Below are 144179 nucleotides of genomic sequence, written 5' to 3'. Positions count from 1 at the left end.
TAAGCTAGGTAAAATACAGTGTTTTCACCTTCTGTTTAAAAATACAAAGGTGCCGAGTATGCAAGACTAATACTGTCTCTGTTTTTGCTTCTGACTTCGGGTAGCAGGCAAACCTCTGCTGAAGTCAGGTTTTTGAACAGAGATGATGAGTTTGATTGTCGTGCATGAAGTTCATCTCTCCAAAATACACCATCATAGGCGAGGCCTAAGCACCATTTTGCCTTTTCCTTAGGAATTTGTGTGCTGTAGTGACCCCTGAGTAGGGTGAATTTCACAGGCACCCTCCAGACAGTACGCTGTTTCTTTGCCAGATAGAAAATGTATTGCACACTGTAGTGCTTGCAGGAGCAAGCAAAAAAAAGTATTGGATTGACATCAAAGGCAAGATCTATCTGTACAAAATGCTGGAAATTTTTAGAGTGGTAAAAGCCTGGCGAAGGAAATACATACTGTTTTTCATTGTAAGCCCCTCTCCCTACTTCCCTGCCTCCTCCCCCTCTTTTTAGGGAGTGTGTGTCAATACAAAATGGTGCCAGCGCATTATTTATGGCAGCAGTTTCCAGAGACTTTTCTTAGAAGTTATTTGGCCATTTGGAGATGATTGTTCTCAGCCTGGATGGAAAAATGTATGTATAACTAGGGCAGTTTCCTTTTTCTTGTCATGAAGAAGCTAGCTACAGCTCTGTTTAAAAAATATATTAAAAAACCAAACAGTTGGATGAGTACTGAATGTTCGCTGCGTAGAGAAATTTATATCTTCTTTCAGTGAGTAAGTGATTATTTAAGAGTGCTGAGCTTAACATGAACTCCTTCGAAGACCTACTGGTTTCTGAGAAGTCCAGGAAACGTGGTACAGATCACATCCATTTGCCACGTAGTTGGCTGTATTTTGGGCTGGTATTTACAGGAGAGGAGAAGAACTGCTAACATGCCATGGGAAATAGTCATGTACCTTGCAAGTGCAATCACTGCTGTTCTTTCTGTTGCAGTGGGATTTTGGGAAAGGTTCCATATGGATGGATTTCTCTGAATGTGGTGTTGGTCTCCAAGTCTGTTGGGTGCAGAGCACAGTGACTCTCCTGGGATGTTAGGGAATGGAGAAGCAAATGGTCAGATGTGCTGTGGGTCGGCATCTCCCACCAAGCAGTTACATCAGGCAGAGGTCAGTGTGCCCCTAAAAGCTGCCTTCTCACCCTGACACCATGGCAGTCATCACTGTGGTTAACACATTGTATTCCTTTGGTTCTCAGGACTGCATCAGGTGCTCACCAACCTGCACAGACACATCCATTTTCTTTATCTGATCTCTCACCACACAGTTGTGATGCAATTTGCCCAGCCTGAAGAAGGCTCTGGGGAGACTTCACTGTGGCCTTTCAATACTTAAAAGGAGCTTATAATCAGCTTATAATCACTTTTATCAACAGTGCAGCTAGTAGAAGTCAACTGCATGCACTGGATGCCTTCTACTGCCATTTCTGTGCATATTGCACCAGGTATGTTTCCCGTGACTCCCCAGAGAGAGCAGGTCTGTAGCTTTACAAGGTATGTACAGTTGTGAGATGAGCTGTGGTGCAGAGGTGTTGCTTTGATGTGGTAATGTGGCTGCAGTGTAGGGTGTAGAGGGACAGTTTGGCTATGCTTCCTCAGGTTGTGCTTAAAGGATTCAGTTTTTTAGTACCTTTCTGTTGTCTGCTGCTAGTTTAAACATATAAAACTAATGATTAAGGTGCAAAAGTATTTGGGAAATTGCTAAGGGAATGGACCAGAATAGATTCAGACTGCGGACAATAAGCGTGTAAATCCTAAAGGAAGGTCTTGCACATTGAATTCCATACTAATGCCACATTTATTATGAATATTGTACTTGGAGGAAGGTATCTTTGCAAATGTGTATACAGCTCCACTTATGGTGGGACTGACTGGGACTGACAGGTTTTTGGCAATTTATTGGTACTAGAGAACATCTTCAGAGTCCTCAGAGTTCACATCGGAACATCCCGAGACATTCCTGTCCTGTCAGAAGAAACCAGGCCAAGGTACAAAGAACATATTGTCCTCTGTGCCACAGCAACACCTGGGACCTGCTGAGAGTCACATTTAAGTAGGTGTTTGCCAACCACAGAATCTTTAGATGCAGTCAAGGAGTGAAGGTTTGGCTTTTGGTGTGGGGTTCTGGGGACATTCAGCAGTTTCTGTCCATGGTAAAAGTCAGGATGATGGTTAAAAATGATCTGAAATATTGCTACACTTTTGCAAATACAAAGTTGGACTGGTCTATTGTTTTCCTCAGAGAGTGCAGCAGCAGGGTAGCCAGCTTCATGAAAATGGGTGTCTGGTTAGATATCCAGTTTTCAGGAATTGAACATAGCATAGTAGATGGGACATACAGTACTTGAAAGATATGTCTGTAACTGCAGAGCTCAGTGGTCACCGCTTCTGCTTGCTTTTCCTCCTCGAATGCTGCAGACAGGCTGTGTTGGACCAGCCCTGAGCACAGTGTCTGTGTGGGGCTTTGAGAGCTGTCCCAAACGTGTCTGGCCACATGCCAGTTTCATTTTGCTCTTCCTTGGATGGAACTGATAAGAACTTTGCCTTAGAACATAGCGCATCCCCTCACAGAAAGCATATGAACTAGAGATGACTCTTGGAGTCAGTCCTGTTGTTGCCCTCATCTTTCAGCTTCTTGTTGACAGTGTTGTAGCATCCTCATTCAAATGCCCCGTGCGGCTGAGGCTTGAAGCTGGCTGAGGCTGCAGGATATTACTGTGATCAAAGCAATTCAGGTAATTAGTGAATAGGCTTTAAATGTGTCTCTAGAAACCATTGCGTTTTTACAAATACTTGATAAGAAGTGCATAGTTTGCCACCTGGTTCTCCAAGAAGTGCCATATGTTTCTGTTCCTCGCTCAGGTTGCATGAGTTTCACAACCAAAAGCTTCCTGAGAGGCTCAGCCTGGAGAAGACTGTACTGGGAGAGCTGTGTGAGCTGATGACAACCTGATGACAGGAGCAATCACATGGTTGCAGAGCACACAGAAATGCCTTAAAACTAATAAGTCTCAACAAACTCTCCTGCTGCTGTCCTGTATGTTTGCTTCCTTCACATCTCCTCCATGAAATCTCTTAGGAGCAGAAAATTTTTGTGATGATGCTCTGATTGAGGGATTTGGTTGACTTTTTTTATTTAGTTCTATCTAAATTTTTCTTAATGCTCTGTAAGGACTGTGTGAAGGCACACTTGTCAGAGTGGCACAAACTTCAGGAAGGGCTTTGGCACCACAGCTGCACTGGCTGCTTCATGCTCAGGCATCTTCAGGTACGCAGGGAAGGAGAGGGGAAATGCCATCCTCTTTAGGAGCTGCAAGGCCAGGTGGTGGCACGTATCTCCCCCTCCATTTCTGCGTGGGGTTTGATTAGATTCCCTGTCTGCCCCCCCTCACCCCGTGACACTGCAGAAGGGACTCTTGCTGATATAAGCCACGTCTCCACTAGAGGGGGGTGCCAGTATAGCTATACCATATAGCCTTGAGGACTTGGCCATTTTCTCTGCTTTAGGCTTCCTGGCAGTTGTTCTTGCCCCTTGGGCAAGTAGGGCATCATTGGAACAACCAGTGGTGCTATCTGTGAATCTGGCCAAGGGGCAAGTACTGGGTTTTTCCATAGTGGTGTAATTTGCATGAGGTTGGCCAATCTGGGATTGAGAGTGTTCCTCAGAGCCAGGGCCTCCCACTGGGCTTGGTACAGTGAACACCCACTGTGGGATGCCCAAACGTTCTGGCATGTGGGCAGATGGTGGCACATCCACCCCTCAGTTTAGGGACTCCTTAGTTAATGTGTATCATCACAGAAAGTTCTCTGGTAGTGCTTTATGGTTCATAGTTTAATAGCTGTTGGAACAAGGCCTTGCAGTGTTCATTTCAGTGTTTGTACTCTTGCTAATGTCAATTCCAATGAGAAAGTTTGAGGCAAACAACTGTTCTACTACATAATTCTGAGGATTTTATCCTCTTTTGTTCCTTAAGAGGTGTGCAAAAGCAGTGTATCTGAAAAACAGTAAGACAGCAAGACTGTGTAGTAGTCCTTGGACACTAACTTTTCTCTCATCACATATAAGTGCTAAAAGTATTCTCTTTGTGTTGTTGTTGTTGTTGTTGTTGTTTTGCATTGACTGCATTCTGCCTCCTGGCTCTTTTCTCTTGAATTCTCCAGACATTCTGACCAAAGTATATTTTTCCTGTTGGGCAGCATGTGTTCAGAAGACCTGGTCAGAGAAACTGTGTAATCACTCAAGAATGGTGTGAATTTACAACAGCCTACTTAATTCACGTGACCTGTTCTATGCGCTGAAAGCTAAACACAATTTAGAGTTAATCCCAGTTGATTCTTAAAGCGAATTAGTCAAGCTGTGCGCTAAGCCTCTGTGTTTACCTGTGTATTCAGATAGGCAACAGCCTGAGCTGCATTAAACCTCACTTGATAACTGGGAGGGGAAGGGTCGGAGGGGCAGGTGATTAAATGTTGGTGTATCCTTCTAGGGCATGTTTCAGAACTGATTTGTGTTTATAAATCTTGAATTTGTGGAATGATGAGCATGAGCTACCTGAGGCCAAAACCCAATGCTTTGCTGTAGCTCTCCACTAAATACCTCTGACAGCTGCTACTCCTGGGACAGTGGTGGGGGGAGCACGCTGTTTCCTGATGATCCCCAAAAGCTGTCCCTCAAAAACTGCAGCAAGTTGAGGTGGGGTGGTGATGGGGAGTATGATGTGGGACAAAGTCCCTTTGATCCCCACCAGAAAAATAGTGGCCAGCCCCATTTTTGCATCACAGGCTCACAGATTCCTATTGCCTATTGTTAGGAGCACACACCAGCAGCTTGCATGGCGGGCAAGAAGTAATTACCTTTCATTTGTCAACATTAGGATTTCTGTTGTCTTGAGCTCCTGGGTTCGCTGCTACTCCATTGTGGCAAGATCAAAGGTAAGATCTTATTTCTGGGTCACTGCTGTCCATCAGATAAGATTGTTTGTGGCCTTGGGGAAAAAAAGCAGTGACGTGAGAACAGGGAATTTAAACCCCACCATTAAGATATTTCTTTCTCGTTGTCAATTCTTAGTTCTTTTAAACTTCATTCGGCTTAGCTGTGCAAAATGCAGTGCTGCAGAAATTGCCACGATAAATTGCCATTATAAGTCAATTGAACTGATGCTGATGTTAGGAACAATTTTCTGGAGCAGCATGACTGCTATTTCTACTTTGTTTTGTGTGATTGATGAACAGTTGCTGTGCCAGCATTGGTGCTGGCCTCAGCCACAAAGAGCCAGTGCCTTGCTGTCTTCAGTGTACTATTCTGTGTGGAGTGGTGGGCAAGTTTCTGTTCCAGATACACTTAATTAACCTCCTGCTTAAGACCACTGCTCGGGGTTCGTGCAAATCTGTATTAAGATGGTACATTTGTAATTTGGGGTTTGGGATTTGGCACACTTAATTGTGGACTTTTTTGGCTTCAGCATTTCTAGATTATTGCATTTTGTGGTCATTCATTCTGTCTAAAGACTGAACATCTGTTTTGTGGAAGTGAGGCAGGGGAAGTATTTGCTTTAACTTCTCCCCCCCCCTCCCCCCCCAAAAGCTGTTTAGGGAATTGTGACATTCTGTTATCATCCAGATGTTTTTTATCCAGTGAAAAGGATATTGCCTTAACTTCTAAACACAAACTTGTTTCAGAGGAATGCCAGACTAGTACTTCTCTTTCGTGTTTTAAACAAGGGATGGGTCATGTCAGGTGGGGTTAGCGGATGGAGCCTATGTTGTTGTTTCATTAAAGTGTTGTATCATATTACACTGTGTTGGTTTTTTGTTGTTTTTTTTTTTGCTACTTTTCCTGCTGTGGAGTGATAGCTGGAGAAAGGCATCATAGCATTATATGGTGATGTATACCTTGATATAAGTGTCTTTGCCTGACATCAGCATCCCAATTACTGAGCAAAACAGGGATGGGAGTTCTCTCATAGAGAAATTCTCCCAATTACCTGTGTAAGGCTGTGCCCCCACTTGGCTCAGCAGTGTGAAGGATGCTGCTTACTGTCCAAATGAATAGTTTCAGTGGGCTCCTTGCTCGGTAGTGGTTGTAACTGTTTATGAGGAAGAAAACAAAAGCATGCAACACATTATTCCTTTTTCACACCTCCACCCCTAATGATGCTGGTGACAGCTGGTGATGCATCATAAATGATGAGCTATCCATGCTGACTTTGAACTTTTCTCCCTGCTACTTAAACTCTTCACACGTCTGTTGGTAAGAATACTCCACTTTGAAAGAGTTTAAGAAACTGCTCGGAAATGGCTTATTTTAGAAGCATTTGTTTCTTTAGAAGTCATTACTATGAAAGTGCAGATTATGAAAACACTGTCATATGACAGCAGCTTCCTTGTGGTTGTGCTCTGAGAGAGCATCCACGTTGTAGTCAGTTGTTTACATCAGCCAGAGCAGATTGGTGTTACTTTCCAGCAGTCAATGTCTACTCACATTTTTCTCTTGTTTCCTAGTGGTCCTTTTATGAAGCTTATTTTAGAGTCATGAGATAATGTTGAGATTCAGTAGTGGCATGGGTTGGTAACTCTGGAGTTTTCCCAGTCTGCATTGGATGGATTTGAATGATGGAAATCAGAAAATCTCTTTCAGGGATATTTTGTTGCCCCAGACAACTGCTTCTTGCAGCTGATGATGCTGTGCTCACTACCTGTGCTTTAAGGAGCATTTTTGGATGGTAGGTTTTTCTGCTCATGTCTTCAACAGATCATTATGGTGAAGAAGCACCTAATGTAGACAAAGAAACCTGCACATGCGTGCTGCCAGCCCCGGACATTGAGGCAGATGCACTCTCAGCACTGAGGTGAGAGCAGGAGGAGGCTCTGCAGCCTGGCTGAGTAGCAAACTAGATGCCATCTCTAATCAGTCTTCAACTTGCAGACATTAATGGAAGCCATAGGGAGAAGTAGCCCTGCTGGTGGATAATGACTGAAATAAGTCTAGAAGTTCTGGGTAATAAGGTGAAGGCAGCTGGCGTGCTGGCTTTAAGGGGGAACTGCAAGAAAACAGACCAAATAAGAAAACTGAAGAAGCCATGCAGAAGTTTTTTAAACTTTTCAGGCAAAGTTCAGAAGAAGCATTTCAGAGAAGTGGAAGCTTCGAGAAAAGATGAAGTACAGTTTTGGATTCAGAAACAAGAAGAAAATGCTGTCCAAGAGATGGGTGTAGAACAGAAATAATCTGAACGTAATCAGGAGAGGAAGCTGAGTGAATTGTGCTGGATGGTGCAAACTGACCTCGGTCAGGGACATACAAAAAAGACTCTTAAAAGAGTGCCTAAGCAAACAAGGCAGAAGTCCTGCCTAATTGTAGAAATGGTTTCAAAGCCTTCAGACTGTAACAGAGTGAGAAACCGTCCTGTGTTTAGTGGGGAAAAGGAGCACAACTGGGTTGTGGACAGTGTGGTAATGGCACCTTTAGTGAAAATGATGAAATTTGGGTAGAGAAGGAAGATTGCCTCTTGGGTTTCTTTAAGCTCATCTGAGCAGTGCACAGAGAAGCTTGATGTGCTGCTGCATGCCTTGTGGATTAGCCTGCAGCTGATGTGAGTCCAGTTTTTACCATAATTGACAAGATTTAGGGAGAGCACATTTATGATTTCACATGTTTTGAAGCCAAATACTGTGGGTTTGTCCTTTCAAAATGTGTTTTCTATTTATTAGTGAAATTCAGCATTTGCTTTTGATTTCAGAAGTCAGAATAGTAAAGATGCAAGTCCCTTAGAATATCCAGAGGCAAAGGAGTTAATTAATTTGGACACAAAAAAACTGAAAGGCCAAGAAAATTCTTTTTTTCTTTTTTTCCTTTTTTAAAATTAGATACAGCAGTGTTTAGTTTCCTGCCTTCATGATGAGATGTTTATGTGCCTTAGAGAAGACCTTTAAAGTGTGCCTCTTACTGCCTCTGACACAGGGAGGTAAGATGTTTGTTTTTCTCTCTTCAAGATGTTCGTGGCCATTTCCATTAATCTGAAAGCAAATGTCAGGGAGGGCCCAACAAGGATCCATTCTGCCTCTATCAACGCTGCAGTGACATCTCCCAGCCATCCCCTCAAATTCCTTTTACCATGAGTAACCACAGCAGCAGGAAATTGTGTGGGTATGCATAGCAGAACAAGTGGGGTCAGAGCTGTCTTCAGCCCGGCTGGACCTGTAGCAAACGCCTGGGAAGTGGGAGTCTGCCTGCCTGCCACTGAACTTCATGGGCACAGGATCAGACTCTTGGCTTGCCAGAATAAAGAACAGCCAAAAACAAGAACAAAAACCTAAAACTGAATAGCTTGCAATTTCAGGAGTAATGTACTCTCTGAAGACCCTTCCTGGTGGCCACAGCAAGACATCTGGAGGTCCCTTCTGCAGATCAGCATTAGGGTAGCTGAGGGAGAAAGGCAGAAGAGCGCAGGTTAATTACAGACGCTTGAACTGTCTGCCCTTTGGTGGAACCCAGTGCATAGCTGTGGTCAGCCTGACTTTGTCATCTTCAAAGGGCTATGAGGCATGGTGACAGTCAAGCCAGATTGGCATATGGAAAAGATTTCCCTGCAAGATAAAAGCTTCAGGGTAGTGTACAGACTGATGAAACTTCTGCATTGCAAATTTGTGGAAAGAAAATGTTTTCTTTCTCTTATGTATTTAGATTGATTTTTGATGGGTTTTGGGGTTTTGAGGGGAATGGGGAGAGACTCTGATCTTGCTTCAGTGGGATGATGGGGAAGGTTTATCTCCTGACCCACATGTTCATTACATGAGCAGATGATTTTTTGGAGGGAGTGCCTCTGCACGGTGCTACTCTTTTTCTTCTGTAAACGAGTGAAGTGTGTAGAAAAGGAGTAACACAGGAGTTTTGCTGCTTTGTGGTGAAGAAGGGGCAGTCTTACGCAGATCATCTCTGTCTCTGCAAACCTTCTGAGGCTGCTTGGTGAGAGTGCACGGGCTCCACCTGGCACACCTCTCTGCAATCTCTGCCCAGCTCTTAGCTGGCTGCGTTATGCCATGGAAAGATTTAGCAGCCGCCTGCAGCAATCATATCATTAATTCTGGAGGCCAGCACAATGATCTCCCCCTGTTTAGCCACAGAGCCCCTATTCAAAGAGGCTTGACTGATGTCATTTTTTCTGAAGCACGGGCTGGGCTGCGAGTGCAAGCAATGTAGTTTTGAGATCTTCTGTTGATTGTTGTGTTGTGAAAGGCTCCTGCTGACTGCAAGGGCAGTTTTTTTTTAGTAGCTTGAATCAATTTTCTTTCCAGCATCTGCTGAAAATTTCATCTTTTTCCTGATATAAGGAAAGAGTAATATCTGTATTATTCTCCTGAACGTGAAAGACTGAGACAGTCTAAGTCTCAGTGTAAGTCTCTTCTAGCTGCAAGCAGGCTGCAGGCTTGTGCAGCGGCCTGAAGCTCTCCTCTCAGTCAGGCAATCTGTGAGGTGGTGTACAGCAAATACACATCCTGGTGACAGCTAAGATGTGGTTGTGCAGGCATTATGCGGAATCTATACTGTGGTTGACAAAAGGCAATCAAAGCAAACGCCATACAAGCACAGAAATAGATGTATTAGGTAGAGGAGACCTCAGCAAAAACAAAACCACCAGTTTTCTGGGAAGGATTGAATTGCTTTCAAGACAACAGTTGAAGAGTCTTCACTCTACAGACAGAGCAGCAGCAATGTAAACAGGTAAAAATATATCTGCATTGACATGTTCAGTGCCTGGGCTAGGCCCAAACTTGTAGGAGCTTCTGTCCTTCTGCTTTTTCAGCTGCTGCTACAAGCGCTTAGATTGAGTAAGTCTGAACCAGATGATGCCCACAGGAGAAGAGGTGTGTTTCTGAGCAGCTGGAGGAGGGGACCTCCATTCTTGTGACCCAGGCTGGCAGTATTCCTCAGCAGTCTGGGCAGCATGGGTGCTGAAGGCCTCTCGTTGGAGGCCATGCTTCCTTCCACAGGGGCTATGCTGGTCCCCCTGTGACAGCTCTTCAACAGGAGGATGCCAGGGGCATCCTGTGCCCATTCCTGGAGCCCTGGTCATGCCCCTCCAGTTTGCTGGAGCTGACAGACCCTGAAGACATTCAGTATCCGGCTGATCCGAGCACCTGATGGAGCTGTAGGTATCCCTCCCTGTTCATTGCAAGGGGTTGGACTAGATGGCCTTTAAGATTCCCTTCCAACTCAAACAATTCTATATTTCTATGTCTCTCTGATTGCAAAACCCCATTGCTTTATTGTATTACCAAAGAGGAGAAAGAAAGCACTACCCCATTCTGCCTTTCAGTCTCAAGACTCCATTGAAACTGCCAGATTATTACTAACAAGTTGTTTCTTGATGACAGTGAAATACAGCATTATTCTTGTTGCATATCTCCCTCCCTTACTTCCTCTCAGCCTCCTCCTTTCCCTTTTAAGTCTTAATGGTATTTTACTTAGCTGCTTTCTGTTTTGTCTATTCTGTTGTGTTGGGAAAATAAATCTCTTTTTTAATAATTGCTCTGGAAATGTTTGCACACAAACAATGCATTATTTCACTGGTAGGAACATTCTGGAAACAGACATGATCTGGGTGAAAGTTGATGCTAGTGGATTAACCCAATCATGCTGCAGAAAAATGCATTTCATCTCTTAAATTGCACCTGGAGATAAATGGCTTTCAATGCCCAAGTGAATTAAACATTCATTGCCAAAAATAAATGGTTTCTTTTTCCACTGTGATCTGATGGAAAAATGTTCCTGGGCATGGATTAATTTCCAGTTGCCATTTGGGCAGCGTATGTATGGCATTTTGGGGATGGGCTGTTATTTACATAAGCATCTTGAAGTCTGTTATTAGTGCCTGCGAAACAGTTTTTACCTCTTGTACAAACTGATAGCCTAACAGCAGCATGGCAAACTTTGCCATCTTTCCTGTGAGGGACTTGGTTGCTTTGTCAGCATGTTATGAGTAGTTCTTTACATCTGTAGTCTGTTCTAGGTCTTCTCAAGATGAAAACTTTGACCAAGTGCTTAGGGCTAGTTTTAATTTCAGTGACATGAGCTCTTGCTAGTGGGAAAGAGACTGCGATGTACATTTCATGATCCATTTTTTGCAGTAGAGATTGCCCATCATTGTGCCTGAATGTTTCCATATGTTAGGTAATTGCAACAGAACACATTTCTAGGCAGTGAAGTTGGACTTAGAAATGTCCAATAGAGCAGCTTTGTCCCTTTTGTTTTGCACTCCCACTTCCAGACTCCCACGACCCCTCAGTAAAACCTTGCAAATCCACTTCCACAGTGATTGCATTCATTTGGAAGTTCTCTGTATGAATGGGTGAGATTTGGTAGCTCTGCTACTCTTTAAAGTAACCTGTCCACTGACAAGAAGTGACAAACAGAAGAAGCAGTAACTCATGCCATTTGATGGCACTGGATCTGAAGATGTGCTGAATGGTTGCAAGTATTGCTATGGCATACTCAGTGCATATGTATGTATGTGATGTCAGAACTAGATACTTGCCTTCCATGCTGTTAGTGAGAAACTCATTTTTTACTCTGTCAGTGTAATTTCTGATTCACTGATATTAAGCCAGTTTAGCCAGCATCATTACTAGAATTACTCTGATACTTACTGCTATAGTAATGAGTGGTGGATCCAAAGACCAACTTTATCCTGCTTGCTGGAAAAAGATATCAGGAGAACAGGCCGAGCTGGTGTCAACCAGGTTGCAAAAACTGATTTAAAACATGTATTCTATTGCATGCATAGCAAGCAGAGCCTGACAGGTATGGTTAATTTTGATCTGGCTTCAAAACCACCAACATCTGCTGAGGGTAGAGCAGGAGAGATCCCTCCACTTTTAATCACCAAGCAAGTAAGCTAACGTGGGTCATGAGAGGTTATATTCATTTGCAGATGAAACACATTCTGAAGCAGAAGGAGAAGACAGAATTGGGAGGAAATTGCATTGTGGAGATCATAACCACTTGCATGAATTTGGCTTGTCAGTGTGCTTTGGTGGGCCATTCGTTGAAGCTTCCCATCTCTTACGGAGCTCATTCTGCTTTGTTGTTTGAAGAGTTTGAAGAGAAGTTTGAAGGAGCTGGGCTTGTTCAGGTTGTTTATCTTGGAGAAGACAAGGCTCTGGGGAGATTTAATTGTGACCTTCCAGTGCCTGAAGAGAGTTACAGGCAGGAGGGAGACCGACTTTATACACAGTCTGGTAGTGATAGAAGTGGGGGTGGCTTTAAACTAAAAGAGTTGAGGTTTAGGTGAGATGTTAGGATAAAATTCTTCACTCAGAGGGTGGTGAGGCCCTGGCAGAGATGTGGGAGCCCGTCCCAGGAGGAGCTCCAGGCCTGGTTGGATGGGCCCTGTTCTAACCTGACCTGCTGGGTGGCAACCAGCCCTGAAGCAGGCAGTTGAAACTGGCTGATCTTTGAGATCACTTCCAGCCAAAGCCATTCTGTGGTTCTGTAATAAGTTCAAAAAGTTACCGTGAATTTCTGAATAATTTTAAGGAACAAAAGTACATTGATGTAAATAGAATCTCTGTGTCTGCTGTTCCAAGTGCCAATGTCAGAGGTAGTAAAGGCCCAAAATAACAAGGACTTAAAAGAGGGAATAACTTTATTTTAGGCAAGGGATCTAATACCTTACAACGTGCAAAAGAAAGCCCAAATTTTTGCAGTAGTTCCTAGCAATCGCTGTAGTAAAGGAAAGAATAACAGTACAGTGTCTTCTCTTTTCTTAGAAGCATGAAATTGAAATGAAATTTCTGCCTTTCATTTTTACTTAATATGCCAGAGAGTATATCTATACTTGTTCTTTTGTTAGTTGAGTAAAATTGCTGAAGAGGGAGGCAACAACTCTACGAGTCCATAGTGGGTAACAAAAGATTCATGTTTGCATTGTAAAAGCATTCTCCCTCTCCTTCTGTATTTTATTTTTTTTCAGAGGAAAAGATATTTTTAAAACTGAAAGACAGAAGGCTGGAAGAGTTGACTTACTACTGGCAATTCTGTCTATATGAGACAGAGATCACAAGCCCTCCATAGACTAAAGCGGGCAGTGAAGTATTAAGTGTGGTAGTATCAAGCCAAGCCTGTTGGTGCAAATACGTTGTGCAAAGATTTGGCTCAGTCTGTTGGATATGAAGACCCTGCAGAGTGAAGGGAGCAGCATGACCTATCTCTTCCCTAGATGCTTTCCCTGAAAGTGCATGAGTGGCAGAGCTTCCTTGTGAGGTGGATCGTGCTATTGCCATCACTTTCACAAGTACAGTGAAGCAGTAGATAGTTAGGTGATCGTTACAGCCCTTCCCTGCACCAGGTTTCTGTGTTTTCTTGCTTTCTAAGGCTGCCACGGGAGAGCCATGCTTTTATTTGTGTATTGAACATGCTCAAGCTAACAGGCAAGATTTGTTTGGCAAAGGAGGTGAGTGGTGCCAGATGATGGCTCTTTGGATGGCAAGTCAGAGGATGCCATGTGAAATGTGGTATGTCTCTGGAGTGACATCTGGAAGAGGAACTCCATGTATCAGATATTTTTCTAATCTTGCCTTTCTAAAATGTGCTTCAATTTTTTGTTTTATTTTCCTTGACTTTCCTAGCCATCTGGGGTCAATTAGTACTTAAAACTGTCCTCTTTACAACCGCAAGTTAGGCTTTTATTCACTAGAGATGGACAGGGAGAGTAGCTCTGTTTAGCTGAGCCAAAAACAGTAGCTTCAAGATCATGCTGAATCAGCATCTCTTCAGTCACCTAAACCAGAAACTTGAAGTCTGTAGAGAGAGGCAGCGGTACGAAGGGATGGTGTGATGATAGGTGTCAAGGCTGAACAACTGTAACGGTGCCAAAAGTCTGATATGAACCGACACAGGAGGCAGACTCAAAGTCTGAAAACACAGCTGGCTTTTTTGAAGGTCTTTGCAAAAATAGGATAATTATTTTTGTCATTGCAATGGGTCTTTCAGAAGTAGTTCCATCAGTGTTTTTCTGCTATTTAACTGCATTTCTCCTAACTGCTTGAAGTAATGATAGAACTATGTTGCTTCTCTTTCCTGCTTTCTTAGATGGGTGATCCAGAAATGATGATATTTAATCATAATGTGTTTAAAAACCACATTTCATTTGGTGGGATGGATGGTCCACATGTTAGATAGGTGCTACTCTCTCAAGTGTCAGCAACTTTTCAGAGTTACCCCATAACACAGTGTGTTACCATAAATGAATTTCTAAATGTTGCATTTATGGTGAAATTCTGCTTGTTGGAGTTCAGTAACTTTCATTTCACTAATTGTAAATAAGTGTTGAATGTCTTTCCCCACTCGGTAGTTCTCTCAGTGGTACCAGCTAAGACAGCAGCACCTATCAAGGGAAGACATCACAGACTGTTGCATGCAATGCTTCCAGTTCCAGTGTTTGGGAATGATATGTGGGAAGCTGTTACCAGATTTGGGGATTTTCTTTCAGTCTTGTAGGCAGTAAGCCATCAAAACCTCATTAGTAAGAAGCCACTCCTGTGCTTTTGTGTTTCGGACTTCCTTTTTAGTGGAGATTACATTTTTTGCCACAATGCTCCGGAGTGGAGTTCATTGGGAGATCCTGTTGCCTTTATTTGCAGTTCTTGAAAAACACAAGGCTGAACCCAGAGCTCACACGGGTATTAAGTTAGAAGCCACCTTTGTTTGCTGTGAAAGCAGAGTCCCCTTTGCATCTTGTTACTGCTGAAGGAGCTGGGGTGGGCTGGGGGCACGGGGAGAGTCCTTTGTCCACTTTCAGCAGGAATGCTTTTAGGAGCGTAACCTTTTGGCAGGAAGTCCTCATTGCTGCCTACCTTATGCTCAGGAGGTCGAACAACTCCAGTATGGTTCAAAAGCAGTGTGACCCCATCCTTCATGCTCTCTGTCCCCTTCCATCTGCCCACTCTTACCTGTTTATAGGCTTTGTTGGCTGGGCAGAGACGAAGAAGCAACCAGTTTATTGGCATGAGTGGCATTCAGGATATCAGGGTGAATCCTGATTTGCTCTAATCTTTTGCATCCTGCATTTTTATTTTTTTTTTAACTGTACTGCTTGGAGGCACCTTTTGCCATGCAAGATGTGTGCAGAAGAACCCTCATTTTCCTGCCTAAGGGAGGGATCAGTGCAGTGCATGCAGTGAAAATGCAGCCGGGTGGGTGCACAAAATGGTCACACCAAAGTGTTTTTCACTGGTCCTGTGTTTTCAGTTTCCTGGAGAGATGATGAAGTGACTGCAGACATGTTTTCCTTTCGTCTGTGTTGAGGTACTTGGGGCCTAATACAAGATAGGGCTTTCTCTGTTCTTGGTGTACTACCTGGAGCCAGTTAAAGGCTAAACAGGTTTAAGATTATTACTTTTTTTCACTTTTTCTCCTCTGTCTTGTGGTGATCCCTAATAAAAAATAATTATATCATCAAGCAGAATTCTGAGCATATACCTGATTTTGTTCAAGATAGTCCTTTCTGAAGTCTGCATGTGGTGTGTTTTGTTCTCCAGTTTGCAAGAGTGACAATGTTTCAGGAGCAAGAAAGGAGAATGTAGGAATGAACAGTGAGCTGCTGTAAGGCGTAGGCAGGCTCATTGCTACTCTTCAGCATGTTTTAAGAAGGATAGAAACAGAGGTCTAAAGAGGTGTTATTCAAGTTAGATTTGTGACAGTATCTCGCAGCTGATGACCCTGAGGCTGTTGATGGAGTTTTACTGGAAATCTTCTTGGTCAAATAGCAAAAATTCCCTAAGTCAGAATGGCAGCAGTTTCAAGTTGACATTGTAGTGATGTTTCTTTCATCTCTCACACACTGTGGAAAAATCAGTGAATTTCAAATCAGAGAAAAACTCTGATTTGAAGTGGAAATGGGAAACCTGAAAGATCTGCCATGTGGTTCTTTGATTTCCAGTGAAGCTTTTCTTGGAGAAATGCTAAATCTCCATTTTCTGTCCTCTGTATGAGCACGGTACTAAAAATTTGGAGCAAGGAGTGGAAAGAATGAAAGGCTGCTAGTAAGAGATGAGTAAGAAGGAATAGGGGTCACTGGAAAGCTATATAAAGAGGGGAAAAATGATCCTAGAGCTTGGAAGATGAGCCAGGCAGCTACAAGTGATGTCAGGCATGCTGGGATGTGTTGAAATGTGAAGCAGGCATTTGAAGATAATGCTTTTTGAGAAGGAGGAGTAATTTCCAGAATGGTACGTGAAGGCTGAGTTGGGAGTCGGGCACACAGAAAGACAAAATCAATTCAGAAGAGCACGTGTAGTGCAGCTTACCTGCTCCATCCTGGCTGTGTAAGTATGGGCTGGCTTTGAGAAAAGGGACCAAAGGCCAGGAAAGCTGCTAGCTTTGGCTGTGTGCTTGCACCATGGTCTGAGATTGAAAAATACCGGTTAGATCAGGGGTCATTTTAGGTGTATCTGATGAAGGCTGAGAACGCTTTGCGGGGGTGGTTTGCCACTGTGACTTACACAGTAGGAAGTGGTAGATGCTATGAGCAATAGGTCTTTCTCCAAAATCCTTTTTGGTGGCTAGTCTGTGGGCTGTATTGTGTACATCTTGCATAACTGTGGAAAAAAATTAATGGCTGCAGTAGCATAAGCCTGGAATTTTTAAGTGGGCTTGATTTCATGGCAATTTGCAGTTTTCTACCCTTTTGTTTGGTTTCCTTTGCACATAGGAATAGAAACGTAGGCTGAAGCTGATCTAAGCCTTGATAAACATGATAGCTAAGAAGAAAACTGTTTGTTTTGTTGTATCATCTGATCAGCCTTTATGCATCAACTCAGTATATTCACGTGCAGTATGTATCTGCCAGAAAGAATAAGTGTAGTTGAAACTCACCTACAATAAGTTTGTCATAATCCTGAAGTCGAAGAACATTTGTGATCACTGAAGTGTAAGACAATAACAGTTGAGAACCCGAGGGTAATCCTCTGCAAGGTTTTCCTGTTGTTCTTCTCAGTGGGGAAAAAATGTGACTGTGGCTGTAGCGCTCTCAAGTGACCATCTGTCTTTAGAAATGCGTGCAGGGTCTGCACATTACTCTTCTTGCTGTGTGCAGTTTCTGTGAGTTCTAGTTAGTGTGGTCAAGTGAATTATTTTGCTGTTCTGGACCAAATTACTTGGTGCCCTTTGAAATTCCTCCTGCGAGTCTATTGTAAATGGCCATGTGAGCCAGCTGGGTTGTGCAAACTCCCAGACTAGTTTTGCAGCAACTGAGGGGCTTGGGTGTTGACTGCATACCCAGCTCTCATCTTATTCTTAACCATATTTTTTCTTCTTGCCAGGAGCAAATGCCAGCATGACTAGGATCTGAGGAGGCATCTCCGTATTCCTACCAGAAGTTTGTGGCTGCAGAGGAGGGGTGCAAGGACAACGGGAACATTTTGAGCTAAAATGGATATCCCCACCGATTTGGTTCCGTCCTCCATGATGTCACAGCCTGAGGTGATTGAGGTGAGGAGATCACAATGAAATTCAAACAGCTAAGCTGCCTGAACTTTTTTATTTCTCTATTGAATCCCTGCATTTTTTTTTTATTTTTATTTTTTTCCCTCTCTCACAGTTTTGAGTCATTGAGGGAATTTTCCCTGAAACGTTGTATGAAAGACACTCATCATTTGCTAAGAATGTTGTTATACTTTGAGGTATGGCACTGTGTTATACTGCTATTTGTAGAAGAAAAGATACAGCATATTATGATCTTTACTGTTTCCATGTAGGTGTTCCCTGCCATGTGGTTTGATTTCACTGTGCGTAATGAATACAGAGTAGAAGAAGGTCACAATGGGGTTCAGTTGGAATAAAACCACGGGAAATTTCAGGTTCAGTTCTCTTATTAGGAGAGCTACGGTTTTAAGCCAAAACCAGCAATAAAATTAATAATATACTTACAATTACTAACAATTACTAATCTTACTTTCATGAGTCAAAGTGCGTGCTTAAGACTTGATATTTATAAATACCTAAGTGATTTCTTCAGCTCCATGCACTGAACGCCACGTACTTGTTCCTGCTTGTGAAGTAAATATTACAAACAGAAAAGAAGATGTTAGGTCCAATGAAGGTTTCATCTTGGAAAGTCCCTTTGACTTGAGACCCAGGTGCCTGTTGGAACTTAAAACTTTTAAGGGTATATACTTTACTGAACATGAAACACAGCTGGTTAAGTTGGGTGATACCATCAGAAAATCAGCAATCTGAGGTTTCTTTTCCTTTTTTTTTTTTTTTTTTTTCCCTTTTGCTAAAGATCTTTTGACCTGGGAGAACTGAATCTCTTAGCAGTGAGCACCAAGGAATGCAGCAGTCTGCAGAGATCTCTGGACCTCTGTGAAGCTGCAAAAAAACTTACTAATGGGTGGTGGAGCTGAACCCAAGACTTTTTTTAGGGGGAATTCTTTGTGCTCCTTTTCTTCCTGGATTTCAGATGAAGAACTAGTACATTTCAAAACTATTTTTGTTGCTTTTCAAGTCTGTGTTAGTGTCAGAGAAGGGTTTTGTCTCTTTGCTAGCAGGTCAGTACACCTGGCAGGAAAGAGATTCTGCATGGCTGTGTTGCAGGGTGCTTGGCCACTGATGGACTCTTCTGCCTTCCTGGAGAAAGGCTTCCCCAGACCATCCCCTGCATGCTCTGAAAGGCACTTGCACCACTGTCTCCATGGATTCTCCCTTCAGAAGCTTCTTGGTGTGTAAGAAGTGTGTGCAACTGTTCAGAAGTTGCTGTTCAGTATAAATGCCTTCTTGAGGAGAAAATAAGGTCAAATGTGGTGTAGGAATGAGTGGGAGAAAAGCTATCACTTTTAAAGGGTTTGATTGAAAATGGCATTCTAAACTACAGTTCTGTTGCATGTACCATAAATGCACACTTTAGCAGTATGTGCAGGGACATTCTGCTGAGCATATCATGCACAGGATCTGGATCTCTAGACCAAAGACAAGAGGCAAGAAGATTATACTGGACATTGGCTGGTAACGCAGATGTGTTTAGTTGGAAATACTAGTGAGAGGTGGTTAGTCAGACTGACTGATCTTAGAGGTCCTTTCCAACCTTGGAGATTCTATGATTCTGTGGCTCTTCCTTCCACGTCTGGGTTTTAGAGGCCATACTTCCATAGGATGTGAATTGGGAGCAAAAACAAAATGGCAACAGGTAGCAAAGGAAAGATTGTTATCTTGGTGTGGGTTGTAAAATTGTATTCTCTGAACCTGTTACTGTAAAAGCAGATTCCAGTTTCACAGATGATATCCACATGGGAAGGTTTAAGTGCATGTGTGAATTCCCCACAGCTTTCAGTAAGCCATGCTGGATATGATGGTTACAGGACTACAACCTCTGCAAAGGAGAAATGTCTCCAAAAAGCCAGCCTGGAGACTTGTGTTGCTGAGGGCAAGGAACAGTTTTTTAACAGAAAAGGACACTGTAACGCATCTTAAAGGGAAGATCATTAGGTGGAATTACTGAGATGAAGCAGTTTCCTAGTGAGTGGGCTTGCCTTTAGCATTTGTGCTAAATGAGCATTAAAATGAGCTTTGGTTATTGTTTAGGAAAAAATACATCTGTTAGAATACCGTTTTTTTGTTTGTTTGTTTTTGGTTTTTTTTCTGCAGCACATTATTTTTCCTTTTAAAACTAAGTTGATACCATAGTCAGCTGCAGAAGACATTTAGGGTCTAATGTTTTAAAGATTAAAAAAATAGAACAACTTGGAAGTAGCTTTGCATGCTTTCTACGTGAGCTAGATGGCATCTCATTTATTATTAAGAAAGAAAAAGAAAAAAGTTTTTTGCTACTTTACTTCAATGTTTCTTTTTTATTTTTATTTTATCTTTTAGCATTAAATCTTTTCTTCAGTGTTACCAAGATAGTTGGTTTCCTTTCATCTGAACACTTTAGCATTATAAATAAGTACAAATGTACTTGTCACAGAAACAAATGCTCCTTTGATTGTCATCAGCCATTTAAGTGCACTAGGACAAGCAAGAATAGGCTGTTACCATGCCAGATAATCCCAGAGACCTCAGCGGTGCTTTTTGTAGTCCAAAGCCCACTTAGACAGGTTTTGGCTTAGGCTTGATCCTACAGATGCTTGTGGTGACATCGCAATGGGGAAATTTTTGCTAATTTAATTGAAATCTGTATCTGTTGATAATTTAATTGAAATCTGAGTCAACAAAAAGGCTCAGATTTAGGAAAGGTTTTTGAAAGTTGCTCCTTAATACCAGGTGTAACATTGCTACTACTTTCTTATTGCCAGTCTGTCAGCACAAGAAGGGACTTAGATGCATCTCTACAAACCTCTGCTGAAGCAACACTTGTTTTCCACAGTAACCTCTCTTGATATCCTCCCACACACTGATCTCTCTGAAGCTCTGCTCCAACCTTCTTTCCCCCTCCAGCATTCACCAGAGATAAGGACTTAAGGCTTCTTGGCCATGTTTAACTGTGAAGGATTTCAAGGTCATTTGACTGACTGCAGCTGAGATGTGGAATAGAAAATGGTCCTGGGACAGCACTCCTGATATATCAAACAAGTCAATTAAAAGAAAAATTGCCATATTTAACAGTCTTTTTTTTTTTTTTTTTTTTCCCCTGAAAAATGTATCAGTCATTTAAGGTAAGGTCCTGCAATGGCTTGGTGATGGAGTTTTCTTGTAAGGCTGAATCTATTTGCAAGCAAGACACAAGCTGTTCTGTTCCTTAAGAGACAGAAAAATTACAAAACTCTACATTTTTTTAAGTTTCAGGATTATTTTTTTTTATTTTATTTTTCTGCAAATCTGACAACTTCATGCTTCAGCTTCATATGTGCAAAAAGATACAGAAACCTGACTAGTCTGATAGTGCAGCAAAGCAGAAAGTTAAAGGAGGCTGCAGGAAACATTTAATATCCCCGAGGGCTTTGCATTTTGCAAAGAGGAAACACAACAAGTGGTGATCTAAACAGAGCAATTTACTCTGTGGAGTGATTAGTATCTTCTTTTCTTGTGAACGGCATGAGATGAACTCTGCTATAAAAGCTTTGAAGATGAAATGAAGTGAGCCTTACTTGTTTAATGAAATAGAGACTTCCAGCAGTGCTTCAGAAATGCTTAAAACAAGAAAACAACAAAATTCATCACTCTCTCTTTGCTTTTGCCAGCAGTGGATTCTACCAGCCAAACGCTAGAAGTAAATGAATACATTTAAATAACCGCCTTGCAGCTGTTCCAAAGAGAAACCCATAGCAGATTCCATTATAGTGTCCTTTCATGGCTGCGTGGTTACCAGAGCCAAAAACCACTTCTTCCACTCAGTGCCACTGAATACTTCTTTATTTTCCTTTCCTTTTGTTGAAATTAGAGTTGAAGAAGTTTAAGCTATCCATGCCACAGAATGGTCATCCTCAGCAGCTTTTTCCTCTTTACACTGGTGCCTAAGAACAGGCTCCTGTGGGTTGGCACAGCTGTCATCACCCATTTCCACAGCAAAACCCAGCATGTTTCATATTTTGCATTTGCTGCCCAAATTTCTGCAGATGGTACAGGCACTGCATTTCTCTTCACTTCAAAGTGACTAAACAGATTAACCTCCGTACCAAAACAGACCTCTGGGGGTGGTGATTAAGGCAAATGAGAGGACAAAAAGGAAATGGTCAGACAGGAAGAAGCAAAGAGTTTGTGATTAGTGATACACCTACCCAAAACTATTCGATGTATATTTCAAGAAAATATATATATATATTTGCAGCAGTAAATGCAAGACAATCTTGTTCCCATTTTGAAATCTTGGTTTCCAGCCCACAGTGAAATGTGCAGGTCTCGTTAACATAATTCTGAATAAGCATTTTGTTTGTAGGCTAACCTCTCCCAAGTGCTAGCATTACTGGTTTGCTCTGTGAGGAGCGATGGAAGGTGTGCCCTGGAGATGCAAACAGCCTCAGTCTCCTCCAGAATTTTTTCAGCATAAAAGACCAGTCTTTCAGCTGCTGGAGCCAAAAGCTCATCCCCAGCTTGAATGTAGAGCACCAAATTGGGCCTGAGGGATGCACGCTATGTTTCATTATGCATGGGAACTCAGTTGGGATGTTGGAGGAGTGGGTTTTGTGGAGGCTTGTTCAGTTTGTTTCTTGTTTTGTTCTGTTTTGTTTTGTTCTGTTTTCCCTCTGGTTTATTCCCCTTTGAAGGTTTCTAAGGCATCACACATGGAGCAAAAGCCCTTTCCTCCTGGGGCTGGGTAGGCCTGTCCTGAGCTGCCCTTGATGCAGGAATAACTAAGCAGGTCAGATGTTGGCTGCGATGATCAAGTTCAGGAAAGCTCCTCCAGAAAAGAGTGAAACTCAAGGAGCTTCACAAAACCCCTTTACATAGTGTGCATGGAACATTTAGCCTCAACATTCTGCAAGACATACTCAATCTTGCCTTCCCAATTAGTGTGTTTTTGCTCTATCTCTGCATTGTAGTGATGGCATCTCTTTCAGAGGCGCTTGGAAGGCAGCATCAGGGCAGCAGAGAAGTGCTGAGTGGTCTGGGAGAAAGTAATCAATGCTCAAAGCCATTGAGCTAATGGAAGGGGGGGAAAGTGGTGATGTGGAACTCCACCCTGTATCAATTGGTTCTGAGTTCGAAAATATTCATCAGAGCATGTAGGTACAGCTTGGAAAGGATGCAGCTTATCTGAAAACATTGGGTCTGTGGGAAAGGAACAATGAAACAGCAGGGCCTAAATTACATGATATGTTGCTGGAGCGATGGCTTCACTCTCTGTCTTCTGTTGGATAATTTTTTCCAGTTCGGTTAGCTTTTTAGTTTCCTAAATCTACTTATGCAGTGAAAGGAGTTGTATTTGCATATGCATGCTTCTTTCATTAGCTGAAGAAAAGGCAGAAGTTTGAATCAAGAGAGCTAGCAATCTGTGGGCCTGCTGGAAAAGTGTTTCTCACCATCACTGCTCTGAACTAATGAGAAACCATGTTTGAATGGCATGAGTCCTGATCTGTCTATCCTGAAAAGTTGTACTGTTGAGTCTGTGCATTTCAGGCTGGATAGTCAGCTTCCAGAGGAAAAGAATTTTTAGCTTCTGCTGGACTTCAAGCTCTTGCCTGTTCTGTTTTTTCAGTCCTCAAAAGCTATTTTTGACCTTGATTTTGTAGTAATCACAGTGAATAAGCACTAAAGAAAGTCAACACCCTTCTTGGTTTTATAGTCAATCTGTGGAGGTTGTTGTAATCATAGCTTCCATCAGGATCTGTGTCACTTGTGAATTATACCTTCCAGCAACAAAACTGCTTCTTTTTCCAGTGTTGCTGGGTCTCTTTGGTGCCATGAGTGCTTAGATAGGTTAGGTTACCCTTTGCAGGTGCAAGCTGCTGGTTAGCCCAGGACTTGTACTACCTGCAACATCTATTAGATCTGAAACTCAGCAGTAGAATCAACAACAAAAGTGTTCTTAAGATGTTGCCACAGTGTCTGTGTATTATTTTTTTCTTAATCACGTCACAGCAGAATTAAAGGGATCTCCTTGCAAACTGATTGATTTTCTCCTACTTTTTCAGCTGTGAGAAATGAAAAATGTTTCTAGTGAAACAAGGAAGTGGCTTGCTGTGACTGAACCGCCAAATCTAACATTCAGATTTTATTCCAGTCTGTCACACAATTAATACAGTTCTAGAACGGGTATGTGAAGTTCTACTGTGTCTTGGTGGTAGAGTATTACTTCATTTTACAGACATAAATAATTGCATAAGGCTATGATGAATCAGTACCCTTGTCTCAAGAGTTTCTTGATTTTGACATGTTGGGTTAATGGCCCCTATCAAACTCTTCTTTTACCCTTAAAGGAAATACCTTTCTTTTTATCCCTTTACTTTCGAACCTCTTGTTACCTTTGCATTCTCAACAGGTTTTGCTTTGCATTAGATAGTGGAGAGATTTTTCTTGCAAATTGGATTTTTTTTCCTCATCTGTTACAACTTTACTTTTATAAAGTCCATGGTTTAGCAATTGCAGCTTGAGAAATTATTCACATATTGATTCAATTATTCCTAAATGTACTCTTCTGTGCTTCCTTTAAAGATATTCTTAATTGATACCCTTTTTGTGGATTTTGAAATTGGCAGTTTCCCCAAGTTTTTCTGTTCTAGCCTTCCTGGTATGTCGGTAAATTTCAGAGTATTTAGCTAAATTTATAGCATACTATTGCTTCTCTCTTCAGTGCTTTCTGTTCTAAAGATAGAGCTGTAAGCCACCTATTGCTATTTTGGAGTACTAACTCACCATTCCCAATTCTGCTTTTCCTCTGAAATGTTTTCTGGGTTTCTGGATAACACTGAGAATGATAAATATTATTTTTGGGATCCAAGGGCAACTACCTCAGAATTAAAAGCTCATCCTGTATAAGATGAGTCTCCACTGAGTCTCATAAACTTCAAGGAGATTGCATGCAAGTTGAATGACTTCTGCAAATTTGAGGTCTCTGGCTTTCACTTGGCATATCATACTATGCAGATCTGTCATCTTCCTCAGGCTTCCTTGCCAGATAAGTGGCTTTTCATCTTCTCATTGTGTTCTAGGTAAGAAAACAGCAGTGTGTCAAGGTTAATTCTGTATGAGGGGAAAGGAGAGAAGCAGACTGCATTTGGAAGGGTTAAAATATTTTAAAGTGTTCGCTTGGATATGGAAACATTTTTGTGGCTTCCAAGTTTTAAAGGCTCTGTAAAAGTCAGACCTTAGTATTCTAAGAATGTTCATCTCTCTTTCTCTCGGCAAGAAACAAGTGTGCCCATCTTCTTGGTGGGGGGAAGTCTTTTGGGGTTTTTCCTTCATAAGTGAATTAAGGAACTTTGCAAACTCTCAGATTGTGGGGGTTTATAAGCTGATCATCTGCCCTTCAGGCACCTTGTACTGACTTAATTTGGACAGCATCAGTCAGTGTATCTTGCACCCTACCCATCACCAGGTGCACAGCCCTCCCCACTTGGGCTGCCACTCACCACCAAGCTCCCTTCTCACCTTTCTGCTCTGGGCAGCCAATGACTTCTCCACTCCAGTCTCTTCTGTAAGAGGTGAAGGTGACAAAGAGCTGCTCACCCAAGAACATCCCATGAGCAAGACTGCCCCATGCTTTAGTCCAGTTCCTTACCTCACTCTTTCAGTTGTGCTGAGGGGGCCAGGGAAGCAGAAGGCTGGATCAAGCACCAAACACTGGAGATGAAGTCACATCACAAGTTTTCTTCTCAGTCTTCCCACTACTTGCCCTAGTAACATGGCTGTGAACCATCACAGGAGAGGAGCTGAGGGGACGCAAGTAGCAGACAGTGGCTGGAGGTGCCAGTGCCAAGGCAGTATTCTCACCAGGTGAATAGGTGTTGTCTGTAGAAGCAGGGTGAGTTTTATTTATTAAGTGCTGGTGCCAGATTTCCTGTTCTGTGTGTGCTGTGTTGTGGTTGCGACTGGGTTTTGTGTTTTTAAAAGACTTAACCCCATGTACTCAGGATTTTCTTCTTTGACTTGGGACAACTGTGTCTCAAGTATTAAATCAACCTCTTCTGTTTAGAGGAGGCTTTGATTTCAGCCTGCTGTTACTCCATTTTCCTTTATCTATCTAGTTGGTTTATAATTCAGATGTTTTCCTGCACAGATGTGTCTTTGGGGTTTAGTTAACGTAGGCAATTTGCAGCTCTGTTTGTTTTAAACTTCTGTTGAGATATATTAAGTGGATGAGGTAAATCTGGGGGCACTGTACATCTGGCTTACCCAGGCAATGAAACACACTGAGTGAAACTTCAGGAAATTAAAATATAAACTTCCCTGCCCCTTTTCCTGCAGGGACAGGAGAGGGGCTGGGTCTGCCTGCTTGCATGTGCAGTTGTAGGATGTTAACACTTTCAGTACTCAGGGGTACATTGTATTTCCTTTTACTCAAGCCTTTGCCTCCAGACAGCAGCATCACACATAAATGGGATGCCTTGGGATCTCTGTATGCTTGTGACCTGTAAGGTCAAAACTTTCCTGTCGGATATCTGCTGGCATCTGAGAAAGCTGATCATCTGGAAGTCCCCTGTCTGAACTTTGGTCAGCGACCAACATGTTCTTTATTACTCCCACAAACGGACCCATTTATTACAGTACCTGGAAACTCCACTTGTGGACATAAATCAGCTCCCAGTTCAAATCTCAGAAGCAAGCACCTGCACAACCAAGATCCTGATACACGACTCTTTCCCCTGGGACTGAAAAGACTGCTCTTAAAGGAAGATTCCAAGTTTTAGATTATCATAGCCTGAACACAAAACTTCTTTCAGAATCCTTTACACCAGCAGAGCATTTTGTTCAGCCTTCAAAATGAGAGAAGAAAAAGGTCAGCATCATGTTGTTAATCCAGGGTTATTCAGGCACTGTCCTGTTTTCAAACCTAACAGGGCTCAGTCTGTGACATTTTACATACTCGTATGTGCACTGCACTTGTTCATCCCTGGCTTGGCATTCTGTGAATGAAACAAATGCACTTGGTGCGTGTTACAGTGAGCCTTGTCTTGTTTCACATTTCATATGAGGAGAGCAGGATGGGTACTGCAATATCAGGGCAGTATTTCGAAGTCTAAGCCCATATGCAAAATGCAATTGAAGCAAGGGAGAAAGGAGAGGAGTACCTACCACTTTTCAATTTTCTGCAGTTAAATTGTGCGTTCTGCCAGGTGTTTTTTGCCTCTCTCAGCAGGAGCAACAGCAGAGCGAAAATTGTCAAGTATGGGCAGCAGCCAGCTGCAAGAAAAATTTAGATCAATAAACACATGGACAAAGAGAGAATTTATTCAGGATAACAAACATTCACTAGAGTTTGGAGTCCTGACCTCCTCTGCAATTGAAATTGCAAGACTGCATCCAAATATTCCTATAGAGGGCAAAAACCAGGCCATTCACATAATTAATGCAGATGTTGGCAAGCTTTTATAAGGGCCACTAATTCATTCCTATGACTTCCTCCCTCCCTCAAGGCTTCTTATACTTGACCTGTTATTACCACACAGTCCTTAAGCAAAGAATTAAAGCCAGATGTCTCTAAGTCTCCCTTTGTTAAGCATGCTTTGTAAATCAGTTTTTCTGGGCAGTGGAGAAATTCTATATGAGAACTTTTAAAATTTCTTAAATAATTAAGGCTGAAGGGTTTTTAACCTAAGAGTTGATGTATCCTAGAGGAGCAATTTAAGTTTTATAGTCAGTGTGCTGAGAAGTACTATTTACTCTAGTTCTTAATTATCCTGGGTTTGCAAACGCTTCTGATCAATGTTTAGGTTAGAATTAAAATCATTTTTAGAAAAAACTTTGTCTGTTGCACAGATCTAGCTGTTATGTAAAGCATTTGGGTTATGGGTGGAAGGGTTTGTACACCGCTTCCTTGGAATTAGCTTAGTTGTGCTGACAAATAGGTGAAACTAAAGAGAAATGGCTTTGAGTAATTCTAAGGAAATCTTTCATCAGATACTACTTTAACTGGAGCGCAATTACTAATGCTGTTTCCTAATTGTGTACATTTTTAGTTTCAACCTGAAGGTTGTTTAAGCTTGAAGCGTTTCCTTCAGAATGGTTGGAATAGTCCAAAACTTGAGTGTTTTTTTTGTTTGTTTGTTTCTTTCTTTGCATGTTTTAATGGGAAGAAATTCTTACATTTTGATGTTGATCTGTTATTTTTTGGGATGTAATACCTGCTTTCTTGATAAAACTCCTCTATTTCTGCATTGAGAAAAATAAAAATGAATTTCAATGAGTGGAGTTTTGACAGAAGTAAAACCAAAGACAGTTCTCCTGAGTTTCTTCAGCTGGAGACACAAACTTCTTGTTGGTTTTCTTTTTATTACCATTTCATCCCTGAGATCATTCTGATAAACCACTGATCCTTGATAAACAAGGATCCCATATGTTAGTCCAAAGAGTTTCTTTCTGTGAGATTTGCCTTTTGGGAATTGCACTTTGAGTAACTGATGATAATAGAACAAGAAGAAATGTCCCTGATGGAGATCTGAGTGAAACAAATCCTCCTGGGAAGTGCAGTAACTTTTCTTTCTCTTTGAGGAACTTGTCATATATCACAGCTACAGACAATGCTTTTATGCACTCGTAACATAAACAAAGTGTTCTGTCACAGAGTTAATTTCTTTTAATTATGAATTGTATGCCTGTCTCACTAAGTGAGTTTTTCAGCAGGTCTGCCTGGACAGAAGCTCTAATGTTTATTATGTAATTTACAACTATGTCAGAAATCATGCTCATTCCCAGAGCAGATGGAAGTATTTCTGGTTGTTTCTAATCTGGTTGCAGTTACTAGACTCCTCAGAGCAATCGTTTGTGATTTGTGGAATGCTGTTTGTTCTGGAAAAGTAAATTTGTTCAGAAGCATGTTCTCTTTCTGCCTCCACTGCCTCTCCCTGCTCTCTGTGCATGCCTTGTCCATTGGGGCAATCATATGTTTTCAGTTCTGATGTCGTTCTTTTTCTCTCTTTCCCCACCCCCCCTCTTCTTGCAGTCCACAGCCATGAGTGAACCACAGTGCTACTACAATGAAACCATTGCCTTCTTTTATAACCGAAGTGGAAAATATCTAGCCACTGAATGGAACACTGTCAGCAAGCTCGTAATGGGCTTGGGGATTACCGTCTGCATCTTCATCATGCTGGCCAACCTCTTGGTTATGGTGGCTATTTATGTCAACCGCCGATTCCACTTTCCTATTTATTACTTAATGGCCAACTTAGCTGCTGCGGACTTTTTTGCAGGGCTGGCCTACTTTTACTTAATGTTTAACACAGGACCTAATACTAGAAGACTGACTGTAAGCACCTGGCTTCTCCGTCAGGGTCTCATTGACACTAGCCTGACAGCCTCTGTGGCCAATCTGTTGGCCATTGCTATCGAGCGGCACATTACAGTCTTTCGCATGCAGCTACATACTCGGATGAGCAACCGGCGAGTGGTGGTGGTAATTGTTGTTATCTGGACTATGGCCATCGTAATGGGTGCCATACCAAGTGTCGGATGGAACTGTATTTGTGATATCACTCACTGCTCCAACATGGCACCGCTCTATAGTGACTCCTACCTGGTCTTCTGGGCTATTTTCAACCTGGTCACTTTTGTGGTCATGGTGGTCCTATATGCTCATATCTTTGGGTATGTCCGCCAAAGGACTATGAGAATGTCCAGACACAGTTCTGGACCTCGCAGGAATCGGGACACCATGATGAGCCTCCTGAAGACTGTGGTCATTGTGCTTGGTAAGTGTTTACTTTGTCCCCTCTACCTTATCCCCTTTGTTTCTTACCAGGTGATTGCAGTAATGCATGTCCAGCTTCTGGGAGGTCAGCATCATTTGGAAGATGGTAGAAGAGGTAGGGGCAATAAGAAGCCCCATCATTCATTACTGTGTGGGTATTATCCAGCTTTTATGAAAAAGAATATCAGAGATGTGGTCACCCAGCAGTGTAGATGAAACTGATGAAAATAACAGGACCTTGACACCTAGGGGCTTTGTGGAGCAATGCAAGTTTAAAACCTGCTCTAACAGCTTGTTATGGGCTCTGTTCACCTACTGACATGGGAAGATGCCAGATGAGGAGGTTCCATTATACACTGAAATACCTCTTCTTTCCTTTTGCCACCCTAAAAGTGATGTATGTATTACAGCAGTATTTTGTGTCTGAAATAAAAGAAGGAGCTACCGGCTCTTGTTGAAAGGATGCTCAACAAGGAGTAATTGCCTATAATCTGAACACAGGAAGTTCCATACTAACATGTGGAAGAATTTCTTTACGGTAAGGATGGAACACTGAAACACACTGCCCAGAGAGGCTGTGCAGTCTCCTTCTCTGGAGATATCCAAGACCTGCCTGGATACCTATCTGAGTGACCTACTGTAGGGTACCTGCCTTAGCAGGGGGATTGGACTCAGTGATCTCTTGAGGTCTCTTGAAACCCCTACAGTTCTATGATTCTGTGATTTCACGTGTTAAACAAGACTTTATGTACAGTAAGCTAACGTCTCTGCTGAATGGTTTGGGAAAGATATCACATGAGGTATTGGTACAGTTCTCTGGAGGTCCCTAATGTTCAGGGCTTGAAAAATGAGGAGATAGAAAGCAAATATTGTAATGCACTTTAAGTCTAAAGGTTTCTGTCTTTTTGGACAAGTGTATTTGATTTGATCTTAGATTCTCTGCCACCTTAAAGCTCATCCTGGATGGCAGGTATCACTTCCTGGTGATTTTCCTTGCAGTTCCTTTTGTTCTTTGTTGCAGCTGATGATGTTGAGCTGCAGGAAGGTAGTTTCCTGTTTTGAATTAATTGCTGTTCATACACCATTGAAGTATTTCCTCTGAGGAAAAGGATTCCTTCAGGCTTAAAAAAAAAATGAGTGGGGGACAGTAAGCACTGATATCAGTAAAATGCATTCTGGCAGGAATAAATAAATACAATGAGACTGATTAGACAGCAAGCTGTAGTTATTGCATAGCATGTGTGGGAATAGATGGCAGTGTAAGTAGTGGCTGCATTCTTCTCTGTTCTTCTCTGGTTAAATAATATTCACCAGACTGAGGGTGACTCCAGTTTAAGTGCTACTGGAGATAAGCAATATGTCTGATTCCACATGTAGATTCTTTCAGGTAAAATGTGTTAGTACTGAAGGTAGTACATGTAATGTTTTCCATAAAATTCAAAAAGGGCCTTATTTTCTATCCCTAAATTCAGTGTTGTACTTTGCGGTAGCTCCTTTGCTAATCCACATAAGACGCCATTTATAGTGAGAGACAATGGGTTCTTTTATGAAATCTCAAAGAAAAATGAATCTCCAAGCGGTTTGGTTGCACAAACCAAAGTCACAGAGCTAACAATTAAAACCATGCCTTCACCTTGCTATTGCCTCTTAGCTGCAAAATGAAGATGGGGGCAACCACAGAGACTGCAGAGGTTGAATGTTTGTACATCAGGGCGTTTAGCAGATGACCAGCTTAGCCATGAGAAAAGCTCATTACTCACCACCAGCACACGAGTCCTGTCCCACATCTAATAATCACCTCCAGTGGAAGTATGCTTTGTGGCTCTGAACAGTTAGAAGTGCTGGCTAGGTAAAGCCTGCTCTCAGAGGATACTTGAAGCAACCCCTGATGCACTGGTGTTCTTGTGCTGCTTGGAGTCTGCTTGCAAATCTGGTTTACAGTTTTCTCAGGCAACAGACTGAATTCCCAAATGTGGTATTTCCCAACCACGTCCTTCCAAAGACTCTACAGTGGCAGAGTTTGTTTCTGCTTTGTCAAAGTCAATAAAGGTGGGTGGATCTCCAGGGCTGCCTGCAGCAGTGTGCTGAATGTTTATCTTGTGACCTCTGCTTTTTTCTGCATCAGTGAGCCTCAGTAACAGAGAGGAAAAGACCCCCTGCCATCTTTAATGATGCAGAGGAGGCTAATACATCACACAGGAGGCAGACACCACCTTCTTCTGAAGGTAGAGAGAGGAAATGCAGTGTGTGAGCAGCTCTGATCACAGCTGAGTGGGGAAGGAGCTGGAGTGATTCCCACCATGGGACCCCAGAGATCTGAGGGAGGCCCGGATCTGGGTACACCTGTGAGCACAGGCAGGTGGACAGGCATCATACAAGCACACACATCCTTGCTTTCAGGACCTTTGTTAGAATGCTTGCACTGAGTGCCATGTCCATGGCTGTGCACAAGAGGCCGATTGTGCATCAGGAGCAGTCGGGGTCTGGCACCCAGCATCATTCCAGGGTGCCGAGTCCTAGGAACGCATCAGAGGCACAGAACAGCTTTTTTTTTTTTTTTTTTTCCTCCCCCTTTTTCTTCCTTTTTTGCTTGTTGTTGTGTGTTGGCTTTTCTTTTCCTTTTTTTTTTTTTTTTTTTTTTTTCCTCGAGTGAAATATTTTAAACAGAAGGAAGTGATTTCATAGTTGAGCCCCTTTTTTTTCCCTTCTAACAAGGCAGCTTTTGAAATCTTGTGAATGTAGCAAGGAACATAAAGCTCTCTCTCTAGAGCCTGCATTTCCCTGCACTCTGGGGCAAAGGCAGGGCTGATCTGTACACCACACACAGCCACAAAGCAGAGTCTGGCTTGGCTTGCAACTCAGTGGCACTTTGCATTTCACCACTATCATTTGTTACCTTTAAATGAGCAATCAAATGAACAAGCAGAAACCCTGTGGATGCAATAGCCGAAAGCTGGTATCACCCCTTCTGCCCTCCCAGTTTTTGTGTTTCATTAAAGACAACTCTAAGCTGCTTTTTTGTGGTGGCAGACACCACCAATGAATTCCAGAGCTCCAGGCTGATAAACGAGCTCTGCTTTAGCTTTCCATGACCTGAAAGGAGACATGAAAGGTGAAGTGTTTTTAGACGTTTTTATGAACTTTTTTTAGTAGGTAAGTATCAGTATAGATCACAAGTCCTGATCAGCCTGTATGGTCTCCTGCCTTACTTACAGCTTTTCATAAGGTAAATAACTCTTCCTTATTCTTCCATACATCTCTTTGGGCAGTCTTCTGTATCTAGATGGTTGCCTCTGTCTGAGAACCTTTCTTTTGGCACCATTATGGTACAAAAGAGATTATTAAGGCCAAAACCAACCCACAAAGCTGAACCTGGTGTGTGGTCCCTGTGCAGAATGTTTAAAATTGTGCAGTGGTTTTGTCCATCCTTTCTTAGTAATTAGTCAGTAGCTCTCCATGAGACGGGGTGGGAGGTTGCTGTCGGTGAGATAATGATACTAAAGTTTTATAACTAAATTTTAAGTAATAATACCAACAGCTCTTCCTCAGTCAGTCCCACCAGTTAGCCTTATTTCACAGTGGTGTTTGGCCAAAACCAGGGATGCCTGTTGGGCTGAGCAGCACAGCTCTGCCCTGACACAGGAAGAAAAAACAAAGAATTCTTCACTGCTCACCCTCTAAGTTCCTGGGAACTGAGAATACACTTTAGGCCTTCACTGACTATAAGACTATCTGCTTTGCTTGTAGGGATGTGATTTAATCTGCAAAATTTGGAAACTAATGTGAGCAAAAATTAAAAAAAAATAAAGTGGAGGTTCCTTTTGTCTAAACTACTTTGATTTAAAGGAACCTTTGAAGACAGTCCCTTGCCTTTCTATATTGAAGCAATAAATGCAATAAATACATCTGGAAGTTCAGTGTAAACATCTGGAAGGGTGGAACTGCTCAGTAACAGCTTTTTTTTTCTGACCCTTCTTTCTGACACAGTTAAGAATTGCATGAGAGATCTTATTTATTTTCTTACTTACTTTTACTTACTTACTTATTTACTTTTTCTTTGTATTTTTGCAGCTTTTCTTTCGGTTAGGTACCAGATAGGGATATAAAGCTGCAAACAACTACAGTAATTTCAACATACTGTAGACAGGCAACCAAGGCAAATAAAATACAGTACTGATAACCTTTCTGTCTGATTGACTGATTGAAACTCTGGAGTTCTTTGAAAGTATGTTTTTAAAAGATGTTTTCAGTATTGTTGCTGTCTCTCCTGGCATGCATTCTACATCTTTTTCCACTTCCTCCCCCATAGTATAACTCCTGCATAGTTCTTCAAGCAGCATGACTTCTAAATTGTCAGTAGAAAATGAAAAGAACAATAACTAGTGCTACAGCCTGAATGAAAGCACTCCAGGTTTCAACAGGGGGATGCCTTTATTTCAATACCTCTCATGCAACGTCAGGTGACTAACAGATGTTGCCTGTCTTCATTAGATCCTGAACCTTAAGGCTTTGACATACCTAACCTTTATTAAATATGTTTCGCCCATTGCCAAGTGGTCCTGTGTTGATATCAAGATGATATTGTAAAGACAGGACGTGGTCATGGCTTTGCTTGACTTTCAGCAGATCTTCCCTGCCCATGGAAGGTTACTGTTAGGGTTCAAAGTGAACATTAGCTGTGGTAGCATATGCTGCTTATAGAAGGATGCTTCCAAGAGGCTGGGGTTGAACTCTGAGCCCTGCAACTAGAAGGGAACAACCTGACTCTCCATCTTCTCCTTGAGGAGATGTGCTGGCAGGAAGACAGACAGTCTTTAGCAGCTTTTTTCAGCTGGCCATGAGCCTGTCATCTTCGCTGAAAACATCCTTCTACAAAGTATTGGTGACCCTGTTTGAAGAAATCAGCTGCATCCAGTTGTTTTTTTCACTAATCCTGTGTGTTCTGGGGAGAGCTGAGGTATTGAGGTCTGGCCAGCATGAGGACATTTCCCATCTTCTCTGAAAGAGAGGGAATGTGAAGCCATAAATACCAGGTTACCCTGTGGCCAGCACGGGGTCTCATTCAGAGTTACCACCCAGACTGACCCCTGCATCACAGTAATGTCGCTTGTGTATTGATGTAGTGCTGGTGGAAAAACAGGGCAATAAACTCTGGGGCTGGCGCTTGTAATACGAACCTGAGCATCAATGACTTTCTGTTCTAACACACAGAGTGCAGTTATGCACAGTCCCAGTGTTTTTAGATAAGTGTATTATATATATATATATATACATATATTTCTTTTCTATCCTAACGATATTTCGATGTTGGAATTAAAGAAAAAAAAAAAAAGTGTACCTTCAACTTGCACATAGGTGAGGGAAAATAGCAGTCTTTAGATTATTGCTGATATTCATTGCACTGTGTAATTGTGAAGTTACTGTGGTTTAATGCCGACGAAAATTAAAATCTCCATGCTGTTTGTTATCCAGAAGAAAAGCAGGTTACCAGTTATTATATTCTTACATGTAAGTGTCCATATTCTTATTTTCTTGATACAGCTCTCTTGCTGTATTAACTAGATACCACATAGTTCCATTAAGGGATGAATACCTTTTATGAAGATCTAATTAAAAATCAGGGGGATGGGTTTCTGCTCTCAGTTGAAGTACTGGAAGTGTGAAAACTTGCTAAGACTCTAAGTTGCATTGCATGCATCAATACATATAATGTAGACTTGATGTTTTTTTTTCTAGTTTTCTTGCTTTTTCTATGCTGCTAGAAACATCAATACTCTGTGTGCTCTCTGACACTTAACAAGTCTCTCTCAATCTCATTTGCTGGTCAATTTTACTGCTGTATTTACTCCTGTAAACATACTCCAGCTGATCTTATCAGACTATGCCTTGTAGCCCCAGGCCAAATAACTTCTCAGCGCTGCTTGGCAGGTGAAGGTACTGGAAAGAGAAGTAAAGAAACGTGGCATGCAGAAATTACACCATGGACTGTTTCTTTGTGCGACAAACCTCCTGACTGGCTTCCCTTTTCAAAACAAGCCCGTGCAAGCTCTCGCTCCCAAAGGAGAATTTTTTGGTGCCTCGGAAGCAGGCAGTTCTTTCTGTGAACCCGGAGCCCGACGGGGTGTGTTGGAAGTTTGGTTCATAATGTTTTCTTTAATTTCTTCCCTAACTCTCCCAACTGAATTTACTACATCCTTAGCTAAAGCGGATATGTCCTTGGTAACTGTCTTTTCTCTAAAGTATTCCAGGTATCCCTCTGTAATTCATCACTTCACCCTGGGGAAACCATTTGAAACTTTTCCCCTTCTTTTCCCCCTCAGTTAAGAATAAGTATTATTTATTTTCATTTGGGATCCTTTGAAACTGTGCTTTGAGGAACTTCCATCATTTCCCAAGGCAGGAATGTGGTTTTATTTTATTTTATTTTTGAGGGGGAAAAATCTCTCTAGTAAATCCATTCCTTTACACATGATGGAAACGAGACCTTGTTTAATAAAAGTCTTTCCCCTGACTTCACTATAATTTAGTACCTTTCGGGGAAGAAATAAATTTAAAGGGCAAACGAGAGCTCTCTGGGTTCCTCTAAGAATGGCCAGAGACAAATAAAACCTGAGTAGTTCAAGGCTTACACCCATGTTATTTTTTATTTAAAAATAAAAGTGAAATAAAAAGTCTTGTAATTTCTTGCACTGGTTGTTTCTTGTTTCCAAAAGTCTTTAAAAATAAATTTCAAAAACAGATTTTCTTCTTGGAAGGCCAAAGGAATTGTTTTTTATCTTAATTATGAATGACAGCATTTCTGGAACAGAAGATGGGAATCCATCCATTAGAAGGGTGACAGTCAAGCATAGAGTAAATCGTTTTGTAGTGTGAGGAGATCTGGAGTACAGTACAAGTCTGGCCACTGGCTTGCATTTTCATCTTCAAGATGGCATTTGTGTATGGGTGGAAACTGCTGAAGTGCTAAGCCAAGAGAGAGAAAGGCCAAATTTACAGCTAGACCTCAGTTTAGGGCTGCATGCACAAAAATGCCAGCTGTTAACTTGTCACATTGCAAAACCATACTCAGCAAGGCTCTGAAGGACTGTTTGTTTGGAGTGGTGGAAAACATTTTGAACAAGAGGCTGTTTTGTGGGAGAAGAGAAGGGTGCTGCTTCGTTCCTCACAGGCAATAGGAGCAAGAACTGTGGGTTCTGAAAACAGAAAAAGAGAATTTTCTGCCTGAAATTATCCCTGCCTCTGTAGTTTATATGGCTCGTAACATCAAAATATATAATTGTTTCCAGTAGGAATGCATGTGGAGACATCTAAGATGCATCATCTTCCCTCTTCCTGGCTTGTGGGTAGTGACTGCAGCCTTCAGACAACAGCCTTTGTGCCTCCCTGCTTGCAGTCTCCACATGAGAAACGTGTTAAAGGAGAAGGCCTGTTGTGTTGGGTTTTTTTTGTCAATGCATGCATTTTGAAGCTGAATGTGAATGACAAATGTGATTGGAGCACTTCTGTTTCTGGCATTACTAGCAGGACAGCTTCCTGTTTCATACAGCTGTGGATGCCATCAGTGAGCTCACAGATGGACGTGTGTTTTTTTGTTTCAGACAAAAGTCTGCTTTTTTAATTTATGTTTTCAGCCATTCCATGAGTAAGGTTCAGTCATGCACTTGCAGACTTGTTGCACTTCTTTAATGGTGAAAGTAATGACAACAGCAGAAAATCTTCGTGCTGTCTGCAGGTCTCATTCTGAAACCCTTCATGCTGGAACCCTTCCATTTGTCTCAGCCTGAAAAAGAAAAATAAACCCTCTTTCTGTAACTTCAGGTTGTTAGAGAGATACAGATGGAAAATGCGGGTGCTTGCAGAGGAGCAGGTGGTCATTCCTGCTGCATCGTGGCTGGGGCCATGACCTGGCTGGTGGCAAGCGTGGTGTTGGCCTGGGTCTGGGCATTTACTTGCCCCTCCTCCTCCTCTCCACTCCCCATAGCTACTCTATCGGAAATCCTGAACTCATTGGGAGTTTGGCTTCCCTCGAAATTTACTATCTTGTTTATTTTAATTGCTTTGCACACGGAGAAAGGTCAAAAAGCATAATTAGTGCAAGCTAGGAGGAAAACCTGGAGAGCAGTTAAAGGGACTCTGAGCTGGTATGGAAGGTCACAGGGCTTCAGAAGGGTTGACATCATTTGTTAAGTCTGATGTGTTTCTTTTCCACTCTGAAGTGTTGTCGGTGGTGGGAAACTGTTCTCAGTAATGAGGTGCTCAAACTCAGGGACCTTCCACAAGGGGTGGTGCTTGATGTCCAGAGGGCATCTGCTGCAGTGTGCTGGAGCAGTAACCTTTTGATGCCAATGCTGGAAGCCTAGAGGGTTATTTGGAACAACTAAACCAACAAAACCACACTTCCAGTAACACAATTAGGGAACTGAGGAGGAACATGGCTGTTGGTCTTTGTTGTGTTGGACTAAGGGATGTCTCTCTAGGTCTTTCTGCTTCAATAAATGACTTTGTATATTAGTATGCTTTTGCAAATATGGCTGTGGATTTACGAGGACAGTAAAGTTTTTTTAAATATCTCCTTTTGTGAAAGAGGAAGTGTTCCCCTGAAGGAGAGGGAGAGAATTTAGCTGTTACAAGCAAGAAAAGCTGCCAAGCTGACGCATTTATCTCCTTTTCATGGAAATTGTTTCCTATGACCCTGGACTCAGTGCCTCCCTTGTTCACCTAAAAGTGTCTCTGGGAGCTGTTTCCTATTTTCTGATACTGCTGTAGCAACAAGAAGAAGTTGTTCTTACATATGGTATTGATAAATCTCTTCTCCCCTTGTTTGAAGTTGCCTCTATGTGCCCACTTTCTGCTTTTCTAGAAGTACGAGGAGTAACAAAGAGTTGATTTTTTTTTTTTCCCAGCAGAAGCTGTGTGTATAGAAAGAAAAAAAGCTGCATAAATCTATGGTGTATTTGTAGAAGAGTTGCTGCACCCTTCTGTTAAACAAACTAAAAATGAAATTCTAGTCCTTAAAAGGAAAAGAAAGGATACTTAAAGAAAAAAAACAAAAGATATTAAGTGGTTTTGGATATGTAACTGGATGCCTTGAGTTGTATGGGTTGTTTATTTTTTAAGTTGTTATCTCTTGTTAATCATCAAAATAAAGCTATTTAATGACTCATTTTCTATCATAACTGCATCCAACTCCTTTTAGAGGAGATGGCACTGGACACTCTGCTCATACACCCAATGTGATGCAGTTGTACCAGCACTGGGGACCCACTGTCACCTGCCAGTCCATGCACACACACATGTCAGTCAATTCCCAGTAGCTGTGCAAAAGAGCATCTGCATAGTTACTGGAGAACCATTTCATTTCAGTCAAAGCGAGCAGTTGAAGAGCAGCCTGGATTTGATTTCTCTCTTCAGCTGGCAGCAGGATGAGAAACAAAGAGGGTCTGATAGCATTATTACAAAGCCAATGTTGTTGTGCTTGTTAGTCATCAGCTGCAATGCCTGTGTTTGTTACAGGTGGATTACTGCTAGTAGGGAAATGTATTTCTTTCTATGTATAATAAGAAAGTGCCACCTTAAGTGATGTGGAAGGTAGCCCTTTCTCTCAGTTAATTGGGAAAAGGGCTACATAGAGGTTTTCTGAAAAGCCTCGTGGATGGGGCAAGGCACAGGCTGAGGGAGCCAAAGCACGACTCTTCTACAAGCAAAAAGGCATGGTGACTGTTGCTGGAGCTGTGAGTGACATGGCAGAAAGCTGCACCAGTCTAAAAATCAATGTTGTTTTATCCCCAGTACATAATTAGGATGCAAAGAACTGTACCAGTACAACAGTATTGCCCAGCATAGGCAGCGTGCCTCGCATTGCTAAGACACAGCATTCTTTCACATGTTTATGTGGTTGTGGAGGTTTTAATAGAATGTATTTTGTTGTTTGGTTTGTAGTTTCTGGCTTGGTTTCTTTTTCTACAGCTCTTTCTGTGGCAGATGATTGGAGTACAGCAGTTGTGTCTCTCTCCTGACTCTTCAGTTTAGGCTTTGATGCTCTAAACATGAGCATTTGGGACTGCTCCCATGCAGACACATTCAATGCAAACCAGCACTTGGCCCAGGAGATCCCTGCCTTTGTTGTGTGTATGCCCAAGGAAACAGAAGTGTAAGGATTGCATAGAACAAAACCAAAAAACATTAAGACTTATTTTTTCCCTTTTCATCTAACAAAAAATATTATATTTTTATTTTCTGATGGGTGGTATCTGAAACAATGGCAATGTAGAGGGATATCTGGTTCTGCAATTTATGAATCAAAGAAGTTCTCTGTTTTGTACTGATGTTATCCAGCCTCCACTACACAGCAGCTCGTTTGCATCCCAATGCACACAAAAGAAGCTTCTGTATATTGCTTGTAGTTCTTATTTAAACTACCTTTTAAGCTTTCCGAACTCACATTAACCATTTGTAACTTGGAAACTTTGCCCTTCCCACTCCTTGGAGGAGCAGAAGAGAGCAGTTGAAGAGACTGCAAGCTACTCTTCCATCTTAGGGCAGGAGGTGACTGTGGTATGTAGTGCTCTGGCTGAGATGTTCAGCTGCTGCAGCCTCTATGCAAGAACAAGAAATCTCTTCTTTTCAACCTTTAAAGAAGTTAGAAAGGTCAGTGTGTGCATTTTGGGTAGTTGAGTGCTATGCCTCCATGTGTGTGCCTGCAGCTTCACTGGAAGCATATGATTTGACAGCTGAGTCTATTTATAGTGAGTGTTTATATGTAATTTAGAATAGCAAAAGGTTTGCTTGGTCAGTGCTCTTCTGATGCAGCCCCCAAGCACGTGCTATCATAAAGCCTCAGTGTCCATTTGGTAACTGCAAATTAAACTTCTAAGTGCCCCTTCATGGCAGGTGTGAGTGTTGGTGTGAAAGAGTTTTGCACTGGGGCAGGTGTAAAACCTCAAAGCCGAGGAAGTTACCTTTGAAAGAATGTCATCAGCCTGGCTTCCATAAACCAGCTGCAGTGCAGGCTGAGAATAAATTGGTGTTTTTTACAATGCTTGGCATAGTTTCTAGGAGCTGTGTGATGTTTTTATGAAGATTTATGCATCTATTTCAACAAAGCTTTCTTTTGTAGTATGGAACAGTGGAATTTATTCATTGTTTCTGAAAAAGCTGATGATTTTCTAGTTACTATTTTAATATAAGTACCTGTTATGTAGTGTAGTGGAACAGGGAGCATAGTGAGCTGGCCTTTCACTGGCCTTCTCTGAGCCACAGGTGCTGTTCTGACTTGGATCCACTTGCCTTCAACAGCAGAGCGTGTTGCAGCTCATCATCCTTCATATTGCCATTTTCTGTCTTGAAAAGGTAAAAATGAAGGGAGTGTGTATTAGCTAACAGGTTTTGTAGCTTATATAGGCCATGTGGGTTAAAACATCCCCATTAAGGGTAATCAGCGTTAATCTTTGTTCAACCAAAGATGCATGAAGAGAGTTGTCATAGAACATCACAGAATGAGTTGGGTTGGAAAGGACCTGAAAGCCCACTCAGCTCCAACTTATATCCATATCCATACCTTCATATCATTCCTGTCAGGGCTGCTCTCACTGAATTCTTCTCCCAGTCTCTATTCATATCTGGAGTCACCTCCACCCACATGCAGAATTTTGCATGTGGCCTTGTTGAACCTCAGTAGGTTCCTGAGGGCCCATTCCTCAAGATAGTCCACATCCCTCTGAATGGATTCCTTGTGTTGGTTTTGAAGATATTCAGTTTCTTTCCATGTAGAGTGAGGAGGCATCCATCTAGACAAATAAAGCCAGAGGTTTTCCTTTTTCACGTTTTCAGGGGGTATTCTTCATGTCTTGTGTTTTACACAGCCACTGGCATCCTATCTCATGTTTTATTCAGTGTGTATTAAAAACAGATTTATTTAAACAATGAGAAGATCTGAACAAACTGCTCAGGAGCATGCACTGAGGATTTAACCTCTTGCATTTCCTTCATGGATATGGATCTTAATTTTACAAGTGAGTGTGGGTTTATTTCTCTGTGTGTAGGGGAGCACCACCTGGGTGGGAGGACCACCTTTGCATGTCCAGCCGAGTAGGTGAGTGGTGGCTCGAAGCATCTGAATTCAGTTATATTGCCTATGGACTGCTGGTACTTGTGGTCCATTACAGCTAGTTGCTACTCTCTGTCTGCAGCTCTTTCTCTGGTGAACACATTACCCCCAGTTCATACAGCGGAACAGATCTTGCAAGATGTCAGCTATGAGATGCCTCCATTGCATAATTTCATTGCTAAGTGGGAATTTCCCCAAAATTAACTAAAATGAACATAGAAAATTATATATTTGCCAAAATTTTTTCTAGAGAAGCTCTGACATCTTTGTGCTGCTATTGCTTGCTAATAGGAAAGAGGAACATGTGCTGGGTGTGGCAGTTTTACTGAATATCTCTTCAACAGAAACCACAGCAGACAAAAAGTAAGCATAAGAAAGTTTCTGATGCTTTGTTATTTTATTGTTAAGAGAGCAGCCTTATTAAGATGTGTGGAGAAGGCACTAGTATTGCCTAAAGAGCTAAACATACTTGATGTTGCATGTGCTCTGTAAATCTGTGAATCCGTCTCCTCTACTTCCATGCCATGGACTGACTGGTTTAAAATAAATAAATGAATAAATAAATCTGCGTACTTGGAAGCATGTTTTCATAGTTTAAAGACCTCTGTCTGCAGTGCTCCAGGAAAAAGAAAGAAAATGCAAAGTGCTAGGAAAAGTCAGGCACATTGCCAGCACTTTAAAGAGCTGTTATAAAAGGGTTTTTAGGGTTAGAGATAGGTTCAAAAACTTCCTGAGCCAGCACAAGAGATACCAGTGACAGAAACATCCGAAAATGTTTCATCATTTCATAGCTCCCCTCACAGTTGAATGGTTCTGGGGTGGAGGTGGAGGGGGCTCACATTACGTTATTTCCATTGCTGGGAGATGAAGGGCATGTACATGGATTAGACATGGTGCTCAGTGCCGTGGAGGTCACTGTAAATATAATTGCTCCCAGTAGAAATTAGCTAAGAGTTGTAGCAAGGAATGATTTGTTCAGCAGATTTGTACTTCTGAATATTCAGCACAGGAAGAAGACAGCTCATGGTGAGAAGGCAGCCAGGGCCACCAGGAGCCTTGCATCATGTCCACAAGGCTGATGGGAGCTGCAGCAGGGCACCCCTGCTCACTCCTCTCCTGAGTTGGCCTTTTGGCGAATGTTCCTTAGTACTTCTTTTTATTGTGACACATTTTGAAGGAAAGTGAGGTCAGCTCTGACTGGCTCACTTCAGTGTGTTACTGAACAGTTCAAGATTTTTCTTATCTGAAGTAGGAAAAAAAGCTGTTTGTTTCACGTAGAGCACCAGAAGTACTTCTTGGATGCAGTTACTTTGCTGAGCAGAAAGATTTTGCAAGCAGTTTGCTTACAGTGTATTTATTCATTTCCTTTCTTTTTCCCCCAAAAAAATCCTGCACAGAGGGCCTTGAAGGTCTCCCATTTAACCCATGATGCTTCCTGTGTGCTTTATAGGCAATCCCACAACTATCTGCTATAAAGAACTGTAGAAATCTTGCAAACTCATACATCAGTGTGTCCATCCCAAAGCTATCAGATGTAAGCACTGGCACAGGTTGCCCAAAGAGGTGGTGGATGCCCCATCCCTGCAGGCACTCAAGGTTGGGCTGGTCTGGGCTCTGGGTACCAGAGGTGTCTTTTTTAATCCCAGTGGCTCCATTCTGCTTTTTGTGCTACTCCACTAAGTTAGTGCCTCACTTGCCAGTAGCTGAATGCCAAATTCTGCAGCTGCTGGAGGTAGTCCAGCTGAACAAAGTGTTTATGTGTTGGCAACAACCTTGATGCTCCACTTCCTCTTTCATCAGGGACTATCAGCAGATGTATGCTGGCTGGATTTTCTGGTTTGCAACCTGTATCCTTGATCACAACCCTGTATTGTTGCAAGGAGAAGGATGCATAGTAACAACTACTTTTGAAAACCTCACAGCAGTTCCTTTTGATACCAAGAACTTGTTTTGATAATGTCACAGAACATTCTTGTTCCTTTCCACGAAGAAAGCATGGAGGTGCCTTTTATCTTCTCCTAGAGACCTTTTATGGCTGTTTTCATAGTTGCTCTTGGAGCTATGACATATTTGATGGGTGGTGCCCTGACTCTATGCTGTCTCATTTCTTTGCAGCAATTCCAAAATCCTTTATCTAGAACCTCTTCTGGCTTAGAGATCCACACAGGGCATCATAGGCATAGCATGCAGGACTAGTAGGAAGGATCAGGAGGATATAAGGCCTGTCCTTAGCATGCAAAACAAGGTAGGCTTGCTTTTTGGATACCAATCTTTTTCATAGTCTTCTTTCAGTCTCAGGATTTCCATGCAGGAACAGATTTTTTTCATGGGTATCATCTGCTCCTGACACCCAGTGGTGTGTCCTGCATGCTCACACATCTGAGATTAGTGGTCACTTTAAAAAAGGACAGTACTGCCCAACTATACCTGATAATGGTGTGAATTACCACTTCCTCACAGGGTAGACAGGGGTCGAATTTAAAGAACTCTTGGATGAAGGTGGCTGGGAACCAGATAAATTGTGCCATGGAAAGTTAAGCAGCACTCTGTCACAATATAGTTTCTCTTTCATGAGTAGTGGGAATGAATGAAATGAAAGAGAAGACCTTGTGCAATTATCATTTTGTTCTTTTTCATCATAGTTATTCTTTTTATCATAGCCAAAATCTGCAGTCTTTTATGGGGACAATGAAGCAAGCAGTTTGCCAGAGGTTAATGCAGTCACATCCCCAGGAACACATGGATTGATTGTGCATCCTTCAGTGTGGTATAATGGTGCTCTTTTTTTGTGGTTTCAGAAGCTATTTATACAGAAATCTTTGAGCCACAGTGACGCAGGATATGGCACTAACATAGTAGCTGAAAGGCAAGTGCTATTCTTGGATATTTCAAGGTGCTGTACTTTGCCTACCAGGGGTTAATTTAGACCAGGAGAGCACTGCTCCTGAAAAAGTGAGGACACAGGAATGAGACCAGTGGTTTGAATCAAACTCACATCAACAGTAAGTAAACAAATGTGAGGAAACTCAGAGTACTCATCTCTGATCCAACCCAGGAGCAGTATTAATGACCCTTTTTGGGGATGAGGCTGGGACCGCCTCTTTCATTGCAATAAGAGGTGTTTGATGTGTTCTTCCCTTGCTTTGATTTTTGCCTGCCCCTTCTGGCTTTATAACATAATGCAGAGCTGTGCAAAGCATCTCTTCGGCAGTGGCCATGTTCCCATCAATAACAGCTGAGAGAGAGGACTGACTGAAGAAGCATGCTCTTTTTCAGTTTAAGGCATGTTTTGGCAGTGTGATTCTCAAAGCTATGAGTTGAAATAAAGGCTAAATTTTATCAGGGTGGTGTTCTGGGTTTGCCTGAAAAGTTTTAATCAATATCGATGCTGTGAGGGCATGGACAATGGAAGTTACAAAGAAGCTGCCTCTGGACTTCAGGTATTTACCAGTAGCAGCGAAACATTTCCAGGCCTGTTCACTGTATGTCCCATTTTAAGAATGGGAAATGCTGTGTTTTCTGCAGTAAAATTACATGCTGCAGGATAGCAAATATCCTTCTGATGGAAAAACAAAAACACTTCTTAACTGTGCACTGTTGCAGTGCTTCCTTCTTCTTGATAATACTTTTAATGAGTCCTGAGACTGGCTTCACTGCAGTTGACAAAACACTAATCTTCCTCCTCTCTGATACCCAGGACATAAGTTACAGTATAATGTGATCTTGTCCAGATAGCAAACATTGGATGTTCAAAAGGAAACCAGAGGCATCCATGAGAGCCTCCTTTTAAATCATATCTCATCTTCAGAGCAGAAATATGAGCCAAAAGCTGTGCTTTCTGCCCATGTTATCAGCCTCATCTGGACAGGTTTAAATGAGCACAGATAGAATTAAGTGCTGAGACCTGGAATCTGGCTGTCTGATAAGCTGTCAGCATATACTCACCACAAGTAGAATCTGGGTAGTTAATCACTCAGTGGTTCCCTTGTGCAGAGCAATGCCATTTCTCTCTGCTGTCCCACAGCTTTTTCCTCCCTCTGTTTTATTGCTGCTATTTGTGGATGTGTCAGCTGCTGTCTGATAGCAGGGGCAGTGTCATTTCAGTGTGGACGATCTCCCTGTACTGCTTTGGTGACAGGCTGGTGGGTGTTGGGATTCTATGATGTGGTGGTACCCCAAGGTTGCTGCTGCTCTCAGGCAGTGTCTTATTTTGTTAGCATTCATACAGACAGCAGGAGGTCTATTTTGGACCTAACAAATCCAGAACAATTAATTTTCCAGGAGGACTTACACCGGAGTCTCTGGAGTCTTCTTAACCACCCCGTTGTCCACATTACCCTGGAGCTGTGCCCTTAGTTTTGCACAGCTGTCATGGTGGATTATGCTTCTAAAAGCTGTGTTGCAAGTAACTGGACTTAACACAGTTGCCTCAAGGGACGTGTGCCGCACCTTAACCAGCCAGCTATCGTCGTATAAGTTCACTATGGCTCTATCGAGAGAAAGCACACGCAGATTTCTGGCAGTTGATTATATAATGCTGTCATTTCAAGTGTCTCTGCCCTTTTGTAGCACTTTGTCCTATTCACAGTCTGGTACTAGCAAGGGAGAAGCAGTTTTTATTCCTATTAAGGAAATAGATAGAAGTTAATATGTCTCTTCTAATATAACTGGTTTCATGTTATGTAAGATCAAAGCAGGCCTTTGCACATTAAGTTGCATCCACCCATGCTTCATTTGGAAACTTGTGTTGCAACTGGACCCCATCCAAACATAATACCAGGAGTGCTTAATGTCCTTAACAACAAAAGAAAACACAATTAAACTATCTCTCCTAGCAGTGTTGTTTAAAATCTACCAGTTAAAGTGTATTATCTTAGTGTAACGTTGTGACCATCACTGGGAAAATACCAGAATACAGTGAGCTAATGGATTTCCAAAAGAAAAGTACAGGATACAGGTTTGGATTTTTTTTTTTCAACATCACTGAGAAATATTTTTCTATGCTTAAAACCTGTGGGTACAGGAACAAAGGAACACTCCTGCTAAATATACCTTGCAGGCACAGTAGGAACAGAGCCTGGCCTGCATGTGCCAGCTGTCCTACCTGAGGTGACCTCTGGCCATTAGCCTTCTCACTTACCTTGCCACCGTGTTCACTGCAGGTATGGGGCTTTTGGCATCTTTCATGGAGATATGGATGGACATGAGGAATGTTTCCCACACCTGGTGTGGAAGACCTATGAGCTGCTTGTTGGTCACCTCTGCTTCAGGATGCCTGATGCCAGAGCTTTGATTCTGACCAGAGCAGCTGTTTTCTGGTGAGAAACCCTCACCAGGTCCCCATGTCAGGGGCCTTAAAAGCCCTGCCCAGGTCCTCTTGCCTCTGACCCATCTGCCCCCAATCTGGTGAATCATGAGCAACCATCAAGTCATGACTTCATGCCGCTAAAGAGGAGGCAGAATTTGAGCTAGGTGGTGTAAGCAGGACAACTCGTGTGGGCTGAAAGGTGATTTCTTGTTAGTAATTTTCTCCACAGCTCTGCTGCCTGCTTTTCTTTGTCCTGTGTCACCATGACCAAGGGGCACCAGTGATATTTGCCCGAGGAGCCTGCCATCAGCAGGACTTCTGTACTCCTGTTCCTGCGAAGCTACTGCCACTGGCTTGGGACTGCATGAGCATTTCTGCCTGTTATAAAGCATTAAGTCTCTCATAGAACACTGGAAGTTGAAAAAGACACTCCAGTTTCCTCTGTGTGTCAGGTTTTTGGCAACAGTGGAACTCCACAGGGACTACTGTTTGTCTTTACGCAGAGATAAATATTCAAATTGCTTTGGCAACAGCTGGGCCTTTATTCAGAGATTAGCTTCACATATCTTTATGAATTTAAAAATCAGTTGGGATCCTGACCATTGACACTTAATGACTTCCTGTTTTTGTCTAAGATGCATTTTTTATGGCTAAATGGCTTTGTTTTGTCTTCCGTGAGGGAAAAACGAGAGGGCTGTCTCTCTTCTGTAGTCATTAGATCAGTGGCAATATCCATTTTTTCTTAACAGCCTAAAGATTTGAGGGATTCAAATGGATACGGATAGACTTTTGTTTTCAGAAAGCATCTTGAATGTGCTTTCTTTGGAAGATGTCCTTTAAAACAAAAACATACATTTGAAATGAGGGGATACTCAAACACCTTTGGTTTGCACCCATCATTTGAAAAATAGCCCCAGTCTCCTCCATTTGCATTAGTTTTCTCCTGCAGAGATGTCAACCAAAGATTGTTTTTCTGTGGCCGGATCAGCTGGCCAGTGATCAGCAAACTCAATTCACAGCAGGCAAAGAATGACACCATGCAAGTGCTAACGTGGTACAGAGTTCACTGAGTACCCATGAAGTGAATCAGCCAGTTCTGCTGCTGCCCATGTCTCCTTTTTCTCTTCAGCATGTTTTACTTTGATATTGGTCATCCTCAGGTTTTTCTGTCTGTTGTCATTTTGGACTTAGAAATTTCAGACATTGACAAGTCTGACAGGGACCTGGAGACTTGCTATGCAAGCTGGCAGGAGGAGGAAGACTGAAAGATGTCAGCCACCCCAAAAGCAGAAAGACATAATGGAGATAGGGACTGCAGATGGAACTATACCAGCCACTGGTGTTTTCTGTCCATGCATTTCCATGCTGCAAGACAGTTAAGGATACTACTGGGGGTGTTACATAGCATTTATTGTCAGTATTTCATGAGTCGCTGTGTTGAGTCAGGTGTATCTTCTGTGTGCAAGTAAGAATCCCATGGGTGTACATAATCCTTACCCAGTGCTCTTTCCATCAGCAACTACAAATAATAACAAAAGTATGTTTTCATTCACCAAGAACCATAAGCTATATTGTAGTAATGTTGTGGCAAATCAAGGACAGTGATGTCAGACTCGAATTAGAAGAATGACGCCTACACTCTGTGTGCTTGAAGCACGATGAATGGTCTTTGCAGGTCCTTTGCATTGATAATAATTCAGCATTCATTTTGCATTTAATTCCGTAATATTTCTATCTGGAGGGAAACAATGCATAGCTATAAATAAGCTCTATGTCACACAGTATTTATCTCTATTCATGCTATGCACATGAGGGTATGCAGTATGATAAGGAGGCTTATTGATACAGATTACAGATGGGGAGGGCATAAAGAAGTGCAGTTGTACTGCAGATGATGAGCAAGCGGCTGTCCCTGCTGAGGGTGTGATTGTGTGGGGATGTGGAAAATGCCAGGCATTTCTGAAGCCCTTGGTGGCTGAAGCTTTGTTAAGCAGAGCTAGGGCTCTCTGCTTCTGTGTTTGCTTTCAATCAGCAAGGCAGCTGCAACACCAGCTTTCCTCTGCACCTTCCCAGAGGTGGCAGATGCTGCACTGCGGGCAGGCCACCACTTGCCTGCAGCTTGTTTTGGATGCAACAATTTGTTTTTCTTTCGCTGTGCTTTCCTCACCTTCCATCTTCCTCTCCCAGCCACCCGCAAGCCATCTGTGCTGCTGGATTCATCATGGCAAGACCCTGCTCCCTGTTGGTGACCAGCGATGATGCTCAGTGTCCTCCTGGTCCTGGTGGGAGAGGTGGTGTGGCTGCCCAGGTGCACTCTGAGACCAGGGTTTGAAGAGCTCTGTGAGATGGGCCCTTTCCATATTTCCCTACCTCTCTAAAACAGGCCTTCTCCATATCTCTCTCTCCTCCACATCTCTGCACGAGGAGCCAGCAGGCTGCTTGAAGCCATGTGGGAAAGCAGCAGAGCCTGGGTGCACACCCACAGGGGTGGAGGAGGGCTCACAGGAGGGACACGCAGTGGTTTAGGATGAAGAAAATGAGCGTTTCAGGAGAGGGATGTAGTTTTGATGGCAAGAGCTTGAGGTTGACCTCCCTCACCTTCCTTGCATCTCTGTCTGCCTCATTGCTTTCTGCTTGAAATGGCCTTTTCTCCTCCTTCACGAGAAGCAGCCTGATGGGCAGAGGAGCAGCTGCCAGGCTGCGAGCAGAGCGGTGTGTGACTTGGCAGGAGCAGAGGCGCTCCTTTTATTTCACTATTGTGAGCAAGAGGAAAATGAGCGTTCATGGAACAAACACTGTCTTATGCCATTCAAAGCAAAAAGACAGAGAGAAGAGAAAAAAAAAAAGAAAAAAAAAAAAAAGTAGTGCTGCTTAAGAAATGCTTCGTCTGCTGATGTATGAAGTTGCAAGAGCAGCTATCCTGCCTGGTGCCTGGGAGGTGACCACATGAGGGCCCTCACTGCCAGGGCTGGATTGTGTTCACTGCTACCACAGGGACATCAATGCGGGGCACTTGGCTGTGCAAGGAGTATGGGGCCTGGACCTGGGGATGGGACAAGGTTAGTTCTGATCTATCCTTCAGCTCACTGAAAAACAAAGAGAAGATACTTAAGACAAGCTGGCAATGTTTTTCCTTGCTCTTCAATATCCTTACCATGATGTCCAATCTTCCCTCCAGTTATTTTGGCTTCTCAGGAGAGGAATTCATATTTGCTTTGTTTCTTAACAAGTTTTTGCAAATGCAGGCATCAGTGTAAGAGAGTCTGCCCTGTCATAGCCATGCACCCCAGGATGACCAGGCATCAGGGCTCCTCAGCCCCTCTGGGACATAATGTCTACACTTCATTTATGCCTATAGGTCTCTCCTAGTGTTGTGGTAGGACAATGACGTGTCCACACAGATGGTCAGATTTGATTCTTTGAATGCAGGTGATCTTCGTATGTCATTGTAGTGTGGGCTTCACTACATCTGTGCCACATAGAAATAGGACCTGCAAGTAGCTTGAGCTGTCAGCAGTGCTCCTGAGCAGAAGAATGTATCAACACTTTAAATTATGATGAAACCCTTTCAGTATGTAGACAGCAGGAAACATTCAGAACTCATTGTTTTATTGAACGTGATATTTTTAAGTATTCAGTGTTTGTGAAATCAGTGCACAGCTCATTTCAGGAAAGGGAAGAATTTAACCTCACTTTCAGCTTGTAGCTCTTTGCTTTGACAAGAACTCCAAGTAAGAAGCTGAAAAAATAAATTTCAAGCTTTTTCATTCCAGGGAAAGAATTCCACTTTTAACAGATGACGTCTGAAGTAATGGGAGCCTGGCATTTTTATTTCCTCATTCAAACATGCCCTCACCTTGTGTGATGCTGTCCAGTATTTTCCAGGGTTCTGACAGTTAAATAACAAGCAAGAAAACCCGAGTCATTGTTTCTGTCACCGTTTGCAAGCGCTTCTTCACTTAATAAGCCTCAGGAGCCATTAGCATGGTGGAAAGTTGTGCTAGGAAAATCCCATGGGCTAAAGAAAAACAAAACCCGCTAGACTGAATGGGGCTGGCTTCCATAGATTTGCTTCCCAATACCAAATGGGCCATCTGCTCAGAAGTGTGGAACTTGCTGTGCTTGCCCAAAGGTCAGTCTTGGATGTTGTGTGGAAGAAGCCAGTTCAAAACTCAGGGATTTACCTCTGATGTGTGAAGCCAGGTAGTTCTTCATAAACAGTGCAGTTTCTGAGACCTAGCCAAGACACTGTGGAGCTCAGGGTTTCCAGGGCTCCACCTGAGATCAGACTTCAGGCAAAAGTGTCAGGGCTTTTCCACTGCCATATGGCATATTTAATTTCTCAACAAAAGATTGGAAATGAAACAACAACTAAAAAAAAGATCAAGAAATTGTTGGAAAATTGGAAGCTTTCTGTTGCAACTTTGAGCAGCCTTAGGAGAACTTTCCTGTCAGCTCCATTGTTCCCACATTGGACTTTCTGCTGCAGGCCAGGTGAGGATGCTGTCATCATTCTTTGCTCTTGACTGGAGATCCCATGACTGGTAGTGTTCCCGTCTCTGTTGTTATTCTCTTGAGGCAGTCTGTAGTGAAGAAAATACATGCTCAAGCTGTAACAAAGTCCACCATTGCCTTGCTGGCTAGGAGTGTGAGTACAGCACACATCACTTCTACAGTGAGTAGTTTAGTTTGCAGGATTTGCTCAGTTTCTGCAGGAACCAGCCCAGCAGAGCTGCTCTGCATGGAGGGCAGCCTCTGAACCAATTGGGTAACGTGCACTTAAAGAGATGCAGTTTTCTGCTCTTGAGGGAATAGATGTGAGGAAGGAACAAAAGAATAAAGTCCTTGGCCATGGCTTCACATACTTTTTTTCTAGGGTTGCTGGAATCCAAAAGACCTGCAGACAATAGCTGTGAAGTGGATTCATGTGTCTGATGCCACCTCAGCGTGGGAGAATTTCAGCCCTCTTCTGTAGATTTACTGGCAGACCCTAACAAAGTCATTTGGCAGAAGAAGTCAGGGCTTTGTACCGGCAGCTGGCAGCTCGCCTCCAGATACTTTCCCTGTTTGAGTGTTGCTGGCCAGCAAAACGATAGGCATTGAGGGGCACTGTGCCACTGCTGTTTGCAAGCAAGCTCAGTTTGAAGTTGCTTTTTGGTGTGTTGAAAGCCTGTCTGTGCTTTTCTGGTTGGCACCCTGTGTCTGTAGCACAGCACACCCTGCAAAGCTGTTTGGAAACCGCTTTCCTGCTTGTGAGGCTGGTGTGTCCAAAGGGATAGGTGTCACACTGCACCTTCTTGGTGAGCACAGCGAATAGATGGACTGAGATCAGTCATCCCACAGAACATACTGCTGCCAAAAAGAAGGAGGTGGTGTGTTAGCACATACCACAGTGACACAGGAACCCACTGTGAGCAGCGCTGGCTGGGTAGTGTTGGGAAGCCCCTATGGCAGCTCCTGCGCTGAGCCCTCTGGCTGATGATAAAGCTTCAGTTCCTACCTCCACCAAGCATGTCAGCCTGCAGAATCTCAGGAGCACCATCTTTGCTCTGACATGATTGTTGTGCAAGGGCTTCCCCATGGTGTTTGTATTCTAAACATCCTTAACCTTGGAATAAGCTTTGCCATTCACTCCTGGAAAAATTCAAGACATTCTGATTTCATTTCTGCATTGAACTCAGAATTATACTCTGGGCTTTGTCCCTGTCAGAGCTTTACAAAGTAGGGAAGGGAGGGGGAAGCATTTTAATCAGGGTAAGGCTCTTTGGCATTTACCCTATTGAAGCCTGAGGAGCCACTGAATTTCTGCTGAATGGAGCCCTAAGAAAAGATCTGTTGAAGGACGACATTTCAGTGCAAGAAGGATGTTTAGGACTTTCCATTACATAATGGGACTGAAGTGGATTGACATGACCCAGGCTTTTTTTTTCTCTTGAGAATTGCTGCCTGCACCACTTTTTCTGTTACTTCTGCTTCAGTCACAGCAATCACAAAATGGCTTTCTTTGTTACTAGCTAGAGAAGTAAATTACAGCATTGTTTCTGCTGATCACTAGATTGATTAGTCATAGGTCTCTAGCAAAATAAGAAGGTGTTCCTCATCATTAATGTTAAATGCAAGTGTATGTGCTAAGCAGGAAACAAATGGTGAGAGTGGAGAAGCACCTTGCTTGTGTGATGTTCTGCTCATAACTATTTCTGGGTCTCTGAAAGGCAGCCATCTCATCAGGTCAGTGAAGAAATAGCAAGAGAAAGATACTCTTGAAAATGAAAACTAAATTCCACCACTTCCACTTGGATTGCTGTAGAATCCTGGAATGGCTTGGGTTGGAAGGGACCTCAAAGATCACCCAGTTCCAAGTCCCTGCAGTCGATAGGGCTTCTGACCGCTGGATCCTCATGGTGTGTGACCAGTTCTGTTGTGTTTTGTCTTCTCTTTTTCCCTCTAGGTGCTTTCATAATCTGCTGGACCCCAGGTCTAGTCTTGCTTCTCCTCGATGTGTGCTGCCCACAGTGCAATGTCTTGGCCTACGAGAAGTTCTTCCTGCTCCTGGCAGAGTTCAACTCCGCCATGAACCCCATCATCTACTCCTACCGGGACAAGGAGATGAGTGCGACCTTCAAGCAGATCCTCTGCTGCCAGCGCAGTGAGAGCGCCAACGGCCCCACCGAAGGCTCTGACCGCTCGGCCTCCTCTCTCAACCACACCATCCTGGCCGGCGTCCACAGCAACGACCACTCGGTGGTGTAAAGGCCCTGCCGGCTGCCCCTCCGACAGAGCTGCCCTGGGGAGGTAACCCACTCACAAGATTTTCTCAAACACTAATGGACCACAAGTGCTTCTTTTCCAGTGAGCCCAGTGCGACACTGTGCCGGCATCGCCGTGCTGTGAGACCTTTGCCTTCTGCTTGTGGAAGTGGAAAGCAGAGACCTTGCAGCAGAGCTGGCTTCTGGGGAGCATCGCTGAGACTTTATTGGCCCTTGCAGCACCTTGGTGCCACTCTGAATAAACTGATTAATTAAGCTTATACCTGCTTCACTGCATTTACATGTAGCCACTTAGTCTTTTTAAAAAGGGAGTAAAGGGGATAAAAGTATGCCTTTCATTTAATAGACATGTAATATTTATCACCATCAGCATGCTTTTGATGAACATTTTCTGTGCAGGGAGTAAAACCGGGCTGTAGTCTTCATATCTTTAGCCACACTGCCATAACAACAGTAAAAGCAAAAGTATTTTTTTCTAATACAGGCAACAGGAAGATGATGGGAACTGACTCTCCTTACCTTCGTTACTGGTGTTAGAAAGCATGCATGTTCTGTGTGTATGCGCATTGTTCTAATTATGGGGGGAAAAAAGCTCGTTGTAAAGTCTGCAGGAAAGTAGAAAAGTGTAGACTGTATTCCAGTGTTTGTTTAGATTATGAAATAAACAGTACTCTAGTCACAAGGTATTTAATGTTCTTCTTTGAAGTGTGGTATGAAATGTGTAACATGTGAGCGGTCCCAGGTTTTTCAGGGTCAAGTTTTTAAAGCAGGACACATCTCTAGGCCTACAGTCATGTTGGTAGGCCTTAAAATTTTATTATTTTTTTTTTGCTGTCCAAATGCATTTTGTGCTTATGATGGAAGGGAATTAGATTTTTAACGAGGAAAAAAGCATATTGTTTAAGATACTTGTAATTAGAAACAAAGCAACTTCTGTGTCTTGCACTTAAAAATGTTTATGGGGCGTCTTTTAGTTTATTTACCTTACATTTCAAAAGCAGTGGGCTACTAGGAACCAAGGTACAACTCTATTTTGTAAAGACCAAATATTTAGTAGTCTTTTGCAAATAGATGAACTTTTCTATGTATTATAGCCACACTTGCACATTGTTATGAAAAGCTAAGCTAACAGATGGATTTCTTTTTTGTATGTGGCTGTTTCAAACAGAAATGCCACTAACATGAATGTCACTTCCCAAGAATCAAAGGTGTTAGTCAGAATTCCTTGACAGAAATAAACAGAAGCAATGATGGGATAAAGAACATGGGACCTTTCCCTGAGAAATTATGTTCTTCTAACAATGTAAAATATATCAATGGTAAATTCCTAGGGGGAAAAAAAAAAAAAAAGAAAAAAAAAAAGAAAAAAAAAAGAAAAAAGAAAAATATGAGAAAAATCTGAGGTGTATCTGTCAGTGTAATGTATTGGATGGAATGTAATGTAAGGCACAATATTCTCCCATGTGGGCCAGGAAGAAATGGAGAGGATCAGCTTATCACAGAGTAGAGTTTTTAGCATCACTGTTTAAAATCACGGGGGGAAAAGAAATTGCTTCAAAAAAGCAAGATGGAGGGAAATCTGACTCCACTGGATAAAGTGAGAGCTTTGCCACTGCTTTCAGTAAAATTCACTTGTACTTTTGAGCCAAATTTGTATGGACAGTATTGAAGATGTGAGGAGAGGGGACAGAAGAAGCACAGTCTTCCAGCTGACTGAGGTATCCTATGTGGTGCTTCCTTTGGACAAAGCAGAGGTCTTTTTCTGACTGTATAAGAGCAAGTGAATCTGAAGGTCGATTTGTGTTTTGTTCACATGACTGTACTGAGAAAGAGAACAGGCAGAATGAGCTTTTTCATTTAAAAGCATCTGCTTGGTAAGCACAAGTGTTTCATGGTGCCTGCATTGATGGGCGGGCTAGTGCAGGTAGGCAGAAGAAAGGAGAGGGTAAAAGTGTCTCCACAGAGAGGGGGCATCTGAGAAACATATTTTTTTTGTTGTTTCAAGAGTGCTCCCTGGATCCAAAGATTGCACTCTTTCATGTCCCTTCCTTCCACACAAAAGAGGAGCATCACACACACTGTGTTTTGGGTTGAGGTTTCTCTTTTCCCATTGTCCTTTTAACTGCTGTTTGCATGTTCTTTTCAGAGTGAGTTGGGAGGGTGATGTTGAGAAACAGCAGTTTCATTCACCACAGTTTTCTGTGCTGAAAGTGTGTGGTGGTTTTGGGGAAGCAGCGGCTGAATAATGTAACCAAGAGCATGATTGCTTATGATGTGCTGCTGGGTCCCAAGAGCTCATGTGAAGATGGATACCCAGGAAGGCTTTTCTGTCCTCATCACAACTGCAACAGGTGGCAGATGCTGCCAGGTACATCAGTCAGACCTTCTCCAATGAGACTCTCTGTTATTCAAGAAGCTGGACCTGATCTTCTGGATTCTTAACAGCAGATAAAATTCACTTGTGGGATAGATTAACCTGGGAGCACTTCTGGCAGCACGTGGCTTTTTCTTGTAGACAGTGAAGTACGATGCTTTAGATCAAAGGCAACGAGATGCAGAAGTTTCTTCTAAGATTCCACTACAGGGACTAACTGAGCATGTGGCTGCTGTTTAAGGATTTAATTAGTGCTTTGTTTTATTGACATGATCTCCCTATATCCTTGAGAAATCTGATCTGTGGATTGTTTCTTTGCAAGCTAATGAAATTAAAGCTGCTGTGAGCAAAGAAAATAAAATCAAGAGCTTGGAGCAGAAGGATTTTTGCTCTCTCCTTTAGAGTGGCTCCCATGCCATTTGGTTTCGTCTCTGTTTTTTGGTGTTTTGTTTTTTTTTTTTTAACTTCTCTATTCAGGTTTTACCATCTTCATTATGCAGATGTAGAGTTCACTGACTGCTATGTGAGAACATGGTTCAAAGTACTTGGAAAAAAATTGTTCCACTTATTTTTCTTATCTCCAATCCTGCGAAGTGTTTTAGAAGACTTCTTAAAATACCAGCAGTCCTCCCACAGTCATTAAAATTCTTGTGTTGCTGGCTGCCTCTGGCCCAAGTAAATCCTCTGGAAGTTCAAATGTAAAAGTGTTTGTTTCAGCAGTTGTAGCAGTAGGAGTTGGGTATTAACTGCAAAATGGCTGATGAAGTCACTTGCAGGTCAGAGAAAATGTCTTTTTCCTATTTCTTTTATCGAGTAGCAGCACAAGTCTGGAAAGTAATAGAAAAGATTGCCCTTTATTGAGGGATTATTAACTAAGATTTTAATTCCTTATTGCTATCACATCTGCTCTTACAGTCTGGGTGACAGACTGTTTTATGGAGCTGTTAGTCACAGCATTTACATGAAAAGTTGAGAACATTCTGTAGTTGCCACAGTGAATTTCTTGTCAACCCTTTTGTTGTTCCACGTTCTCTGGGATATGTTGGTAGCTTCATTCTGGCTGCTGATTAGGATGCTGAAAGCTGGGTGCATAACTGACACAAGTAGAAAAGGCAAACCATTAAAGAGCTTCAGGGCTTCCTAAAACCAACCCCACCTGTCCATAATGCACCAGGAACTGGGTTATTTAAATAGCTGCCCCAGGGACAGCTCTTTAACTCTGTCCTCCCCACGTGGTGAATGCTGCTGTGGCATTACCGTAAAAAGCTGCCAGCAAAAGCTTGCCCTGGTTCAGCAGGCATGCAATAAATGTTCTTGTTGCAATCTAAGTCTGGGTGATTTGCGTGTCCGAGACAAGAATATATTTTTATCACTGAGGTCTTAGTTTTGCTTCCCTTCCCAAGTAACTTGCCAGTGTCAGTTTAAGTTTCTCCCCATATATCGTGTGTAAGTATGGAAGTTCAGGTAGCTCCAAGGACTAGATCTTTTGGGCTGTATATCCATGGACCCCGCCACATCCAGTCCAGGTCACAGGAGCAATCTGCCACGGAAAGCTCAAAGCAGCCCAGCTTAGAAAGCAAGTTATACAGCTTCTTCTGACCTTCCCATTGTCTCAGAAGTATGCTAGCAGATCCCAGGCTTAGCTACTATGAACCAGCTGGAGTTTCTCTCTGCAAAGCTGTCACCACCAGCCCTGTACATCCTCATTGCTGTAATTGCCTATATACTAAAACCACGCTGGAATTAAAGAGGACACCATCAACTGGAGAGACTTTGATACAAACACTACTACTCTGTTTTTTATTTATGGGGAAGTCACGAAGGCTGTAGTGAAAGTTGATGCCAAAGTTGAGCATTAAGGTCGTTTCTCTAGGGCATAGCCTCCACTTTATTTTGAGGCATGACTTTGTCCCACAGTATCTCTTGGTACTTCAGGTCCCTGAGATGGGTTAGGGTTCACAGAGGCCTGAAATAACTGTTAATATTTCCACATTCTGCAGAAATCATGCATGTCAAATATGGACTTCTTTTTTGGTCTGTTACATGACTTGCCTGCGTTAACAATTTGCAAGTGTGGTACTTAACATTACTAAATCAGAGTGAAAGCTGACAGAGTAGAAAAGCCCCAGATCTGGAATCCTACATTAACATTCTTCAGCAAAGTTTTATATACTATCTCCCCTAATATCCTTGTGGGTAAACTTAGAAGTGTGGAATACATAGGTAGACAGTGAGGTAGACTGAAAACTGGCTGACTGGCAGTGCTCAAAGGATTGTGATTGGCAATACAAAGTCTTAGTTGGAGGCCTGTAGCTAGCATGGATTCTTTTGGGTACATACTGGGTCTAGTCTTGTTCTTTAGCGGGGGTTAGACTGGATGATGCCATTTGAGTAGAAAGGCCACTTCCAAAAGACTATTTCATTTCTCATCACTGTCCAGCCACGTCTCTTCCAGACAACATGCCTTTCTCTTTCTTCTCATTTTCACCTCTGAGAGGATTTTCCAAACAGTTATTTACATAGCTCCTGTTTTCTAAGTCCAATGGGAAAAAGAAAAAAAAGAAGAAAAAAGAAAGAGGCAGATATAAAAACAGAAAAGGAGATCAAAGTATGCTGCTGTGTCCTGTAGTAAAAGGAAATCGAACACACTGATAAGCTGACAGCATTTTAAGAAGGGCCTCCATGAAATGTTCCCTTATGCCTGCGATAAACTTCTGATAACCAGAAGTGTATGTGAGAGACTCGGGAATCTGCCCATTTGCTTTCCTGTTTAAACAAAACCATGTTTATAACTTGCAAGTACAGAGAGAGCCAGTGAGATATGGCAAACAATTTTGCTGTTAAGTGCACTTACTGTAAATGTTTAGAGGTTGTATCTAGTACAATAAGTATTTAGTATGTGCAATATGGAGCATGCAAGAAATGCCCTTCATTGGGAGAGCTGGTATTTTTGGGTGTGGAGGGGAATTCTTCAAGTAGTGTGTCTGTGCAGAGGTACAAAATTGCCTGTCTCAGGCACAGGGACAAAAACCAGGAACAATGAAGGGCAGGTTGTTTCACATAAACCACTTCACAATGATTTCTGCTCCTGGTTCCAACCTGCCCACCCTTTTCTATACCATGTCCACATTTGTACCTCTTAACCCCTGGCCTCTTCACCATGCTTAGAAAAGTCATCCCACAAAGAGACAAGCCTGCTGCTTCTTCTTCCCATTCCCTCTTATTTTCCTTTCTCCTTCATTTCTCTCTTTTTCTTCCTCCTTCCACCCTTGCCTTCCTTTCCTTTTTCTTTCTGTGCATTGACATGTTTCTCCCAGAATACATCTGCAATTTTAATTTAAACATACAAGCTCACAATTTGATTAAACCAGGGCTGGAGAGCTTAAAAATGGGGATAAATATGTCCATGCACTGATTTGCAAAGTCACATGAAATGCAACTGAAAATAAAAGGTATTAACTACAGTGCCAATAGAGCATAACTGGTTTATAACTATTTTTGTGCTAATTCCCACTTCATTAACATTTTGAAGGAAAGAGGTCTCAGGGCTGATTGACCCCTTGCCTTGTTAGAGAAGCTGATCACTTACATAACAAGCGAAACAAAGTGCCTGCTTCAGCAAAAATAAAGCTGACATACCTAAATACTGATCAATAGGGGCATTACAAAGTACCTTACAGAAACATAAAAAGGGAAGAGTCCAGTTTTTTTCCTCTCTCAAAACTTCTTTGGTGATCCATGAGCAATGAATGCCCTGACGTTGGGCTTTAAATGGCGTGGCATATGTAATGTAACACAGCCACATGGGGTTGACTGCTGGATGTAATGATCAGGAAGCCAAAATACACAACTGCTAAATAAATCACACTTTGTGAAAATGCCTCTGGGATTTTTTTGTTTTAAGACCTGGATCACAGTTCGTTGGCAAAGTTAGATTGCTTATGTGGTGATCTGCTAACATTAAACACACAACATATGCAGCAACACAGAATGGGAACACTGGACCTAAGAAATTCAAGTAAGGATTCCTCTTCCCTTGGAGCCAGCTGCAGTGCTGGCCCTCGTTTTCAGGAGAGAAGCATAGGAAGGAGATATGATAGGGACAGCCTCTTTAGGAAAAGCTCTTTACTATCTCACAGCTGTGGGTACCATTCTTCTTCCAGGTCTAAAAGCATTTCTATTTTCTTTCCTAACCAGTATGTAAGGAAAAAATAGTTCACGGGAGTTACATGAGCTGAAGCAGGAGGCTAGCTCCAGTTGTGCTTCTCAGCATTTGAGAAATGCTAAGAAGCTTCAGTTTGCTGGAAGACCCCACCATTAGTCTCCCTCAGGTGCTTTTGGCTTTGCTTTGGAAGCACTCTAGCAAAGTGCTTCGATTTCTCTGTGTTCGCCCCAGCACCACGCTGCTGCAGATGGGTAGTTCCAGTAGGAGTTGCTGCTAATGAGACTCCCCCACTACTACCTGAAGCCTTCCTCTGCATAGCTCTGTGGCCTTCACATGCCTGTAGATTTGGGAAACCCTATTGCAAAATCACCAAGCCCACCAGAGTTCAAGAAGCACCTGAACAATGCTCTCAGACATAGGGTTTGAATTTTGGATGGTCCTGTGTGGAGCCAGGTGCTGGGTAGTGATCATTTGCCCAGAGAAGCTGTGATGCCCCATCCGTAGAAGCATTCAAGGCCAGGTTAAATGGGACCCTGGGAAGCCTGATCTGGTGGGGGGCAACCAGGTAACAACAGGGGATGGAACAGGGTGGGCTGTGATGTCCCTTCTTACCTAAGATATTCAGTGGTTCTATGATTCTATGATAATTGTTTATTCTTTCCATCTGGGGATATTCAGTGATTCTATGACTTCCTCTTTCTTACAGCCCTTCTGAAGAGCTCTTCAGGCAAATAGGGAACAAATAGGGAACCAAACACAGCACGTGGAGAATGCAGACGTGAAGAATTTCAGAGAGGGAAGGGCAGCATGGGAGAGAACCCCTACCTTCACTGCAGGATTTTGTTTGTCAGTGTTTTAAAGGCTTTCTGGCAAGTTCAGAAAAGGTTTTCCATCGGTCCTTGTTTTTAGTTGTTGGTTTCTTTTTAATTTCTTAGAATGAATAATGCTCTTTTCATGGCGTGACTTTCGCCTTTTTTTTTTTTTTTTTTTTGTCTGAGAGACTTTGTTGATTTAGGTGCGTTTCATTTATTAAGAGCTAAAAAGCCAACTGAAACAAGGATCAGCCTTCCCATTTCCCACCCACACTCAAGGCAAATTTAAACTGTTTTCATATAAATGGTGTTTTACCTCTAAAAGATTTGAAAGATGCTTCAAGGACTCACATTGGTTCTGTTTTTTTCAGTTCTCTGTTTTCCCAAGTATCACAATATCTGGATATTTTAAGGCTTGTTCTGCCACGGATTTTGAAGTTTGTACATTCTTCTTGTCCTCAAGTGTCTCTTTGCAATCCTGCTTTTTCAAAATATGTAAACACTCCTTAGTTCAAGGGAGTTACTCAAAAATGTGCCTAGTTTGAGCTAGGCCAGCTGCTAGTGCCTCCCAGACCCCTCTCTTCTGTGCTGACAGTGAGGGCTGAGCTTCAGCCACAACTGGATGCAAGTGACAATTATTTTGTTTAGAAATTATGTCAGAGAGGATACCAGCAGCATACGCATGTTATTATCACTGATGCACTGTCCTGTGGGAGCACTGGCTGCCACCATGGCATTGCTTAAAGAGAAACACCATGAAAACACGATTTCCTACACTGGAGCAGGTTAAAGGCTTTATTTCCAAAACATAATCACTATATCCTTGCATGGCCATGCCTTGGGATGAGCTCTTGTTTAGTCTTCAGAACATGTGTCCATTCCCCTGAGGCTCCTCACAGCAGCGTTGGTGAACACACAGTGAGATGAGGCCTACTTGCCCTGGGGTGGAAAGAGAAGCCTGTCAGTGGGCTCAGGAGAGTTCCTGCACTGCTTTTTGGTCTGCGTGGATCAAAGCCCAAGTTGACCATTCCTGGTTTCCCCAGCAAAGCAGACGTCAAGGGGAACTGCAGGCTTGATGGCCAGATCTCCCTTCTTTCAAATGGAGGCATGCATAGCATCTGTGTTGTGGTGGCTGTTATGGTCTAGGAGCATGAGAAGTGTTTAATGACTTATTCTAAGTGCACAAATAAAACACAATTGCAACACTGGCAGCACATTTGCTTAGATAAATTCCATGGAAACTTGCAAGGTTATAAGACTGTCACTCAAGAGGATAGTTTTTTTATTATTATTATTTTGTATTTCTTCATGGAAAACTGAGAGAAGCCACACAGCATGACTTTTTTTTCTAGGCAGAGCCGACCTCAAAGCTGAGCAAGTGTGAAAAGCACGGAGGGCAAAAATAAAGGGAGAAATTATGTTTTTCAGTCAACTTCCATGATGGCAGCTTCCTTTACTAAACAAACCATGTAAACCTAAGCTGCCCTAGGACTGCAGTCCTTGAAAACCACCCTCAACAGCTTCTCAATCCAGCCTGCAGAAAGTGAAGCCAGTGAAAAGTATGTGGCTGGGGAGGCCAGATCTTACCCTGCAGGATGGAGGAGGCAGAATCTGGAGGAGATGATGGAGGCGAGGGAGCACCAGCTTCAGTTATATAGCACTTGGTGGTGCTTGATGTCTACAGCTTAGCTGAGAAGGGTAAATCCAAAGATGAATATGGCTCCATTCAAATGACAGGGTCCCACTAGGGGGTTGGAAAACCCAGCATCTGCCATTTCAGTAGCTCCTGGCAAATAGACATTTCTGGCTTTCATTGGCTGACCAGGAGGTATCTCCCACAGCAGATGCAACCAGCAGGATGAATACACCTCCCACTTTCCAGAAGGATTTAGGGATTTTTTTTCTCCCCAGCATCTGAGGAGCGTGTTGGAAGACTCCTGCAGCACAGGTATGGCTAAACTTGACATTTTGCTAGTGAGCAGACAGAAAGTAGTTATACGAGCAAAACACCTAAAAAGTCATCCATACAGAATCAAGTTAAAAAGCCTATGTAGCATGGTTGTCTCTGTTAATTTCTCGTGCCCCGTCCCTTTATTTGCTATAAGTAATTTTCGGGCTATTTCCTCACAGAATTTACCTATCTGAAGAAGCATGATGTTTAGGTAGAATGCTTTGACTGAACATTAGGACTTTTCTTTCAAGTGTCTCACACCACTCATTAGTGTGGCCGCAGTCATTTTTCTGAGTATGATGCAAGAAACACAACTCTCTTTGCATGAATGTGTCTGCAGTAGTCCTTGTGCTTGTGCCAATTCAGGTTATCCTGGTTCAGGAACCAAAAGAAACTGCTGGTAAAAGGCACCTTTGTTCCAGTGCTTTGTATCACCATGCGAAAAAGCAAGTACTGAAGGAAAAACATCACATCCAGCCCAGCATGAACCAGTGAAATTTGTCTGATGTAGGCCACAGGCTCCTAAGTAGCTCAGATACTTTTGAAAATATTACTCTTCATCCAAACAAAGTAAAAGAATGGCCAATATTTGGAGTAAGCGGCTTTGCTAGTAATGCTGCGTAAAGCAACCTCCCACAAGTTCCCACCTTCAGCGAGTAACTTCATAACTGAAAAGTCTGGAGATGGCCCAAACCAAACAGTGTGTTTTTCATTAAGAGTGGAAAAAAATTACACTGTGTATATAATTTACTATGAAGCCATGTTGTTTGTTATGAACTAACAGTGACATACGTGTGATTTTAATAAAGAAAAGCATGACTTCATTAGTTAACACTCTGTGGAAGTCAAGCATATGATGAAAAACAAAACAGATACAGTTATTCATCAGTTAAGGTACGTGAGCTTTTGCAATAAGATCACCAGGCTGGGTGGGCTTCTGCCTCTTCCTTCCTCCCAAGCCAGTCACAACCCATTTGTGATTGAATTTGTCCCTGCAGCTGGCAGTGGAGAACAGTGCTGAGATGTGCTGTGGCTGTGGTCTCACCTTGTACCCTCTCCCATGGCTTGGTGCCCACACAAGAGGCCTTAATGCTGATACCATGCAGTGGTTTGGTCACTGCACTAACCCATGCCTTCACTTCTGGTCCTGTGTGCACCCCTGAGCTCCAAGACACAGTTAACAAATGCAAATAACAGAAAGACAGGGAATAATGTAGTTGACTATGAGTTAAATATTGGGCCAATGCTCAGAAGATACAAATAATCTTCCTGGTTCTGCCACAGGTTGTACATGACAGCGGGCAACTTTCGCAGAAGCTGTTTTTCACCTCAATAAGAGGCAGTATTTTTCTTCTCCCTGTTCCCTTTCCATCACAAATTCAACAAAATGGGGAATGCCTTACAGTATTTTGTTTCAGCAGAAGAGTGATAAATGAGTATCTCCACAAGAGAGCATTTCCACCAAGAAATGAGGCCATTTCTGCAGCGCTCAAAAGTCCCTCAATCAAGCAGCTGCTGCCCAGTTGAGTCACTGTCAACTCAGGCCTGATCTGGTATGTAATGTACTTACCTCATTCTCTGGAGAAGAGTTTGGACAAGAAAGCAGAAAGAGAAAATTATATCAGAATGCAGTTAGAGACTAAAAACTAGCCCTTAAGGAAGAAGGTAAACTACATGTTCAGTGTTCATAAACCAACAGGAGAAACATAGAGAAAGGTGAATATAATGAATTTAAAGTAAAGTTGAAAAACTTGTGGTCAAACCTTGCTAGACCACAGCCAGAAAGTGAATGAATCTACAAGGCTTGATTTTCTGCAGGACTGGAGATGAGGAAGGCACCACAAGACCGGTTTGACAGAAGGATGCTGAAATTGTGTTCAATAGGACATTATTTTGTTTCCTGAGTTAGCAAGTTTACCATTCACATGAGCCCAGATTTACACAGCTTCTGAGGGAGGGTATGGAAAATGAGTGGGGCCATGTGAACCCACGGACTGTTCTTGAAGGTGAGCCTACAGTATTTAGGAGGAGAATGGAGGGAATGGACTTTGCCTGGAAAACAAGAATAAGAGTGATGCAGTTCCAAAATATGTCTAGAGCACAGAGGGACATTTGTTAGAGCAGTCTGACTTGACAACAAGAGATACATTATGAAGGATTTTGGCTTGTGCCTGCTGTATCAAACTCACTAGTGGGTGAGATGTCTGTTGGGTGAGAGTGTGAATTCACCCCATGAAAAAACATAACGTAGTTATTCACTGGACACGTTCCCTGGCTTTCCCACCTGGGCCTGTTGTCCTTTCCAGGGGCAAATAAATATTGAGATGAAAAGCTTGACCTGCAGTGGAGTAGGGCTCCAGTGACCACGTTGACACAAACTTCTGTGGGCCAACTTCCAACTCACAGGTATTGGTTTCCACTGGACTTTGTGCAGGATGGAGCCCAAGCCATCCGGCTGCTGGCCCCTCTGTTTCCTGTTGTCATGAGTTTAGTTGGTCTTATTTCTTTCCTCCCCTTTATCACACCTGGAAATGTGTTCTTATTTTCCCTCACAGAAGCCAAGGCCATGGCCACAGCTATGTTTTGCTAAAACAATCAGCATAACATTTAATTTAATTGAAACAACCAAGTACATCAAAGATGAAGGAAAGTAGTACAGTGGATCAAAACTGGCCTCACTGCAGTGTACTCATGTCTCTGTGTACAGACAGAGGGAAAGTCAGTATGGATTTTTTCCCTGCAAGCATATGCAAAACTAAACAGGAATGTGATGTTAAGAGTGACAAGGTTGGTGCCGTTACAAGGGATTTGCCTCTAGAATAATTAAAGGTACAGAGCTGATGGTCTCAGAGCACATGCAAGCCTTGTTTAAGTAATTTGGAACAATCTTTGAATTCAGGGATCTGCTGCTTTATCTCAGACTCATTAAAGGAGTGGAAAGAAAGTCCTGCTGACTTCACAGAGATCTGCATGTGAGATCTCCTACCTGGGGTGCCTCCACATGGCAACAGGGACTGAAACCTGCACAGGGTTTCATACCTTGTCTGACAGCAGGTCCCAGGGTGGATGCTTAGGATGTCCAATGGTGCACATCAGTGGTTAAACTGGAATGCACAAAGCATCATCCTTATAAACACAATTTTGTCTTATTTCTCTTCAAATATTATGTTGTTTAACCCTGCAGGCAACTCAGAACTATGCAGCCTTTTGCTCACTCCCCATTCCCAGTGGGACAGAGAATCAGGAAGAAAAGTAGAACTCAAATGCTGAGAAAAAAACTATTTCCTAAGACAGAAAAGGAAGGTATTAATAATAGTAATAATTACTATATATGTATAAAGACATATATATATACATTTATGTTTACAAAACAAGTGATGCACAACACAATTTCCATTCCCTCCCTGCTTCTTTTGTACTCCCCAGCCCCCTTGATGGCAGAACAGCACAAGAAGTCAAAATATCCTCAACAACAACCAAAGCATTGCTGTGTTATCAATGTCATTCAACTCCTGAAGCCACAGCACCATTCACACTATGAGCAAAATCAAATCTGACCCAGCTGATACCAGCATAAAATGCCAAATGATACAATATGTTTCTGAGACCTCAGACTTGGAAATAACAAATCCTTTTAATTATAGGAAGAACTGGAGCTCTGAATTCAGGTGCTCATCCACAACCAGTTGGGAAAATGTGTGTTTCTCAACCCTGGAGATTGCCTAGAGAAACAGCACCCTGAAAACAAGAGAACTGTTCATATTATCAAGGGTTGTTTTCAAAGTAAGCAAAATGAACATTAATAACCATTTAGTTTGATATTGGCTGATTTTACCTGCTTCCTAGTTGAGTATCCAACTACTTTAAGCTGCTGGAAAATGTGATTTTCTTTGGGATATTCCGTTTTCAACAAATAATTTGGCATCCTAAAGAAAAGTGAAGAGTGCAAATGCAGGTGCAGCGTTTTGGCCTTCTTGCCCCTTCTACACCTACTGAGAAAAAGGCTCTGAATTGGCTCAGCAGAAGGGTGTCCTTAAGAGGTGTTGGCAAAGTCTGTAGATCTGCTGAGGGGGAGACTCACTGCGTCATGCAAAAATCCTCACTGTGCCACAGGGTTTGTGATAAGCAGAGAACTGTGGAGAGAGTGGAAAGCTAAAGGAATGGATACGTTACTTACTGGAGGATGTATTTGGCCTTTGCTTTAAAGGTCAGAAGAGACTTTCTGAAAGAGAAGGGGAATGCTCAGAATTCCAGGCACGAAGATGGGGCCGCCTTTAGCAAATACCTAGAATTTTTTACCTCCAAGGTTCATCCCAGTGTATCAGCAGGTCCTAGAAAGGTCCTCTTTTCCCCTACAGCTGCATAAGGAGCATTTAGAAGACAGAGCTGCTCTGTATCTGCTCACCACAGCAGCCTCTGACATGAGAAACAGCAAACTCTGACACGGTGAACAGAAATAAAGTGTCTGAATGAGTCCAGGCTGCTGGAGGTCTTTCCAAAAATGATCCATCATTCATTAGCACAGACACGTCAGGAGTGCTGACTGCATTTCCTATCATTTCGTGAATGAACACCAGCAGCTGATGAGGGAAGACTAGAAGTGATGACTCTTGGAAAGGAACGGCATGATGACACTCAGCTACTGAGAGGTGTTAACACCAGGAAGGGAGAAAATTTTGGAAAAAGGAAGTGTGGAGGCTGTGCAGAGGAAATGGAAAATGAAAACACAGCCCTAATGGACAGAGGGCTCTTTGTCCACCTGATCCAGAGAGTAATGTCAGCACAAAGCACTTTGAGTCCTATTCCCTTTGAGCCTTCGGCCCACTGCACACACACTGCAGCCAGGCACAGTTTCTTCTTACACACTTGCTTAAAACAGATTTCCTTATGATTCCTGAGGAATTTTCTTGCATTGTTCTTGGCATTACCCTGCCTTCCAGAAAGAGAAGAGTTAGCCCAGTGCTGGATAGTTGTCAGACTCTTATCCTCCATGAACTGATTAACGATAGCAGATGACATTTTATGGTTCAGTAGGCTTCAGTGGTAGTAATAAGAGGTAGGTATCACACATGTAAACCCAAACATCTGCAAGAATACCATTGCCAGTCCTTATCCTGTTTGTTTGCTAAAAAGCAGTGTTCCTCAGAATCCTGCTCACAGCTGATCTTCCAGCAGAAGGTGCAAAGGTAGGTACAAGCAGCTCAGTAGGAGAGGACTTCAGTATCCAAGATGAAAAATGTCATTCCCCTTCCTGCTTTATGCATGCACACACAAAGAAGACAAGAGAGGAAGAAGAAAAAGAGGAGGAAGAAAGCAATGCTGATAATGCCACTAGTTTGACCTTCCATGAATAGCTGTTTTTATTTTCATACAGCTCTCTTTTGCAGTATTTTGTGCAATTACATTCAGAGTGTGACTTCTGAAGTCTACAAGCTGGTCAAAAATATCAGCATCTGGGGAGCTGAGAGACTGTCTACCATGACATTCTGATAACAGTGCTGAGCAAGTACGGGATAGATGAGTGGACGGTGAGGTGAGCTGAGAAATGGTTGACTGGCCAAGCTCAGCGGGTTGTGATCAGCGGTGCAGATTGCAGTTGGAGACCTGTGACTAGTGGTGTTCCCCAGGGGTCAGTGCTGGGTCCAGTCTTGTTCAGTATCTTCACTGATGACCTTGATGAGGGGATAGTGTCCACCCTCAGCAAGTACACTGATGATACAAAGCTGGGAGGAGTGGCTGACATGCCAGAAGGCTGTGCTGCCATTCAGCAAGACCTGGACAGACTGGAGAGCTGGGCAGTAAGTGAGCTTTACAACTTCCAACTCCTACAGTTGTCTGATTCTGTGATTCTGTAAATGGTGTGTCAGCTGTATTCCCCTGGAAGCAAAGCCTGTTTCTGCCAAAGGAGACAATAGCAAAACCAATTCAAAAGATTTTTCTTTTTTTTTTTTTTTTTTTTCAGGTGATAATTCATGGGTTAATATGAGTTGGAGTTTGCATTTAACTCCTATGCTGACACATGCACAACACGGGTGGTCAGGAAATGCTTGTAATCCCATCTGAAACCTGAGTGAGTGACAGACCAAAGAGATGGAAAGCAGGCACAGATCTGCCCCAAAGCACATGAGAGAAACAACAGAAAATGAATGCAGCAAGGTGACAACATCACATCTTCCAAAGTCCATACACACCTGAAGCCCTTTACAGACCATGTGCCAGCATGTCAGCCCTCCAGAACAGTAATGATGACTGACCTTAGCAGGAGCAGACTCAGCCTGGTGTGTGGATGCAGGAGGATCTCTTCTTGCACAGCTGTTGTCTCTCTGGTGCAGCAGGAATCTGGAAATCTATTAACATATCTTAGCTCTGCCCAGAACAGGCAAATTAATCATCTAGTCCATCTTCTAAATTATTACAGTGAATCAAAACACGTGTTTCTGAGAAAACTGTGCAAAGCACCATAGGCATGTGAGCTGTGCTGTAAAAAGCTATCCCAGGATTTGGGACTGCTCAGCTTAACAAGTCTATTCCTACAGCTGGAAAATCCATATTTAAGCAATGTGAGGGCCAAGGGATTATTGGAAAGTCTTGTGGGATGGATTCTTGCAAGAAGATGTGTTATTAAGAGACCTTTTCTCTCATAAATGTCTAGAGGTGATCTGGAAAATCTGCCTGCCTGGAAAAAAGTCAAGCCTAAAAGGTAGCTTGACCACAGCAGATGCAAAGTGTCATTTTCAAAAACAGAGTATTCTTCGTTTTTCTTCATCTGGAGATGTTGATTTCTTCAGCTCTGCTGCTATGCAACAAGACCCTTCCCCTGTCTACCTCACCTTCTCACCTCTTTTTTGACTGTGTTTGGAGACTGGCCTGGCTGAACAGAGAGAGACCTTTGGCTGGAACTCAGGAACAAAAGGAAAGTTTATGGTCTTTGGAAGAGGGGGCAAGCAACTTATGAGGATTACAAATATACAGTGAAGCTGTGCAGGGAGAAAATTAGAAAGGCCAAAGCCTAACTAGAGCTGAACTTGGACACTAAGGTGAAAGACAACAATAAATATTTCTATAAATACATTAACATGAAGAGGAGGGCTAGGGAGAATCTCCATCCCTTGTTGGATGCAGAGGGGTACGAAGTGGCCAAGGATCAGAATCAGAATGAGGTATTCAGTGCCTTCTTTGCCTCAGTATTTAATAGCAAGGCTAGCTGTTCCCTGGCCACACTGCTCCTTGCACTGGGAGAGAGGGATGGGGAGCAGAACAGGCAATGCAAAGTCCATGATAAGATGGTTTTGGACCTGCTTCAAAAGCTGGACACTCACAGATCCATGGGGCCAGATGGATTGCACCCTAGAGTGCTGAGGGAGTTGGTGGATGTGGTTGCCAAGCCACTCTCCATCATCCTTCGACAGTCCAGTCTAAATGGGAATGTCCCAGTGGACTGGAGTCTGGCAAGTGTGGCACCCATCTACATAAAGGGTGGGAAGAATGATCCTGGTAGCTACAGACCAGTCTCACCTCTGTGCCAGAGAAGGTTACGGAACAGATAATCTCAGAAACTATCATGGATAAAGGTCAATCAGGGGATCAGTCCCAGTCAGCATGAGTTCATGAATGGTAGATCCTGTTTAACAATCATAGAATTGCCTGGGTTGAAAAGAACAATAGAGATCATCTAGTTTCAACCCCCCTGCTATGTGCTGGGTCACCAGTCACCAGACCAGGCTGCCCAGAGCCACATCTAGCCTGGCCTTTAATGCCTCCAGGGATGGGGCATCCACAACCTCCTTGGGCAACCTGTTCCACCCTCTGTGTGAAAGCCTTCCTCCTAATATCTAAACTAAACCTCCCCTGTGTTAGTTTAAAACCATTCCCCCTTGTCCTATCATGATCCACTCTTGTAAACAGCTGTTATCCCTCCTGTTTATACGCTCCCTTCAAGGGAGGCCACAATGAGGTCTCCCCAGAACCTTCTTTTCTCTAAGCTAAACAAGCCCAGTTCCTTCAACCTATCTTCATAGGAGAGGTGCTCCAGCCCTCTGATCATCTTAGTAGTCCTCCTCTGGACCTGCTCCAAGAGCTCCACATCCTTCCTGTGCTGGGGGCCCGAAACCTGGATGCAGTACTGCAGGTGGGGCCTCACAAGAGCCATGTAGAGGGGGTCAAACTTGATATCATTTTATGACAAGGTGACTCACTTAGTGGATGAAGGTAAGACGGTTGATGTGGCCTAGCTGGACTTCAGTAAAACATATGACACTGTCACAGTTGGACTTGATGATCTTTAAGGTCTTTTCCAACCTTAGTAATTATATGATTCTGTGATTCTGTGTTCCTTATCTCTCAAGCGCTTTCTAACTCTGCAGTGTTCTATCTTCTCCTTTTGACAAAGGCTCCTTGGGATTTCTTTCTGTAGTTCATTTCTCCCATTTCTGGGTTACCTCATTTGCAAAGGTTTATAGCCCTATCTTCTTTCCTCCACCTGCCACATGTTGCCATTGAAGTGGAGCAAAAATATTCTCTTTCCTGTATGTTTGTGCAGCACACACTGCTACAAAGCTCAAGCTTTTCAGGAAGCCCCTGGTCACTGCCTAGAATTTCACAGCAACTTTAGATGTGTGGAGTTAGTGTCAAGGGATGAATAAATAAAATCATGTAATTTTGCACCTGTGTAGCAATCACTGCAAAACCAGATTTTCCTCTAAACTAGCCCACCCTACAGAAAGGTATTTCTGCCAATCCCTGTGTGCTAAAGCAGAGGAAGACAGGTTGTTCTCAGAGAAATGGCCTGCTAAACTCATGAGCTGCATATTTAGTGGAGTGTCATGGATGAAGTTCTGTCTCAATCTGTTGCTAAGGCGTTTATAATGCTTTTGGACAAATGTGCAGTTACTTCTCCAAGGACACTGATTCAGTTATAAAACTGTCTATTGGATCTGTAAATATATGAATCAGACTTGATGTTGTCTGATGCTCTGTGGATTCCACAACTTGAAATAATCTTTCTGGAAAAAACAAAGTCAGGACTGTGGGGAGCAGTTAACGTGAGTTTGAGAAGATGCATGATAGATGGGTATTTCCAGGCTCTTTTTTTTTCCCCTTTGTTTCCCAGTTCTGTTCATTTCACATCAGAATTTTTTCCTTTTCTGTTTCTTATGCTTTCCTCTCTGTAGCTTCATGCAATGAGCAAAGAAGAAACATCTGTGCAAACAGTCATAAAAAAACCCTTCTTGTGTACCAGTCTCATTCAACCTGGTTCTCTGCTGCAGTCCATTGTGCTGGTGCGAGTGGGGCTGAGAGAGCAGGTAAGTGTGATGCAGGTGAGGAGTCCAGTCTGCAGCAGGCATGCAGTCACTCCTGAAATTCCAGCAAAGAATCTCAGTGCACAGAGACCATGCCAGCAATATGGAAAGCTTTGGGGTTATTTCATTCAGTTAATTCATGACTGTTCCCAGGACACTTCCTATCAGCAGTCTGGTTAACAAATCAGAACTCTGTGAGCTGGCAACTGTTTTCCACAAAGCTGTTGTGGGAGGAATTTTTGGCTAGTCATAGAGGCCCTTTAGTCAAAAATTTTCTGTGTGAAGAACTCGTATGGGAATTCTGTCACTTTGAAAAGATGAAAAATTTTTCCCAATGTGACTTTGAAGGAGGAAAAAAGGAAAAAAAAAAAAAAAAGAAAAAGAAAAAAGATGACTGCAGAGCAATTCTCTCTTTACAGCCACATGCCCTGAAATAAAATCTTTAGGAAATCATTATCAGGTTTAGTAATATCTCCCATTGCCTGTAATGGAAAAGTGCTATAACCACAACTCCTATACACCAGCACAGCACCATCAATGTCACTTTTTAGTTTCCCAAACCTGGGATACTATCCTCAATAAAATTTCAGGAAAGTCCTGTTTTCTTACCCTATCCACATGATTTAGATCTGTTCTACAGGATGTTGTGAAAATGTGTCCCGAGAGGAATGGCATTGTGCACTGCAGAACAGCAACAGTCCTACCTTGCACAAAAGTTATGTGGGAAAAGCTTTATTATAGGCTAATGCATGATTTAAATGTTTTTACGTCTAATGTGTGCCACTGTGAGTTTCAAGTAACTTGGGAATAACTGACAGCTAGAAGCAACTCATTGCCCTTTGGACTCTTTAAAAATTCATTGCCAGTCACTAAGAAAATCTATTGAGTATCCATTAGCAACCATTTTATAATCATTTGTGTACAAACCTCCGTGAAAGCTATGACTACATTCAATTTCTAAACCTTCCTCATCTGCAAAATGCTGCGTTTTGAAGCCAGCTGCTGCCTTTACTCACTTGGAGCTCACGGCTCGATTCACCAGTCTCAAAGCAGCTATTCTCCAAGGCAAGTGCAACTCAGACTGACAAAAGAAGGCAAAAGTCTTTCTCACTACCTCTGTTATTCTAAAAACAGACCTTTTTCCATAGTTTGGAGAAAAATTGCTACATATTCACAATGAGATAGCATGGCAGATGTTTTCAGCCTCTAGCAATGCAGAAGACAGGACAAGATGGGTGAGGCTCTGTGGCTGCCAGGCAGGAGCAGATGCATTCTCTTCCAGATAACAAAACCACCTGCCCTGCCACTGGAAAAAGCATCTGCGCTCCGAATGACTCATTAAACCTATCCTGCTGTGTCGCTACTCCTCTGCAATAACACAACCTGTCCGTCTTCTCAGAAGGAAAGAGCATAAAAGAAGGCAGCGAGGTAGTTTTAATGGCTTGGCTAACCAAGCTAGGAAAAACCCCAGCACGCAATTAGGAACATATTCTGCATTTCAGCTCAGATGATGAACACTCCATAGTGAACTCGTGAGAAGATGTCTGGGGAAGAGCTCATTCCCAGATTTCTGCACAAAGCTGGCACCTTGAAGTTTGCTGAGCACAGAGCAGTATGAACCAAGGCAGCAGCACCCAGGAAGGATTTGGGGGGCTCATGGGTGTGAGTGAGGCACTGGTAGCACAGGATACAGCAGGGATGCACATGGGGAGAATAGGTCCCTGGCTAGCAGGGAAGGGAAGGACTGGTCTCCAAGTCTTGTGCTCAGCTAAAAGAGCTTCTGCTTTTTACATTGCTGTTATTTTTTTTCTTTTTTCTTTTTAATTTTCAGATCAAATGTATCTTCAGAATTTCTTTTTCCCTCTAGTTGGATTTTTCTCAACAAATTGATTTTTCTCAGCACAATCAAGAACTTGGAAGTGTCAGTGCCACCTCTCCTCTTTCCCTGCACAGGCTGCTCCATTCCAAAGCATCCTTACCAGGAGGCAATAGATACAGCCAGATTGACTGTGTTCCCTGTGAATAATGGGATTCAGAAAGAGATCTAGGTGTCACCATGGTGAAATCCCATGCACTCAGCACCATTTCTTCTGCTGTCAGAAATCAAACTGCAGCAGCAAAAGCAACAGCAGGAAACCTGAAGAGGAAAAAGAGGCAATATGCAGATAGGGCCAGGGACTGTGAACAACAGGGCTGCCCAAGGTGGCTTACCTGCACATGGTCTGCTTGTGGTGAAGCAACAGAGCTTGAGCCATCCGCCATGTGCCAAGACCCAATGGAATAGCACAGCCCTGTCATTTGGCCTTTCAGCATCTTTCTCCATTAGTTCTCCATATATTCCTCAATTTTATCTCCGGATTTTGCTTTTCCTCTCCCATTTCACTTTTGTGTACATGGGAAAGAGCAGAGCAAAGTGAAGTGATGCTGAATGGTGATGGCTGCAGAGGATTCCTACATAGAGACAGTGTAATGTGGCCAGTCAGCTGTAAAGCTGTTCTCCAATTTTTTTAGTGTTTATTTTTTCTTGGAAAACACATGGTAAGTCCCTCTGCGGAGTTCGCTAATTGTGAATTTTCCCAGGCTACTTCATCAAGTCATCTTATTAATTTGTAACGCAGTATTCAAAAACTGTCCATGGCTGTCTTTGCTGCCTCTCTTATCCTTTCAATCAGACCTTCTAGATAATGAATGGCTGTGTTTTTTGCCACTACAAGGCAGAGCAGGGACCCCTGTGTTATGTGGATCAGTGTGTTATTTTGGCCTTGGGCAAGAGACAGAAGAAGAAAAAAGATATTAGTTTGTATGCGTGTAGGGTCTTTCAGTTTTCTGTTTTCACCCAGAAAATGTATCCTGCTATTTTCATCCATCTCAGCACTGATTTGTGCCTATTCACACTTGGAAAACTTAAGGCACATCTCATTTTCAGTGGCAACAATACTTGTTTTACATGGCATTTCTAGAGGTACTTCAGAATGCTTTCTTTGGGTATCTGTTCTTCGCAGTTATTCCCAACCCAAACATCCACAAGTCACCTTAGAATTAAAAAACATGAACAGTTAAAAACTATACCTCTAGGGCAATTCTGCCTGCTGGTTAATACTCCTTCAGACCTTGCAACCCTTTTCCAGCAATTTTACATCAGCTACAGGAAACTTCAGAGCTTGTTTCCAGCTTCAGACAAACTCCTCTATTCAGGGGATACTCGGGATATAAGATTCAACAAAAACCAGCACTTGTTGAATTCATAATCTGAAGTGGAATGGTGGTGAGCCTACTCTTGAAACCAGATGGAGAGAGTTCTCTGGGGGAGGGAGCACTTTTTACCTGCTCCAGGAACAGAAAATGGAAGCTTTCCCGTTTTCCTGAAAAAGGAGAAAGCAAGTTTTACCCTCCCTACCCCAAGTCAGCCTTGCTCACTTAGATCCTCTGTGCTCAAATCTTGCAATCTGCACTGAAAACTCCAATCTACATTTTGAATCTAGGTTCACTGCACTATCCTCTGTCAACAGCATCTGTGTGGCTGTCTGGAGAGTCAGACACAAAGATCTCCCTGACCTGACTCATACCTTTAGAGGCTCGTTTATGGACAGATTATCTTTGTCCATGCATTACTAGAGGCTGGTGTAGAGCATCAAAGAGAGCTTTCATAAAGTGCAGGCCTGGGGCAACCTCTCTCTATGCCTAGTAGATAGAGCATTTATTACTATTTTTTTAAGGAAATAGCAGAAAAACTTTTAAATATGAAGTTAACAGCGCTGCCAAAGCTGTCCTCTCTTGTCTCTGGAGGCATGCCCATAGCTTGCAGCATAGGCAGTTGTGTGTGGTCCTGAATACTGTCAGAGGTGGAGGCATCTATTACTTTTGAAGAATCTTTTCTGACCCCTGATCTCTGAGAAAGCACTTTCTTCAGAACCTGGACAGCAAAGCAGGAACACCACAGAGGTGGATAAACTGAAGGAAGGCGGTGTTTAGTATGGAGGCTGCTGACTTTTTGTTGCTCCTTGGGATTTGTTTTGGCTCAGCAGAGGCTCCATCTTCTAATGTCCTGAACATCTCCTGCCAGGGATCGGTCCTTATTTTGTTTTCAGCTGACCGCAATGTTTTACAGAACTCCTGGAACTTTTCCCACTGACAATATTGTTTAATTGTTTATTCACAAGCCTCTCCTGGCCAGCGGTCAGGGAGCTGAGGAACTGAGGGCTTTCAGGGATGAAAACACAAGCAACTTAGCAGCCGGAGCCTTGTAACAGCTTCCATCTTCTGTGGCGTGAAACACAATGTGTTCTCCCCCCTGGGAGGTGCACTTCCTCTGCACAAAAGATGTTGCCCCCATTGTTTGCGGCCTGCCACGTCTCAGAGGCTGCGGCCTCCTCCTGCATTATGGCCACCACTTGACCCCATGTGAGGCCTTCCAAGCATTACAGGCAATGCTGCTTTCCTGGGAGGTGTGGGAGCTTAGTGCTTCATGCAGTAGGCAGGGAGAAGTGCAAGGAGCTTACATGTACACATGCACTTCTCCTTTGCCTGCAGTTTCACTCCAGCCCACCACTGCAGTAACTGGTCCTCGTGCCTATCTCACGGCCATCAGACCTCTGGGGCTGCATCTCATGGGGTTTCACTAATAACATTCCCAATGTGATTTTGTTTTTGTGTTCTTTCTGTAGAACACAGAATGTATTGCAGCCTTTTTCCAGCACTTACTTACTTTCAATCAAGCCCAGCCCTGAATAGAGCAGAAAAAGAAGCATGAAGGAGAGGTAGTTTTTTTTTTTTCCTTGTTTTTGTTTTTTTTCTCCTTTGCTCTGGACAATGCTGGAGGTCTTGTCTTTGCATTAGGATGAGGATTTACCGCTAAACTGCAGCTGGAGCTGAACTGTGAAGTTTCTGTGGCATCTAAAATGAAAAAAGAAGTAGGGATGAACTTGACCATGTATACATGAATGAAAGGGCTGCATATGTCTTACCAAAGTGACATCCTACTGCCCCATGCCTGCTGACCAAGTGGGATGCTGTGTATGTTAGATGCATGTGGATGATGGCCTACAAGGGAAACTTGCTTCATTAAGGCAGGAGTTGCTTTAAGAGATCATGTTTCCTAAACAGCACCTCTATATGGATATGTAAACTTCCTTCACTTGTTCTGTCCGGTGAAGGTTTTCAGCTCACACCACAGCAGGTGTATCAGCAGACCAATAGCACTGGTACTCATCACTGGAGAAGCAGAAGGGATCCAGACTAAGATGACACGACAGCTTCCTGGGACCATCTGTGAGCAAGGGACACAGATCTATATTTAATCTCCTGCTTTCTATTAAAGAAAAGAGCTCAACTCCTCACACACTGATTAGTTCCTGTGGGGCTCCTACAGCAACTCCAAGTGGGGAAGTCACAGAGTAACTCTGATGTCCAGACATCACAGCAAAGGTTAGCAAAGTCTCTCTACTAGCATGTCCTTAAAATCAAACATACATTTCACTGTTCTGCTGAGTAGGTGCAACTTGCAGAATCGAGACCAGAGAGAAGAAAGTGGTACTTTGAAGTATAGCATAAAGGTCGGCTTAAGTCACAGAGTTATACAGCATTTTCTTCCTGTCAGAATAGTACTTTTATTCACACATGAAGTAGATAAACATAAGCATGCATTTCAGAAGTTTCTAGCCACAGAGCTGATGGATATATCTACTTTTGCCCTGCTTATTTGTAGGACTTGACACAGCATTGATATTAGGCTATGTCTCCTCAAAAAAGCGCTTACCTTGCTTGCAGGTATTTCTTAGTTTTGCAAAATATCAGCTGCATTCACCATGGCTCTTTAGAACTTTCATCATACATCTAGCTTTATCTTTAACATCTGATTTAACATTTAAGATCTGGTATTATCTGGTATTTAAGATCTGCCTTTTCCTTCCTCTGCCTTTTCAAGAATGCTATGAATGCAGAAGATGAACGAGATCGCTGCTCTTCAGTTCAAAAGACTGCTCCCACCAAAAATTGTGTGGGTTTTTAAAATAATAATAATAATAATAATAATAATAATAATAATAATAATAATAATAATAATAATAATAATAATGGGTCCTTGCATATCATGGCTTTGATTTGTTAACACATTTCCAGCTTTCCTGTGATAACTTACATTTTGAAGGAAGATTCAGTGAAGAAGCAGCTCCAGATGTGCAGGGCACAGGACAGCCAGTGCAAGGCTTTCTATGCTGTTGAACTTTGTACAGTCCAGTCCAAACTGTATATCATCTTGTCTGTCTGACTGCATGGTTTTATTGAGGCCTTTGGGTTCTGCTCAGTAGTAGTATGGACTGAACTGGATTGGATTGGATTGGATTGGATTGGATTGGATTGGATTGGATTGGATTGGATTGGGGAACACAAGATAATCTGTATCAGCCTGCTAATTTCCCCAGCTGCTGGAGTCCCTTAACTAATTACTGTGATCTTTTTTCTTACTATCCTTTGGATAACCATGTATTATTTCTGCTTAAAACACTGTGTCAAGCCTGAGATCCTTTACCATGTGGCCACTAAAAAACTTGTACAGAAAAATTCCTCTTAAAAGCAAAATCTGTTTAATTTTAAGGCAGGTACTGATTTTTTCCAAGTGCCTGTCTTCAAAGTGTACAAGTTGTCTCCTTTAGACAAGGACAGTGTCCATCTCGCAGCAGTGAGTTTCTGTTTATGTGGAGGCCAGCATAGCCCTCAGAGACATGATTTAGTGTCTGCAGATGTGACCCAGACACAAAGAACTCCAGAAGAGATCGCAAGCATGTTATCACCCAGGGATGTGAGAACCTTGCTGTCACAGTCTTATACTGCTCTCCCAAAGAATAATAACCATTTATCCCTTTGGGAGATAACCAACATGGCCATGTCTCAGCTGAATGGCTGAGATGGGCTTGGAGCATTGCCTTGGGACACACAGGGCTCTTTGCATCACTTGCACTGGTGGTTGCCCAGGCTGTGTGACCTGGGCAAATAAGTGTTCAGGCTTGGTTTCTTAAAAAAAAAACAAACAAACAAACACAAAAACAGGAGGGAAAGAGGAAAAGCTATTTAGCTCTTATAAAAAAGAGGTGTGCTTATATACTGGTTGAAAAATGCAGTCTCGAGGGTCTGTGTGCTGCTCTCCTCTAATGTGCACTCTTGATTTATTTGCTAAACAGAGGGAGGCAAGCAGCTTTCCTTGTGCTCATAAATGATTTTGCTGGGCAAATACCAGGCTTAGTCAGGCACGCTGAACCCTCTTCTCCCATATTTTGATCAGAACTGTCTTGTTAATAGCTCTGAATTGCTCTAACTAGGAGCCTGTAAATATTTATGAGTTAATTCCCTCCCCAGAAAGGCAATGGTTTTTATTTCTGAGACCCCACATATGCTGCATGTGGCTGGAGCATTCTCGAGTCGCAAGATGTTGCTTCTTGCTTGCAAGCACTCACACGGACATAAAAAATGCTAGCAAAGAAAAATGTGGTCCAGAAATAAAGTTCTGAATGTAAGCAGTGGGCTTCTGCAACCCTCTCCCAGTAGGAGCACTGGTGACATGAGCACTGTGTCTGTCACCCTCTTAGGATGTGCGAGGAGAACTGAACTGAAGGAACCTGTAAAAGACTTTCTGTGAGCTCCCAGCTCCTGACTAATGCTCTTCTGGCTCTTCTGATTTCATTCTCCTCCCAGAAAACTATGCTGTGCTCTCTATTCCCTTGTGGCAGCATTGTCTATGGCTGTGATATGAGTAAGCATCATATTTTGGCAGGCCAGCATCCCCCAAAGAACTGACACACCCTGCCCAAACTCCCACAGATCTGTTGCCACTGTCCACCTGTGCAGCTCACTCTCACTGCTGTCACCCCCTGCTCACTCTACTCAAAAAGCCATGGAGCTCACCAGATATAGCCCCTCCTGCTTCCTGTGGTGGTGGTCTCTTATTTGTGTGAAAAGTCTTGTTTCTTCCTGGCATTTCTTAATCCCCTCAGTTTCTAACTTATTGTGTTCCCAATTGATGAAGATGCAACCTGAAGCTTTATATATAGCTAATGTCTGCTTGTGGCTCAGCCTACAGAAACCTTACTGCTGCTAGCTACAAACATTGCCTTATCTTGTCCTCGATTCTCTTTTGCAATGAGAGAAGGGAGGAGAGCAGGAACAGAGCCTGGTTCTGAGAGGTGTTGAGTCATGCAAGTTATTGACTTGTTTTCTCAGGATCTGTAGGGAGGAGACGAGAGCTCCATTAGTCAGGGCTGTCAAGATTTTGAGCCATCAGTGCAGGAGGTGATAAGCTGATTCTCCCACTCCAGTAAACAAAACCCAAGCAGTGGAAGCACAGAGGTGCTCCACCAGAAGCACTCTTGTCTAATGGTGATGCAACCTGTGTGGTCTGAGCCTCGTCCAGTTCCATGGCATTAATAATTTTGTTCATTATTCACCAAAAACAACGCTTTCTGCTCCAGAATATATACAGAAACCTATCACTGCTGTGACAGAGAAAGCACAGAGAAAGGGACAGCCAACATCCAGGGAACTGGTGCATGTAGCAGTGAAGGAAATCTGCAGAGATACTGAACAAAACAACCTCACCCTCTGTCTCCAAGAGTTTCACGAACACCATTCTAGTTCTTATTTAGTCTAGCTGATGTCATGTAAGACCTGAATAAGCTGGCTTGGCACTGGAAGAAGAAGCCCTTGACAGGGAATTTTCTCTGTGAAAGAACTTATCCCGCACAGGTCCAGGCACATGTGTTCTCTTGCACTCCTTAGGATGCCAGCTCCAGGGAAAAGAAAGCCATCACATGCCCCCCTGTTGCTTTATGATGCTTGGGTTTGTGTTTAACTTAAGTATTCACTTGAATGGAGACTGGATCAGACCTCATTATTCTATGTATAACGAATGGTTTTAACAATGCAAACCATATTTTATTTACAATTTACCCAACACTGTGGGAGGAAAATTTAAAAAAAAAAAAAAAAAAGAAAAAAACAACAATAAAAAATTTAGAATTGGGTGAAGAAAACAGCTGAGCATGCCTCAGAGATGTATCTGATTTGTTTCCTAATAGGTTTTTGGTTCCAAGTCATCTGTTTACAGAGAAGTGCTCCTGTCAAAAACAGATCTTTTCTGCTCGGAAAGGGATAAACTGCTCACATCCTTATGGCAAGCACTCTTAGGCATTCTCACCTATTGGCTCCACAGAAATAGATCTTAGCAGCTTGTACAAAATACACCGCAGGGATTAATCAGTAGCTTGATACTGACCCATTCACAACAGCAGCAGAGCTTCTCTTTGCTGACCACCACAGAGACCAAGCTTTTTTTGCATGAGCCTCAAATGAGTTGACTGTGGTGGGTCTAGCAACATTTCCACTGTGCTGCTGTGTGTGTATGTTTGATGCATTTGATGGATAGAATCTGGAAAATGTTTTTTAGGCAAATTAGTGCATCGGTGAATATTGCAAGGCAACTCACCATGTCCCTACAACCACAGTTTGCTTGTTCATTCAAGATACAGTTGTGCTAAGTAAGTTCACTAAGGATGAAGTGTCTCAGCACCCTTTGTTAGCTTTCCCACTTGCTTTCCTCCTGCTGCAGGGATGAGCACTGTGTTATAAGTGTTATAAGGAAGCAAGGGCCACACAATGTCCTCTCACTTCAGATTAGAGCCTCCCAGAATTATCTTGCTATGGAGCAGGTGGTAGATTGCAGCACTTTGACCACAACAAAACATACATTTGATTTTCAAGAAGGCAAACCTCAAAGGAAGGGCACTTCCTCAGAACAGGGGGTCATTACAACCTATTATTTTATCTGGATGCCAGCACCTTTATGTATCTCCAAGGTGAAGGGAATGGAAGGGAAAGAAAAGGAAGATAAAGTAGCAAGCAATTTTCCCTGTCTGCCTGCCACCAAGTGCCTGCACCTCCCCTGCAATGAGTCTCCAGAAGCCACACCAGGCTGTTTGGAGCCCCAGCTTGCCAAAAACAAGTATCTGGAATTCACCAAACTTTTTGGATCCCAGTATGAATTTGTTGACAGGAGATCTCTAATTACACGAGAGGAGCTGCCAGGGAAGGTCAGGTCCAGGTCACATTTGTATAAATCCATCACAAAAATGCAGCAACTCAAAAAGCTGCTGTACATCATCAGAACCATCAGGATTTGCATCAGCTGTAATGCTGTAAATCTTCGCTTTGCATAACCACTGGCATTAGGAAGAACTTGCTGCTGATGGCGAGGGTGGCATTTCCAGGCCTGCACCAAGCAAGCCAGCTTCTAACTGCCAGCTGCAAGATCAGTGGAAGGTCAGCCTGCAGGGTGAGCAAGCTGGCGTGAGGACCAGAGACATGGTTTGGATCTGAACTCCTGCGCTGGAAGAGCATAAGTGCCTTCTGTCACTGCTGGCTCCAGTCCCTCATCTCTTGATGTGTCTACAAGGCATGCTGCTTTCCCCACTAAGCACTGAGCCCCAGGTAAATGGGAAGCACGAGATCACCAATGTGAGGATGCGAAAGGGCGCTGGCTTCATGTTGTGGGTTCAGTGCTGCAGTCACTGGTTTCCTTGGCTCAGGTCGGAGCTGCTTGCAGATCCAGGGAGCCATCTGCAGATGAATCACGGAGTTCCTTGGAAGGAGACCTGCCCTGGGGAGATGAAGCAGCCAGCTGCTGAGATCAACAGTTTCAAGGCTTGCAGGCAAAAAAAAAAAAAAAAAAAAAAAAAAAAAAAAAAAAGCATTAGGCTGCAGATATTTGAAGCAGGGGGACTGATAGCTAAGAGTGACTGAATGGAAAAAACACTTGCTGAGAAATGCCATTGCTGGTGCTTTACAAATATCAGCACAGCCAAGGCTGCAGGAAGAAAGTGTTTTGGTCTCAGAATGTCTGTGCACCAGATAGCTTCACACAGCAGATGCTTTATGGACAGAATGAGACTCCAGAAATCAGTGACAGCACATCCAGCCAGCTCTGAGCAGAAGTCTCCCTATTGAACAGTGTTGGTGCTCCGTCCCAGCTGGTACTACAGGACTGCTGCTGCCAGAAGGGGCAGCACACGGGCATTTGTGTTGCTTTAGCCCTCATTCCTCATGCCAGATGAACCTGGCTCCTTCTCCCTATCCTCTACTCTGCTTCTATGATTCTATCCAGCTATTAAAAAGCATTCTAGACATTAAAAAAGAGCTACCAAGATACTGAAGCACATTGGCCACAGTTATGTCCCTCAGAGATCAGTACTGGAAGCAAAGCTCTTTAATAATTTCATCAGTGGCATTGACAGTGGGATCAAGTTTATCATCAGCAAGTTTAAGGATGACACCAGTCTGCTGGGTGCAATCAACATGCCTTAAGGGATGGGATGCCATTCAGAGAAACCTAGAGGAGCAGTGGGCCAAAGTGAACCTCATGAGGTTCAACAAATCAAGGCGTAAAACCTTGCAGCTGGGCTGTGGCAACCGCTGCTATCAAGACAACCTGGGGGATGAAAAGATGGAGAACAGCTTTGGAGAGGGCTCCTTCCCTGGACTTTGTGTAACCACTCCTCATCCCCACGTGGATGAATTAGACTGCCAAGGGCCTCATCCAACCTGGCCTTAAAGACCTCCAATGTAAGGGGCTCCACAGCCTCTCAGGGCAACGTGTTCCACCTACTTGGCTGTATGGTAGCTGTCCAAAGAAAACATTTGTACAAGTCTTGCTGAGTCAGTGTGTGTTTCTAAACAGGTAATGTGTCCCTTCCACTGACAGGATTTATCTCATGCAGTCTGAGTCCAATACCCCATTGCTCTGCACACTCACGGAAGAGTGCACCTCACCTCTCTGTCAGAAAGAAACTTCCTCCAACATCTAATGTAAATTCCCTCAATTGGTGCCTCACTCATTCATTCAACTGCTCATTCCACATGCTTCAGCGCAGATCCAAGTTTCCAACTGGGAGGACTGAGGAGAGCATCACTGTGCTCCCGACCCCTTCAATACCTTACCAATGGACACAAAATCCTTTCTGATATTTTTTAATTTCCTGATCACAGCCTTGTGTGACCTGGCTTGAAAGACCGGGACAGAATAATAGTTGTCCAGTTTTAACATACCAAATATTGTCTTCTTGATGTGGGCTTCTGGCAGGCAGCAAACCTCTCTGGAGAGGTTATCCAAGTGGCAGATGGGTACCTCAGTGCCCCTCAGTAAACAGTCTCCAGTTACCGAGATACTTCAACTTTTATTAGTGGCACTGATGGTGATTTGGGTCCTTGGTTGGACTTTCTTAATGTCATCACCCTTTTCCAGTTCTAAGCTGCTGTCATTTCTTCTTTTTCACACCAGAGAGAGAAATCTAGCAGCTAGTGGGACTTCAGGAGCAAGGGTGAGAAGAACCTCTTGACCCATGCTGACACAAGGGCCCAGCCCCCCTCACCCTGCATGTGTTTATCCCACCTGATCAGAAGCGCTTATCACCCTCCCCTGGCTAGGCCCAAAGACAGGGCTGTCTGTCTGTCTGCCCACACAACCGTATGATACCAAGCATCAATTTCCCTCTCAGACTGCTGAATGTATCTCAGCCTGGTGACTTCCTCTCTCAGCCTGGTCAGCTGCTCAAGATGATCCACCCGGACACATCTGCACCCACAACACCCCTCACCTGCCTCAGATCCATGGCTGACCTCTAGATTCCACAGCTCTGCAGAGCCAGAGTCTGTCAGAATTCCTGCTCCTCAAGAGGTCCGTCTGTGTGCATCTTTCAGCCCAGTGAGGTTTTGAACAAAGAGTGAACAAAGAGGACTGCAGTCAGAGATATGCAGAGCTGCACAATGTAACAAACAAGCAACCACAGGATACACTGTACTGACAGGCGACATTTTGCTGAGCTCTCCTATTGGCAATATCCTACTTTGGAATAGAAAACCTCCTCTGCATCTGCAGGTGGACACATCTGTGACCTGAGTCTCAGATTCACAGCTCAGGCCTTTTGCAGACAGATCTCAAACGTAAGTTGTAAATGAGGCATCAGAAGGTCAGACACTTGGTATCCTCACTCCAACAGCAGTCAGCAAATATTTTATGGAACAAGACAAGGTAGGTCACACCTATGTCTACCAAGCTGTTTTTCTTGCCCTCTATTTCTTGCACTCCTGGGAATTAGCACTGCAGGGCATTTAGACCTGCAAATAGGAACTGGCGAGTAACAACCATCAAGAAGCAACTGGCAGGTCACACCTGTATGAATTTTTTGCAATATTCATTTTTTCCTTTAATTTTTTTCTTAAGTTTTGTTTCAGCAGCTTCCTGTAGACACAACTGTGCCCCATGTAAATCATTTCCTTGACTGCTCCTAGCATCACTGGATGCCTCCTCAACCCTTTGTAGGGAAAAGCACTGAGTAATGCCAGCCCCACTAAACTCAGTACAATTAGGACTGCTAATGAATCCTGAGAAGATCTCAGTCTCCCAAAGGACGAACTCTGTGTGTTTTTTCTCATAGACAGAGATACTTTTATCTCATATGCAAGATTTTGATTTACCATTTTTTCTCGAGATGTTATTAAAACCATTTTGCTAACAGATAATCCTTTGTCTAAAGTGGCACAAAAGGGCAAATGTGTAGTAGCAGCTACTTGGCTGTATGGTAGCTGTCCAAAGAAAACATTTGTACAAGCCTTGCTGAGTCAGTGTGTGTTTCTAAACAGGCAAAGTGTCCCTTCCACTGACAGGATTTATCTCATGCAGGCTGAGTCCAATACTCCGTTGCCCTTCACACTCAGGGAAGAGTGCACCTGTGCTACAAAGAAGACAGAGACCCAGCTTCTTTGTTCAGCACAGAGCACAGGTTCTCTAGTGTCATTTCCGCTCAGTAAAATCAATTAGCCAAAATATGTTCCCATCTAGAGAGATGCTATCTGATGCCCAGATAATATTTCACAACTTTTTCATATCCGATTAATGAGAGGACAGACCATCAGCCTGCTATGCTATTGCCTTGAAGATCTTGCATACAAGATGTGCTGATAACAGCTTTCCTTGATGTGGAGCCCAGAACTGCCTTGTGTCTTACAGATCCCATGATCCTTGGGGCAAGCAGCATCACCCAGACACACATAGGCTGGAGGCCTTGGTCTGGTCAGTGCACCACACCCACCATGTGTGTCCTCGGTTCATTACTGCCTTTGTGAATTCTCTCACCCCAAGTTTCCCCATTACTGCCTTGGAGCTCACAAGCCTCTGATCAAAACAGTTGGTCTGGACAATGCACCCCATCCCCACCAGCAGCATCCCCTGTCCTTTCCACGCAGAGACCTTGTGTCAAAGCCTGCTGGTTCGCCCTTGCTGCTGCCACAAAGTCAATGGTGCTTTAAATAAGAAGTCAAATTTAGCACAGAGTGAGCTCACTAACCAGGAGGATGAATAACCCCCATTCACTCATTCAGCCAGTTCTTCACCTTTCAGCACAGCCGTGTTTGTCCATTAAGTTGTTTGTTTACATGAATGTTTGCTCACCCATGTAAACTCCTGAGCTGTAACAGTCCTGTTCAAGATCCACAGAAGGAGTACATACACCAGCAGCCCAACACATTCACTTCTGCCCAACAGAAATAAGTTGTGCAGTTACCTCAGCAACAAAGTAAATGGAATGAGATTTACAGTGTCCCAGCAGATGGAAGAAAACAGTTCTCCCATAAGAATAACCAGTTAACTGATTGACAGCCTGTTAGTCCAAACCTGTTGTAGAACACCCTATAGGTCAGCTGCTGATTAAATTTCTACTGATGTAGGTTGTTCTGAAAGTAGCACTTTGTATTTATTTCCATGGGAACTACAATAACTAGAGTGGCTTATCTTTCTTTCATACCTCTGAGCATCTGTAGGACTCACCTGGCACAAACTTTTCGATATTCCAACATAACCACCATCCCTTCCAGCCCAGTGAAGCTGATATTCAGCTCTGTACACAATTCCCTGGTTGTAATCCACCAATTTGTGTGGATGAGCTGATTGAGACACTCTTCATTTCATGGTGTGACAGATGTGCTTCCACACTGTCTTTCACACTGTTATCACCACTGCTGAAACACACCACCCACCTCTCACTGTGCTCACATCCACTGTCTGGTCTCCATAAATATTCAGCAAGTACTGATGAATGTCAGTGGGTGCCATTTTATCCTCATGGAGGAATTCAGTTCCACCCTTTTGCTTTATGCACTTCCATACCAGACACCAATGTGTCAGCCTGAACCTCTGCTGCCATCTGCCCCACAGCAACTAAATGTGATGGGATATGTGTGGGAAGGTTCACCTTTACTGCAGTACCACCAAATCCACCTCCAGTGTAACAAGCCAACATCACATAAGAGGAGGCATTACTTTCAGAACAGCCTTCATACTTACTCCTGAATTGTCAGGACACCAGCAGACAACCATTTTAGCATGGAGACAGGTCAGCAGTATAGAGCACCTGTATCCTAGGAAGCTGTTGTCCTTGCAGCACAGGAAGCTGCTGACACTGCAGCTCCAGCACCTGGCTGGGGGTAAGGAGTTTTACACAGGACTGAAAGGAGCGAAGTGAAGGGTGTGGGATATGCAGTGAGAAAACTACCCAATTAATGCAGCTGTTAAGAAATAGGAGAGTACTGCTATGCTGTTTGGTTGATCAAATTGTCTTAGGATGCTCCTCATGACAAGTGCTGCAGATGCTCAGCCAGGATACTAGAAGAGGCAGCAAGTGTAGCAACTGTGCTCTCCTTTTCCAGGCAACTGGATGGGGGAAGGGTGATGGATGCCATCTTCCTAAACTTCTGCAAAGCTTTTGACATTGTCCCTCACCACATCCTTCTCTCAAAATTTGAGAGGTGTGGATTGGATGATGGACAGTTCAGAGCATTTGGACTGCAAGGCTCCCTCTGCCATTACAGAATCACAAAATCACAGAACCGGGTTGGAAGGGACCTCAAGGATCATGTAGTTCCAACCCCCCTGCCTGGCAGGGCCACCAAACATACACCTTTACTAGATCAGGTTGCCCAGGGCCCCGTCCAACCTGGCCTTGAACACCTCCAAGGACGGGGCATCCACAACCTCCCTGGGCAGCCTGTTCCAGGGCCTAACCACTCTCCTAGTGAANCTAGAACTTCCCCCTAACATCCAACCTAAATCTTCCCTCTTTTAACTTAAAACCATTTCTCTGTGTCCTGCTATTGTCAGCCCTTTCGAAGAGTTTACTCCCCTCCCGGGAGTAAGTTCCCTTCAGGTATTGAAAGGCTGCAATGAGGTCACCCCGCAACCTTCTCTTCTCTAGGCTGAACGTACTCAGCTCCCTCAGCCTGTCCTCATAGGGGAGGTGCTCCAGCCCCCTGATCATCTTTGTGGCCCTCCTCTGGACCCTTTCCAAAATCTCCATGTCTTTTTTGTACTGAGGGCTCCACACCTGGCCATTGATGGGAACGGGAAATGAAATGCCAAAATGTTTGGGCTTGGTGCAACCTTTCCTTCTGAATGATCCTGTAAATCCAGTCTTGACACTGCAGAATACTTTTGTTTTCCAACAGTTTTTTGATTTACGTATTCTCCTTCCTTTTCTCCTCTCTCACACTCGCATGGCTTACATGTAGTCACTAACCAATGCAGGTTTCAACACATGCTTGCAATGTAAAGAAAGACAAGCAAGGAGAACCAGATTTTCCGCTCCTGTGATTGCAGGCCCACACTGGCTGCACAGATTGTCACCGAGAGGAAAGTTTGGCCAGGGAACTGCAACAAAAACGGTTTTGTTTCAAAATGCAAGTGTGTCTGCTCAGACTAACAGGTGGCAAACACTTCACACCAACATCTTCTTTCTACCTTTTCTTGGTGTAGAACATCTTCCATGTAGGGAGGATGTGCTGTTTTCCCTGCCATACTTGTGCAGAATTCACACCACCATTCTCTAGTCCAAGGCCTGATCCTATTCTCTCTAAAGAGAATGGCCAACCCCATGGAAGGCACGTGTTTTCCAGTTTTGAATTGCGTAATGGTTGGCAGAACTTTCTGAACTTACCTCTCAGGAACCAAGGCTGCTTCAGGCAGCGCTGTGGACAGCTGCTCTCCATTGCTGTTCACTGAGTGAGCTCAGCCAAGGTGTCTCAGTTACAGATGCTATGCCAGCCACACACTCACTTGTGCTCATGTTCAGTGGGGAGAATGTTCATCCCCATTGCTGACCATACTTCTGTTAGCAGTGAGGCTGGAATAATTACTCCTCAATGCCCAAAGAAGCAGACAGTAAAATGTGTCCTCAGAGGAGTCTGTTTTTCTCTGGTGGTGATATATGTGTTACAATTTAAATATCAGTCTCTATGTTAGAGAGAGTTTCAGTGTCATAATGCTGGAGGCTGGGAATGATAAGCTTTAGTGTCTATAGGCAAGGATCAGGGGGAGGGCCAACAAGATGGACATTCTACAAGCAGCTGGCAGAATCGGCATGATCACCAGCCCTTGTTCTCATGGGAGACTACACTGTCCTTGATCTGTGCTGGAAATACAGGACAGCACAGAAGAAGCATTCTAGGAGATTTCTAAAATATGTGGAAGACAGCTTCCTGACACAGCTGGAGCCTACCAGTGGAATAATAGTAACCAAATGGAATAAAAGTAACCAAGCCCAGTGGATGACAGGAAAGCTGTTGGTGTAGTCTACCCAGACTTTGTCAAAGCCTTTGACATTGTCTTCCACAGTGTTCTCCCGGCGAAGCTGACAACCTGTGGCTTAGACAGGTACATTCTTTGCTGGGTAAAGAACTGGCTGGAGGGCTGGTCCCAGGGAGTGGTGGTGAATGAAGATAAATCCAGCTGTAACCCAGTAATGAGTGGTGTGCCCCAGTGGTCAGTATTGAGGCCTGCCCTGTTTAACATCTTTATTGGTGACCTGGACAAGGGGACTGAGTGCACCTTCAGTAAGTCTGTGGACAAGCTGGGAGGAAGTGACAGTCTGCCTGAGGGTAGGAAGGCCCTACAAAGGGATGTGGACAGGCTGGATTGCTGAGCTGAGACCAGGGGGATGATGCTCAACAAGATCAAGTTCAACAAGATCAAGTGCTGGGTCCTGGCACTTTGTCCACAATAACCCCAAGCAATGCTGCAGGCTTGAGACAGAGTGGCTGGAAGGCTGTGTGGAAGAAATGGACCTGGAGTGTTGGTCAACACTTGGCTGAACATGAGCCAGCAGTGTGCCCAGATGGCTAAGAAGGCTAGTGGCATCCTGGCTTGTATCGGAAATAGTGATGAGAACAGGAGTGAGGAAGTGATTATCCCTCTGTATATTGTAGGAGAGTCTGGTGCTGGTATAGGCTGCCCAGGGAAGCAATTGAGTCACTGTCCCTAGATTTGTTAAAGTCACACTTAGATGTTGTGCTAAGGACTATGGTTTAATTGGGAAATATTGGTGGTAGGTCAGGAGTTGGACTGGATGACACTGGAGGTCTTCTCTGACTTTGGTGATTCTGTGAGTCTACGAATCTATGCTTCTCCCTGATCTCCACATGGCAGGCACTGTACTGCAGGCATAGGGAAATAAAGAGACCAGATGGGTGCAGGATTGAGCCTTTAGGATGAATTTGTTCATTAACAACCAATGGCTTTGTTGTAGAACAGGGTGAGAAGACTGGCTACTATATACAGGACTTTTGGTGAGATCTGAGCAAAAATCAAATGACCCTCAGTGTGGAATTCTCTCTTTTGAAGATAAATCTTAGGACAGGATTTTGTTTAACATGACATACTGGCTACAGCCGGTGGTCCTGCGGGCTCCTGATTTGACTTTGTGTTGTGTCCATGAGCAACAAACAGAAAAAGGGAGTTAAAAAATCAATGGACTATGCCCTCAGCAATATCTTTCCTCTCTAGAAAGAAGTGAGCATGCAAAAATAAAATGGTAAGCAAAATCCAAAACAGGATTGATTTCTGCAATCTTTTTTTCTCTCTCTCTCTCTTTTTTTTTTTTTTTTTTTTCTTACAGGTAGTAGTTGAAAACATATAAGGAAGGGAACAGAAAGTTAAAAGCCAAGTGCATAAATGCAGAAGAACAGGGATAAAACTGCTGGGAAGGGAAGTTACCCCAGGAGGAGGTTGGTCTGCTTTGCCTGGGGAACTCTGTGCTCCTGGAAATGTCTAAAGCAGGTCCTGAGCTAACACAGCCAGCTCGCCAACCAACCCAAGGAGCACCAGCTTGGTGGCTGGGAGCTATCCCCATAATTTGGGAGGTACAGTCCACCTCAAGGAGGGGTGAGGGTGCAGTCCACACCCCTTGCTTGGTAGAGGAACAAGGTGTTTCTCCTCCCACTAAATCAGAGCTTTGAGCTCAGGAGTCTGCAGGCAGGTAGACATGAGAGCCTCCTCACCGCACCCCTCAGACCTGTGGGGAGGCCACAGCCCTCTCATACATGCGCTCCAGGATGCGGTGGATACTGGCAAAGCTTGGCCGGTCAGCTGGCAGCTTGCTCCAGCAGAGACGCATCAGGTTGTAGAGCTCCAGAGGACAATTGTCCGGGCAGGACAGGATGTTCCCATCCCTCACATAGTAAATGACCTCTTCATGAGCCATCCCATAGTAGGGCTGCATGCCGTAGGAGAAGATCTCCCACAGCACCACTCCATAGGCCCACACATCAGATTCTGTGGTGTAGCGGTTGTAAAAAATGGATTCAGGGGGCATCCAGCGGATGGGAATGGCATCATTCTCATTGGCTTTGTAGTAATCAGCTGAATACATGTTCCTTGAGAGGCCGAAGTCAGCGATTTTGACCACCATGTTCTCCCCCACCAGGCAGTTCCTGGTGGCCAAGTCCCGATGAACAAACTTGCGCTCAGAGAGGTAGGCCATTCCTGCAGCCACCTGCTTGGCAATGCAAAGCTGGCTGGTGCAGCATAGTGCCAGTGGATTGGGGAGGCAGGCCCGTGCCTCCAGGCCACCCTGCACCAGGCTGCAGAGGTTGCGGGGCGAGCGGTCGCGCAGGTACTCATTGAGATCACCATAGGCCATGTACTCAAACAGCAGGCACATGGGTTTCCCAACAGCACACACACCTGGAAAAAGATAGATGCACCATTCAGGCCATTTGTAAAGAAAGAAGTTTCTGCTACAGCAAGACTGAAAAATATCCAAAAATATTTAACACAAAGCAGAGATTCCCAAGAATGTGTGTGGGGACAGAGGAAAATGTGAAACATGCAAATACCATCAAATATCATCATGTTTCTCTGTGTCTTTGAAGATCCTTCAACAGCAATCTAAATCCAAGTGTTGTGAGAGACACTGCCAAGTAACTAACTCAGCACTACCAGTGGGCACGTGCTTGGTTCTACACCAGCTTTATCAGGGTGCAGCACGAGCTGTGGACTCTCCTCCCACAGTGCAACAGTGACTCAGCTGCATCATGCTGGTTTGTAGAGAAGCATTCACCCAATGTTTTCTAATGATCTACTCATGTGTTTCAGGTCAGACACACCAATTAGATGTACCTAACATACATATTTTACACGAAAATTTTGAAATAGGAGAGTCTGTACTGTATTAGTATTGTGTGTGCAAAGCTTATCAGTTTATCATTTAAATTCACAAATTTCTTAACCAGATTTACAGAGAGCACAGTATCATAAAGCCAGTTAGAGAGATAGGCAAAAAGCCTTATGTGCCTGCTATTTAACTTGTCAAGCAGCAAAAGCCAGCATTTGAAGTGTATGTGTTTTGCTTCCTTAGGGGCATTCATTTAGCAATTGGTGACCCGGCTTATTGTGAAATCTGAAGTTCATGTTGATGATCTAACATGTGGATCTTTGAGAAAAGAACAGATAGCTGCTTCCAGTGTGATAAAATCAGGATCTGAAAAGCATGAGGAGAGTATGTGAGGGCTTTGTAGTCTACGTTGTGCTCTAAAACGTGTCTGCTCTCCCCACAGCCCCTGAATGTGAGACAGGTTTGTTCCTGTACCTTTGACTTTGCCTGACCTACAATGTGTTGACAATAAACACAGTGTTTACTTGAGATTGGGGCATTTCCTGCCGTTCTCTTCTGTTGAGAAAGTGCTTATGTCAACCCAGTTTTCCCAGACCTGGGGTTTATGCACTTCCAGATTTTGTGGAATTTCCTACAGAAATAAATTAGGATCTCCAGTGCATGTTCATGGGGATCAGGTCTGCCTATAGCAACCCTGGGTGGGACTGCCAGGTGATGGCAGTGAGCAGCATCCACTTCAGTCAGAAACTAAAGATTTGCTGAAATAAACTCCAGCTGACAGCTTTCTTTGAAGAGGAATGACCTATTAGCCAAGTTGTGGAACCAAGTCTTTCTAAAAAGCCCAAGAAAACTTAGTTTTGTTTTAGCTGTGAAGGGAGGGGAAGGAAAAGATTGTCATTGTGGTTAGAATTTTTGTTTGTTTGCTTCACTTTGTTTTTCTAATGCTGGTGAATGTTCAGACATGTCAGTAGTAAGTGGGATCCATAAAACTAACAAGACGTGCTTGTTTTTTTTCTTAAGGACCCACAAAATAAACTGCAGCTCCAGGAAGCCCGTGTCTTCCCTGTTAGACATCTGCCCCAGTGATACGAAGCTGGAAGCAGATCTAAGCAGCAAGATGGTCAGCAGCAGGCTCTAGCACAGGGTGAGGAGTCTTTGTTACAAGGTGCTGTCCTGCTAAGGCAGCTGCTTAAGGCCATTTCCAGACTTGTTCTGGTGAAGAATCTAGCAGAGCATGCAGTGACTCATAGCAAAGCTCACCCCTTCTGAACAAGCTATTTTCTCAAATAGAACAGTCCATCGTCACTCAGCACTGGTCATGCATACAGGTTCAGCCCTATGCCCCTAGCAAAACTGCAGTAGATTTGCAGAAGTGCCCCATACACGGACACCTTGTTCAGATACCTAAGAGCTTGACGATGTTTGGATTGTCAAATTCAGCCATGAGGGCTGCCTCCCTCTGGAAGTCGGCCTGCATGTCCGCAGATGCTTCCTCTTTCAGCATTTTCACTGCCACCATTGTGAAAGATTCGTATGGCAGCAGTCCTGGGGCCCTGGAAGAGAAGGAAGCATCGATCAGAGTTGCACATATGTGAAACACAGGCTGTTCCTGGTATAAAATGGTGAAGCACCGACTCAAAATTCAACAGGGGATAGACAGAGAGGTACACCTCTAATTTAACAAGCTTGAAGCCCATTCGCTAATTTTGGTTCCATTTAATGGAATGGAGCTGAGGTCTGACAATTAGTAATGCTCCTGCAAGTGCTGTAAAAATAGTTGCCAAGTAAGAAGGAAGAATGCACAAATATCCCCTGTCAAGAACAAGCTCAAGTACCAATTCACTGTGTGAATCTTCAGCTTTAAGCTACTAATCTGGAGGAAATGGAGTTTCTTGACTCCAAGCAATCACAGGCTCATTTTGTTTCACTATCCACAAGTCAGTCTACCCTCAACAAGTTTAGTTAAGCATGCTTGCCAAAGATCCGGGGGTAGTGCTCCCAAAGCATGGCAACTTTCCGTGCTTCAGATGTGGGTCAAGCTTCAGATATGCATTTTGTTGCCCATGCCTCCTCTTCCCTGAGTCCTGCAGTTAAGGCATGCTCCTTAAGGGCAGCTAAAGCTCATGAACAGTGGCACCCATTTACAACTTGTGCTCCTGCCTGACTGCCTTCCCATTGCTCAAATGCCAGGTTACTTTACTGCTCAGTAGTCACAAGTGGAGGTTCAGATTTCCAAAGCAAACTTCCAGTTTCCTTGTCGTCTACTCCAGACATATGGTAGTTGCAACAGATGCACTCAGATGCTGTAAATGTCAAATGTCAGAAGATGGCAGGATGCCCATCTAGAGAGGAATCTCACAGGCAGCTGGACCACAGCTGAAGGGCTTGGACAAGGAGATCCGGCATGCCAGAACGGAGGAGCTGGTTCCACATTTGTCTACTACTGCCTCTGCTATAGCAAAATGTCCTACTTTATTACCCTGTGCTGGCTGTCAAGGTTCCAGTATAGCAGGAGAGGAGATGTCTTTTAATGCACCCACTGCTGCCTAATCGCAGCACCTGAGAAAGTCATCAGCAATGCTCTGAAGAAATCAGCAGAGCAGTTAAAAGGAGAAACAGGAGGGCATTTATCTCTTCCAAGCAGCCTCATAGTAGATTTCCTCTCATCACTGGCTACGAGAACAGCACAACAGCTTAATATTGCATGCTTTGCAGAAAGAAGCTCACCCTGGGCAAAAGACTGAAGTTCACCCATACGCCTGCTCTCCAATGAAATCCTGTAGTGTACACTCATCTGAATGTGATTTAAGTGAGGTTAAGCTGCACAGAGCTTTTGCTGTTTTTACAGAGCCACAGAAAATGCACTGTACAGGGAGAAATGCTCTGTGCGCAGTCCTGGCAGGCAGCTGCCAAAGTTGAGCCCCTCAGTACTGAAAAAATGTTGTGATCACGAAGGGATGGAGGTACATGTGCATTGTTTCTTTGGGTTTCTTAAACTAACACCTATGCTGTTTCTCATCTACATTTGAAACAGCAGATAAACACACTTTGAACATAAAAGAACATAAAGAGATCTGTGAAAGAGGGATCTTGCCACCCTGACCCTGACCCAATCCTGGTCTTTGGGGCAGCCTTGTCTCCAAATGAGGCCTAGTCAGGATGGACCTGCACTGAGTCCCACATTTTGTTTTAAAGATTAAGGAAACTGGTTACTTCCTCAACCCCTTCAGTGTGTAGGAGCCCTCAATGGACATTGCAGCCTTTCAGGAGGAGCGAGTAAATGATAGCCAGACACTTCCTGTCCTAACATGTTGCTTGACCCAGGAGTAAGTAAACACTGAATCAGGCCTCACAGCAAGCCAACTGGCAAAGGCATCACTGGCACTGCATGCAGAGCTGTGTTTACAGGAGCGGGAGAAATATGAGACCAGAAGTAAGAAGGCTGCTAAACTTAGCTCGAGATGTCCACTTAACACATGTGGACAAGTACATTTTATTCATCTGCGATGGCAAGGTAAAGGTTTGTGTCATGATGGACCTCGTGACCTGGAGGGATGCGCAACCGATGCTGCTGGATGTCAGTACATCAGCCTCTGCTGGTCTGAGAGCTGCACATAGAAACACCATGGGCTAAAATTTGCCCCAAGAATATAACGCATGCCCTGCTGTCACATCCAGGAGAAGGCTGCAAATGATGGGGCATTCTCAACACTGTGTCACGGCCAGAACAAGGACTGCTCTGCACCCAGGCAGCAGCTGTGACACAGTCCTCACTGCTTTGTTCTCGGCTCCAGTTCAGATGCATTCAGCTCAACCATGCAGGCTAACAATCAATCACAGGCCAAGCATCTGCAGTTTTCCCACTGTCTGTCCTTTAAATTTTTGTTATTTTTAGCTTGCTCTATATTAAAGTATGCCTGCGTTTCTTCCATATCTCTTCACATGGAAAAAAAAGATCATCTATTGAAATTGTTTTCTCCACTCTAACAATGATTTAACTTGCCCATAACTCATATCCTAGTGGATATGTCCACAGCATAACTATAAATGCTGAAAGTATCTGCACCTATGTCTGCTTTCTGCACAAAGAGTCCTTCAGCTTGGAAGTTACTGGGAGCAGTTCCACCAGGCAGGTCATGGTTCTGATAGTCCCTGGTGCCTTTGGTCATACACTGCTCTAGACAGTGCAGTGACAGAGTCAGCTACATCCTGGAGTCATTAGCCCCAGAGGACAAAGATTCACCCTGAGCAAAACTGGAACTGGGCAGTTTGTCTATCTTATTTCAGGAATTTAGAAGGGGATTTTCTAAGAGCAGATCAGCCAAAGGTTGTCCTGCAGGCATTATGGAATCTGTCAAGCACAACAAGATGCCTTCCATTCACCCCAGTCTGAGCAGGATTGGGTTCAACTCCGGGTTTTCAATGAAACATGTTTCACATATGAAGAAATACGTGACCTCACCTCCCATGAGGTTTAACAGATCTGGGACCTCGTCTTATGCCTTAAATTTAAAACAGGCAACAATGGCCATGAATTCCAAGAATAAAGACTGAGTAAGTAAGATGCACACGCACACAAAAAGGATGTTGGATCAAGTAGGCTGGAGTTTTAGGGGATTTTTTGTTTAGTTTAGTTTTGCCACTGAATCAAATGGAAACTGGATCAGGATCTAACTGCATCATGACACATTGCCCTCTGTGGTACGTACTGGCCAATGATGACTTTGTAAAGGAGCACGCCGATACACACTGTCAATTTGCAAACACTGGGATATGCAGGCATTTCACAATAGGTCACATGCCACAGCCAGTACTGTTGGAAAAAATTAAGCATTATAAATTTAGCTAAGCTTTTACACCAGGCTTTGGTGTGTGAGTATGACACAGTACCTACTAGAGAGAACAAGGAGGTTCATTTGTGGCATTATATTAACAAATATCAGTGGGAAGAAGTAGCCACAAGAAACAATTACGCAAGCTTGAGATTAATTGTTTGAGTCTTCTACTAATTTTGGTTAGGGTAAATGAATAAAGGATTTCTGGTGTCCAGACAAGCAGATGGTCAACTGCTTATTTCTTCCAGGTACCCCCATACGGAGAGGACTCACACATGGATGTCTTACCTTGCTTGGAAAACTCTCCCAAATGCTCCTTCCCCAATATCTCTCACATATTCGATATTGTTCCTGGGATACTCCAAGCTGAGTAGTTTGGGATTAAGGAGAAGAGGCATCCGCTGGTACATGGGATTAGGGTGCAGCCGGTCCAGGAGGAGTTCAGAGGGCAGAGTGGTGAGTGTCGGAGTTTCTGACTCTCTGAAACAACAGAGCAGTTGTTGGTCAATGTGCATGGCTCCTGATCTACATCTGTACCTTGGGGTTGGATTCTTCCATGATGGGAAAGAGAAGTACAGCAGGGCTGCTGAAAGAACCTTGCAGCAGCCTCACATCATTTCCCTAAAAAGCCATTAGGCTACTTTCCAAAGAGGGACTCTTCAGAACTTGCACCAGAGTGGCGATGGGATTCTCCCTCCTGCAGGAATTTGCAAGACCCGGAAACAGGCAAATTCTGTTTCAGAGCAGTATTTATTGCCTTGGACTGAGTCCCGAGCTTTACCTTTTCTTGTTTTTCCACTGCTTTCGGTGACGGCAGCAAACAACGGTGATAATGCCAAGAATCACGATTAGAGCAAAGCTGGAGATGATTGAGATGATGACATTCATGGAGTATGTGGAGGAATAAGATGGAGGAGGAAGATTTGGTGTCTCTTCATTTGGTTTTCTTGTTCCTAGTGATAACGATGCTGTAATGCAAACAAAATCAGAAGATGGTATCTATTCTATGGGGATGGGTCTTTCTCTCAAGATGTACCTGTGGCTCCCAGCATGCATAGAAACCACAAACTAAAGGGAGCTACAGATCTGAAGCAATGGTATCAGCACAAAGCACAATTATTCGTAATGAAGAACGTGCCATTGACGTAACATATGGAAAGCTTACTATGGCTACAGAAAACGTCAGCGGGAAATCTAGGGAAGATTTTCACTCCCAGAATAAGTTCCCAAAACATAAATGTGGGCATCACTTATCCTCAGAGGAGAATTTAATGCATGCTGGCATAATCCAGGAAGTAAGAGGGACAACAGAGGAGATGCAGCCTGACACATGTAGCATTTGCTAGCTAATTGTACGGAAACTGCTGACCATGGATTAGCGTTCTGGTTGATGACGTGCATTAGGGTCTTCTTGTTAGATGCTGCATTATTAACCTTATTAAATCAATTAGTAAGTCAGCAAACAGTGTTGTCATAGTTTATTTTAAACTATATTGAAGTTGCAGCTCAAAATAAATAAATAAATAAATAGACTAACACAGGAAAAAACCTGTCTCATTCTACAACAAAGATTTTTTTAAGTTTTTCCTCTTCATTAAAGGTTTGCATGAGGTTTGATCCAGCTTGAGACACAAGCTACACATTTAAATTCACTCAAGCAGATTGTCCTGTTTCTCCTGTAGGAGAAACATTGATGATTGATTAATTTTTTGCAGGGCTGCAGTTCTAATGAGATCTTTGTTTAGAGCACCTGAGCACTTCAGTAAAGACCAGTGAAAACTGCAGTTCTTCAGCACCTCACAATGGCTGCCTGCTCTTTTCCTCTTGCATCACCTATTCCACACATGATTGCTGTAATGGAACCTCAGTTTTCTGTACACCTATAGGTGCCAGGCTGTACCCATGGGTAGCAGAGCATCACCGGGTTTACTGTAAGCAGACTTCAAACATAAGGTTGAAACCCTCAGTTTAGAAATGGCTTCAGACCCCATGACAACGCTTGGCTCATCACAAATCCAAGGTAAAATGTAATTTGAGCTTCTTTAGCTGGTACATAAGCTGTCTGAAGTGTCTGTAGCGCTGCAGAAGTATAAAATTTTGATGAACTGCCTTAAAACACAGCTGTGGGCCTGAACCCAATGTTTTCAATGTCAACCATTAAAAGGCAGGGAGAGCAATACCTGAAATCCATCTGAACTAGTATCTGACGTGAAAAGAAGCCTTTTTGCACTGAATGTGACATCAGCGTGACACCTTTGAGGAGCAAAGTGGAGAGGGTTGGGGGGCAAAGGGAAGCATCACTGTGCCCTCGAGGGGCTGAAAGATACGAGTGTCCCATAGGTGGACATGCTGAAGAAGGAGAGCCTGAAACTGCTATGTGCTCCTGGCACCCTCCTCAAACTCTGTTCCCCACTGAAAGCATGGAACTAGCAGAAGTCTCAGCTAGAGATGGCTGGGATGTGTGGGTAGTTTTGGAAGGACATTAGAGAAATGGCTCCAGGGACAGCTGGAGGCAGCTGGAAGTGGCACTGGCATATGTTGCCTGGAGAAGCTGCGGGTGCCCCATCCCTGGAGGTACTCCAGGCCAGGTTGGATGGTCCACGTTCTAACCTGACATGCTGGGTGGCAGTGTTGCCTACAGCAGGAGCTCAGGGCTGGGTGGGCTTCAAGATCCCCTCCAACTCAGCCAGTCTGTGGTTTTGTGATTCTATGTCAGTAACCACATCAGCGACAGCATGTAAGGGTGGGACTGCCCTGACAGCAGTCTCCAAAGTGCCAGATGCAGCAAAAAAGAAAGAGTGGGTAGAAAGGCAGTGTAGCAACTGGAGGAGATCTAAAAGCACCATCATTCTCTCATCACCTTCAACAACTACCAGCCCACGCTCTCCCTAAAACCTGTGCAGCTGGAAATATGTTTCCCTATGCCTTAGCTGTGAGAGTTCAGTCATCCTCTGGCAACAGCCTGAATCAAGCCAGCAAAGACCAGTACAAAACACTATTAAATGCTGTTCAAGCTGCATCTTCAACAAAAATGCCGTGCCCACCCTCTTGAAGATCCTGGAGAAGTCTACTTACTGGTTATATTCTCCTTAAAATCTGTGAAAAGACAAGACAAGGTGTAAGGATGGGTTGTGACACAGCCAGGTGCTAACTGCAGAGGCACAGGCAGGATGGTTCCCACTTCGCACACCACATCTGACCTCTGAACAGCTACTGAGAGGCTGTCAGGCCTTCACTTTGGCTGCAAGTCATGGGTGTCACCATACCCTCCTCACCAAGAAAGCAGCTCTGCAGATGATAGGCAGCACAGCTCCTTACCAAAGAAAGGGATATGGGTGCAGGCACTGGGGTCCTGGTGCAGGCTGGGCAGCCTGTTGCACTCGGGAAGAGCGAGCAGCATCAGCCCCGGCTTGTAAATCCCACGCTGAGAGTTTTCCTCCATTGAGAGCCATTCCTTAAAGCAGTAGAGATCCTTTACAGCAAGGCAATTCTCTCTACATTATTTTGCAAAAAACAGTGAAATACAGCGGTCAATGGCTTGATAACAGCTGCTGCACCTAGCGGTGGTGTGCAGGGGTTATTCAGGCTGACAGAAAACCATTAGTGGGGCTGTGCTTCCTTAAGCCAGTCTGTCTGGCTCATAAACCATAAAGGAAACTGCATAAAATGTAATAGCTTCCTTTAGGAAACCCACAAAGCTACATTTTTAACGAAGCAGGGTTATGCTCAAGACACAACACACATCACAGACTGTGAGGAGTTTCTTCCCATCGTTTCCCAGACGTTTACTGCTGTCTTCTAATAACAAACAGCGTGTCTGGGAGTTATCTTAGCATTTCTGATACATCCTGAAAATCTCACCTGTTGTTCATAAATTTTATACAAACATGCCATCTGTTCAAAACAAGAGGTGAGCTGCAAATCTTAATCTTTTCTAAGCTAAATATTTGCCTACGTTTTCAGTCTCACAGAACCAGCCACCCAATTACCTTCTTTTCTCTGCCTTTCTCTCCCCTTTTTTATCTGCCTATCTGCAGCAACTTCTGTGCGATGCCAGGTGAAATAAGAGACCAAACTGCCTCTTACCTAAAGTATTGCCTCCCTAACAATTTAAATATTCACTGGCAAGCCATACTGTGTATGTTTAAATGTTCCTTAGATCTGAAGCTGTTTTGTGAAGAAGGCCAAGGCAGTAATATCTGCTCTAGAAAAAAAAAAATAAATAAAACATAAATGAAACTGTGCCATACTGGAAAGTTTGACTGTTTGTTGTATTAGTTAATTTGTCAGAGATTCGTTTATTTATTCACTCATTCTTGAGAGCCTGAGTTGCACAACCAGCTTTGAGGTAATGTACAGAGATGATTTTTTGCTGAACTCAGCTGCTGTCCTTTGAAGATGCATGTCCTTCCTGACCAACACAGAATGACACAGTTATGCAGGAATACACTGCTGGCACCCATGCTGAAGGCTTCAGCCAAATTCACCACCTGGCTGGCTGATGCAATTTCATTACTACCAACAGCTCTGGCAAGAGTGGAAGGTCGTGATCTTCAATGACAAACACCATCACTGCAAATCTTCTGCAGCACCAGAAGGATGGAGGCCTCTGGATATTCTTCCAGGGTGGCAGATCTTTTGCAATGGAGGTGGAAGCTCTTCACATCTGCAGGCTGAAGCTATAGAAAACCCAGCTGCCTTGCTCTTGTTTTTATCCACATCTGGTTAATTCCTTCCTCACTTCCATCAGAGCCAGAGCGCAGGAAGATGGTGCAATATATAGATGTCGTTTTTTATGTTAAACAACAATTGGAACAGGAATGACCTTGTGAAGTTTTTAAAAAATAATAAAAAATAAAAAGTTCAGATTAGTTAAGGAAATGAGAAAACCTGGCATCTGAGGCACTGTCTGACACAGAGGGACCTGGATTGCATTAACTGCCTTCACTCCTGAAGACAGAGCATCCTTGAACAAGCCTTGTGTGTGAAGTGCAGCTGCAAAAAGCCAAAGGCCTGCAAGACAAAGACCTCTGCAAGTCTTTCCACTGCCTCTTTAGAGGGAGGTAGTCCTCAGCCCCATGGCTGCTTCTAGGGGAGCACAAGGCAGCCAGAGGGAGGAGCAGTCAGCCTCCTGCAGCTGAGATCATGCCATTGTTATAGCACTTAATTCCCAGCAGCAAGAGCTTGATGAGATCATATGCAAAGATTACTTCACAGTATTATTAGAAGTTTTATGTAACATGACAGAGAGACAAAGACCAGGAGCAGCCAAGGAGGACAGGTGGGCCAGCAGCCCACAGAGGGCTGTTGAAGAAAAGAGAACACATGAACCTGACAAAAGTGAAGGATTTCCCAGCATAAGATTGTGCCCCACCACTTCACATCAGCATTGACTGTAATGGAAATGGAGGGACTTCCTCCTAATATCACTGAAAAGCCCATGGTAAGAGCCAGAAGTAATCAAGAATTATGAGATGAAATATCGCTTTTCCTTTCAAGTAGGAAACCTCTTATCCTAATCAGTTTGCATCTGTATATATGGAAAGTAAAGTTTTTCCCATGTTGTTTTCTTCTGTTTCACTTCATCTCATTTTGCCAGTGTTTATATTTATAAAAGGCTTGCTCAGTACGTTCTAGCTAACCAGCTTCCAAACCAAAATGCACAACAAAAATTACACAGGAGAGAAGAAATGGTACAAAATACAAAAGTGCATGAAAATATACCAAGGGAAATCTGTCTGTCAAAAACGAGGTGATTTCTACGGCCTCTGGGACAATCAAATTTTTACTCTTGATGCAGTTCAGCTGAAAGCTGGTGTTGTCTAGACAGTTTGAGCAGAGAGGTATAAAGCTGTCAGTAGAAAGCAGATAAGATAACTGGAAAGCGACCAAGTCTGTGCAAAATGCTTTCAGGAGACCTCTGAGGTCTCAACCATTCAGAAGGACAGATGATGTCTGAGCTATCAAAGCGTGGGGCAAGGGCTTCGGGGAAACTTGTCCAACCTATGGGCTCTGGTAACAGAAACCAGAGGAACACTGTCCCAGGGCTCCTGTCATGAAGAAAGCCATATTTAAATTCACAATAAAATCACTGAGAAAAATTCTTAAAGGAAAAGAACAAATAGATGTATCTGCAAATTGTCTAGTGGATTTGAAGAAAGACAATGCCAGACAGATCTGTTAGTATTCAGACACATTTGCATAGGCTTTGCCTGCTAGTTGAATGCCCTTCTGTGATTTGCACCAGCCAGCAGTGTCCCAGGAGGGCAAGTCTTCATTCACACCAGTTCTAATCCCTGTTGGGCCACCCTTGAGCAGGGTGAAATGAAGCCAGTGCCTTACTCAGCCCTCACTGACATGCTCTGTGGAGTGCCATGCAAAGTCCTTCACTGACAAATGGGCCAGGCTTGTGTGGCTCAGATATAAATACTATCACACATCTTGAAAATAGGCAGGGAGATGGCGTACTTGAAGGGCACAATGATAAAGGGCAGCACATCAAGGCAGAGGGGAGGAGTCAGACAACAAAAAGCAACCTCAGCACCTGTCTGCAGGATCATTTGTGGATATTTGCAAATACGCTCCTTTCTTAGGACACACACTGCAAGTGCTCTGCATGAGGAACACTGAGCAGCTCATGCAATAAGTGGAGAACACGGTGCACTGTCAGGCTCCACGCTGGTGTTTTCCTCTGTGCCTTTGTCTCAGAGTTGTGGAAGAAGAGATCAGAAAGTCCCTGAGTGCAAAGACAGTGTGCCAGAAACTTACTGTCCCAAAAAGTCCCTGCGTAACTGGAAAAATAATTGCCACTAGACCACATCTGGCCCACATCCAGCTGTCGGAGCACTGCCCCTGTTCCTGCTGTGTCTGCAGGCAAGACGTGCATTTCAGTCATGGCACCAGAACTGGGGGCCACTCTCCTGATAAACACTGATCTGAATAATCTGTTTTAGGACACGGTCCATGAGGGACAAGCGCTGAGTGCTGTTTTTAGGCAGGAACGTCAGCTGCCCAAATGCAGAGAAAAGGGCAACCAGACAGCAAAAAAGCAAGACCTATGGAGAGAATTTGGAGAAAGCTGGTTTATTCTGGGCTGAGGAAAGCTTCTTAAAAACTTGCTGCACAGAGGAAGGAGGAAGCTCTTCTCAGTGGCTGCTGGAGTGGACAGACCGCAATGGGGAGGGCTGCCCATTGGTCTGTACAGCCTGTGTGCCTGGGACGTGCCACACAAGCACCTGTCAGCACAGGATTAGCTGCTGCGTGAGATGCTTTGGACTCCGTGGGTCCTTGCCAGGTCTGTTTGGCTGCACATTCCTCTGGCCATCAGAGGGTACGTGTGCCAGGGGGGAGGTTTGGTTCAGCGGGTGCAGTTACACTGACAGTGTCTCCTGCGTGGTCTTTTTCAATTCCATTGCTGTGGTGATGGGAAGTGCTGAATGATCAGTGTCCTGCCCTGACCACATCTGCTGCACATCCATATTTAGTCAGAATTCTGAATGTGCACATTTCTGATAATAGTAAGGACTACACACTGACCTAGCAAGATCTAACTGATGGCAATATGTTAATTACTTACATCAACAACGCCATTCAAAGGGATGTATCTTTTCAACAGCTGCCACAAAAAGCCTGATTTAGCACAGATCTCTGGGGCCTGGAATTCACTCTGAACCCCACCCCTGAACACTGAAACAGGCCCTCTCTGTGCATGCAGAAGGGAGAAGAAAGGAAAAAACACAGCAATCCAGAGGGCACAGTGCTACTGCATGACTGGGCAGACTCTAACCAGCCACATGCCCACAGAACAAAAGTGGAAGAGGAACACGTTGTTTCTTTACCTGCATATGGGTTTTGGGGCAGGCCCCACTCCCGAGGGCTTGCACTCCTGGAAGATGTAGTTACACAGCAGGGACTCTGCGGCAGGCTGGCAGAACGGACTCACCGTTTTCAGCTCCATCCAGGCACTGTGAGCAAGCAGCTCTTGGGTCTCCTCGGGGTCAGCATAGGAGGAGTTGAAGAAAACAAGAGCATTTCGTGACAGGATGGCACTGCACACCTCGCCTCTGTATGTGCTGCAGTAACCTGCATCACCCTTATAGAGTTTGCTGTCAAAGGACAAGAGCAAACACACAGGGTAAACCCACAACCCTGCACCAGAATGGAGAGGAGGGTGCCAGCAGGGGTTTGTGAATGCACCCAGGTCAGAGGGCACTGCCCCTAGGGCACACCTGGGAAAATGACCCTCCCTGCTCTGAAACTGGGTGGGGGGAGCTGGGAGTGCAGCTGTCCCCATTGCTCACCCTACCAGTGTAACTGGGGTCAGGGAGGTCAATTCTCAACATGCCAACCATTTGGAGCAGCCAGCAGAGCTATTTGTAACCCTGCCTTTTACTTCTCTGTCCAAATAATCCCCCATTGTCAATGCTCTGGGGTGTTGCTGTTTTTCTTAGGAAAATGGGACCTGCATGGGTAACAAAGTACACAGGATGCCCCAAATTCTGCTTTGCAGATCTTGCAATCAGCAGGTGATGCCCTCTGGCCGTAGTTTAGCCATACTGGTTTGGGGGTCAATGTTAATCTTTTTCTTTTTTTTTTTTTTTTCTTTTTTGCTGCTAGGCAGCTCCCTCACAACAGCCCCCCCTATGGCAAAGGGCACACCACACGCACTGTCCTGATGACAGCCCATGTGCCTCCCATGCAAGGTACATTCTTCCTATGTTCCTATGCATGAAAGGCAAGAGAGGGTACAGGCATGCACAGAACAGTGGTCCTGCTGGCTTTGGTGGGCTGTAGCCTGGAAAAGTCCCATTTTTATCAGTACACCAAAGTCAGTATTATGTTTAATAATATAATTAATATGTTTATTATAATAATATGTATTATTATACAACTATCTAAATGATTTTTGCCTTACTCTAGTGATCACTGAACAAAAATACACTTATTGGCTCTGTGTGGACAGGAGCCTAACATGCAGATAGACTTTTCCTGTAAATTTATAATACTAGTCAAGTTGTGGGCACATAACTGTGATGTGTGCTCCACTAGTGGGTCAGTGCAGAAGCACCAGGCTCTGTTCAAAGAATCCTAGTGTGCCCTCCCTCTGGAGGCCTCTGGAGACTCTCTAGTCTCACCCACATGCATAGCACCCAGAAACCTACTGCTTTTAAGCAAAATTCACCAAATCCCCTTGGTTCATCACTGTTTCCCTCCCTGACCCACAGGATCCCCAAGCAGCCATAAAACCCATCCTTACCTCCACTCTGTCAGGGAGGCACCGGGCCCAGCGATGGCGATGAGTCAGAAGAAAGAACAGATGGGAAAGACATCACTGATGTGTCATTGTCACATCTGTAGTAGCTAAGAGTTACATGGTAGGAAATCTGCCTTAATCTTTGGGCCCTACATAACCACCAGACCATGTCTTGTGTTCACAGGGCGGGTGGCTGCAGCTGCTCCCCCTGCTCGTCCTTTCTTTCTCCCACCAAGAGATGGGGTGGTAGGAGAGATGAAGACCCTGAGAAGCTTGTGATCTGAGGAAAGCTATTTTCACCTTGCTGTTAGGTGACACCAAAGTTGGGCTGCAGCCACGGCTTCCTCTGCATGGATGGACTTACCAAGTGCTTCTGGGACACAAAGTACAAGACAGCACCAAGCATGCAGGAAGCGACAGCTGTGCCCATCTCCCGGGTGTAAGAATATATGAGGAAATAGCCCAGCAGGGTAGGCACTGGTACTCAAATTTAGCCCCATCCAAACTATGAGCTCTCCAAGGCCTTCCCTCCTCCTCCACCTCATTTCCCAGTAGGAAAGCCAGGCCTGCAGGAAAGGGTGAGTTGTTAATGACTCCTTCCTTCCTAGCATACCTGAAACACTGATTGTTGCAGCAGCTTTGGCAGCACCAAAGGTTTTGCTGTGTTTGTTGGTGGCGAGGCAAGTGAATAGGCCAGGTCGTGTGACGTACACCTGCAGCCTGGAGTCAACCACTCTGTCCTTCACACTTTCTGCTATGGACCCTGCAGAAACCTACAGGAAAGAAAAGCCCACTGCAGTGACATTTCCAACAAAGGCAAGTAAGCAAACCAAGAAAGAAAGAAAAAAAAAGAGATTCACCACTTCACAACAAGCTTTGCAAAGAAGGATGGAGCAAGCAGATGAAAATGGCAAAGAGCTGAAGCTGCTGGCATTATTTTGCTATGTTCATAGCTTTCACAGGCAAAAGCAAATGTTCAAGACTTCTCCTAGTCCACACTTCAACAGTACTTCTGCAGTAGGAAGCATCAAAGGGAAAAGTGGCCATCTATGGGCTCCTCTGGTATGTCCTGGCCCTAAGGACAGTGAAAGCCATGTGTCTGAATCTATCCGAGCAAAGTGCTCTATCTACACATCTAGCAGAGAGGAGAGATAGACTGATCTGATCACTCTGGAAGCTAGTGGAAACACGTTTCAATGGACCTGTGTCTGCTTCCAAAGTTATTTCTGGTAATAACTGAAAAGCAAGAAGGAAAACATCAGTGTTGTATCTTTCTTCAGGAAGCACATTGTTTTCTCTCCAAAAAGAAAACACAGAAAGTAATACATTTGTTCTGTCCCACTCCAGTTCAACTCAGATGTATGGAAAGGAGATTTAGAGGGGAAGAAATGACTAAATCACAAGACTAATACAAATATTGTAAATCTTGCAATAGAAATGCGTGGCAGGCTGGTCACATTGCAAAAGCAGGGAGCAGGGAAACTTTCTGGCATTATGCTGTCAAGTTAATTCATATGAATGAGAACTCAGGATATTTTTTTCATGATTAAAGAGTTTCTTTTTAACTGTAGCACTGGTCAGATTTATTTTTACAAGTTTTTCCTCCCAGGCCGTAGCCAGCACTGAGCAGTATCTGCTGTAATCTGAAACAATTCCCCTGCCTTCATCCCATTTGCTGATCTTCTACAGATTCCCTCAGAGTCCCAGGTCCAGCCTGGGACCCTCCATGGGAATCTGCACAGCAGAAGCCTCTCACATCAGGAAACTTAACCATGGACATCTGAGATTGTTTTTCTCAGCTTGGTCAGCTTGGTTCAAGAAGTAAAGAATGCTCCATGTCAGATGATGTAGTGAACAAAACAGGAACTATGCTTTCACCAGAGGTGGCCAATCAACCAGCATAGAGCTCCCTACAAGAGTCATGCACCAATGGGAGCTTGGCATAGCAGGGTCCTCCTCCCACAAGAAGCCCCTGACAGCAAGAAAGGTGAAGAACTGGCTGTCCTAAAATATAGGCCCTTGAAGCTCCTAGACATCTTGCTTTTTATCAGCCTTCTGAAATGATACCAGTGAATACCTCATCTTTCTTGTTTCCTCAGCTGCTCTGAAAACTACAGTCAGGAGCATGACCTTGTAGTCACTGGCAGGAGTGAATAAAAAGGGTTTGGATAATGTGCATTGTTAATCCAGAGGTTATGGCAGTGGCCAGTATGGAAATATGGAGCATGGACACAAGGGTAGGGAATGGCCTACCAGTCTGAGCACAGAATATAGCTTAGAATATAATACAGCTATATTACAATAGCTTTAATTTGGAAAATAACCATATAAGACTGGAGGATACAAGAAGTGTTAGTGGAGATAAAGAAGATGAGACAGCCTGCAGAATAGCCCCAGCTCCTTAATGACATATTGTAATAGAGGAAGAGGTATGGAGCAGGACAGAAGTAGCCTCCTGAAGTAAGAAATTTCTGCAAGAGGATCCTTTGGTCCTGTTGGACAAGCATGCCAACAGGAATGCCCATGGCCAGCCAGGGACCAGAAGAATTAGTGAGAAAAAGAAGAGGCAAATCACTGGTATGTACACAGCTGCCTCTGCAGCACTGTGCTCCAGGCCACACAACTTTATGAAAGTTGTTGGAAGACCACGGAGAATATATAGCATGGCCATTACAAACAAGAGAAAGCTGGAGGAAATCCATGTCAGAAAGGGCGCTGGATGGAATCCAGCATTGAACCTATTGGAGAGATGCTGTGCTTCTGGCATGCATCTTCACCCCTGGGGGGCTATGCTGGGTGTCAAGGGGCTCTTCAGTCCAGCTAAGAACTGCAATGGCTTATAGGCGGGCACTAAATTGGGTAAATGCAAAGGAGGCACCTGCATTAGATGTCCAGGATAATCCGTAGATCACATTCCTATGAACACCAGATGGTTTTCAAGTCCTGGTACTTGCAGAATATTATGCCTCAAAACAAGTTTGCTCTATTTAACTGCCTCTGCTTTTCTTATTTTGTCAAATAAGCCATTTTGTCATGTTACTGTCATCACATTAGGACAAAGGCCAGGAAAGCTGGCTGTACAAATACTTAAACTCATCATTAAATCCTCCTAGACACCCTGGCCCAGGAGGAGCTTGCAAGCATCTCAAGCATCCTTCATCTCTGGCATTCCAGATCCTACCCAATTAACCCATGCGACACCTGGAGACAAGGCAGAGCATTTCATGGAACTGAGCAGCGCAGTGGGGAGATGAGACTGTCTCAGGGTGACTGAACAGCAGGCACTACAAAAAGCAGAAACAGGAACTGGGGACAGAAAAGCAGCACTTACAGCTTTCCCATTTTCCAGCCAGGTGACAGTGGGGACTGGAGCACCTGCTGCTGTGCACCGCAGTGTCACCATGGAGCCAAAGGTGATGTTTTGGGATTCAGGAGCCTTCAGGATTCTGGCAAAAACTGTGGGAGAAGACAAAGGTGCTGGGTTGAATGGGTGCTTACAGCTGAGGCTGGTCTGACACAGGAGTGTCTCCTCCCAGCACGTCTCCAAACAGGCCACAGCCTCTCAAAGAAAGGTGAGCAGAGTCCTGGTGAGCAACAGTCTTATGAGAGGAACAAGGAGATAAAATGAAGTAGGCAGTGTGGTCATATTCCACATATTACAAACCAAAATTTTAGCTCTGGAAATCTATACACAACCGTTGTTCACAGGAGGTAACATGCAAAAACAACCTGGATGGCTTGCAGTGAAGAGAAGGCATATTACAACTTGAAAACTCTGAGGCGACCACCATGGTGGTAGAGGCTGGGGGTCAGATAAGCTCATCAGTGTGATTACAGCAATTAGGACTCACCGCAGAGAGCCACAAACCCCATTATTTTCCATTCCATGATGAGCCTGGGTGGTAAGTTTCTATCACTTAACTATGGGAGCAAGGCCAGCAAAAGTTTTGGGAAACTGAGTCTGCACTGGGCAAGGTTTTGAAGTCACTTTTCACCTCCACTGCTTCTTCCATGGCAGTGGCGTTACTGGACAGTCTGGAGCCAAGGACTTCCCCTTTTTGAAAGGACTGTTTTACTTTTTTGGTGAAAAGAAGATCTTACAGAATTTTTGCTGAAAAGGCGATTTAATCCAAAAACACAGATCTGACAGGCTTCCACAAGCTGTATTTCAGCTTCAGCATTTGGACGGCACAAAGGAAAGCAGAGAAGAGAGTCATTTCCCATGTGGAACATCTGAGTTCTGCCCCAAAAATTTCAATGGAGATGCCTGAATGTCTGTACAGAGCAGGATGGATAACTCTGCCATTTCTGACTCCAGTTTCTCATGCTTTGTGAGTAATGCTCACCCTCTAACTTCTGGGCAGCGCAGCAATGACTTAAAATCTCCATCAGAAATTTTAGTAAGTGGAGGAGTTTCTCTTGGCATTCTTATGCAAGCATTATATTCTGTTTTCCACTTCAGCTATCCACGTAGATCCCCATATCAAAATATCTAACTGCATTGCAGCCTATTGCTTTCCTGTTTCCCACTGCACCTCTTGTCACTGACCACCGTTTTCTCCCATTTTCCAGATGCATACACCCCAAGCAGAGCAATCAAACAACCAACAGTTGTCTCCTGGCACACAGTGAATGTTTCTCCTGATAGAGACTTCTTCTGTCAAGAGCAGAAAAGCCTTCATCTGCGAAATTTCAATGGAACAAAAAAAGAAAAAAAAAATTTCTTTCCACATAATCTTTCCATTCCTACCTGCATTGTGTGAAGGCTGGACTAAACAGAGCCCCTAAAGTCAGTTTTGTTCACAGATATATAGGCCACAGGAGGAATGCATTTCCTAGAAACTTTGCCACTCAAGCACAACCATTCAATGGAATCCTGGGCAGGGATTTTTAGGAGGATTTAATTCAGCACTGTTTAAGTGATGGGGCAGGAGAACATGTGTTGAACTCCTGGTTCCTCCACGCACCCTGAGCAGCACCCCGTGAATGCTGCTCACAGGGATTGGCGTGGGACACAGCCCCAGTGCTGGTGAGCAGAGCCATAGTGCCTGGCCAGGGACTTCTTTGCAGAGTAAGAAGTGAAATTAAGCTTTTGCCTAAGGTTTTGCTCCAGGTCATTAGCATCAGGTGGCTGTGAATTCCACCCTGAACACTGTAAGCCAAGCTCATGATTACTTTCATACTTCTCTTGGAGAAATACTACACTTTTGGGCTGGTCCTCTGGCAGCAACTATGTACGCACGGCTCCTGCTGAAACCAGCACTTCAAAAGCCAAAGCCAGAATACAGCCCTTCAGGCTTTTCTCATGCCACCATTACTTGTGCTGTGTGCTACAGGGACCCTGCCCACACAGCAACCTTGCTGCTCTGATCCAACCCTGTTGATACCAGAGCAGCAAATTAAGTGCATTACATTTGCCACTGTCAGACATAGGCACTTGTGCCATTCCCCTCTACCCACTACTCTCTCAAAATCTGTATGGAACCTTCAGGCAGGAGAAAAAAGAAAAACAGTGGCAGCATGTTCATGGTTAGAGAGCAAAGCTCTATTCATGCGTGGGGAGCAAGATCAAGTGCCCCACGTGCCTCTGGGAAGGACAGAAATCTGACATCAGCTCCTCTGGTTCCCCATCGTGCTCTGCAGCAGCTATGGCTCTGTTGGCTTAAGCACATCAAAGGCAATATGTCAGGCTGTTCTAGCCTAATCTACCAAATACGGGGGGAGAAAAAACAAAGTGACAGATATGTATTCCCGTATTTCTGGTGTTGGCTGCTCATCAGGGCAGGCTGTGCGCTAGTATCTAGGGTCACACTCCAGCAGTGCAAGAAGGGGGAAGGGCACCAGGGCAAGCTTGATGTCCATGCTGGAGTGGCATTAGAGATGAAATCTAACCTGGAGCTAAAGGAAGAAACTCAGCCCATGCCTTTTTCTTTTCTTCCATTGTGTTACATGATAAAATGGAAGAAGTAAAGGGGAGAAAGAATCAAAGACCCTGACGGTGCCGAGCTAAGCAACCAGAAGGCATAGGTAGAAAAAGGCAGTACAAGGAAGGAACAAGAAATGGCAATAAATGTTTGTAATATTCACATTATTTGCTGGGCTTAGGACATGGTTTTGTTCTCATTTTACCTCAGAGTGAAAATCCCCAGCAGTCAGATGATTTCTGACACCTCCACTACAAGTCCTCTTTGTCCAGATCCTCCCAAACAGGGGTTTTACCAGGACCTTCCCTCATTTGGCAGTATCATCACAAACTATCAGAATCCACACAGTGTCCTTGGAGGGGTGAGCAGGGTGGGAGAAGAGAGCTCTGTTTATTTACTTTATATTTCAGCAGAAAATGCAACAGAGTGCCTCACTCAGAGGAGCTGGGAAGGAAACCTTGCCAGTTCAAAGTCCAGCCAGCATGCTCAGTTTCACTCCCAAGCCCCCTAATAAATGTCCTTTCTTTTACAGTCCTGCTAAATGATGTGCTGCAAGCCGTGGGGCTTGCTAGGAGGCATCTGTACCACGGCCAGCTGCTCTCATTTCTGAGAATTAGGTAACATCATCCAGTCCAAACAGTAGGGCTTTAACCCAGTCGCAAAATTTTTTGTGCTATAAAAAGATTAAAGCAGTGTCCCCCTGGTTTGAGCAGCTAACTCTTTCCAGGTGACTTCACCCTCCCTCTGCCTCTGGCTAAGCTGCATATCATTTCCAGGAGATTTTGGCCTGATCCTGCTGTCCTGCTCTGGCCTGTTTTTCCATGAAAGCTGTCTGGATTAGGCTGCTGGCACCCAGCTGCAGCTCTGGTGGGCTGTGGCATTCAGAGAAGGGCCAAGCCATGCTCAGAGCTCCACAGCCAACAGAAACCATCAGCCTCAGCCCCATCAGATGCGGACACCCATAGTGGGTGAGTTTTGCAAGTCCCATTGCTGGCTCTGGTGCATTAAGCTTTGTCAAGCATGGATCTGTGGTGGAGCTCTCTCCACACCTCCACTGGTGTTTGTTGAGCCTTGGATTCCAAGAGAACCCAGCCAGTGCTTGCCAGTGTGTGTGAATTCAGCCAGCTGGTGAATATGGACACAAGTTCACCCTTCAGGAGCTTGCTGCTGGTGCTGGTATACTGTAAGAGGTGTCTGATAGTCCAAACTGAGACAGGACTGAAGAGAACTCACTCTGTCAGAAACCACAAAGCAGCAGCAGGTGCTAGCTCCCTCACTGTCACAACCTGTCAGAATACATGACCAAGACCTGCTTCTCCATGCTGCAGGATCTGATATACCAGCCTTCCCCACTTCCATGATAGTCCCCAATACAAAAGCCTTGGTGAAGACTTAACAGCAACAGCACAAAACCATGAAAGCCCTCTGCACTAGTCATGTATAAGCAGTTGGTAACTAGCCTCTAAGCATTTCTTAATTCATGTTTCACAGTGTTTTGGTAGCACTTTGGTACCTGAAGCATGACAGATTTATATGGCTCCTCAACAGAGTAGTTCTCCAGGCTGGGACTTCACTTGCAAATCTGCATGAAATCATTTATGCTTGCCACCTATATGCTCTGAAGGACCATAAACTTCTGCCAATGTGTTTGCAGCCCTTGCCAGTAAAAAGTCCAACCATCCAAATCCCCATCCAGATTTATTCCTTTCACATCCATTCATTCATCCTGACAAACCTAAACCAGGCAGCCAAGGAGAAGAACTAAGCAGAGGAGCTATGGTTTCCTTCCCAGCGGTGAGACATGAGGGGAGGTCTGAAAATACATCCATAAATACACAGAAAGCTGAAGCACTTGTATTTTCTGACATTTAAAATTAATCCCTGTAAAATTCCAATGATTTCTGAATACCAGCCCTCAAAACCCACCACACATCTGGCCCAATGATGAGTATGTGTGCACAGCTAACAGCACGTGAGCAAGCCAAGCACAGGCGCAGCAGCTGGCATAGTGGGGCTGGACTAGGGATCAGAGAACAGCTTCTTTAGCAAGCACCACCACCAGCAGATCCAGAGGCAGGCTGTGTGCACAGCTCAATGCATACCTCCATACAGGAACAGCTCATGATGTTCCTTGCCTGCTGCTCACACCCTTCCAGACACTCCCAAAGTGTATTGGGCAATGATTAAACCTTGAGATAACTGTGAGGTCAGTTTTACTTTGAGTAACTCTCATCAAAACTGGAAAATTTAACCTTTGGAAAGCCGACCAAGTAGTTACAAAGGAGCAAATTGCCATGGGCAAAGTTGGTAGGAGACTCTTCCATTTATCTCTATCAAACTTTTGCCTGTCCCCTTGGTACCAGTGCCCCTCTGCTTGTTATCATCCTAATCTGGAAGGAGAGCCAGATTTGAATTCTCAGCACTTCCTATGAATCTCACAATCTCCAAAGCCCTTCTGCCTCCTGATACATTATTTGAGTGATGTGGGGCTTTCCTTGGGTCTAAGACCTTCTGTCCAGAAATGCATAGCATAGCAGTATATACTAACAACCTCAGACCCAAGTCTGTACAACAACCCTGTGAGATGACAGCCAGGACAATCCAAGGTCTGCATGAAAGGGAGGTGAAGGAAATCGCATCATCTCCATCATGAAGCATATGCCTTCATATTCTCGGCTCTGGTGTCTAATATCAAAGCAAGTTTTTCTAAGTAGGCAACAGCTTTCCAAGGTAATCTTGCTCTAGGATGAGCTCCAAGATTTATGGCTTGTGGGACAATTTGCTTCAGCAGAAGGCCTCCCTCAAAGCTAAATGCACAGGTCGGCACAGGAACTTCTCATCTGTGAAAGGCTTTGCATGGCTTGTAGATGGCTCTGGAATCCTAAAGCAGATCCTGCAAAAATGCAAAGCTATAATAATCAGGAGTAAAATGTAAATAGATAGCTTATATCCTGTGTAACTATATAAAACCTGTTCTGTACGACTGTTCGTTTCTATATACAGAGCAAACGCCAGATTCAAGGACAAGTGAGGATAACATGTTCAAATTACTTCCCAAGGAAATGAATAAGAAGATTCTTTGCATGTCAGCGCTAGCCTTATAGATGTGCAGTACTTCCTTTTGTCTGTTTCAAAGTGCTGCCTGCAGTGGCAACTGCAAATGGTGTTTCCTCCTCACCATGTCTGTGATATTCACGATGACTCCTTATTCTGATTGCTTGGTTTTCAGTTCTGAAAACTCTGCCAATCCATCATAATGCAGGTTAAACTCACGACCTTTAGGTTTAGATTGGACACAAGAAGGAACTTATTCTCTCAGAGTGGTCAGGCACTGGAATGGCTGCCCAGGAAGGTGGTAGAGTTGCCGTCCCTGGCAGAGTTCAAGAGACGTCTGGATAGGGATCTACGAGATCTGGTATACTGGTTTGTTGTAGCTACAGTAATGGGAGAACGGTTGGACTAGATGATCTTGTAGGTCCTTTCCAATCTTGTGATTCTATGATTCTATGACCTTATTCTCAGCTTCTAATGTAAGGTGTCCTTTTCAGTTTTAGAACTGTGCAAGTACTGGCCTTGTACAGCAGCACAGTAGCAGGCTATTTCCTTGCATAGTTACCCTAGAAATACTGTGTGACAACAGAACTGCTGCTAGTACTAGAACAAGATCTAGCACTGTAACATGTGGGAGAGCAGCTACAGTGACAAAAAAAACAAAGAGTAGATTATTCATCTGCCACAGGGTTCCAGGAATAAGAAAGGTGGGAGAGGTCACTGGGAAATGAGGGGCAACAGCCTTGAGAGAAAAGGATATTGGCCCAAAGGTACCTTGCCAAAGTGCACGTTTAAAGAAGTTGTATAAAATTTCCGCATTGCTTGGAAAACCTAACTTGCTGTATGTTCATCTGTATATCAGTTTCTCATTTTGGAAAGGCAGTCACTTGGGACATCTATCTAGGCTTGCTCTGGCCCCCTTAGCCTCATAGCTATGGATATTCTCTGTCCATGACTCCCTTTGTTGTTGCAAAGGAAGCGCATGCTTCCCAGCTACCCGATGTAGTCTAGAGGGTATCACAATTCTTGCAATTACATGAGAAAATCATATGTTTTGTGTGCATTTCCAAGCTCCTTGTTAGAAGAGAGGGGATTTTTTATTTTTTATTCATTTATTTATTCTGTGTGATTCTGTGATTCTGTGTGATTTATTTATTTTCAGAAAGAAGAAGCAAGCTCAGAAGTCCATTAAAGAACTGCTGCTAGGAGCCTTGTGCTTCTAGGAGCCCTGCCTTGCATCTAATCAGCACAGGAAGTCATCAGCCAGAGGCACAGGGAGGAACTGGGAGGTACTTGAAGGCACTGGGATGCAACTTGTGCCCATGCCACACCGCTGCAGGACACACTGAATGTCTTTGCATTGCTTCCCAGGAGGTCTGGGACTGTTTTCTTCTTCCTGTGGCCGGCCCCATTGCCCTGTAATTAGGGCTATACACGTATCTGCACCATCTGAGAACCTCAGGATGATGACGGTTACTTCAGTAGGCAGGAGGAGATTTAATGAGATATTCTGGGATTTCAGTTCTGCCCTTTGCCACCCTGCTGAGAACAGTCAATTACACTGGTGTAATTACAGGCAAGCTCAGCTCTGTTTTCTTTCCCTGCAGTGCTCTCTGCCCCCAAACCCTGTGCAATTTTTCACAGCAACCTTCAGTCTACTCCGCTTACTGCCACAGGACACTGCCTGCAGGCTCATGCAGCTGCACCACTGCCAGCAGGCAGGAATTATTCTCCCTGGCATGGCCAAATACTGTTGGTATCTAAGTTTCCCCAAGGAAACTGAGACTCGTTCATAAGAGCAAAAAAGCAGGCTTGTGCTGTCAGTCTACTTGTTGGAAATGGATCCATTTCTATCTCACTCTAAATGTTCTACCTTGGGATCATAGAATCACAGAATGGCCTGGGTTGAAAAGGACCATAATGACCATCAGAAGATGTTCGTGAAACAGGTAATGCTTACTCTCATTAGCCAGTAGTAGTTAACCAAACAACCAAGGCACTGTTTTCTGCTGTCCTTTAGCCTGTTGTCCCCACACTGTCTCCAATGGTACAGAACAATCTAAAAAATGTTAAAAATCTAGACTGAATCTACTCATACAGTGGTAGATCCTCTTCTTCGAAGGGACTGTTCTCCAAAGAAGACTCTCCTATTTTTAAGGCTGAGGCGGCTCTCACAAGTGGCTTATAGGGGAACATTTTTGTGGCCTGTGGCAGGGTATTATTTTAGTAGCTAGTAATAAGCAATAAACTGTGGGCAGGAAAAGACTTCTATCTACCAGTGCTGGAACACAAAAACAAACATCTCAGAGTAGCATGAGGAGTATTGTCTCTACTCTTGTTATGATTTGTTTCATTTCTGTGCTGTCCACATATTGTGCCAGAGGAGGAAGCCAAGTAGGAGCATTTCAACAGAGGGATGAATGAAACAGTCTGGATAAAGGATCAGCAGCTCGCAATCAAAGCCCATGTTTAGCCAACAGGAAACTGTAAGGAAGATTTGATCCAAACATGTTATGAAATCCCTGGAGGATCCAGTTAGTGTCTCAGTGAGAGCACTGGATCTTCCAGCACTTGTCCTCGCTAATTCTTTTGTTTGTTTATTTGTTTCCCATCAGATTTATGATTTATGATTGCTGATTTCCAGACTTGTTTTTGTACAGTGATGACTTCAAACCCAAGGCTTATCACATAATATGCTCCAAAACTCCTGAGTTCCACAACTCTCTGGTGCCACAGGCTGGAGATCAGGTTCAGCTTCATGTAGTTCACAAGATGGAGGTGCATCTAACTCAATACACAGCCATCCATTCATGTATTCTTTCCTTTCAATTTACACCTTCATTCAAATTGTACCTTGTTTATCACTCTTTTCTTTGTTATTTGGGATATCAAACTAACAATGTGTCACTGGGCAAACTGGGAACTGCGGAAGTTTCAGTGACTGGGTGCAATGCCTAGAAGGACACAACATGATTGTTGTTCATCTTCAGGACAAGAAAATATCTCTTTTTTTTTATGCTAAAAATCAAACTGAACAACCAACACCATCTTCCTACAGCACAGAACTTACACATGCTGCTGTTGGAGTGGAAAGACACATCTCCAAATGGCTTTTGACTCTGAATTTTGTTAGTAAATGATTTACCCTTCATACATGTTAATAGCAATTACACCATTCATTACAGAAAATGGTCTTTTCCACAGTGGGTGCTGTAGAAATAAATTATTCTGTTTCAGAAGCATGTGGTTTATATTCTTACACCTTCTCAATGAACATCTGTTGCTTCTAAGCTCTATGTAATTTGTGGTCAGTTTTCAGGGTTTTTTTTCTTCAAACTTTTTGTTTTGAAGAATGGAGACTAAATGGGACAGAAGTTGGCTCTACCTATTCATGAGGTGGCACTTTGCTTCTCCAAGAGAGAGCAGGAAGCATACTCCAAAACAGAGCAAAACAACTCTGCCAGAATGCAGAACCCAGACCAGGTGAGGAGGCCTGTAAGTCACCACAAAATGAATCGTTTTCCTGCTCTTTTGCAGTACGAGCTTATTACATGATGCAGGAATTTGGTATGCTTTTTATATTGGTATTGTTACACAAGTCAAGCCATGGGGACTGCCAAGGGCAGTAAACCGATAAGCTGAACCTGATCAGTTTATGTATAGCTTTTTTGGACTGGTCCTGTTAATGGCATGGGTCAGTGCTACAGCAAAGGCCAATGAAAACTGAAGATTCCTTCCGTTCTGCAATTTGTGTTACACAAAGAGCTGCACGCTGCATGAAGGGAAAAACCTTGGACATCTCGCTAATGTTGCTGAGCACACAAACCCCACAGATTTCAAATGTGCAGATTGGGGCCAAGAAACACATCCTTGGCACAGCCCAAGAGCTTGTACCTGGCCTGCAGCTTCCATTGACACCACCGGGAATATCTGCACTTCAGGGTACCTCTCAATGTTACTGAAGACAATAGCCCTTCTCCTATATATTTCCAAAGCAGTGATCTTCAGGCAAAACCAGATACAACTCCTTAGCCAACATCTTGCCAATAAGGTTTCCCCTTTCAATATATGCAGGAACTACAAGTCACATAAGCAAGTAATAACTTCTCCCAGAGCCCTGCATCCATTCATCCAGGAGTCTTTGAGCCACAAATTCACTTTGTGCATTGGTATAACAATCAACAGAAAATCTGTATAGATGTTGATTAATGTCTTGGCAAGCCACTGCTTCACAGTGTATATGAACACTCATAGGGTTAGCAGAATATTCAAAACTGATGATGTCGTGATCAAACTGCTAGTTTGCAAAATCATTAAGATCGGAAATGAATACAGAACAGTTCAGAAATGCTGTTGTCAGGAAAGTTAAACCACATTTCATGGCAAACATAAGCTTTGGAGCAAAAGAGCAGCCTTTTTTTTTTTTTTTCTTTTTTTTTTTCCCCTATTTTCTTTTCTTTTCTTGATGTGCCTGTGTAAAGGAGCATGTCTGCTTGCAGTCCTGCAAAAGCTGGATGCCTCCATGCTTTAAACTAATTGCAGGACTAGCGTCAAAGCCATTATAAAATGCGACAGAAAATTAGAAGCCTCATTCAGAAATCAGGAGCTGCCTGATCTCGATTTAGCTAGGCATAAATATTTGCACCGCCTTTTGAATGGGCATCTGCTTCGGGATTAAATATTCATGGCCATGCCTAGTGATTTTATTTTATTAAGCCACACTGTGCCTGGTGGTAACTTCAGCGAGTGGTAACACCAAGTTTTAAGGAAAAATACTGTTGTGTCATTGCAGAGAAGCAGCAAACAGAATGTTTGCATGAATTTTCTGAACACAGAGCTCCAATGAATGCTCAGAGAAGGAAGTCTAAAGTGCAGTTTTCTAGCTTTAGATTATTATTGACTTGGATCTATCTTAACTTGTTAGCACTGAGGGGGTAGGAACACTAAAAGTAACAATAGCATGAGTGAGTGAGGCTATAGGAGAAGCATGAACATGCATGCATATACAGGTACATGCACTCATCTGTATGTTAAATATTCATGAGCGCTGATCTAAAATACTGGGAGGGGAAGGGATCTGTGTACACAGCAAGCTGCAGTCAGGATTATTACCTTTGGATTTTGGGAGCCAAAAAAGTAAAACAAACATTCATCAGACTAGTTTGGGAGGCAGCCTGAAACAAGGCATATTATATGGGTGTCCTACCAGAAAAACCAAGGCGAGCCTGGAGAACAGCATCACTTTGTTCACACAACACATTAAGGGAATATGAAGGGATAGGTTGTGCAGGAGCACTGAGCTCCCATTGATTAATTAAGAGCTAATCTTTCTGCTTTTAAAAAGAGCATACACAGGCTCTCCTTTGCAAGCAGTGTATTTGTAGATAAATTTGCTATTCCCTGAATTAACATTCAGCTGTGTAATTCTGGAGATGGGGACAAAAGAAGGTATCAGACTTAACAGCCCAGATGTTGGTGCAGTTCCGGCCCATTTTTAGGTTCCCAAATGCTCTGGTAGGTCTGAGAAATAAAACCCCAGTGTCTGAGGCTGTTTGCATGCACCAGGGAGGTCTGCAAGCACTGTATTGAGTGTCTGCCTCAGCCAGCTCTTGGTGAGCCTTGAGGTGCTCCATCAGCAGCAGGGACAAAGAAGAACCCAGACTCAGATGACTCTGTTCAGACAGATATTTGCCTTGCCTCATCAGGAGCTGCACAGCTCTGAATCTAGATTAGAAATAGCTGCCTTCCTGTTTTAAAGCTATTTAAGGAATTTTAACAACCTTAAGTCTGCACAAGTAAATATTATTATTAGAGGAAAAAAAGAAAAGAAAAAAAGAAAAAAAAAAAGGGGAGAGAAGGGGGGGAAAGAAAATGGTTGTATTTTTTAAGAAAACAGCAATCCTACAGTAATTTGTAGGAATCTAATACATCCGACCTCCTCCCAGAAGACAGCCAATGGTCCTTTTAGAAACAGGACTGTACCCTGAATAACCTCTGATAGACTAAGTGTAACCTCAACAACCTTCTGAAAACTGGACAAACAGATGTCCAGTTCTCTACATTTTGCTGTACAGATTGTTCAGTTCTGAGTACAAAACAAATGTGAGCTCTTCTGCTGTGTCATCCATCCCTCTTCTGGCTTTGCATGACCTTGCTTAACCCAGACTCTCTTTTAGGGTCCAGGAATACTGAATGCTTCATTGCCTACATCTGGGTGCCCCTGCAGCCCACTGTTCTCAGCACTGGGAAACTGGCTATGATTTATACCAGAAAGCAAACACCTTCTGTAAATAAAAGAAGGACACAGAACACATAAAGACCAGAAACTGAAAAATCAAAACGGTGTTGGGTTTAGTGGGCAGAAAATGTGCAAGTCCTCAAAGAGAACAGCTCTGTCTAGCTAAAGAATCAACCAATTCAGATGGAAAATCAGAGGGAAAAGGGAAGGATGTACACGTAGCACTACAAAATGATGTGCTGCAGCTGCTTCCAACCAGCCTCTTTACAGCAAGTTTCCAAAGCCATAAGCTTCCTACTTGTCTATCTCCACAAGTCAAAGCACAGCCCACAGTGCACTGGAGCTTCCAAACATGAAACAAGCTGACATCTTGGAACATGTCATTCAGAAGGGAGAATCAGGTTCTTCTCAGGCTCCCACCAGAGCCACAGCAGCTGTGGACAATGACCCCTTCCCCATCAACAAACACTGAGCATTAGTGAGGTCAGAAATCCTGTTTCTCACCCTAGCTTACCTTCCTTTCCCTTCCCCTGCCTCTTGGCCACCGTAGGATACTTTCGCCAACATCAAACTGGTACTCCATGTTAACCCAAGTTAGCTCTGTAGGCCCATAAGGTCAGCAGATAGAGCTGGACCCCGATGCAAGGACTACTCACCTTCCACAACCACAGTTGCAGGTTTTGAATAGGCACTGCCCAGGCTGTTTTTGGCAACACATCGATACTGTCCTGCATCTTCTCTCTGAACATTGTGGATCCTCAGATTCCCAGAATCAAGAACAGCGATGCGTGCATTCTCCTGCCAGAGGAAGGCCCAAGGTGAGAATTTTGTGTACACCCTGCATATAAGCAGCACCAAATGTCCTATTGCAAAGTTTGGGCTTACATGCGTAGAACTCATTTCTGTTGCCCTGTAACTAAAGAATCTGGGCTCAGATCTTCCTTTTCAGTACTGTCACAACACACTCATCCATCGTTATTTCCGCAGGTCAGTGAATTACAGCTTGAAAAGGGCCCTCAGTGTTAGCCAAGTGGGTTGTGAGACACTGACAAGTGTATTTTGTAGCATTTAGCCATGCTTATTAGTAATAAATGAAATGTCAATCTTCAACAAACAGAAGTTATTGTGAATGTAAGCATCAGCCAAGGTTTTTCTAAATACTTTCTTCCTAGAAAGAAGAACATTGAAATGCTGTAAGTGATGTTAATATTTAATCACAGTAACTTCAGCAAAAAGCAATAGCTAATAGCAATAGTGAAATTTCATTCTCTATTCACCTTTACTACCGTTTCTCCTTTAATCCATGAAACAGAAGGTTTTGGATTCCCCATTGTAGTGCATGGAAGAACGGCCTTTAAACCTTCTATGATTTCCACATTTACAGGTGGTCGGGTTATTTTGGGTCCTAAAATTTGAAAAGGCAAAATTTAGACTTGAACTGAAGGTAGAAGATAAAAGAATAGGACAAGATCAGAGTCATCCAACAAAATCCCCTGCTGCTTTTTCTTTGCATTGCTGTAGCTGAAAGATAGATCTTTGGTAGGTTGTGAGCTACCACATAAAGTAAAACATTTCCTTAGTGCAGCAAAGTTGCAGTTTATAGACACAAAAACTGCTACCTTGCGTGGGTCTTTTGTTTTCAGGAGAGGAGTTTGACAGCCATTTGAAGTAGGACCTGGGCTGAAGTCCAGATCCAGATAAGAGCATTTCCAGCACTGAAGAATGTTTGCATTCCAGGTTTTGACATTCTTTCTTTTGCATAAACGATGTCCAATGTGAAAGTTCAGATATGGAGAGAATTGTTTTCTAACTGATTCAGCCTGGTCTCTAGCTCAACAAGGGCACGTAAACACAATTAATAGCCCTGACTGAAAGATTTGTGATCGTGTCAGTAAAAATGATAAAGAATTCTTAAAGAAAAAAATTAATTACTTTTTTAAAATTAAATTATTCTAACTCCCTTAAAGGTAATATGGGGCAAATTTGAACTCCTTTTGCCCAAAGACAAGACATAACTTAGCCTGCACTCACTGGCAGGAAAAATGATCTCCAGTTCACCATTCTGGGGGATCTGTTTCCTTCCACTGTGCATCACTGAGCCAACAGAAAAAACATCCCCATGTGCTGGCTGCAACCTGAGGGCAACTGTGGGGCTGAGATCTCTGCTTTCCCACTTACGCATTTTGACTTGCAGAGCCCCGCAGCTCTGTGCAGCCGCACCAACCCCGTTGTCAGCCGTGCAGCAGTACACTCCGTCGTCGCTGTCCTCCACGCTCAGGATGGTCAGGAGCTGCCCATTCCTCTGTATGCTGTATCGGGTGTCAAACAGCCTGTGGGGCACAGCACAGGTGGTGAGGAGACTGTGTCTCCATAGACTGGAGACTGCATGGTAAAATTCAATTGGCTTTTCTTCTTATTTTCAACATCTGGAGATAAGGGACTGAAAACATCAATATGGTCCTTAAGGTTCAGTTTGGGCCTCACTAAACCAAATTACTAATCACAGAATTGATAAGGTTGGAAAAGACTACATCTAGTGCAACTATAGGTCATCCAGACTATGCAGATCTTGATGGCCACAGGCATAGTGGCAATGCTGCATCCAGCAGATGCTGGTATCTGCCATTCTGTCCATCCAATGACAGGTAAGAGCACCAGTAGCCTTATTGCAGCTAGGTCTTGTTTTGGGTATAATCACCAGTGCAAGGGAAGGGTTGCCTACACAAGAAATACCTTTGGCTGAAGCTTTTTAAAGAAACTTTATTCAGACTTTCCCCCTCCCCCGCCCCCCTCCACAAAAGGTATAATTTACTGGAAATATTTTTATTGTTTGTTTAAAAAAAAAAATACAACCAAAAGCCAAACATTTTTGTGACTGCATCCAGGTGTGGTTTTGCTTATTTATTTGGAACTAAGGAAGTGTTATTTTTACTGGGGGGAGTGGGGAGGGGAAGAGCGTTTGCAAAAAGAAACACTGGGGAAAAAAGAAATCCAAAGCCTTGAGGATGTAAGGTTAGCTACAGTTTAATGACAGCAGGATTTAACCGAGAGACCTCAGATAAATCCAGAAAAGCCACAAAGTCGGAGCAACAAAGGTATGGGATTTTGCAGAGAAGTCCATAGAGCAGAGACCACTTGTAAACGAGAGAACGTTGTGTGCATGTGCATGTTAGAGAGACGGAGGAGTGCAAACAGTGAGAAAGCAGAGGGTTTCTCTCTGATTTTCCTCGCAAAGATGGAAAATATGGTTAAGTCTTAAAGGATGATTTGCAGAACATCTCATAGTTTTCTTCCTCTTGGCTTTCACACTACCATGCAATTCACCCCAACAAGTGGTAGCATAATGGATCTGACCAGAGGACTGTCTCCCATTCTGCCACAAATCCCTGAAGCTTTAGTGGGCTGCTGAAATACGTAATGCAGTCACTACACAGTCTGACTGTGCCATTCATGGTTTTAAAAGTTCAGCTCAGTCCAGGACACACCACTCTACTTGCACGGGTTTTTGACACTAAAAGGAACACATAGAGGATCTTCCAGAAGAATAATGCTGACAGTAGCCTCCTTCCTGGCACTTTTCCCATTGAAGCTTCATGTTTACATACTGCTTTGTTTTGAAGGTTAGCTTAGCTGTCTGTTCACAGTACTTTGACCTTGGCAACAGAGGAAAATTTTGTAAACAAAATAACCAATATTTATTGCTTGCATTAGCTGGCCCCTTTGAAGTCCGATACACACATAAACATACTTTTCTTCAGAAAAGAAGCCCATGATCTGATCCATTTCTATTGTGCAAATACTTTAATCCATGTTCTTGGAAAGTAACAGAGACATTTTCAACTTGCCTATTTCCCTGCCACTGTTCTCAGCTTTTGTATCTACTAGCCCCGATTCTGAGCATCAGCACAGATCTGGGAAAGTGATGTAGTTATTGCTACTTTTGCTTCGGGATCAGTTTGGATAAAATTGTTAACAAAGCAGCTGAGCTCTGCAACCTCACAGATAGATCTTTTGGGATCAAAATTTCCATTTTTCATCAACACTGGGGGGGAGGCATTGTGTCTCAGAAACAGTGGGATGGCTTTTAGATTGCTGTGTTCATCTTCTGAAAGAGAAAACTGGGGGAACCTGGCCTGTTTTTCTTATGATCTTATGACCAAAAATACAAAAAAAAAAAAAAAGCATGTAATCTCCATGGTCCAACATGAATTACTTCCTCTGCCAGATTTGACTCTCAAACATGGTGTCATGAATGGGAAAGGACTTAGGAGAAAGTTGGCCTGATCTTGAAATAACATCAATGGAAAACCAGAAACCTCTGCCCCACATCAAGGGCAGTAAGAGAGTTTGGAGAAGGGTTTTGATCAGGTTCTTCTGCAGGTGATAAATGTGATTTCTGAAGGCAAGCATGCTTAAATATAGATATGTATTTTTTCTCATTCTAAAACTGATTTCCTAGCAGTAAGACCTATTCTTGCTGCTGCCTTGTCCAGAGCCTTCTGAGCCAGCAGATCACAGGTGTCTTCGTTCTCCAATCCCAGCAGCAGAAACCATGCTGAAGGAGACTATCTGCCTAACATGAAGATCCCAGTTGTGCTATATGGAGAAGATTCTGTAGGTTTCCATTACAGTGACAGTCACTAAGAGCAAAAAAGAAAGCAAAACCAATGTGAAGGCATCCAGTAGATATGATGTGATTTCAGATTTGGATGACTGGATAGAGCTTACTTTGCAAGAACCTGTCTACAGCAGTGGGGTTATAATAATGGCTGTCACTTCCATGGCATGGTCCCAAGGTTGCATTTTCAGAGGCACTTTGATCCTTCATCTTTAACGTATGACAGAGAGCAACACAAATAAATCGCCTACCATCAGGTGCAGAAGTGAACAGGAATGGCTTGTTGCAACCCCTTCCTCACAAAGTTTCTAAGCATAGTGCAGACATTCAGGCAGCAGATCTGGTGAAGTTCTGTTCAAATATACAACATCACACTCCTCTTTCAAGGAGTGAACTGGGGCACAGAGTGAGAATTGCATATTTGTAGCCATAGAGCAAATTCCTTGCATTACTCATAGCAGAAACCAGCTGTCTCCAAGCTCTGCGTGTGAAGCCATAAAGGATAGATTCTTCTAACATAACAGAATGAGACTCAAAGAAGATTCAAGGCCACACACTACTGTTACCAACACAGATAGACTGAAAACAAGAAAATGACCAAGAAAATGGCTTCCTGCATTTACTTAAGAAAGCACATAGCACAGCAAGAGGTTGCACTCCCTGCTCTGAGTATTGATAGCAGATTTCCATTTCTGTTGTGGCCAACCACATATCCAAGCAGCCCCCAGAGTGCTCCTACCACTCCTTAAGGAACACAGATTCACATACAATTACAGCCACACTCCCTGTTCCTCATTTCAGACCCATTTGATGCTTCCAGATGGCACACCTTTATTGTGAAGGAAAGCCCTGGCTGTAGTGGAATGAGGCCCCAAGCAGGTTAAGGAGGCTCCCTACCTGATGGGAATGCTGTTGCGCGTCCATGTGATCTCTGGCTCTGGGTATGACTGCACAACACACACGAATTTGGCAACATCCTCCACCAGAGCATCCACAGTTTCCAAAGGAGTGCTGATAAAGGGAGCTGCACAAAGAGAGAGAAAGCATGAAAACCTTCCATTTCCCTTCACCTTGGCAAAAGTCTCTAGGAAGTGTTTGAAAGGATATGTGTTGTGAAATCATTGCAGCCTTTGCATCCCAAGGCACATGAATGACTTCAATTGTATGGCAGTGTGGGACATACATCCAATATTTGCTGGGCTACATTTAATTGAGAGCTATGCTGAGATGAGCTAGCTTCATGCCATGCTCCTGAAACACTACCTTGTAAATGTTCAGCAGATGCAGCAGTCTTCCTGTTCCTTTGCTTCCTGCTGCAGTACCTGGCAAACTCTTTTTTCACAGGAAAATCCTTCCCATACTTTATCTGCTAACTCTCCTCAGTACAATGAGATTTAGCTACGTACCAAAAAACACCACCAAATTCTCACCTCCTCACATGAAACTAAAAGGTACTCCAGCAGAAGAAACTGATAATAATAGAAGGCATTTATGCTAATGCTTTTTTAATTTACATAAGGGCAAAAACTAGAATGTCATTAGAGTTCAGTTGGAATGAAAGTAAGGCAAGAAAGAATGGACTTTCAACACTTTTTACAAAGACACCCTGACACCTTATAATGTCTTTAACACAAACTTGCCTCGATATAATTTCTGGATTATATGACTTCATATTCCATAGCTGGTAATTGATGTATTTATATAGAAAGAAAAACTTTAAAATATAGTAAAGGTAGTGCTAAATATTATATTTTTTATATAATAATTATATTATTAAATGCTAATTAAACCACATCTGCATCGGATTTGTTCTTGAGAAGACCAATTCAGAGTGTATCAGGATTCCATTTATAGGGTCACTCCAGGTCCTACTAAATAGAAATAATTATCCACACGGCATCCTCAGATGAATCACATCTCAGTGAAACCAAGTGGAAAATTTTCAGAAAGCCTAAATTTCCCTGCTACTAGCAGCTGACCTAGGAGAATAACTTCCTACTGATGGTTATCCTGTCTGCTTCAAAGGAGACGCCGCTTTTTCGTGACAGAGTTTATGAGGTTTTGATGGAATTAAGACTCACTGAAATAGAGTTTTATTATCCAATTTTATACTGTACATTTTTATTGCTGTTGCCCACATGCCTTTATCTCTGGGATGATGCTTTTTTAATCCTTAGAAATGTAATGTTTGCAGTAAAAACAGTTCAAAGCAGCCAGTTTTGTAATTGCATTGTCACTATGAAAACAGCATCATGATGAATAATAAAGATAGATTTGCTGTATGTACAATGAGGGTACTGTTCTCTCAGCCAAGTAAACCTGTCAGTTTTATGCAATGAATCAATTCATTAGCAACAGATAAGTACTTTCACTGTCTCTCCTCAATTTTACATATGACATCATTACTCTTAGCAGTGTGTCCCCCTGGCATCTCCTGACAGCAAACACACAACTCTTGGAATAGAATCCTACTCCCTCCTCATGGAGAATGCTGTCCAATCCGGCCTTACGTCACCTATGGTCAGAACAGAGAGGGAATTTTTTACACCTATCTTCTTAAGCTCTACAGAGCTACAACAGCACTGCATAATTCTCCTGTTTGCTCTTTTTATTTCCCATTCTAAAATCAAACACAGGGGCAGCAGGGAGGATGAAGGCAGTACTCCTTTCACTGAGGGGACACAGGCCTAGGATGTGGCCTACCTTCAGGATGTAGGAAGTAATGGAGCACGCCGCCATTTTGTCAGTGCTTGGTAAGAGAGCCCCAAATGGTTGAGATGGTGCCTCCTTACAATGGCCATCCAAAAAGCTATGGTATCAGCATCATTCCAAGCTTTCTCAGGAAAGCAGTCAAAACTTATGATGCCATTATTAGCAGATTTTAATGAGGAAAAACAAAACATTACAATATGTATTTATCAGTACAAAGAAATGGTATCATGTGCATGCATTGGGGCTCTCTGAAATTTTTAGGTAACCCTATGGGATTAGGTAACACTGAAAATCAATTAAGCTGCACATCTGCAAAGCTACTCTGGTGCCATTTTTGTGGATGTCAGCTGTAGTTTCCCAAGATAGCAAAATGATCCAATGGCAGTCACGGGGCCCATGGGAAAGCCAAAGCCCATGCTGCACCCACCCACCAGAAGCTACCAGGCCATTTAGGTGTGGGTAATGCATCTACCCACTATGTTTTAAGAGAACATGCCCATCATCTCCTCATTGTACTATGCTAGCAAGCTAAGAGGCAGTTACATTCCTCACTGATCCTCTTGTCCGCCCGATTCCATCCTATCATCACTTTGAAACAGAGTGGGGTTCACCAATTTACTCTACAGCCATCATAAAAAGTTGACATTTTGACTTAAATCACAAAAATCAGGTATTCTTTCCTCATTTTGAGGCCAACCTGAGTTCCATTTCTAAAGTGTGAGAGCAGCAATGCTGGCCTATCCTGACTCCTGGACTCCTCCTTGAAGTTTATAAGTTTATCTTGTTGGGTTTTTTTTTAAATCCCTGAAACTGCATAGCCCTGAATGCCTCCTGATAATCACTGTGGAATAAAGCCCTTTGTCCATAGGTTTACTGGATGGTAAGTCCTGAACACCAGTATTTATGTTGGCATATAGGGGACTATTATGAGCAGGTAATTTTTCAGTTCATGCATTTGCTGAAAGTATGCACACATGCAAGAGAGGAAGTCAAGGCAGCAACTCTCTACTTCATGTAGCAGACATGTTGGACATTTGTAGCCACATACACATGCTACGCAGATCTCAGAGTGCTGTCTTTAAGCCGTGTATCCCCACAGGTGCAACAGTGCTGGCCCTATGCTCGGCAGCAAGCTCTGTGACAGGACATGTCCATCCCACCCAGGCTGAACCCAAAGCCTTCACCTTCCCAATGCAACCGGATTCACTGCTACCCCTCCTCCTAGATACAACCTATTCTCACCATCCCTCACAACAGCAACCAAGCAACTACTCAACAGACAGACTTAAAAGCAGTAGATTTTCATGCAATTGCTAATGGCAGTCTTGCTGTCCTCCCCACTGTTGCTAGAGATGCATTTCCCTTCACAAAACACCCGGTTCAAGCAGAGCCCTTCCAGCAAACCTTTCTGAAGTGTCTCGGCCAGGCTGAGGGCAGCAAGGGTGAGGATGTACCCCAGGGGCACCACCAGCAGATCTCTCATCTCTGGTCCGAAGAGTGCCTGACACCACCGGGCCAGGCCAGCACGGCCCCGGTCCCCACTGCTGCACGTCGAGCTGCCCTGCTAATGACGGAGCAGGCTCTGCAGCTCTAAGTATAATCAGGAATTTCACGTCCCAGCAGCAGTGATGGACGTGGCCAGCTGGTGCGTATCCTCTTTGGGCAGTGTGAAAACGTGGGGCTTGTGAAACAAGAGAAAGCAAATCCCTCCTGAATTCCTTCTAAGCAAACAGTGGGGAGGACAATGGGCGAGTGCGTCGCAGGGCCATACTGGATCCCAGAGCTGGGAAAGCAGCAAAACATTTTGCTCTGTGCTGTGTAAAAGCAGTGGAGGAAAAACTTCTTACCACGGGGCTTCCCTTCAGCTTTGTTCTGCTCTTTTTCATTTTTTCCTCCCCTCCCTCTTGCACGTTCTGCCTCTGTCTTATTACAACTTTCTGTGATTCGCTGCAACATACCACCTGTTCCCTGCTGGTGGCATTACTTTTTTAAACAGATATCTTTGCTGCAGCAGGAGGCTGGCACTGGGGAGCTGAAACTGCTCTGCCAAGGCTGTCATCGATGTTTGGAAACTGCTACAGCACAGAGAAAGCAGAGTCTTTTGCTGAAACAGGCAGAAGAAAGTAGGCATGTTCACAGCAGGAGGGAAGGAGTGCTTCACTTCATCAGCAGCAGCTCCCCAGGGGATTTGGGCACAGATGAAATATACACATTGGGTACTATCATTGTTAATCCCCCAGAAATACCTTAGAATCCCACTGGTTTCTGTTTAAAGCAACAGCCTGGCAGTCAGAGCTTTCTTCAGAGCTCTAGAGGAGCACCGGTCTTGAGGGCAGCTCCTCACTCGGTCTGCCACCTCCTAACCCACCAGCCTGCATCATATGATCTTTCTCAAAAATGTCAAGTCCTTTTTGGTTCATGCTTTTCCTTTGTAAATATTTATACGAACAGCTTTTGCAATCAGTCCTCCCTGTGTGGGGGCAACATCTGTGTGAGGAAAAGGGGAAACGATGAATACTTAGCTTGGGAGAACTGGATTGATGGTGATGCCCTGGGAACATGACTCCAGATACTTTTCATCATGTTATCAGCAGAGCGGATGTGAGTTTGGCTCTGCAAAGTACTAAAAGGCCTTATTTGAGGAAAGGGAATGTGTGGTCATAACATATCACAATAGAAGGTACATGGAGATCTCTGGAATTTCCTTTATTTGCTGAGACTTTCCATCTCAGCAACCTATTAGAAGTGATTTCTGCAAAGAATGTGCACATCCAAGTGGTGGTCCCTCTGAGCAGCCAGTGGAGCAAGGCTGGACATGGCTAGGGCTGTGACTTTCACAGAGGTTCAGCACAACATGATAATGGCAATGTGAGTTTGGGCTGACTGGGAGTAAAGGCCCTCTGACAAGCATTCTCTGTACATGGATAAAAGCAAAAGCACTCAGTGAACATATGTTAAAGATCTTCCAGGAATTCTGGAGCTAGCAACAACAAAGCAAAACAACAAGGCAACAACGAAACAACAAAAGTCATACCAGGGAACAGAGAAATCCTGACTTATGGCTGAACTTACAAATATTTATTTTGCTTTGTTTAAGTCCAATCACATCCTATTAATCTACTCCACAGAAATGCAGCTTGATCTTTAAGAGTAAAATTCTCTCCAAGGAGCAAATTGACCAAAGACTTCTACATCACTGGATTCCTGTCTGGGCTGTGTCACAACCATTTTGAAGATGCACCATCCTACAGAAGTCCAAGAATTGGCCTTTTGCTTTTATTGGCTGATCAGAGCATTTAGATATGACACTGGCTGCAATGGCAGTTAAATACAAATAGTCATCCGGCATTTTCAGGATGATCGCATTGCTGACAGCCCCTCAGTTTCTCTGCTTTCTAAGCTTTTACAAAAGACTGCAGCAAGATAAGATGCTCTAACTGAAAATACATATGCAAATCTTCACTGTAAACATGAGCAGAGACAATATCGCTGTGCCAGGTGGGGCTGCTTTGTTCTCCAGCTGCACGTGTACGATAGCTGATGGCAACACATAACTGCAAGCTGCTGACCATCTTTGTCCATCATGGGAAGAAGACTCATCTTTCCACAAAGGGGTAATGAGTCTGACATGGGACTGTTTAGAGTGAAATCAGAAGTATGAGAACAATGGGAACACCAAATTTCCTTTGATTCCTAGCTATTTTCAGGCTCAGCTTCCCAGAGTAAATGCTCCTTAACTTTTTACATCTAGCAATTATCCATGTGATATTTTCTTGTCACTTTTTTCCCAACAGAGCTGAGATTCGTAGAGGCATTTTGATTGGAAAAGACCTCTAAGATCACCAAGTTCAACCACAAACCAAACAGCACTATGCCCACTAACCATGTTCCTCAAAGCCATATCTACATGTTTCTCAGACACCTCCAGAGACAGTGACTCCACCACCTTCCTGGGCAGACCATTCCAATGCCTCACCAATTTCGCTGAGATTCATACAGATTAAAGTTGTTATTGTTGCTGTTTGTAGCTGTGCCTCCAGGTCTCTACTAAAATGAGGCTCTCAACAGCTCATAACCAGAAGCAATCCTTGGCTTGCTGGAGCTGCAATCCATCTGTGTTTTCATCAGCCAAGCCTTCTGCACTGCAAAGGAATGCACAGGAAGACCACGCATGAAGTCCACTGTGCAAAGATAAGGTGTGTTGGAGCTTTAATTCATTTTTCTCTTTGCAAATCTTTTCAGGGTTATTTTTAATAAATACATATTACTAATATGTCCACCTATCACCATCAGTTCTCACTAAACAATGTCCCTCAACACATCTAAATGTTCTTGGAACACCTTCAGGGTCAGTGACTGCACCACTTCCCTGGGCAGCCCATTCCACTGCCTGACCACTCTTTCAGAGAAATATTTCCTAGCATTCAGCCTGAATCTCCCCTGGCACAGCTTGAAGCCATTCCCTCTAGTCCTATCATGAGTTACATGAGAGAAGAGGCCAACACCCAACTCACCACAACCTCCCTTCAGGTAGTTAGAGAGAGCAATGAGGTCTCCCCTGAGCCTCCTCTTCTCCAGACTGAGCAATCCCAGCTCCCTCAGCCACTCCTCATAAGACTTGTGCTCCAGAACCCTCATCAGCTTTGATGCCCTTCTCTGGACACACTTCAGGGCAGTGAGGGACCCAAAACTGAAGACAGTACTGGAGGTGCAATCCCACCAGAGCTGAGTACAGAGGGACAGTTACATCCTATCTCATGCTGGCAACAACATTTCTGATACAAACCAGGATGTTGTTGGCGTTCTTGGCCACCTGGGCACACTGCTGGCTCATGTTCAGCTGAGCATCAACCAGTACCCCCAGGTCTGTTTCCACTACACAGTCTGCCAACCACTCAGCCCCAAGCCTGTAACATTGCGTGGGGCTGCTGTTACCAAAGTGCAAGACCCAGAACTATTCAGTCTTCATTTCAATGCAAAGTCATGAGTTACACTTGTGGCCACCTGAATGAGTGAACACAGGGGCCATCAGCGCACATGATGAAGAAATAAGTAACTCTTTGATAGTCTAGTATATAAGCAGTAAGCAGTACAGTGCAAAGGAAAATACCTGAAAGCCGATGTTCACTTCATTGAAATAGGGGCAACAAATGTGTAATGGGTTTGACCCTAAAATGAATAACTGGTTATATCTGTGCACAGATGCAAGCCTCCATGCTGTGGACTCTGTTTTAACTCTACTGTTCACTATAAGAAATAAACAGAAGAATTTATTCTCCAAAAGAGTGGTCAAGCACTGGAACAGGAGACCCAAGGAAGTGACTGAATCACCATTCCTGAAGGATTCTATGACCCTATGATTCTATGATTCCATGCTCTGGCAGAGAAATGAATAGTGCCACTCTGTGATCAGCATCACCACACTGTCACCACAAGGCAAGATAGAGCCTTGGTCTTGATGGAAAACCAGAATAAACAAGGGCAGAGGCTATCACAAGCAGTACTGCTGTCAGAGTACATCAAAAACAACTGATGGGATACAGAGAGTGGTGGGAGCTGAAGCCTGGTACCAGTGTTTTTTTCTGTACAGTGAAGGTGTGCTCTTCATGGGGAAGTAAACAAAATGCTGCTTCTTTGAAGGCACTGCCTTGTAAATTGGGCCTGCAGGGTGGGTCATGGTTGGAGGCCTCTCTGGTTAGATACAGATTTTGCAGCATGCATCAAAGCCTAATTGGGAAGTAAATAAAGCAGGTGTACTTCTGCCACCTGCAGTACTGTAGCTTACAAGTAGGGTACACTTTTTCACTCCTGCATCTTTTTTTTTTTTCCTCTGAACAATCAGAATGAATGACTGTTTTTTAAGGTCCTCTAAGAAACACAGTCCTAACCAAACCTCACTCACATCAGTTGCAGATTTTCAGGAGCATTTGGCTTGGACCTTACTCTCAGCCATCTGAACAAGTCACCTCCCAGTATTTCAACACTTACTGAGTTCTGATGCCTGACTCCAAAGTATTCTCCCTTCCTTCTCTTCATATTTTGGGGGTACTGGCAAGTCTAAGATATCCATTCATTTCTTGCTTTAGTCACACTACACATTTTTTTTCTGGAATATTTCAGCTCAAAGGATCTTCTCACACTGACCAAGGCTGATCTAATCAGATCTCCTGTATTGCAGTGGGGTGAAATTATGTAGCATAATGCAGTGTGATTACTGCAGAGACATAGTGTAAATACTGTAGTAACAGGGGAAAACCCATTTTGATGCAGCTAGCTAACTGTGAACCAATGAGTAAGTTATAGAGGGTGAGGAAGTTCTTTCTCAGCCATTGTAACTGGTGAGCAGAGGGAAATAATGAAATTTTACAGGAACAATTGACTATAAAGAACATAAGATTATTCCACCACTGTCCAACTTACCTGTTATCATAGACTGCAGTGTCACTTCTCTAGTAATGCTCATCATCTTACCCAATGGGGCTCTATCTGCAGTGTCTCATTCACCATCACAACACCAAGTGTTTGATGATGTTCCCCAGCCTCTAGTGTCAGCCTTGCAAATTCAGAACACCATCAAGGGAGTGCAGGCTGAAGGGTCAGTGCTTGATTTCCTCCTCTTTAAAGCAACTAAAACTAAAACCAAGGAAGAGCACAGTTATGCCTTGTGTGTCAGATTGAAAAAAGGTTTTCACTGTTGGACTGTTATGACTTGTTGTTCTTGCTTGTTATTTTGGGCAGCAAAGAAGTCAAAGAAAGGAAGCAGGATGTTACAGACATGCCATGAAGAAAATCCAGCTTGGTGTCAAACATACAGCATCTAGTGCTTTGAGTGGAAGACTTCAGGGCATGGCAGAGATAAGTTTATCCACAAGACTTGTACTCAGAGCCCTGCACATACCTACTCACCCATTCCTATGGCATCTCAGAAAGGCGGCAGCATGTTTCTGGGGCAGGACAGGATCTAGGAAGTGCTATGAGACACAGGTGTTACTTGAGGAAGCATTTAGGTGTCAGAAGGATCTGTTCCTATGCAGCAGCTTGTGTACAATGTGCAGTATTTTGGGGGATTCAGCTATGTGCATTAAATACAAGGCACTAAATTCTGCTCCAAGTTAACCCCAGGCAACCCCACTGACGTCAATGGAGTGTAACTGAGAGCAGAAGGTTGCCTGTGATCTTCATTTCTCAGTTCACCTGCTGCTCATTTGAAGCAGTAATCCTTGGTGACATCCCACTCAGTTCTATGAGAAAGAGGCTTGAAATGTGGAGACCAGGTCTCAGTGTGAACTCTACCCAACACGGCATTTATGGCTGCAGTGGTTTGTATTAGCACCATGTCTATCTATGACCACAATCTTACTGGCTGTCATCTAAGAGCTGATAATTATTGTTTGAAAGCACCACAATCACCAGGACAACATGTTTGGATGTATCCCATTGGGCAAATGGCAGTTTTTTAGCTGAATGTCGCATCCAATGCATTCAGCCTATTGAACAGCAGTCACTGCCACTGTGATATCCACCTGAATGACTGGTGTGGGACAGGAAGCAGGAGTAGAACCAGAGACACAGGCCCCAGGACAGTGTCCTTAGCAATGCACTGCTTCCCTCAAATCATGAGTACTCCTGCTTCCTGGAGGAACCACAGGGGTCCTGGAACAGGCTGCCCAGTGAGGTTGTGGATGCCCCGTCCTTGGAGGTGTTCAAGACCAGGTTGGACGGGGCCCTGGGCAACCTGATCTAGTAAAGGCGTATGTTTGGTGGCCCTGCTAGGTAGGGGGGTTGGAACTACATGATCCTTGAGGTCCCTTCCAACCCGGGTAATTCTTTGATTCTGTGATTCTGTGATTCACTGTGTCCCAGCAGCAGAACCATGCTTGCACAAATACCTAAAGCTTTTGCAGCCCTGTAGCCCAGACTGTGGGGCACATAGGGTGTTCACAGATGGGATGTCCCAGGGAAGATGCACATTAGGGTTAAGTATGTGATTTGGCTCATGCCTGGCAAGCCTAGGGAAGACTAGCCACTGAGAGGAAATTTCTGCAGGCTCTGCAATGCAGGTGACATTTACGAGCATCCATGCGATGTCATGCTGTCCTGAACCACATTTATAAATATTGGTCAGTATTTTTCCATAGGAATTGGTTTGTTCCTAAAAAAGACACAGGGCATATAAAGCTGGGCAGAGAATGGACTGAGAGCAGCTCTGAGGAGAAGGACTTGAAGGTGTTGGTTGATGAGAAATTCAACATGAGCCAGCAGTGTGCACTTGCAGCCCATAAGGCGAACAGCATCTTGTTGTTACCCTCTACTATGCACTGGTGAGGCCCCAGCTAGAGTACTCCATCCGAGCCTGGAGCTCCCAGTACAAAGAAGATGTGGAGCTAGGACCAGAGTGGGTGCAGAAAAAGTCCATGAGGGTGATCAAAGGACTGGAGTACCTCTACTAGTAAGACAAGCCGAGGGAGCTGGGGCTAGAGCCTAAAGAAGAGAAGGGTCTAGGGAGGCTTTATTATGGTCTTTCAGTATCTATTGTTGCCATCTATTGCCATTCTACCATTCTCTGGTAAGATCTGGTCCAAAGCACTGACAGAAACTTGTGAATTTGACCTGAGGCTCCCTTTCCTTCCTGTTGTGAACGTATCACCAGCAACCCTGTCTGAAGCAAGTATGTATGGTCTGTGGAGCTGGCCTTGCAGCCCAAGAGCTTGGTCAGCACATTGTCCTTCGATGTTGAAGATACCGTGAACAACTAATGAATAGTGGACGAGCAGTACAGCTAACACAGAAGGGGAGAAAGGAGTTGCACCAAAATCTAACATGAAATTGTTTTGTTTCTAATTGTTTTACATGCAACATTCAATCTATAGGTGAAAGGGCACCAAAGGAGAGACTTTTCTTTATGTTGTGAACGGACAGTCATAAAATACTTCAGCTCACAAACAATAGAGCATGGAAGCCACCATGGATAATAGCACAAGATGATGAGGCTCAGAAGGTGGCCTCAGCAGATGCTCTGGTGCATCACTGATATGCTGTGCCCTGATGTGCATGCATCCTTCCTCCCTTCCATCTTCTTTACCCCATCTCCTCTACCCAACTAGCTTTCTGGATAACACTTCAGCATGTTCACACCTTGCACCACTTGGCCCTACCAGCAGCAGATTTGATGAAGACAGGTGGTCACAAGGAGATAGGTGGAAACTCACACAGATTTTGCAAAATAGATGTTCTAGGAATGGCAGGATGCTTGAACATCTCTGCAGCAGCAACCAAAGCTCTGCTCTGTTTTAGCCATTACACTGGATAAGTGCTACCAAGCTCTGATCCCTAGATCAGACTGAGATCAGTCGTTTGCAAATGTCAGCTCCCACAGCAAGCTTTGGCTGGTGAGTTCTCATAATAGTTCTATAACAGTGATAGTGCATGAGTGCACTGGGCTGATGTCATCTCCAAGGTGTCTTCTCTGACTGCAGCAGACAGACAGTGGGGCTTGATTTTCCCCTCCCCACTGGGAATCCCACTTTTCCCAACACCGGGAGACAGATTCCTACAGTCAAGAAGACTGTTGAAGATGCAAAGCAGAAAAGGAAGGATGGGGTTGGATTTCCATAGAATGTATGCAGACTTCCAGCTGGTGTAAATTGTTATGATTCCCTTGGCAATAGTGGAGCTGTGCCAGTTTGCCCTTGCTGTAGAACTGGGTCTGTGTTTCAGACTCAAATAGCATCACTGAGGCTTCAGCTGCTTGTCTTGCACATCAGAAGCCCTCCATGCAGCTGCTATGGTCTGTATGCCATTTGGCTCTCCCAGCTGAACAAGAAGTATTTTACCCCAATGAGGCATTCTAAATTAAACCTCCTTAAGACTTACATCATGGAAGTGGTGTAGCAACTAAAAGGCAGCTCTAGTGGATGCATCCTCTTGGATGTATAACCACATCAATACCAGGAGACAGATTCTGCAATTTGAATGTGAAGTTTCTACTGAAAGTCTGAATCTTTCATACCAGGTCATTCTCCCAGGTGTGGCAAGATGTCATTGCTGTTCACCAGTATGTAATAGCAAACATCACTGAAGTATCAAGGTAGGGACCAGGCCACATCCCCACTACTGAACCTGTCCCCTAGACAAGGCAGTCACTTCTCACAACCACAGCAAAAACCATGTTAAACCCTAAAACACTATCCAAAAGGGAGAAAGAAGGGGACAAACTCTTAAGCAAGTTCTGTTGTGGTAGGACAAAGGAAAACACTTTCAAACTAAAAGAGGGGAAATTTAGATTGGAGAAAGCAAAAGGGTGGCCTTGCCATGTTCACCCCGTGCTATGTGCTGCACTGGTAGCCCGGAGCTTAGAGTATTAATTCAAGGTGTCACACTTCTCTTGTCACCATTCTGTTCAGCTCTCCCCATTGCCGGGAAAAGCATTGCACAGTCCATTGCAACATCACCTGCCAATACTGCTCAAGAGTCAGACAACAGGAGCCACCTCTGAGTAAGCAGAACACATTCCCACCATGATGAGAGAACTTGCTGCACCAGCCAATGGATGAATTGGCTGTGCATTTAGAAGAGCACATGAGACAACTGCACAGAGTCAAGACGCGCACATGGGTGCTCCACAGTCCATATGTCTGTGCTTTCAGATGCTGGAATAAGAAAGATCCTTCCCATTGCTGGTGGAATTTGTATCTTAAACAAAGTTTCACCAAGGAAATGGTGCCAGAAGTGATGTATATAGCCACGTTTTTCCCTTTTTTTTTTTTTTTCTTTCCTTCATTTTTTCTACATGCAGATGAGAAGGATTTTGAAACTGTAAACCTGCTGTAGGACATTTGTTACAGCACCTCCAACAGCAGATGCATGACAGAGCTCCCTGGGGCTTGCTCCTGGAATGTCAGAAAGACATGACAGAGCTACAGCATTCAAAACACTCAGGGAAAGAAAAATCCCTGAATTAGGCAATGCTGTCAGAGCAAGGTAATAAAAAATTGAGCTCAAAAGTTGAACAAGATTTGCACTTTTGAAAATACACTACAGTGTCCCTCAGGCATTCAAAAAATCATGAGTCAGGTCTTTAAAAAGTTATAGCTGGCTTAAATATGATGGCTGGGGGGGGGAGGTGCTAGCAACTTCATATTGACTACATTGTTAAGGATCGCATTTCTGAGTTGTACTGGAAAAACTGGAAAACGAACTTTATTTTGTAATAAAAGAAGAGATTCTTACATAATTGTACTGCTCTAGGGGCTGAAGCATTAAGAGGAACTTCAGATTATGTGATAAAATCCCAATGACTGGAAATACTGGAGCAGAATCTAACTTGTGTAGAGCTGGCAGTAGGTCTGGGACCTGGCTAAGCAGCCCACATCCAAGATTAGAGTGCTCCAGTGGAGGGATTCACAGCCATTCTTGTTCCAGGCTGCAGTCTTGGGATGATGCTGACCATCAGAAATGCCTGGCACATTACAACCCAGTTCTAGTCAATGGAAAAAGTCTCTCTGAATGGGAAAAAGAAACTCAGAGGGGTTTCTTTTCTACAGTGACAAATTAACCAGCACAGCAAAATACAGTGTTTCAAAGGGCCTTCTGAGGTTTTTCAAGCTTTACTTGGGAAGGAGTCTCACTGTATTTCAATAAATGCATCTGGTTCCTCTCACTCTTGTCCCCCATTTATCACATTCTGATGACACTCATATGTAAGATGAGGTTTGATATTTATTAATTTTCTAACAATTTGCCTTTAAAAGCAAAGTTTCACACCTCACATTTTCAATGCTGCCTACACAGGGAAAGGTCAGAAGTTCATGTTGAACACTACTGTCAAAAGAGCAGTTTAATCTCTTTTCAGCCAAAATTCAGCAAGAGATGAAGCGTCTTCCTTTGTTTGACAGAACCACCACTGAGATCAGCAAGTCCAACCACCAACAAATTCCCACCGCGCCCATTACTCATTTACCTCCACACACTTATCAATCACCTCCAGTGAGGGTGGCTCCACCACTTCCCTACCTACAAGTCAGAAAGCATAATACAGGCATTTCAGAACGAGAAAGGGCCAATCAGGGGCATCTGAGGTCAATGGAAAGTCCATTAGATCAAAAGCAACAATATTCATAGTGCCTTTCTACCCATCTTTCTGCTGTCAGTCTGATCCTCCCTTTCTACTACAACCAGTGAGCACAGTAACACTCTATAAACCCCTGTTCAGTTATGGAGTCATTAATCTGTAAGTATCTGTGTCAGCCAGTTGGCACTGGCAGAGAAGTGCCTGTGCAGCCAAAGAAGCAGTGACTAAGTTTTGCCAAAATAACAGCTTATCCACTCATTAGTTAACTTATGGCTTATCTACATTTTATTGCTGGACAGAAAGCAGGGAACTAGAAATCACCCCAGAATCCCCTGGCTGCTGCCCTTCAAGGTGTGAGAGCATCTCTTTAATGGTACGCAGTATCTGTGAGACAGCAGAGCCAAAGGCGGTCATGGTGAGTGCCCATCACATGATGGACACAAATGACAAGACATTCTAGAGATGCATCTTACATTCATCATCAGCATATTCAAAAAGTTAAGAAATAAGTGTTATTAAAAAATGCTACTTGTAAGTGGATTATGAAGAACTGCTCCACTTCTTTTGCAGAGATACACCTTAATGTCTAAAGGCTTTGAATTACAACAGAAAGTAATTTAGAGATGCTTTTCCTGCATATGTATTTCCATACGCTGAATGTTGGTCCTGTACAACCTCACACATGGAACTGGCAGTGAAGAAAAACGTAAGGAAAGTCTCCTCATTTGATTGCCTCCTCAGCTGGATTCTAGTCAAGTCTTCAGATAATCTTTCTTTAATACTGTGTGAAGTGTGTGATCTGATCTAAAAGCTATTACTTTTTGCAAGTCAGATAATAGGGACCATTGAGCACTGCCAAGTTAAACTCTCCCAAACACCAGGAAAAATAAGTAAGGCCTTAAAAAGAAAAATGCAGTCTGGAACTAATTCCCAGGAGATTTTTGGCACACTAAGCCTCTGTTAGATTCAATGTACTGATAATTCTTAGGAGTCGGCCATGGATAATGGCCCTTTGATTTAATTATGGTCTGATTCATGGTAGTTCAAATCTAGCTGAAATTGAACTACTCAGACATCTGCAGTGGGGTTTTGGTTTGAAGAAATGCAACAAGAATGGGATTCTGTGGTGTGGTGTCCATTTGTTGATAAGAATAATACCCTTACTTGGTACAAAATGCAACATGCTTTGTGGTTTGGTTTCAAAACTTAACCCCCGGCAGCAGCAAGTGTGAACTGAAGTTCAGCACTGAAGTGACTCACTCTGAGCACCGCAATGAGGCAGCATTTCAGGCACACATCTGAAATGGTGCATCCTGCTTCATTCAGCAACACATTTTTGTGGTTGATGGTATCTTCATTTCTAGAGATAGAGGTACAAGCAGCACGTGAACCAGTGCACTGGGGGACTGCAAGTTATTGACATACCATTTCAAGGAAGTCTGAGGACAAGTTTCAGAGGTTGCCACCAAGTCAAAAGTAAGCAAGAAGTTAACTTGTGCAATAAGATCGCTTGGGGAGGAAAAACCTCCAAATCCATTATACTCCCAGAGAGCAGGTCACACAGTTCCAGAGGAATCAAGCATGAGATTCTTGAAGATATTTCATAGGGAACTCTGAAGCTTGGTCCCATTTTTGTCTTGTGTTGAGGACTGCAGGCTTTTAGAAATAGTGTTCTATGACATGAAGTCTGGTGAGAGCTATAAATTTATATTTTGAACAAGCATTCTTAAAACCCCACAGTAGTCCCACACTAGAGCTCCTATTCTCTGCCTAAAAGCACTGCCTAGAAACAACCATAGAATCAAAGGATCATTAAGGCTGGAAAAGACCTCTAAGATCATCTAGTCCAGTCATCAGCCCATCTCCACCATGCCCACTGATCCATGTCAGTCAATGTCACATCTCCACATTTCTTGAACACCTCCAGGGGTAGTGATGCCATCACCTCCCTGGCCAATATGTTCCAGTGCCTGACCACTCTTTCAGAGAATGAATTTTTCCTGATTTCCAACCTGAACCTCTCCTGATGCACCTTGAGGACACTTTCTCTCATCCTATTGCCATTTAGAGAAGAGGGTGACCCTCACCTCCATCTGAAGACGGATAACATTGAGGCTGTCAGGATACAAAAATTAAATCAGAACTCTTGAGATATTGGTCTGAGGACTTTCTGTGTCAGAATTGGTCATTATTACAAAGTTCCATGAAGAAAAGTATTTTTTTTCTATGGCAATTTCTTTGTCAGGGCATGTTCTGTTTGATGTCTTGTTGAACAGTACTGGATACTCTGGTATGAAACCACAAGAAAATCTGTCTGCAGGATGCTGCAGATAATGCTCTTCCTTGTGGCTGCAGAACCAGAGTACTGGTAGCACATACAACCATGAGAGATGAAGGCAATTCAACACGTGCAACAGGAGAGAAAAAAAATCTTGACTTTTGGGACACTAGTTCCTATATTACAGTAAGGGTCAGTACTGGTGTCTGCCACTTTAATTGTCAGTGGTCAGGCGCTAGAATGGTCTGTCCAGAGGGGCTATTAAGACACTGTCCCTGGAGTTAAACAAGAAATGTGCAGATGTGATGATATTAAGGAACATGATTTAGTGGGCAATATTGGAGGTAGGTGGATGCCTGGACTAGATTATACTAAGGTTTTTTCCAAACTTAATGATTCTGTGATTCCTCCCTGTCAGTCTGCCATGATGAAGGCACACATGTCCATCTGAAGAAATTCACTGCACTGATCAGGGCCGGACAGGCCTTGTTGGTGTTTCTGCTCCTTCCACCTCTGCCTGCAGCCTGGCTTGCAGAGCAAGGCTACATCTTTTGACACTGGCCATGATGCTGCTGCCAAAAACCTTGCACAAGTCCTCAATGGAGTTTTTCATGAGT

The 144179-nt window shown here is 43.6% G+C and overlaps 2 protein-coding genes across 7 annotated transcripts in view; one reads left to right on the top strand and one right to left on the bottom strand.

Annotated features, from left to right (window-relative positions):
* Positions 1-54184, top strand: part of LPAR1 (lysophosphatidic acid receptor 1) — a 59279-nt gene extending 5095 nt beyond the window's left edge. For 2 of the 4 annotated variants that reach the window (XM_015849878.2, XM_015849876.2), the window contains exons 2-4: positions 17368-17536; positions 28578-29325; positions 53187-53648. In XM_015849878.2, the coding sequence (XP_015705364.1) occupies positions 17477-17536; positions 28578-29325; positions 53187-53488 (1110 nt within the window). In that variant the 5' untranslated portion in view covers positions 17368-17476 and the 3' untranslated portion in view covers positions 53489-53648. Of the gene's footprint in view, positions 1-7921; positions 8013-17367; positions 17537-28577; positions 29326-53186 lie in introns of those variants that run through there. The other 2 variants (XM_015849877.2, XM_015849875.2) reach the window with 2 other exon arrangements.
* A 36163-nt stretch (positions 54185-90347) lies between these two features.
* MUSK (muscle associated receptor tyrosine kinase) lies at positions 90348-130835 on the bottom strand. Of its 3 annotated transcripts, XM_015849892.2 has the most exons (15): positions 130619-130835; positions 127400-127526; positions 124063-124214; positions 123162-123289; positions 122541-122682; positions 110003-110127; positions 107285-107444; positions 106675-106681; positions 105257-105523; positions 100737-100912; positions 100494-100514; positions 98200-98386; positions 97707-97898; positions 93988-94136; positions 90348-92153 (listed from the first exon to the last, which is right to left on the bottom strand). In XM_015849892.2, the coding sequence occupies exons 1-15, from the start codon at positions 130695-130697 to the stop codon at positions 91477-91479; spliced, it is 2589 nt and encodes an 862-aa protein (XP_015705378.1). In that variant the 5' UTR covers positions 130698-130835; the 3' UTR covers positions 90348-91476. The 3 variants fall into 3 exon arrangements, with proteins under 3 accessions (XP_015705378.1, XP_015705379.1, XP_032297278.1); XM_015849893.2 differs by lacking the exon at positions 100494-100514 and having other exon boundaries at positions 130619-130834; XM_032441387.1 differs by lacking the exons at positions 100494-100514; positions 105257-105523; positions 106675-106681; ... (5 more) ...; positions 127400-127526; positions 130619-130835 and having other exon boundaries at positions 100737-105237.
* Between the last annotated feature and the right edge of the window lie 13344 nt (positions 130836-144179).

The sequence above is a fragment of the Coturnix japonica genome, chromosome Z, assembly GCF_001577835.2.
Source record: "Coturnix japonica isolate 7356 chromosome Z, Coturnix japonica 2.1, whole genome shotgun sequence".
In the NCBI taxonomy this organism is placed as follows: Eukaryota; Metazoa; Chordata; class Aves; order Galliformes; family Phasianidae; genus Coturnix; species Coturnix japonica.
This window is presented reverse-complemented; position numbering and strand designations above follow the sequence as displayed.

What these genes read in the sequence shown, in the direction of transcription:
- MUSK (XM_015849892.2), bottom strand. Translation starts at nt 130,697, where the DNA reads ATGAGAGATCTGCTGGTGGTGCCCCTGGGGTACATCCTCACCCTTGCT. An exon ending in GGCTGGAAAATGGGAAAGCT is followed by an intron (nt 107,445 to 110,002) that starts GTAAGTGCTGCT and finishes TCTTTCCTGTAG; the next exon opens with GTTTCTGCAGGGTCCATAGC. An exon ending in AAACATCGTCAAGCTCTTAG is followed by an intron (nt 92,154 to 93,987) that starts GTATCTGAACAA and finishes ATCTTTTTCCAG; the next exon opens with GTGTGTGTGCTGTTGGGAAA.